Genomic DNA, 119,812 nt, shown 5'->3' with positions numbered 1-119,812 from the left:
TTTTTTGTACTTTATGAATTGTAGTGTACAGTGTTTATTATAAGGGGTAGAATCCGCAGCTCAATACTCACTACTCATGAGTACTTTTAATTAAGCTCCTTTTTTACTCTTACTCAAGTAGTTTTTTGCACAACTACTTTTTACTCTACTCACACTACATTTTTTGGAATGTAATGGTACTTTTACTTGAGTATGTTTTTTCAGTACTCTTTCCACCACTGGTTATTAATGATGTTGCCCTGATTCTCTGTAACTTATATTCTTTGAGTGTCTGTCTGAGACTGATATCTAGTGGACGTTTTGTGATCTGTGACTTTAAAGACTTCCAGACATTTCATTTGCACACTTCACTCAAACACAGAACCAGGAAACAGGAATCACATGAGTTCAGGGAAAGAGTACCTGAAGTGTAGTTGAGCTGTTGTGTGTTTGTGTCTCTTTATTCACGCAGTAAAATGGCAGAAGCCAGAATTACTCAGGATGAGTTCATGTGTTCAGTGTGTCTGGATCTCCTGAAGGATCCAGTGGCCATATCTTGTGGACACAGTTACTGTAAGATCTGTATTACAGACTTCTGGGATCAGGAGAATAAGAAGAGAGTCTACAGCTGTCCTCAGTGCAGACAGACCTTCAGGCCAAGACCTGCTTTAGCTAAAAACACCATTCTGGCTGAAATGGTGGAGAAACTGAAGAAGACTAAACTTGCTGCTGACTGTTACGCTGGAGCTGGAGATGTGCAGTGTGACGTCTGTACTGGAAGAAAACACAAAGCCGTCAAGTCCTGCCTGGTGTGTCTGGAGTCTTACTGTCAAACTCATCTCGACCGTCATGAGGAATTTCACTCACATAAGCCACATAAAGTGACTGATGCCAATGGACGACTGCAGGAGATGATCTGCCAGAAACACGACAAGCTCCTTGAGGTTTTCTGCCGCACTGATCAGAAGTGTATATGTGTGCTGTGTATGATGGATGAACATAAAAACCACGACACTGTATCAGCTGCAGCTCAGAGGACAGAGAAACAGGTATGAACATTAAACTACACACTGATGAAATAATGTTTATATTGGCACCTATATAATAAGGTAACATCGTTCACACTGCAGACGTCACAGAAGTGAACAGTAACTGCAAGTGGACTTTCACTGCTGAGCGTATTTTTGCTTTGCATTGAACTTAACAGAAAAGATGGTGAAAATGCACTGTAAACATAGTTATCAGTTTATATGTTTATAGGTTTGACAAAATATGATTTTGTGATTTTTTTTTCAAACTTGATTTGCTGTTGTGGTAGGGCAGTTTCAAATCACATATTTGGCACACTACCTTTGTCTTGCCCTCGCTTGATGTTGCCCTCACTTGATGCTCAATTTAAAGTGCTCCCACACAGCAGAGGTCTTTGGCATTTTTGTCTTCTCTTCCAGATGAACTGAATCATGACGTTCACTCATGGGGGATTTTACTGGGGCATGTGAAATCCCTCAGGCATGTTCAGGAATGCGCTTCTGTCCATACAAGTTCATGCAGATGTGCGCTAGACAGAGAATACTTCAGTTGCAGGGAAGACTTTACTAGGCTAAGAAGGGGCAAATAATTCATTAAGTATAACGAGGTTGGGTTCCTTCAACTTTCCATCCTATTAAAAACGGCTAGGCTATATAAGATAAGTAAGGGATAATGTAGAGCGAGGCGGTTGTTATAGCGAATACAACCCCGACAGGCTGATCAGGACCCCGATGCGAAGCGGAGCCATTTATTTGGCTACCTACCAAATAAATCAATAATTTGACACAAAATATTGATTTAAAAAGGAGTTTATTTATTTAAAAACGATTGTATTGCTTCCGCTGAAGAAAATAGTACGCTCCGTCTCTACGGTTAGAATCGTGGGTCCATAGCAACGCTCTGTTTTTCATGGCAACGGTGTGTTATACTTAGCAGCAGATTTCTTGATAACAGACCGCATTCTGCATTAGAATTCAACCAAGCCATGTAATAAAAAAGAGTATTGTACTGTATATTGCCAGATTTTATAGTATAAACATTTTCAAGTGTAAATGTGAACCATTTTGAGGAGGATGGCAGGTGTGCAAAAAACACACAAAAAACAAAAATTCAAATCCCAAAATTGAAAACTGAATCCCAACCCACAGAACGAATATTTGAATATTCGGGTCCAGCCCTGTTTCACTCCAATGTCAAAATTATTTGAGTGTGCTTTTAAAGGTGCACTGTGTAATTTTAGCGGCATCCAGTGAGGCTGTGAATTGCAACCAACAGAAGTTACTGTGGCCGACAGGAAATGATGTCATCGTCTGAGACAGCAGAGAGTAGCCAGTTAAGCAATAAGGTTTCTTTACAAAGATAAATTAAGAAATTAGTTTTACTTAATTATTCAGTAAAACAATGAATGTTATTGTGAATATTATTGTTACTTGTTCATCATTGTGTCAGTGTCAGTTATTCGCTGACTTTAGCTAGGTTCTTTGCTCGAAAAACAACATTGTGACGAAACACGTTTGTCAGTTTAGGGCTACTGTAAAAACATGTCGGCGCATTTCAATGTTAGGGGACATGCGCTGTATGTAGATAGAAATGGCTCATTCTAAGGTAATAAAAACATAACGCTTCCATAGCACCACTGAAAACATAGTTATGTATATGATATTGCATTTCTGTCAACAGATCCTTCTAAATATTACACATTGCACCTTAAAATAATACCAATCTCTAGACACACACGGTGTATTCAATGAAAAATAAATAAATCGACAGAATACAATGAGAAATGTTATATTATTTATTTTAACAGTATGGTTTCTTCACTTTCAATAATGCAACAGTAGCTTATTATTTTTCACTAAAACTTAAATGAGCCCAAATCCAAGCATATATTAAATTATTGTTTAGTAATACTATTTCACATTCTAAGTAAACTTAATTAATGAAATCAAAAATATCACATATTATTGCCTTTTCATATGAATTTATCAAACTTTGCCCTATTATTATGCGAATAAAACAAAGGCTTTAGTGTTGGTGTATTACTGAACTCTAGATTGTATTTTCACATGTGAATAAATCACTTTCAATGTTTTCACTGTTGCTGTCATTCATTCATTAAACATATAATTTCAAAACACTAAATTTTGAGAATTATGATTGCTTTCCAATACATCTAAAATATAATATCTTTCTTATGCTAATATTGAGCTTAAATGTACTTAGCATGTGGTGAATGTTAGCTTATGCCTAGTTCGCACTACACAACTTTAAACGTCGGCAGATTGCTGTGCTGTTTAGACTACATGACTTGCTCTGGAGTCTTGAAGTCGTTGTGGTGTTCACACTATGTGACACTACGTAAATGATCTGCAACAGGGGGTTACACACTACATGAGCTGACAACAACTCTGTCACCCAATGACTCTATCCGGTCCCAAAACCACATTTTGTCACGAAAACATGCGCAAGAAGTGGAATGGGAAATGGCGCATTCCAGTGGCGCATTGTCTATTTGAAAATGGATGGCGGGACAAAATCGGCGAAAAAAAAAAAATATATATATATATATATATATATATACTGTATATATATATTCTTTGCGCAATGATCTTTTTAGAACCCCGGAAAAAAAAAAAGAATATGGGTGAAAGGATGGATAAGCACACGAGGGATTGTCTGTCAGAGAGAGTTGGAGGTGAGTAAAACAGTATAATGAAAAAGCAGCTGCCTGTTGTGGTTTGGCAACGATAGTTACAAATACAAAAGGCTTTTGTAATGTCATAACAAGCTGATCATTGGCTGTTGCTCGTCGCGACACGTGACACCACAGGCTATTGAGTCGGCCGACAGGTCCAGATATTTGGCATGCTAGATATTTGTCTGGCGTCGGCGATGTGTCAGCAAGCGTTTTTGATGCGTCGTTAAGTATTTCACACTTAAAGATTGGCGAGCGCAGATTAGAGTCCTGCACGGGTTCGGGTACCCGCGGGTCGGACACGGGGGAAACACAAGTCTAAACACGGGTTTAAAACAATCATGCAAACGTAAAAATATATGCATATTTTTAGGAACACATCTACTAAAATATGCCTGTATTTCAAGTTGATAAAATAATTTAAAATCCACATCAGTTTATTTGTGCCCACGAGCCACACCCTCCCAGGAATCTATAACGTTACCTATAATCATTCACGAGTGTACCTTAATTCTCACCGCTGATTCCTGATGGTTTAGAGGACAATTACCCTGTACACACAATTACCCCCTGTCGTTTCAAAGAATAGTACAACGGCGAGTGAGTCAAGTATAAATGCCTCGTCCGCTTGGGGAGGCGCGCACTGCGGAGCCAGGCAAAGGTATAAACAAGGCTTAACTCGCGCGCTGTTTTGAGTTAGAGTAGAGGGCGCTAGGGAGCCACCTCCCATGAGCCAAACCACAGTTTAAAGGTGCCCTAGAATTTGAAATTGAATTTATCTTGGCATAGTTAAATAACAAGAGTTCAGTACATGGACATGACCAGTGGTTAAATTGGGATTTATTATGTGGGGGGGGCTCTCCCCAGGGGGGTCCGGGGGTATGCCCCCCCCGTAAGTTTTTTTTGAAAAATAAACTATTAAATGGCATTTTCTGGAGAGTTTTGTGCAAAGAAATGGAGAAATTGTGTCTTACATGATATGTGAAAAACTGCAAGGTTAAGAGCATATTTGCATTGTTGTAGTATCAACAGGTATTAGGACATTTAGCATTTACATTACTGTTAATCAGCAGTGGTTGAATATAACGAAGTACAAATACTTCGTTTCTTTAGGCCTACTTTACTTAAGTAGAATAAATAGTGCATACTTTTGACTTTTACTTCGTTACATTTTGCAGCAATTATTATACTTTCTACTCCACTACATTTCTACAACGTTTCGTTACATTTTCTGATCAGTTTTCCCCCCTGCCAAAACAGGGATTGAAAAAAAATGTCCTGTTTTCTGTGCTGATGCGGTGGTGACGCGTTCATGTAACATTTAAGGGTGGCGCTGCCAATAAGCTAAAAGCTGTCACAAAAAAACGGCAAAAGTAATGATTATGAATATGTAAAATATAGCAAGGAGACATTTTAATTGTTTATTAATAAACAAGTGTTTTCTGTGTCAGTGCCCTGCATAGATGAAGCTGACGATGCTGTCCTCGCAATCTTCGCAGTAGTGAACGCGCCAGAGAGAAATGCACATTTCATACGGATTAGGCTACACAAGCAGCGGTCTGTTTTCTTTCGTTTTGAATTGTTCTGTTTAAAAGAATACCTTCCAAGCTTTCTATAGATATATTTATCAGGTCTGTCAGGCAAGTAGGCTCCCTTATACGATGAGTTTCGGTTAATTTATGAGACGAGAGTCCAGTTCACTCGCCGGCGCGTCCGTGTGCTGAACTTGACAAAATTGATCTGCTGCAGCAGCTTGTGAGTTTTGTTTTTTGTTTGTTTTTCCAAGGCAGTAGAAGGTTCTGGAACTTTTGCGCGCTTCCACATCCCGCGCAACTACGGATCTCCCAGGAACATTCATTATTGCTGCGTACATTTATCCGTGTCGGAGTTCTGAGTAGTAGCCTATGCGCATGGCATGCGGGAGCGGTGCGCGATCAACTGACAACGAGATTAAGCAGCTGAACACGAATACGGCCGTGTCCCGATTGTTCTCAGCTCCCTCGAGACAAAATAGACATGCCATTTCAAAATCTTTCATTTATAATCAGAAATATGTTTTCAAAAGCATCACTTTCATCAAATTTTATGTGACATAATTTCCAGTAGGCAACTGACTGCAAACGAGCAGGCTTATGTGCCGGGGCTGAGCCCCGGAGAGCCCCGGCCCAATTTAACCACTGGACATGACATACAGTGAGTCTCAAACACCATTGTTTTCTCCTTCTTATTTAAATCTCGTTTTTGAAAAACACCCCTGAAAAATAGGCGAATCTCCACATAACACCGACTGTGACGCAACAGTCGGGATCATTAATATGTACGCCTCCAAAAATTTGCATATGCCAGCGCCCTCCCAGGATCTAACGTTACCTAGGCTACTTTCACTTTTAAAAATTCCTCATAAGCGCACGCTATCTGCTTACAGTCGTCGAGATGGATGCTGAGGAGTTGAAGAAAAGAATAGCTAGTAGTGGAGATTGTAAAGTTGTCGACAATACGTCATAAAGAATCAAGTCCAGTGTGTGGGAGAAATTTGGAGTTATCTGAAGAAAATCTTGTGAAAGGCTTTGCTGCATTTTCGTGTTGGATAGCCGCAAATGTGGAACTTCATCGCTGAGGAAGCACAGATAACTGTGGTAACAAGCAGTTCTATCGAACAGTATTTTTCAGATTTAACACTGTTATGTGTGGCTTGCAGGGCGTGTTTGAACCCAAAATTGTCAGATGTAGGCTAGACGAAATTGCGTGGCATATAGTGTTGTAGCCGTGTCTGTTCGATTGGTAAAATGTGATAAGGCTACTCAGTTTTGTGGTAACGTTTGCCATGTTCTTCATGTACCGGCCTTTTTACAGCTTCGGCTGAAGTTGTCCTTGTGTTAATTGTCGTGTAATATATTCTGTATGACCTGGCAGTAAACATTTTTGTAATTGTGTCTAATGTGATTGGCTAAACTGATTTTATTTTGGGTGCGGGTCGGGTGTCGGTTCTATTTTAAGCGGGTCGGGTGCGGATTTTAATTAGTGCTGCTGTCGGAAAACGGGTTGGATGCGGTTTTAAGCACTGCGCTGCGGGTACGGGCGGGTGCAGATTTACAAAATCGGACCCGTGCAGGACTCTGGCGCGGATCACCCGCAGATTTGCACGCTATTACAGCCCGACCTGTCGGCGAGCTCGTTAACTTGCAAATCGGGCTAAAATCAGGCTTAAAATCCTGTAGTGTGAACTAGCCATAAAGTGTAGTGTAATTATGTTACCGTGGTAATGGGGTCGCTGAGCAGCTCATTAGCGCCTCTCCAGCTGTTGGGACCCTGGACAAGCGCCTAGTTCACCTGTGCCTAGAAACAGTCCTGAATGTCAACTGTGATCTGTTACATTTATGTTATTGCCAGATGTTTGATCATCCAAGTGTTTTTCTAGAAAGTTCACATATAGTTTAAGTGGCAAATGCTACATCTTGTGGCTTCAACATGATAAAATGAATATGAGAAGAATGAAGCTGATGCTGTGAAAGTGCTGGATTGAGGAGAGTTACTAAAGATCAACAAGAGCCGCACAAATCTGACAGTAGTGCAGGTTATTGATGAAGTGTGGAGGTGATGAGCTTTGATTTCTGTTTTCTGTAGAGTTTCCAGTCTCTCTCAGCTCCTCCTGAATCTACAGACGTAAATGACAATCCCTTCAGTTCTCTCTCCTCTTTTGATGGCAAGAGAGAATCTGACCATCAGCTGAGAGACAAACTGGAGGATTTCTGCAAAGAGGAGCTCAAGATCTCTGACAGAGGTAAAGTCCTGGAGATTCATCAGCTCTCAGAAATGATCCTCCATCATCTCATATCATGTAGAAGATCATATTAGAGATGTCTTAGGAACTGATGCAGGAATCATTTTCTCTTGAAATGATAATCACACTCTTCATGTCTGTTGATTTCCACAGTCACTTTTACCAACATTGTTCCCAGAACCAGGAACGAATTCCTTCAATGTAAGTCACTAAGAAAACAAGCAGAGAAACTCACTGAGTATGTTCATGTTCTTCCTGTAGAAGGTGAAAGAAAACATGACAGAAGAGTTTTATAGTTGATCATGTAAATGATGATTTGCACAAGATATATTGAACATGAAGAGTTCAGCTACATTAATAGATCTGACAGACTGATAATTCCTGATTCTGATGTGTTTTATCTTCATCAGATTCCCATCAGCTCACTCTGGATCTGAACACAGTGAATAAACTCCTCCGTCTGTCTAAGAAGAACAGAGTGATTACTGGCACTGACACAGAGCAGCCGTATCCTGATCATCCAGACAGATTTGATGATGTGTATCAGCTGTTGTGTAGAGAGAGTGTGTGTGGACGCTGCTACTGGGAGATTGAGTGGAGTGGGATTGGTGTGTTTATATCAGTGTCATATAAGAGCATCAGCAGGAAGGGATCTGGTAATGAGTGTGTGTTTGGATATAATAATCAGTCCTGGAGTTTGTTCTGCTCTCCCTCCAGATACTTATTCAGACACAATAACATAAAGACTAAACTCCCTGTAAAGCCCATCAGCAGGAGAATAGGAGTGTATGTGGATCACAGTGCAGGAACTCTGTCCTTCTACAGCGTCTCTGACACACTGAGCCTCATCCACACAGTACAGACCACATTCACTCACACACTCTATCCTGGGTTTAGGGTTGATCCTGTGTTTTGGGATGATTTAGAATCATCAGTGAAACTGTGTCGATAGGGTTGCCACCTTCAAGGCAAAATAAGGGAAACCCATCTTTTCTGCAAATTGTGCAGTTTGCCTTAGTTACTTGACATTTACAGACCCATTGATAACTTTTTTTTTCTTATTCAGCCTTATATATCTCGCAGAATATCTTGCGTTTAACATCCAGACGTGAGCTCAACAAGGTTAAAAGGTTTACGGCAGTTTAAAAAGCATTATGGCGACTGATCTTGATACTACGTAGATAGAAGTACAGTTACTTCTATAGAAATAAAAAGCCACTAAAATGCAATCGCGCAAATGAGCTTCTGTACTATTTGTGAAATTGATTTCTTAGTATTCTACATATTGCAAAATCTAAATCAAGTGCATTCTGCTTTAAAAATTACATACAATGTAATACAATATTTACACTGCAAAAAAAAGAATTAAAATTGTTCACAGATATTTTAGTTTTTTTTATAATGTTAAATAATAAGATGTTTTTCTTTTGGATCCAAATTTCAAAAAATAAATTAGATTTGAATTGTAATGATTTATGACTGCTGTGTATGCCTAATGATGATGATGATTTAATGCTCTTCTCTGAATAAAGGTAAATATAAATATATTTAATGAACAGGTTAAATCTCATCTAACAATGTTTATATGACAACAATGTTGTCACTGTTGTGTTGTGTTCATTGGACTTGTCTACCATGTTGTCTTCATACTATGGAGCTCATAATATGACAAAACGATTTGAATTTGAATTGTGTAAATTTGAATTATTTGCAAGTGTAATCTAACAAAATTGAATTTTAGGTGGTAGTTTAAATAGTTCTGAATTAGATTGTTTTTAAACGAATATTGAACATTTGAAATTTAACAAATTGAAATGTTTTTATGGCTGAATTTTATAGACATGTATTTTCAAACAGCTAGTTTTTTTGTTCTGAATTCGTATACTGCAAATATTCAGTTTAAAAAAATACAGATTCAAGTTTTCAAGATGAAGAAATTCAGAAAGAAGAATTTTTTTTCTAAAATTCAAGTTCAAAAATTCAAGTTCAAAAATTCAGATCTTACAGAAAGTAGGTCACAGGTCATCCACAGGGAAGAGTAAAGGATCTCAGATAAGTCGAACAGAGCACTTTGGCTGCACTGCAGTAGTTTTCTGCCGCAAACGCGGTGGTGGTTCAAGAGAATCCGTGTATCTTTTGTTCAGTCGTTTTTTATTTAATATTAAGAGTAGAAAAATGAGAAAACAGCTTGAGTATTAGATTTCTAATATTCTAGTAATAATAGTCCGCTGCAGCAGTTGCACGGAGCTTACAAAACGCGTGTATTGCAACTATAGGCTACATTTAATTTTCTCATCAAACAACTAGACTAACGAATGGCTCGGTACAACAGAAGAGCCTAGAAAGGGCTTTTTCTCTGTGTAGACCAGCAGTTGGTCTGAATTTGCTATAACCTATAACCTATTTTCTGGACTGTATAGGCTAAGTCACGTTTTATCATGAAACACGCTGTGATTTATTCCAAAGTGACTCAGGCATATATAATGCAACGTTATAACGTTAAATAATCTAAATGTTGACTTTCAAAAGTAGGCGCGCCAAGAAGACTATTCTCTGTATTTTGGTTCATTTTTGGTGAGCGCCAGAAAGATCTAAAGAGACCGAGACGCGCTAAAGCAGCTCATCATGTTCTTTTATTTATTTTTCAATGACATGATATTTTGTAGTCATTTTGAATGTACACAAATAAAAATATACATTTTACTGTTTCGAATGATGTCATATTATCTGTATGACTATAAATAACAGAGTATTAAGTTATTTCCCAGCAGTGGAACAAATCCAAGAGATGGCGCTCACGCATCGCGCTCTCACACAACATAGTATCAGTTCTGGCGTTGCTTCATATTGCAGACTGTTCATTATAAAAATGAAACACAATCAACCAAACATATAAAAAGTTATTCTGCCTAATTTAATTGGTCTGTTGTACAATATAAAGGGCAAGCTGTGCCGCACACAGTCCTACTTGTTATTCCAAACATTTCCCTTGCTGTGAAGATGCTGATTTAGCCTATACGTGTATTTTGGGACTCGACCGAAGTATGACGCCTTTTTATTTGTATTATAATATAATATATTAAAATACAAAATCTTCTGAGTTTTATGATGTAGGCCTTGTGTGTTAAAATGTATTATAATTTACATCTCAAAAGGATGCGCTTTGTGCATTCTCTGACATTATATTTATTTATTTTAATTAATATTGAGTATCAATTGATGTTAAACAAAACGGTGTGTTATTTTCTCTGGCAACTAAACTTCCAAAAAAAAAAAAAAACTTCCAAAGCAAAGCCATTGTGCGTTCTCCGCGCTCCGCAGCTTTTCCACACAGATTTTGAGAACTGGCCAGCTAAAAAAAATAGGCCAAAGAAGTAGACTAACGGCTAGTGTCCGGGAGATGCGAGGTACGTTCATATTTATAAATAAACATAACTGATTTTGTCTACACCTAAATACATTTCCTAATAATAACAGTGATTAAGCCCAAATGTGGGTGGGGGTAATGAACACAATATGTTTTTTTGTTTTTTTTTTGCCCAAATGGTCTCCACTCTATGCATTTTGTAATAATACAGCAACATTTTTTAACTGACCGTATTTTCCAGAAAATAAGTCGCATGCACATGAGTGCAAGTCACACCGGATCATGTTGAGAGAGAAACGCGTCATAAAAAAAAAAAAACATTTTAATATTAGCCTATTCAGCAATAGTGTAAAAGACCTGTAAAACACTGTTAACATGTAGGCTATGTGTTGCCTATTTTACTTTCCCTTACTGTATGACAAATGAATGCAGAAAACAACAAGAATGAAAAATAAGTAGCCATGTATAATAAAATAATATAGGCTACATAGACTATAAAAATAGCCTATACTGTGCCCTTTATTACAAACAACATTTAGCCTATTTTAAACGCCAAGCCTAAACAAATTTATTTAAATCGAAACGGTCGCGCATCTCTCATTCAGTCAAAAGTTTTCATATTTTCAATGTAACATGTGGATGCTAACTATTAATATAAAGAAGGCGTCATACTTCAGTCGAGTCCAGGCTAAATCAGCGTCTTCACAGCAAGGTAAATGTTTGGAATAACAAGTAGGACTGTGTGCGGCACAGCTTGCCCTTTATATTGTACAACAGACCAATTAAATTAGGCAGAATAACTTTTTATATGTTTGGTTGATTGTGTTTCATTTTTATAATGAACAGTCTGCGATATGAAGCAATGGCAGAACTGATAGCCTACTATGTTGTGTGAGAGCGCGATGCGCGAGCGCCATCTCTTGGATTTGTTCCACTGCTGGGAAATAACTTAATAGCTTGTTTGCATATGACATCACGTCACTGCGTTGCCATGGCGCGAAATGCAGATGGAGGGCAGGAAGTGTTGTGCTATATTTAGGAAGCACTATAACAAACTAAAAATGCCTATGTTTTGCGTCGTTTATGGTTGCTCAAATCGATCAAACTTTTCAATTTTGCTTATAGTTTCTATAATTAGCAAAGAGCATTTGTGTTAAATAGGAATACATTGTAATAATGTTAATCAAGCTGACTAAATCACACGACTGTGCAGCAGTTCACATGCACTCACAATAAAAATACAATATAATTTAAAACAAAGACAAGCTCATTATACAAAGGAAATAATATTACATATCTAGACAAATTGGGTTGCTTATAGTTAAAAGAATGTCATGAACGATTTAGGCTAGATGTATTGATTGCATTAGTGCGTGATATTGAAGAGTGTGCGCCTCGAGCGCACGGCTGACATGACAGGAAAGTTCGTGTTTCTGAGTTTTATATTCGGACATATACCGTGACAACATCTCATCTGACAGAGGACTGTGCGGCGCTGCTGACTGCGTTATTTATAAAACAAATTTAATTGCTGTGAGATTGTTTGCTGTTGCGCGCAAATCCTGGAGAAATCTAGGATAGGCTGAAATCGCTCACGTGGTGCGTCTCTGTGTGAGACAGATTTCATCACCAGTCAAAGACAGCAGCAAAGCCATAGCACAATGAAATAAGGCAACTTATGATTTCGGAGGTTTACAATAGGCTATTGTCCGGTTTCATATTTGTCGTCAAAATTTCAAAATACATTCGGGACTGAAGCCCCGGCAAAATCGGCTGGCCGCCTACTCTGCTTGCAAACCTACGTCTGCGGTCGGGAGGAGCCGAATCGGAAAATGCCCGTGTGTGCAGTGATCACCTCGTCAAAGGTGAATTAATACAACTTATGTGGCTAGTATGTTTGTATAACGTACCAGTTTCCGAACTTTGTAAAGTCAGAGTAATTGTTTCTTCTTTTCTTTGGGTTTGTAAGTTACCCCTGTAACTGAAGACAAACGTAACGTTAAAGGCAAATCTTTCAATTCAGTTAGAAAATCGCTCCTCTTCATAACGTAAAGATCACGTCCAACATATGTTTCGATTTTTTTGTTATATCTTTCTTTTGTAATAGCGTCTAAAGTAGTACAGTACGGACTTTCCTCCATCTCGTCCATTCCGCTCTTCACTTCCTGCCCTTCATTTGAATTTCGCGCGTCATCACAATCACGTGACTGCAAACCACCTATACTCTGTTATTTATAGTCATACAGATAATATGACATCATTCGAAACAGTAAAATGTATATTTTTATTTGTGTACATTCAAAATGACTACAAAATATCATGCCATTGAAAAATAAATAAAACAACATGATGCGCTGCTTTAGCGCGTCTCTGTCTCTTTAGATCTTTCTGGCGCTCACCAAAAATGAACCAAAATACAGAGAATAGCCTTCTTGGCGCGCCTACTTTTGAAAGTCAACATTTAGATTATTTAACGTTAAATGCATTATATATGCCTGAGTCACTTTGGAATAAATCACAGCGTGTTTCATGATAAAACGTGACTTAGCCTATACAGTCCAGAAAATAGGCTATAGGCTATAGCAAATTCAGACCAACTGCTGGTCTACACAGAGAAAAAGCCCTTTCTAGGCTCTTCTGTTGTACCGAGCCATTCGTTAGTCTAGTTGTTTGATGAGAAAATTAAATGTAGCCTATAGTTGCAATACACGCGTTTTGTAAGCTCCGTGGAACTGCTGCAGCGGACTATTATTACTAGAATATTAGAAATCTAATACTCAAGCTGTTTTCTCATTTTTCTACTCTTAATATTAAATAAAAAACGACTGAACGAAAGATACACGGATTCTCTTGAACCACCACCGCGTTTGCGGCAGAAAACTACTGCAGTGCAGCCAAAATGCTCTGTTCGACTTATCTGAGATCCTTTACTCTTCCCTGTGGATGACCTGTGACCTACTTTCTGTAAGATCTGAATTTTTGAACTTGAATTTTTGAACTTGAATTTTAGAAAACTGAATTTGAAGTTCCGAATTTCTTCATCTTGAAAACTTGAATCTGTATTTTTTTAAACTGAATATTTGCAGTATACGAATTCAGAACAAAAAAACTAGCTGTTTGAAAATACATGTCTATAAAATTCAGTCATAAAATCATTTCAATTTGTTAAATTTCAAATGTTCAATATTCGTTTAAAAAAAATCTAATTCAGAACTATTTAAACTACCACCTAAAATTCAATTTTGTTAGATTACACTTGCAAATAATTCAAATTTACACAATTCAAATTCAAATCGTTTTGTCATATTATGAGCTCCATAGTCTTCAGTCATTATCAGTTCATCCGTATCACCTGTGTCTAGTTAATTATCATCTGTTCCACCTGTGTTTCTGTCATTAGTGTTCATCAGTGTTAGTATTTAAGTTCCTTCAGTTCACTCAGTCTTTGTGCGTGCGTGTGTGCGCGTGTGTGAGTGAGTGAGTGAGTCTGTGTCTGTCTGTCTGTGTCTGTGTGTGTCTGTGTGTGTCTGTGTGTGTCTGTGTCTGTCTGTGTCTGTCTGTGTCTGTCTGTGTGTCTGTGTCTGTCTGTGTGTGTGTCTGTCTGTGTGTGTCTGTCTGTGTGTGTCTGTCTACATATCAAATCAAATCAAATCAAGTATATTTGTATAGCGCTTTTCACAATACAGATTGTATCAAAGCAGCTTCACAGTATTAAATTAAAATAAAATAATACAACAAGGTTTGTTTCTAGTGGAATTTATTGATTGATAAAATAAAATTAAATATCCCCAATAGGTGCATCCCAAAATATCCTCCAATAGGTGCATCCCAGACATCCTGTCTGCATGCACCTATTGGAATTATATTGTAAGTAAAAGTTTGTATTGGAGCCTTTTCGATTGTCAAAATGATTGTCTTGGCCCAGGAGAGCCAGAACTTTTTTCCTTTGCCCTGGGCTTTTGCAGCCTTGCCGTCACCAGCGCCCTCGATGATGAGAGCCTGAGGACCTTGTTCCTGATCGGGGCCACTTTCAACCGTCCCATTGATCTCCCCAACACCACGGGACTGAACTTTCTCCGGTGTCTGGAAAAGTGTCGGGCCTCAATCAGGCCACCTCACTGCTTGAGCCCTCAGCCAAGAAGGCCACTGTCTGAGCCCTCAGCCAGGATGGCTGCGGAGGCCAGTCCTGCCGAGCCTGAGAATCTTCACGTCGTGCCTGCCGAGCCAGAGACTGTACACAGTGTGCCTGCTGAGCCAGAGCCTGCGCTTCCCATCTACCACCTCCTCCCATCTACCACCTCTCAACCACCTCTCAACCTCTTCCACCACTGCCTGTCAGCCCCTCAGCTCCTCCTACTACCTTCAGGGAGGTGAAGTCGCTGTGGGTCTGCCGGCCTACAGCTCCAGCCTGGTCGGTGGATCCCGTTCTCCACCTCAAACCTTCTGCAACCAGGACTCCACCTCAGCCCGACGGTCCATTAACGGCTCCTACCTCCTACCTCCCTTAGCTCCACCGTGGCCCATCTGGTCACCAGTTCTGCCAGGCTCCCTCGTCCCCCCGGTTCCACCTTGGTCGCTTGTCGACCTTCCCTCACCTGTCTTTTCAGTCTTTTCAGATGAGGTTTACAAGACAGCAAACATTTAAAAAAAACGTACACTCGGGTGTGATTTGGGCATGTACCTGTCTGTGTGTTACATAAACTAAAAGAAAGCTTAAATATACATATCACCGAGTGCTCCTGGTGTGAATGCACTCATTGATTAAAAATATGAGCTGCTCACGTTTGCGGTGTGAAACGGCCATTAGCTTCTTGCATGGTAGGTGTAACCTGATGTTCATGGTTGAAAACCATATTGTCGAGTTTGATAGCTGGGAGCTTTGGATCTATGGACTTCATGGTGATTATGCCTCCGGACGGCTCCCTGCAGAGGACGGTGAGCCGAGTCCCAGACCCTCTCACTCTCTCTCACAGGTTGAAGTCTCTGGAGGACCTTGGCAATGTGTTTGCGATGTTCGGCAAGACTCTGGGATTAAATCACAATCTATGTACACCAGAACGAAACAGTGAAGGAACTCCCGAAGCAACTCATGCATAAAATCCTGAAATACGGAGGGGGTTTATTTCCTCTGTTGAGCACCCAACTTGTGCATTTTATTGTGTTTGCGACTTTATAAATCAATCTTCAAAATACTTGCAGAAAAACTCATTAAAACTATCTGAAGAAATAACACTTTATTTATTATACTTATAAACAGGACATTTATTGAACTGGCAGGTTTGTGTGTTCACTCACTGGTGAGCGATTTCAATCACTACACAGGCGGCAAATGTACACCCTTGTCATACTTTTGTTTTCATAAAAAATCTGTGAAATATTAAATTTTTAATTTGACTGAGCCATAACAATAATTTTTGGTATTGAATTAATTAAATTTATAGATTTGATTTTTTTATTACTTTTTTTGCTTATACTGATTCTTGAAATATATTTTCTTGTACACATTATACAACTATTTTTAGACTCAAATGAACATCATATGTCCACATTTTTAATATTGGTAAAAACTCTTATATATTCAATTCGGACAGATGACTGAACTCTGCTTTATGAACTCGCACTCTTTCAGTTTTTTTTAAAACACATTTTTCACTATTTACATTTTTAATACAGGGATTATCTGGTAAAAAAAATAGTTAGATAGTACATTTCTATGCACTTCTGAGATTGTAGACAGCAGCGTGTGAACAAGACTTTTATTTTGGTATGGATATATGACGTCATAAGGCTGCACCGCGCTCCAACATCTGTTGTGATTCGTCTGAATAAAGGTTAGTTTTAAGAATTTAAGCTGTATAAAAAGATAGAAACCGTTTAATGCTTTATTCTTTCTTCCCTTTTTAATAATGTGAAATTATTTTATTTGCTATATAGCATTGTAATGTTTTATCTTAATAAATGATATTTTTGTGAGTAAAGCACATCCACACATTAGAAACAGTAAACTTGCGTCTCATTTCGCTCCCCTCTATCGTGAATCAGTTTATCATAAACACGAATTCAGTCACTGGTAAATATTGATGGAGAAACCGAGCTTTTCGACACTCCAAGTCAATTGAATCAAATATTTTGCGAAATGATTCAGTGATTCGAATCGTTTGAGTCACGGGCTGCTCAAACAGAGTAAATGAACGAGAACAATAAACACTACCATGTGTTATAGCTATCTTTACAAACCAAACGGCCAATATTTTTATGAAAGTGTAATCATTTCAATATAATCAATGATTCATTAAATACCAAATGTAGATCATAAATTCCTAAATATTGAGTGTTTATTAATTTGCAGCGTTGGTTTTGAGTGTTTTTTGTTTGTTTGTTTTTTGTCTAACCAGTTCATTGAAGACCTTTAACTCTTAATTATTCTCATCTTAAGATGGCGTTTATTAAAGAGGAGAGTGAAGCCTTAAAGATGGAGTTTATTAAAGAGGAGATTGAAGACGTGAAGATTGAAGAAACATTCAGGGTGAAACAAGAAGAAACTGAGGAACAAACAGGTTGGTTTCATTCTCAAAGCTGAATTCAGTCATTTGATCCTTATTAAAATGTCCAGCTCTACAGAAATAGTGAATGTACAAAAGTATAACCATACAGAGATAAAAACAGAAGTAGCCTAAAAAAATAATTAATATGTGCAATAAACCCAATATCTACTTCTGAATAGGGAACATTGGGAAAATGTTTTTTTTTTTTTATATTTGTCCTCAAAAGTCCTCTATTAACATTTTAATATACTTAAACATAAATAATAGTAGTAAATGAAGCAATAAACAGGTTGGGAATCAAATAAGCACGAGGGGATTGGGAGTAGAGATTAAACATTATGAAAATTTCATATCACTTTTTTAGTGACAATGTATCATGGTTATCGTTTTTGTTAATATGCTGTAAATGTTCAAAAAGTACTGATACACACCAAAATAATTTCACCAAGTTATATATTAATCCAACAAATAGAATTAGCACCACTTTGCATTTTTGTGTGAATAAACATTAGAATTATAACATTAACATTACAGATGGTACCAAGTGGCCATGAGAGGTAAGAGTTTAAGCAGGGTTTAAAGCGCCCCTATTATGTTTTTTTAAAGGTTACCCTTTCGGTAACACTTTATAATAACGTTCAGTTGTAAGTCATTTATAAGTGGTTAGTTAATGATGAACTAATTATTTATGAAATATGACTATGCGTTCATAAATTATTAAGTGATATGTTAATTATTGTATGTTTTGTATGTTCAGTTATAAGTCATTTACAATTGATTAGTTAATGATAAACTAATCATTTACAAAACATGAATATGCGTTTCATAAATGTTTATTTATTTATTTTTTTTGTATATATGTAGCAATTAGAGGGTGCAGAAAGTGTTGTAAATGCCTTGTATACACGTACAGATAATTTGTAACAGGTAAGTAACAGTGTTCAACACAATGATGTGTAAACGCATGAATAAATCATTTACAACACTTTCTGCACTCCCTAATCTAAAGTGTAAACTATTCATCACTTGTAAATGTGTTACACATCATTCGTAGATAAGATTCGTTGATCTTATGCCTTATTGATTCTTGAAGTGGTAATCTTCTAGTAATCTAGTAATAGTCCGTCAGCGGTCGTGGGCGGGGCTTAAGCAGTATAATGTCCTACTGCTCAGAATGTCAAAAGTTTAAAATCATTGGTTACCCGTAAGCCAATCACATAACGTTTGGTTATGACATGTGTTATGCGCTGGCTCAGCTGCATCTAACTTCCACTGTAAACGTATGATGCGAAAACAAAACCATCGAGCGAAATACCGGAGTGAACATGGCTGTGAACGACTTTTGCAGATTATGTGAAGTAAATCTACGCATCCACGGTACAATCAGCGTCTACGTCACGGCTCTCGTCTTAATGATTCATGATTTGTTTCTGAAATCGTTCGATGTTCAGATGTTTTATTTCAGGGGTGTCAAACTCAGGGTACGTTTACACAACAACGATATGCTTAAATCGAAGAAGTTTTCCTGAGTTTTCCACGTAAGGACGACACCATTGTTAAAACGATCCCCATTCTCACGGATCTGCGCCGAAGACTAAAAACGCTGTATTCTGCTGCTCGGCCGTACGGCAGAACACGTAATACGCATGTGCAGGTCGCATCGTCTTCAGAGATTCACGTTTTTGTTGTTTACACGGAGAGCGTTTTCAAAAACTTGCACTTTGAAACCTGTTTTCAAAAGTTTGCGTTTTCATGCACCCAAAATGCTGTTGTCGTGTAAACCAACAATTAAACGCATAAAAAGTTTTATGTTTTTAGTTAAAAACGGTGTCGTGTAAACAGCCCCTGAGTTATTGGAGAGTCACAGCCCTGCAGAGTTTAGCTTCAACCCTAATAAACCCTAATTCAACCCAATAAAGCCCTGTTTTATTGCTGCCTTCGCGTGCTAACGGAATTATCATAAATACTAGTTTCCTAGTTAAAAAATTGGAAATGCCCTCTCATGTCAAAATTTGAATGTGATGAGCTCGTAATCACGACTTTAGAAGTGGGAAGTAGGAAATTTCTGATAGCACATGAAGGCAGCATAATTCAAGACATTTGTCAGGTTTTTTTCATCAATGTTTCAGCAACGATTAGCAGTGCGGTCTCTGTGGAGTGTCTGCTATTGAAGCCAGTCTAGTTGTCAAGTAGGCTATTCTGTCAGAGAAAAACAGCGCTGATTGAACACAAATCTTTTTGACATAAAATGAAGAAGAAAGACTGGTCTGTAGTAATCAACTGCTATAGGATTGAGTGTTGTTTTTTTGAGCAATGGGTTTACCCAAACCTGCTTTAATGCAGGATGTGTTGATGATGTGAGTCAGAGCAGGTAGAAATGTTGGTGAGATCTCCTGTGGAAGGTGGGAGGGGATTGGGTGTAAGGGACAGGTTGTTATATAGCCGGTACTGAAAACTTTGGAGACCTTGGCTGTTTCTCAATATGTGTTCCAAGCAATCTTGTGTCCTTATGTTCTCGAACTACGTCATCACCAACCATCGAAGTTCAAATCCAATACTCAAGGACGCAAATACAGAGGACACGTGAAAGTACCCGCAGAGAATCGAACCGTTAGAAATCCCAGAAGACACTGCGGGATGTACGGAAGCCTAAGCTTTAAACTTCCCGTTCTCACTTAAGAAATTCCCCCATTGCAAGCCCTCAAATACGTGACTGCCCGTGAAAGTAAACATTTGTCCATTTGTTTTGCTTAATTTTAAATAAAGTGAAAACTTGAAAAAAAAGCCTGCAGTATTTTTATTAGCATATTAAAAAGAATCTTAACATTGACATAACTTGGGTAACATATAGGCTACTCATTTTCATGAATACACACAGTAAAATAAAAATTAAGAATTATGTGAAAACAGTGTCTATAATAATATGAAAGAAACGTTTTAATACGTTGTGTAGGACATTTGTTTCTGATGTTATGTATTAATTTAGCATTAGATGCTACTTATAGTATGCTATAATGGGACAGTCAGTTGAGCGACAAGATCACAGCACATCTCAATTTTCACAAAAACGCGCTGTGTTCTTGTGTCCTTCCCAGTTCGTTCTTTCAAGGTCGCCTGGCAAGACCGGTCACCACGAGAACACAAGTCCGTTCTTGGAATTGAGAAACAGCCCTTGTTCTCTTTGAGGGAAGAGAAGGAAACAGCTAACAAAGTCATGAGCAGACAGAGAAGAGGTGGAGGAGGACAGAGTGAAGAGAACATTGTGCATATTCACAGGTGTCTGAGGTGTTGCTGATTTTGTTTTAGTAATAAGAGACCTTGGGAACAAAAAAGAGTACAGGAGAGAACGATACTTGCTCAGTTCAACTGGGTCTTTTGACTTCTGCCATTTCCTCTCAGCAGCTCTGAGCTTGGTTTATGTGGTCACCAAGAACATCTGTGAGCCCGTTTAATAATGCTTTGGCATGCAAAGGTAGTTTTACACACGAGCGTTTGCGTTGTGGTCGCATATCCATGTGTGCTTTTTTTAGTTATTCCACTTTTCCTTACATTTTTACTAATATTTTGTTCATATTTCCTGATGTTTCTTGAGCACAAGTGTCTTCAGTCACTGTCATGTCTTCCCTCAGTTGAAGACTGTCGTAGGTTGTGTAAGAATCTAAGAAGTGAAGACCAGGGCCCAGTTGTTCAAAAGTAATCTGGTCAGATTTTGTCAGATTGGGTCAAATTTTGAAAACATTTTTTTTGAAATTGGATTAGAGAGCACTTAATCCAATCTTGGTTTTGATCTGGATCAAACCTTCAGTTTGTGTTGTTCAAAACTTTTTAGTAGGATTGGGATAAAGTTGATCCAAAAAACAAACAAACAAAAAAAACAGGATTATCCTGAACCCAGCTGAAGGGTGGATTTTGTGAACTATGTAGTACTGAATTGTGGACCATTTTTGTGTTAAGGATTTTTTGGGCAGGCCTGAAATCGTGGCTTGATGGCCCCTCCCCTAACTCACTATAATAACTAGATTGCATTAGCATCAATGGTTTGCCCGCTCAATCGCAAGTTACTGTCATTACAGTTAGTTACTGCAGCCTTCAGTTTGCTAGCTAGCTATGCCTTCGTCACGTACATGCATATTACCTGGTTGTGAAAATATATAAAACAGCTTTTAAATTTCTTAAAAACGATGATATCAAGAATTGGTGGATTCATTTTCTGAAGAGCCACCTTGATAGAGAACTGAGGATATCCACTAACACTCGCCTCTACAGTGAACATTTTAGACCGGATAGTTTTACAAACTTTCATCGGAAACAACTGGGATTCACTGATAATCTGCTGTTACTGGTGAAAGGGGCCGAACTGACCATGTCCTGTCTCTGCCTTCATCCACCAGTCTCTCCGACATCTGGTGCCATCGTCGGCATTATGTGTCCACCAATGAGTGTAAGTTTTCCAGCGAGTGGGAGTGGTTTCAGCACCGAAAGCGGACAAGCCCCCAGTGTTTGCTAATTCTTTCAAGGTTTTGATAACTTATTTTATTTATTAATTTGACGGTTATTTTATCATTAAGATTTGAGCTCGATGGTGTTTTAAGCCCCCAATGGCTCCTTAGAGGCAGCTAACCCTACCCTCAACCTTAAACCTACCCATCCCCTCGCTGCCTGGAAGGCGCCGTTGGGGGCTTAAAACACCAAACACCAAGATGCGGCCGGGTGGTAAATAACACATTTATTTGGTGTGACAAACTCAGAACACATATTTAATATTGCTTTACACTGACTTTAAAGTGACCCCACATTGACTCTTCTACCTGTTGTTTTTCACATGGCTAATCTACACTGTGAAATGTGATTCCATTTAGAGCACTAGTAATCCGGGTTTGGTAATATGAAAAAGTGTGTATCTCGATCAGGGTGATCCAGTCCAATTTTGCTTTGAAGTTTTCGAACAACTGGCCCCAGAAGAATCTGGTGTATCTTCAGCAGGATTCTTCATTGAGAAGATGCTGTGTGGCGCTGTAGTCATCAAAGTCTGATGTACTTTGATCAGAGCAAAGTTGTTTTTCAGTTTAGGGGTAAAAAGAAGGGGCTCCTCAGGTATTTTAAAGGACATTGTTATGGACATGATATCAATGTGCCCCCTATAAGTCTCTAGGTCCTATGCACTCTTTCCCATTTTTCCGCAGGTGTGATGGCCCTGGGTATAGGATCTAGTTGTATGTTAGTTTTGATGCTTTACATGTTTAACTGTTTTGTTGTCTGTTGCTTTGTGCCATTAAACTGGTGTTAATTTGCATTGTCTCTTTTTGCCTTAGACCTGATGGTGCTGAAAGAGGAGACTGAAGTACTGAATGAAATGGATAAGAAAGATCAATATGAGAATCATCATGATTTCATAACTGAAGAAAAACCTTTCAGTTGCTCACAAGCTGAAAAGACTTCCTCACGAAATATGACTCAAAAGGCAGGAAGTAGAAGTAATTACACCTGCCAACAGTGTGGAAACAGATTCACTCTAAAAGGAAGCCTTAACAGGCACATGAGGATTCACACTGGAGAGAAGCCTTACCAATGTCCTAAATGTGGAAGGAGTTTCAATCAACATGGAAACCTAAATGTCCACATGATCATACACACTAGAGGGAAGCCTTACACCTGCCAACAGTGTGGAAAGAGTTTCGATCAACATGAAAAATTTAAAGTTCACATGAAAATTCACACAGGAGAGAAGCGTCGTACCTGCCAACAGTGTGGAAAGACTTTTGCTGAAAAAGTAAGCCTTAACAGACACATGAGAATTCACACTGGAGAGAAGCCTTTCTCCTGTCAACAGTGTGGAAAAAGTTTCACTCAAATTGGAAATCTTAAAGTCCATCTTAAAGTTCACACTGGAGAGCAACCTTACACCTGCCATCAGTGTGGTAGAAGTTTCAACCGAAAAGCAAACCTTAATGACCACATTAGAATTCACACTCAAGAAAGACTTTTCACCTGCCAACAGTGTGGAAAAAATTTCAGCCGAAAAGGAATCCTTAACCGGCACATGAGAACTCACACTGGAGAGAAGCTGTGTACATGTGGTCACTGTGGAAGAATTTTTGGGTGTAAAATAGCTCTTGAGTACCATATGAGTACTCACTTATGAGTGAACTGTTTGAGAACCACTTCTCATTTACAAACATGACCTGGCAACGTTGATCAAACGCTCACACTGATCACACTGATGACATACAAAAACAGTTTACCTGGATAAATAAAGGTTAAAAAAAAAAAAAAAGGTGTGGAATGAGTTTTAGAGAATGTTTGAGAGACTGTATAATGTGCTGATTATTGTTTTGGTACTATAACACCTTAGAGGGCCGAATTCCCAATTAATGTCCAGTCACTACGAGAGAAGTAAATAACCAAAATTTTGTGAGCAGTTGCACTGGCGTGACCACCACAACGTTGCCCAACATCAAATGGCAAACATAATTAAAGCGCTAATCATTGTGCTTAACGGACCATTTGCATTTATGAATTTGGACCAGTGTCAGTGGCAGCCATCTTGATCAAGCGACACTGTTACTACACAGCGCTAAGAGATCCAGTAAAGAAAGCATTTGAATTTGCCACAGATGCAATAACAAAGCTGCGAGATTTAGAAGCATTACAATTTCTCTGTTATTAACCGTAGATCTTTATTAGATCAAACAGCGCTGACTAGAAACCAGGAGAAACATTGTGCCGTGAATTAATTAGTTATAGGCTTTAAGTCAACAAATCAGAAACATTCATCATGGATTTAATGTAGTAACTTTAACTGTAACCATGGAAGTTTGGCAGGAATAGTAAAATGCTTTTAAGTATGTCAAACATCTTTTTCCAGCACTTCAAAACTCAAATATTATCATTATTAAATGTTATTTTTAATGTGATGACAAAAACATTATTTGTTCATCCTTTAATTACCCCAATTTATAAAACTAAAAGTTTCAAGATGTAGTAAAACTCACACTCATTTAAAAATACAAAAGACATTAAATTACCTGTAACCAGTAGGTGGCTGCCATTTCCACTCCCAAATATTTATTTCTTAATCTTTTTGCTTTTGAATTATTATTTTAACGTTATGAATAAAATTGCTGCCCTCAAATGTTAATCTGGAGCCTTGCAAATTTAAAATAAAACTGAAATAAAATAAAAATTTGTTTATAACTACTACAATATTATTATATATATACACAAAAACAAGCCATGTAAATCACCATTAAACAAAAGAAAAGTAAAAGAACAAAAAAGAAGAAAGCATTTCAATGTGTTTTGTTTGACAACAAAACACATTGAAATGCTTTCTTCTTTTTTGTTCTTTTACTTTTCTTTTGTTTATATAATTAATTATTTATAATTTTGTTTATATAATTAATAATTATTGTCTGCAATAATTATGTTGTAACTGCTATAATAATAATTATATTATTATATTATATTATTATATTATATCGACTAAGTGTTTTCTTCAACAGAGACCAAATTTAGACCTTAATACTAAATTATTCAGGAATAGCAACCATTCAGTTCGGATTTTACATTTTCATGTCAGTTTTCAAACACTATTTCACAATCATATAGTGTTTGCCACTTTATAAATTAATCTTAAATACTTTCAGGAAAATACATTGATGCAAAACAACACAATATGAAGAAATAACTCGCTATTTGTGTATCACTTATAAACGGCATTTATTGAACTGGCAGATTTTAATAGTGCAGTTTTCTGTGGAGCAGGGAGTGTGAATTGTGTCTGTTCACTCATTAGTGAGCGATTTCAATCACTACATAGGCAGAAACTCACACAAATGACCCTTGACATTGAAGACTCAACTTACTTTTGATTTCATTAAAAACCTGTGAAATATAACATTTTTAATTGGACTGAACCACTAAGTGATAATACCACAAGAATTGTTGGTATTGAATGAATTAGTTATACTTAAAATTTGTATTGCTTCTTTTACTTCTTTTTATTGCTTCTTTTACTTTACTGATTCGTTAAAGATAACTTTTACAACTTCTATACCAATTTTTAGACTCAAATGAACTTTATATGTCCACATTTTTAATATTGGTAAAAACAGAGAGACTATGTATTTCAATTCGGACACATGTATGAACTCTGCTATATGAACTCATACACCCCTTTTAACAAGTTTGTTTGTATCACCTTTGTCACTATTTACATTTTTAATATAGGGTTTATCTGGTAAAAATAGTTAGATAGTACATTTCTATGCACTTCTGAGATTGTAGACAGCAGCGTGTGAACGTGACTTTTATTTTGGTCTGATATATGACGTCATAAGGCTGCGGCGCGCTCCTGCATCTGTTGTGATTCGGCTGAATAAAGGTTAGTTTTAAGAATTTAAACTGTTTAAAAAGATAGAAACAGATCAATGTTTTGTTGTTTTACAAGCGATGTGTAATTATATGTGCTATTGTATACCATTGTAGTGCATTATCTAACTTTAATGAAGAATTTTTGTGAGTAAAGCGCATCCACACATTAGAAACAGTAAACTTGCGTCTCATTTCGCTCCCTCTATCGTGAATCAGTTTATCATGAACACGAATTCAGTCAGTGGTAAATATTGATGGAAAACCGAGCTTTTCGACACTCCGAGTCATTTGAATCAAATACTTTACAAAATGATTCAGTGATTCGAATCGTTTGAGTCACGACACGGGCTGCTCAAACAGAGTAAATGAACGAGAACAACAGGCACTAACATGTGTAAGGACAGCTTTTACAAACCAAAAACCTGTTAATGTTTTCATGAGTAATCATTTGAATATAATCTATAATTCATTATACCAAATGTAGATCATAAAGCCTAAATATGAAGTTTCTGTATAGTTTTTTTTAAATTAATTTGCAGCTAGTTTTGAGTGTTAATCAGATGATTTAAGTCTATTAACTCTCTCTGACTGACTCTCTTACCAGTGAACTGAAGTACTGAACTAGAGCTGATTGAGACACACTCAGAGATTTAGTGAGGATTTATTTTTCTTTCTGTTAATTATTCTCGTCTTAAACAGGACAAACCACACAGGAAGAAGCGACTGAGATCCACATATTCTATTATAAAGATGGCGTTTATTAAAGAGGAGATTGAAAACATAAAGATGGAGTTTATTAAAGAGGAGAGTGAAGACGTGAAGATTGAAACAACATTCAGAGTCAAACATGAAGAAACTGAGGAACAAACAGGTTAGTTTCATTCTCAAAACTGAATTCAGTCATTTGATCATTGTTAAAATTTCCAGCTCTACAGAAATGGAGAATATACAAAAGCAGGGGCGTAGAATTTAGTAGGGGCGTGTCCCTACCAATATCCAGTGACACTGATATATCCTTAGCAATAATTTAGATCAAAACTTAAAATATATTTATATTGATGTCCCCGTCCCCACCAATTTCAAAATCAAACCTACGCCACTGTACAAAAGTATAAAAAACAGATGTAGCCTAATCAAAATAATTATTCTGTGTAATAAACCCAATGTCTACTTCTGAATAGAGAACAATGAAAAAGTAATTTTTATATTCATCCTCAAATGTGCTCTACTAACATTTTAACTAACAAAAGCAATGTAACTTGCTTTTACAGCAGAAACAATGCAACCTCGCCGTCCGTATTCAGACCATCCTGCCTAGGTCTCTCCAGCGCTGGAAAGCTTTTCTAATATTAACATGGGTCCTAATTCTCTTGCCTGATCGTAAGCAATCACAATCTTTTGCATTGTCTGCCATCTCTCTTTCAACAGTCTTTCGATTGGCTACATGTTTTTTGTGGTGCTCGGTCCGTCAACTTTTCTTGAGAAAGCCTGAACCTTGAAACGGGACTCAAACTCGGATCACCTTGTCCAGAGCAACGGCAAATGTCATTGCGCTGCGAACAGTGATATTGCTCCGACATAACAGCTCACTTTCAGCAGTTATCTATGGGTCGTAACATTTCTTACAGATGTTTGCTCGTTCTAAATCAGAAACAGATAAATTAGCAGAGTGAGAGTACATTTATTTGAATGCATTAATGAGAGAGCGATTGTGTGTGTGAATTAGTCATACTGTCTCGTATCTCTATTAATTATGTAGCTGTGGGTTGTTACTTTAGTAGAAAATTCTATGCTATAACTGTTGAGTTGAGATAAATCACAGGTCAGCATTGACAATGAGTTTCTGCGCTCTTGAATTTTTCTCTGTACATGATCTTCACGTGTGAGTTACCGTCTATATGAGTGTTCGTCCGCCACAATGTACAGTGGGGAGAACAAGTATTTGATACACTGCCGATTTTGCAGGTTTTCCCACTTACAAAGCATGTAGAAGTCTGTAATTTTTATCATAGGTGCTCTTCAACTTTGAGTGACGGAATCTAAAACAAAAATCCAGAAAATCACATTGTATGATTTTTAAGTAATTCATTTGCATTTTATTGCATGACATAAGTATTTGATACATCAGAAAAGCAGAACTTAATATCTGGTACAGAAACCTTTGTTTGCAATTACAGAGATCATACGTTCCCTGTAGTTCTTGACCAGGTTTGCACACACTGCAGCAGGGATTTTGGCCCACTCCTCCACACAGATCTTCTCCAGATCCCTCAGGTTTCGGACTGTCGCTGGGCAATACGGACTTTCAGCTCCCTCCAAAGATTTTCTATTGGGTTCAGGTCTGGAGATTGGCTAGGCCACTCCAGGACCTTGAGATGCTTCTTACGGAGCCTTTCCTTAGTTGCCCTGGCTCTGTGTTTTGGGTCGTTGTCATGCTGGAAGACCCAGCCACGACCCATCTTCAATGCTCTTACTGAGGGAAGGAGGTTGTTGGCCAAGATCTCGCGATACATGGTCCCATCCATCCTCCCCTCAATACGGTGCAGTCGTCCTGTCCCCTTTGCAGAAAAGCATCCCCAAAGAATGATGTTTTCACCTCCATGCTTCACGGTTGGGATGGTGTTCTTGGGGTTATACTCATCCTTCTTCTTGGTTGAAAACAACTCGTTGAAAACAACTTGTTCAAGTGTTTTAGCAATGGATGGAAGAAGGGATAAGGGTCTGTAATTTTCCAGATGTGCTGGATGTAGAGTGGGTTTCTTAGTAAGTTCTTACAAGTTTCCAAACTCATCCTTTCCAATCACCCTACTACCTGTCTGCTTGATCCTATTCCCACTCAGAATTTCTGGGGTACAAATGAGGAAGAAATGACTTGAAGTAGATGAGTGAGAATAGGATCAAACAGACAGGTAGGAGGGTGATTGGAAAGGGTGACTTCTAGAATGTGTGTGTTAGCTGTTAAGATGTGCGTGTCAGTTTGTGGTGTAGAAAATTGGCCATTAATGGTGGTTGTATTATTTATGAAGAATGTTGCAAAATCGTCAGCTTTAGGGTTAAGGAAGGAGCAGAAGGAGGAGGGTTAAGAAGAGAGAAGGTTTTGAAAAGCATGTGAGAGTCAGAAGAATTGATTTTGTTGTTATAGTTAGTAATTTTAGCAGTAAAGACATTAGCAGAGAATGGGGAGAGGAGGGATTGATATAGACTAAGGTCAGTAGGATACTTCGATTTGCGCCACTTCTTCTCTGCAACCCTGAGTTTAGAACAATGTTCGTGGAGAACATCAGATAACCAGGGATGCAGGTTGTTAAGATTGCACTGCCTCCTATGTGTGATATTTGATTTATGTGTGTTAGTAATAGTAAGGATTTGGAAGCACATAATGAAAACAGGTAACGGACAGATAAATGAGAACAAGTTGTGTAGAAGAGGAAGGAATGAAAGAACAGCTTTTCTTACATTTTGACAAATATTTTATTCATATTTCCTGATGTTCCTTGAGCACTGAAGTGTCTTCAGTCACTGTCATGTCTTCCATTAGTTGAAGACTATCATAGGTTGTGTAGGAAACTAAGGCCGGCGACACACTGGCTGTGTGTCAGCTGCGTGGCGGCTGCATGGCGTTTTCCTTGTCTTTGCACACCAGAACGGCGCTGCTGCTGCTAGGTGACATATGATAAGCCTCATTGGTGATAAATTTGATATATGGGGAGAGAGTTGTGGAAGGCCTATACTTCATGTTAAACATAACTATATAGCAGCAAAGACAACGTCGGCAGTATTGACGCAAAATAGGCTACAGAATATTTCGTTCTGTATTGACAGGTGCAATATTTGAAAATCGATAATATTTTTTTTAATTACATTTATATCTGCATATAAGTCAAAACCTAGAGACTTTCAAACATCAAAATGTCATTTATTAAGGCGAGACACGGCAGGCAAAAACATTGTTTTTTTTTTACTGGTCAATTTTGAGATTTTTGGATATTTGTCTTCAATAACATGTCTTCTTTCAGACTGTGGTGAAAAAAAGTCAGAAATACACATTTAGGTCTTTATTTTATTACACTTTGTCTGTTTGCGTCTGTAGATTTCGCGTAAATTCAACAAAAGTTGTCGTTGTAAATCATCCCGCCGATCCGCGATCTCTGTCTGCTCTCTGTCATCACAGGCACGGCTGGAAAGCTCTCTCTTCACTGTACAATGCTGTCGGATCCAAATATGGTCATTTCCTTTTTATCAGCAACCAATCATGAAAGTAAAAGGGCTGAATGCGCAATCTCATTGGCTGATGATAAATCTTTAAAGCCCGTTTTCTCAAAATGACTTCTCCGAAAGTCCGAAATCTCAACTTCAGTAGCACCGATATACACCAAACGTTTCAGTCTTGTACCTAGTTATATTATGAAGACATTTACAGAGGGATTTGTAAATATTATTCCTAGCCTGATTTATATAACATTTTATTACAAAAAACATGGCGAAAATCATTTTTTTAAGGCTATTGACAGTATATTCTGATTTACAGGATAACAAAAGTAGATATCCATAAATCCCTCTGTAATTTTTCCCCCATCTAATATGTGAACACAATAAAAAAATAATTTTTAATCTGGCTTTATCCAATACTCAGATTTCGTTTTTTAAAATATATACAAATTAGCGCATATTTAATTAGATATTGCCTAATTTGCATATTTAAACATTAAATTACAGAAAACTTGTAATACATTTTTTTCTCAACTTAATGTAGGTAATCAACTGGGAAAGTTTCATGGTGATATCTGCTAGTTAAATTTTTTACCCTATTCACCTGTAGTGTCTCGCCTTAATATGTATTCATGTCAAAATGACATATAAACATTTTCCTGTTCTATTTTGCCTGGAAACGCTTCCAACACGCTTGCGTGTCGCGTGAAAAATAGGCGTTGGTTCTATTTCAAGCATGTACGCAGGCAGTGTGCAAGCTCTAACGTGTTAACATGGGAGCCGAAATAAAAACAGACACGCCACGCAGCCAGTGTGTCGCCGGCCTAAGAAGCGAAGACCAGGGCCCAGTTGTTCAAAAGTAATTGGTCACATTTCGGCTTCAGATTGGATCAACTCATGAAAATGATCTGTTCAAAAGAAGAAGAAAAAATTATTATGAAGTTGGATTAGAATACTAACTTTTTAGCAGGATTGAGAAAAGAACAGTATTATCTTGATCCCATCAGAAGGGTGGATTCAGGGTGGATTTCAGGACTACAATGAAATATATATTTAAAATTGCTTAAATAATGCAACACTTACAAGTATTATGCATATTTATTTATATTTTGCAATTGATTTGTTTACAGTGATATAGTAGATAAAGTACACAAACATTAGGCTATGGGATTTAGAATGTGCAGTGACGTCCCATAACGGCCAAATTCAAGCTGGGCTTTTTGCGCGTTGGCTTGCATTTAGCCAGAGACGGACGCACTCAGCACTATGCAGTGTTTTCATCCACATACTGTTTATTTTAGGTTTCAGACATTTAAATACACAAGCACTAGTAAAGCAATACATTTGGAGTTTTTAGGTGGTGCACTTGCTTTGGGGGTGCACTCTTCGCTTTTAAGCCCTTAACCCTGACCCTAACCCTAACGACCTTCTAATTAGGAGATTATGGCCACTTCCGGTTAAAAATTGGAGAGTCAATATCTCATGAACTTTACATACGACAGACATGGGAGTAGAGTGTTATTGGAAAGCACTCACAGAGACCTATCCAGTGACACCAATTACAAGCAGTTTCGATTTTCCTAGACTGAGATTTTTTGATACACAAATATATTAGGTCCCATAGCTCCGCCCCCAAAGCTCAGAAAGACATGCATCTGGTGTCATCTTAAAGGCCTCATCCGGACCTTACATGCTTCAATACGACCTTGTAATTAGGAGATACAGCCACTTCCTGTGGTGTAAAATTGTAAGTATCTCATGAACCCAAAATAACAGAGGCATCAAAGTAGACTCTTTGGAAAGCTGAGAACTTACCCTTTCAAATGGTCGCTGAGAGCTTCCTGGGCAGAGCTATGGGACACAATAAAGGGATCAAGAGGTCATACTCATAAGAGATTTAAAAATGAGATTGAGTGCATGCTTGTGAACTTGGCCTGGCTCGGGTTAGTCTGAAGTGGTCAGTGGACGGATGAACCATGCACAACCAGGTTCAGACCTTAGGTTTGAGCCTTGGATGTTTCATTCCCCTAAACCTATTCCCCAAACCCCACCCTAAGTGTTTAACAGCCCTCCCCATATATCCGGGCTTGGGACCGGCACTGACATTACACTGCTTTGTGTAATGTCAGAGGCTGGGTTACTGTTGTTTTTTTGTTTTTTTTTTTGTTTTTACAAAAATACAACAGAACACACCTAACACTGACATATATATATATACATATATATATAGGGGTGGGTTATTTCTATAGGTTTAGTGTTAGTTAGCATTAGTAATTATAATAGGATTAGTATATATTATTTGTTAGTAATTTGTATTTGTAGTTGTTATGCTTAGAGGTTGGTGTTGGTTAGGCTAATGTATTTATATATATATATATATATATATTATATCCAATGACACCAATTACAAGTATATATATATATATATATTTGTATATATATATATATATATATAAATACATTAGCCTAACCAACACCAACCTCTAAGCATAACAACTACAAATACAAATTACTAACAAATAATATATACTAATCCTATTATAATTACTAATGCTAACTAACACTAAACCTATAGAAATAACCCACCCCTAAACCATTTCTTTCATCATTGCATTGCGTTTCCTGCAGAACGCGTTAAAGCTGCGCACAGGAACACTCATTGACTGGCACTCAGCCATGTATTTTGCGTATGCCTCTTTATGAGGCACTTCTGCGTTGACATTAACTAATGCCAGTTCCATGCTAGTCCAACGGAGGGAGCAGCTAGAAGGCAGAAAGCGTGGAACTAGCTTTCTCACATTCTGCACCTCAAAGCTTTTGTGGGTCAGAAGCAGCTGTGATCCTTAGCTTGTATGGGATACTTTCATGTAAGGCCCACAGCTTCATACCATAGACCCTTGGCAGCAAAAAACAGGACAGGACCTGTAACGTCCTCAACCGTGCCTGGGTCACAGGAAGCTCCTCGATGAGAATTCTCAGTTTCTCAAAGCTGATGAAGTCCCCGTTCTGAATTAGGACAATAGAGCTGATGAAAGTCATCACTCTAACAAGCTCCTGGTCCTTCAGAGATTTCTTCACCCTAAGTAGCACTTCCTTGACCCACGGTATGCCATGCTCCATGTACTTTTGGGTGTTTCTGATGATGCTAAGCCCCCTCTGCTCCATCTCTAAACACACATCTCCGACCAGGCTTACTGCTCGCACTTCCACCAAAGGTTTTTCACAAAAGTCGTGGATCTCCCAGAAATCCTTGAAGTTCCAGTTGACTTTCTTGTTGTTATTTAAACTGTAGAACTTCAAGGCTGTGAAGAAACGCAGCTTGTGTCCGCGTATTCCACACATTAAGCAGGACTTCACATCATGGCCTGCTTGGGCCACCATCTCTTTTACCCTGCAGAACGTATGTGGATACACAAAAGAAGCTTCGCCTTTTTAGGGTCTCACAAAGACCCTGGATGGACATGAAGCCCTTCAGTGTGCCCGGGCAGCTGCTTTTCTGCAGGGACGAGATGGGGATTCGATCATTGCGGTCGAATAAATCACACAGCAGAAGCATCAGCAGCTCTGCCCCAACCACACTCATGCCAGCACTGACAGCTTCAGAAAATCTAAACAGACGTTGGATTCTGCTCTGCTGCATCTCATTAGACGTCCAGTGACGTAGTGGAGGTGGAGCAAGTCCAGCACTTGCACTTCTGGTAGGGGCAAAACCAGCAAATCCACGGACATATGTGAGGCTTTTGCTTTGGTTGGAGCTGGTGCCCAGACTAACACTATACTGGAAATCCCATGTGGAGAATGGGTGGCCGAAGGACAGCTCTTCAGAATTCACGTGTTGTAAATCCGATTGACAGGACTCTCTGAACTGCGGCGCAAACAAACATGGTGGCGCCCATCTTACGTTATAGATTAATATAAAACTTTTCAGAGAGAACGCAAAAAAAAATTTTCTCTTATCTCATACTTTTTTCCATAACCATGTCCCTTGGGCAGGGGTGCCAAACTCAGTTTTCCTGGAGGGCCCTAGTCCTGCAGAGTTTAGTTCCAACCCTGTTCCAACACACACCTGTAGCTTTCAAATGAGCCTGAAGGACTTGATTAGCTGGATCAGGTGTGTTTCACCTGAATTTCTGGCATTTCAGAAATTTTGGTCTCTCCTCGTGACTATATCGCAATGCTGCAGTAGAGCTACGAACTAGACATGTGCCGGTATTCGGTAATGCGATAAATCGCGGTAATGAATATGCACGGTATTGTTATCGCGGGCACTTCAAAATACCGTGAAAAATAATAGATCAGAATTTCGATTTTTAGAACGCGCATTAGCTTATTTTCCATCAACCGCTTAAAAAAACACTGCGTATATGCTGCGCGAAACACGTGCGCACTCTGATGTAAACAATCCCCACATGAAGCACTGCGCCCACATGATCAACAATCCCCACATGAAGCAGTGCGCACTCTAGTCTAATGTAAACAATCCTCACATGGAGAAGAAGCATGGCAGAAGGAGGAACGCTGCCGTCGATTTATCCCCCTTCTAAAAGCAGGCCTGTCAACTCTACGCATTCAGCGTGAGACTGACACGCAATTGACACTTTTCACACGCTCTCACGCCACACATCCATTTTCTCACGCAGAGAAAAATCGCGAGGCAAAGAGGACACTGACACCGACAGACTAGACAGAGCAGGTTACTTTTGATATGAAAATGTAGACATGTAGTCTATCTACTGTAGCCTACCTAATATTTATCCAAATCAGTCAATATTGAATCAACATTGAAATCAAATCCAAGAATTGAATTGAAATCGTGTAAATTGTTATATAATACAAACAGTAGCCTACCAGTCATTGTACCATGTAAACATTGTAACATGTTGTCACTAAACTTAAGACAATTCTGTTTAGTTACCAAATGTTTTGACAATCACAATTACACCTATTGTGATGCAAGTTTTTTTTTTTTTTTACATCCCCCCCAATCCATCCATTTCTCTTGTGCAATTAAAATATTGTGATAATACCGTATACCGTGATAAAAGCTCAATCAATTAATCGCAGCATGAAAATGTGATACCGGCACATGCCTACTACAAACCGATTGCCCTAAACTCAGTGCTTTTTCCCTCACTGCGCCTGCGCGAAACTCTCTCTGTAGGCAAGGGTGTGGTTAACTGGTACCCTCTGACGTCAGAGGGTACCACAACTTCCAATAGGAAAATTCAACTGCAGTAGCCACTGTTCAACCTGAAGAGGGCAGCACTCAGACGTTTTTACACCATATTTTGTAAAATTAAAACACTTGTAAAACACAAACACAAATGTAAAAAAAATTACTTGAATCTATGAACAGCACTAATAAAGCCCCATTCTTACAGATCATTAACTAAAAAAAGTTGCTTTAGGGTTTAGTTAACCTTTAACACCAGTTCGTGTTACAAAATGGATAAACCATATATTACCCACGTTTTCACCTGAAATGTAGCTACCGTGCCTCTTTTATTAATTTGTTAAACAATGTCCATGTTAAACAAACTTTTTTTGAAATAAAACTGTTTTAATTATTGCACTAACATGTGTAAGGACAGCTTTTACAAACCAACTGTTAATGTTTTCATGAACGTGTAATCATTTAAATATAATCTATAATTAATTATATCAAATGTAGATCATAAAGCCGAAGTGTCTGTATAGTTTTTATTAATTTGCAGCTAGTTTTGAGTGTTAATCAGATGATTTAAGTCTATTAACTCTCTCTGACTGACTCTCTTACCAGTGAACTGAAGTACTGAACTAGAGTATGGAATTCCAAAGCTGCCAATATTAAAAATAAATAAATACATAAATAAATATATAAATAAATAAATGTAAAAAAAGAAAAAATAAATAAATAAATATATAAATAAATATACATAGAAAAGCAAAAAAACGAAAATAAATAATTATTAATACATTTATTTCCTTATTTATGTATATATTTATTTTTTTCCATATTTATTTATTCTTGTATTTATTTATACATTTATTCATTTATACATTTATTTATTTCTACATTTATGTATTTCTACATTTATTTATTTCTTCATTTATTTCTTCCTGCGTAGGGTAATGAGGAGGGCGTGGTTTACCTCAGACATAGCAATCGAGCTCAGAGTAAGCGAAGGCGAAGGGTTGAGGCCACAGTGACACCCTGTGGCGAAATACAATAAGTATAGCTGACTGACGTTAATACAGTCTGTGACTGCGAGGTATATAGTCAAAATCCTAAATCTTACTGTGTGACATGGATAGGCTATAGGCTAGGCTACTCTTTATTCCGGACATGGCCGTAGAACATCGTTTGGTCTGGATTTGTAAAATGTCCTGGGCTAACAAACATGAAACAGGGACTCTGAAACGGAAGCGCTTGATATTTTCCAATTTTCGGTCAGAACTCACGGAAAGGAAGCTGGGCACATATAGGCAACAGTGAAGTCGACGCAAGCATATTGACCAATGCTTTTGAAACGAGACCATTGCATTTTAATGTAGCCTAATTTCCAAAAACAATACTGACAGCAACAGAAACATTTTTTTTATTCTATTAAGCGGTGGTAGTCTTTAGCCTACCTCCATAAACTCATATCCAGGCCAGGGGCAACCTTATTAAATGTATGAACGTCACGTTAATCCACATCGATAAATTCAGTTAGAGGATAAGACTGTAGGGCAGTTAGCCTACCACTAAAATCCAACCAGAGCTTCATCAGAGCCATCAATACAGAAGAGATCTTAATGCATTTACACAGCAATTACCCTACAAGTGCATACAAATATTATGAAGTGTTTTACATTTTGAAGACATAAATATGTATGATGGAATCAATGAAGTGATAGGCCTACGTTTAATATGAAACTAAAACAGACACCAGGTGGCAGAAAGTCACTGTCTTAATGAGTGAGTTCAATTGAGAGTTGTGAAATACACAGAATCAAAAACAACTTGACGTTGAAGCGGTTCAGCTGTGGATTTGTTTCTGATCATTTCTATTTAGGCCTATGCGTTATTTAAATAATAATAATAATAATACTAATAATAATAATAATGATAAATAAATAAATTACCAAATGTTCAAAAAGTCGGCAGAGAGGGGTCATGTTCGGGGAAACAACATAATTGTTGATAGGCTATTTTTCGGGGCCATGAGTTTAATGCGCAAACCTGCGTGACCATATATAGCAACTATTCAGAAATGGAAATTACGAATGCATTAATATTTTGTTTTGAATTTAAGAAAAGTCGATTGAATATTTACAGGTTTGTATCTCGTTATTATTTTCAGAATAGTAAAGTCTTTGTAACCAACCATAGTGATCAAATATCGAAGCTATCTCTATCTAATAGGCTACTTCAAAGATCAAATCAAATTATTTATTGTTAAATTTTGTAAAAATTTCTGTAGCCCAAAAACATAACAAAAAATAGCTAGTAGCCTACATAACTTTTTAATTTGTATTATTATTATCATTCTTTCTTTCTTTCTTTCTTTCTTTCTTTTTATTATTATTATTATTATTATTATAGGCTATTGTTATCATCATCATCAGCTGGCAAACCATTATGGAGTCTATTTAAAGGGAATGATTGTGGCGGGGAGTTTGGTCAAACTATGGCAGTGATAGCCTACAGCGAATATAACGGGCTGAAATAAAAGACGGCGCCGTCCACAGTGACATTTCTATGTGCACTATTTCATCCGTGAAAACCTTAGTCCCCTGGCTATCATGTCAGAATCTGCAATTCAAAATAAATTTTGCCTGCCACGGCAGAAAATTCAGCAGCTTGTGGATTAACGTGACGTTCATACATTTAATAAGGTTGCCCCTGGCCTGGATATGAGTTTATGGAGGTAGGCTAAAGACTACCACCGCTTAATAGAATAAAAAAAAATGTTTCTGTTGCTGTCAGTATTGTTTTTGGAAATTAGGCTACATTAAAATGCAATGGTCTCGTTTCAAAAGCATTGGTCAATATGCTTGCGTCGACTTCACTGTAGCCTATATGTGCCCAGCTTCCTTTCCGTGAGTTCTGACCGAAAATTGGAAAATATCAAGCGCTTCCGTTTCAGAGTCCCTGTTTCATGTTTGTTAGCCCAGGACATTTTACAAATCCAGACCAAACGATGTTCTACGGCCATGTCCGGAATAAAGAGTAGCCTATATAGCCTATCCATGTCACACAGTAAGATTTAGGATTTTGACTATATACCTCGCAGTCACAGACTGTATTAACGTCAGTCAGCTATACTTATTGTATTTTGCCACAGGGTGTCACTGTGGCCTCAACCCTTCGCCTTCGCCTTCGCTTACTCTGAGCTCGATTGCTATGTCTGAGGTAAACCACGCCCTCCTCATTACCCTACGCAGGAAGAAATGTAGGAAGAAATAAATTAAGAAATAAATAAATGTAGAAATACATAAATGTAGAAATAAATAAATGTAAAAATAAATAAATAAATGTAGAAATGAATAAATGTATAAATAAATAAAAGAATAAATAAATAAATATGGAAAAAATAAATATATACATAAATAAGGAAATAAATGTATAAATAATTATTTATTTTCGTTTTTTTGCTTTTCTATGTATATTTATTTATTTTTTCTTTTTTACATTTATTTGTATATTTATTTATGTATTTATTTATTTTTAATATTGGCAGCTTTGGAATTCCATACTAGAGCTGATTGAGACACACTCAGAGATTTAGTGAGGATTTATTTTTCTTTCTGTTAATTATTCTCGTCTTAAACAGGACAAACCACACAGGAAGAAGCGACTGAGAACCACGTATTATATTATAAAGATGGCATTTATTAAAGAGGAGATTGAAAACATAAAGATGGAGTTTATTAAAGAGGAGAGTGAAGACGTGAAGATTGAAACAACAAGAGTCAAACATGAAGAAACTGAGGAACAAACAGGTTAGTTTTATTCTCAAAACTGAATTCAGTCATTTGATCATTGTTAAAATTTCCGGCTCTACAGAAATAGAGAATATACAAAAGTATAAAAAACAGAAGTAGCCTAATCAAAATAATTATTCTGTGTAATAAACCCAATGTCTACTTCTGAATAGAGAACAATGAAAACGTAATTTTTATATACGGGCCAGTGACAAATAAGGTTTTCAACTGATAAAAAATTCAAATATGTTAAAACTGCACATCAAAGTAGTTATCATCTTTATGGGGATGTTTTTTACGTATTACTAAAATCTCAACTTTAAACAATATATTTTAAGCGGTTTAACTGAGAATCATGTGACGACACCAGTCAAAATGTCATACAGGATAACGTTAATGCATTTTCTAAATATTATGATATTAAAACTTTTCAAATCAATAATACTTAATGAATATATGTGATGCAGTAAACAATATTTAGAGCTCAGAAAAAAAATTTGCACAACTATTTTTTCTCATTATATTATGATTTCTTTAAACGTGACCCTGCTTGTTCAAGTTCTTTACCCACATTTTAACACTGCAATGTGATTTAAAATGCAAAATGTCTGAAAATATTTTACAGGACTTGGTATCATGTTATTATTGTTTCCTCAACTCCATGAAGTGAAATTATGCATTTCAATGGAAAAAAACAGCGTTATCCCGCCTGACTTAAATTGTTACTCGGTATGACACCATTTGAGTTAACACACGAATTGTCATTTTTACAACACTTACACATAATAATGTTCATAAATAATTAATGTTTATGTTATGCAATGTTTTTCCAAGGAAATTAATTAGGCTCCACTGTAAAGAAATACAGATGTGGTTTTCAGTGTGTAAACTGTTACACACAAACTCAGTGTGGTTTCTTCACAGATTTGGCAAGCATACAAATACATTTAAACAATTTTTTCATGTTTATGAATATCAAAACAGCACACCTTGAACCATTTTATTGATGATCATAGTCACTCTACATCAATATTCATAAATAATGTAAAGGATTAAAGTAGGCGACCTTCACTCATTTCACTGAACATCATTTATTTGAACAATTTTGAACAATTTACAAAAGCATGTAATTGAACAACATATTTATAAAGAAAAATCTTATTAATGGGTTGAAGTACCTTGAATCACTAAATTTCATGTGATTCATGGCACTTGGCAGATCTCTCCTCGCCTGCAAAAGCAGGACAGCTCTCTGTGGGTGATCTTTCTAGGGGTTTGTGCAGCAACTTGGTGTATCTTCATTGTACCCCTTACAACTGGGAGCTTACTTGGTACAGATTCATCATATCTGGTCACATCCTCCTCTGGAATCCAGAAGTGATCTATTGCTGAGCTGTTCTCCTTGAGAGCCCTGTAAAGTTCCTCTGGGGTCTGGATGTCTCTACCAATATTCACCAAGGCATCAGCAGTACGTTTCATGGCTCCTCCAACTCCATCAGGGGCCCCTTTCCCATGGGATTTTTCAGAGAAATTCCATGTGACTTCATCAAATCCCCAAAGGAAAGGAACTGTGCTCAGAAGATAAAAGCTATTATTATTTCGGTACTGTGTCACTGGGCCATCACTTAAGAAGTGAACTTTTTTATGATTGGGTTCTCCTTCTTCAAAGATTGGTTCAAGGTGTGCCCAGACAGCTCTTTCATCGTGACGGAGGCTGTTTGAGATGGTGGCATACGACTTGCACCCCTGCTTTGTGTATACCACACAGGTATGTATGGTTGCCTGTTTTCGACTTCCACCAAAATGGAAGGCCTGGATCTCTGTGCTTAGCTTGCATCCATAATTTTCAGAGAAGTCGATATGGACAACTACCTCTGTGTCACTGAGGTTTTCTTTGAGCTTTCTGCATTCTTCCAGCTGATGAAGCCAATTGAAGTGGTGTTTTGCAAGCAAATCTAGTGCTTGATTGAAGGATTTAACAAGCTCTTCCCATGACCCCGTTTCCACCTTCTTAACAAAGTTGGTGTAAACCTTGTCATCTTTGTTTACATTTTCTCTTCTCCATTGCTGCCATGTAGTTTCCCTTGAGATTTTGTCTTCGGGTAACGTCACCTCTATCTCAGAGTAGCAGCAATGTGGACATATGCGATACATACAATCCTTTTTCTTCTGATCACATGCTATATGTGAGAGAAGTGAAGATGTGCTTGATGTTCCCAGAACTCCACTATGGAACAGCTTTTCTGCAAGCAGTCTAACATTTTCATGATCAAGACAAGCGTAGATGTTGCGATCTCTTGTTTATGGCTCTGTCAAAAAAAAGAAGGGTCGCAGGTGCACAAACTGTCTGTATGACATTTTTAACTCCTTCCCCACCTCTTCATTGTACATACTGTGGAGTTCCTTCAGATTCCTTAAGAGCACTCTGCGCTGCTGCTTATTTTTTCTTTGGTCATGGTGTCTTTCTTTCCAGGAAAAATTTGGCTGTTGTTATCTCCACAAAGAAATTTACTGACTTCTATTTTCTTTGATGCTGCCAGTTTGGTCCCGCTGGTTTTGCCTCCACTGTTTCCTCTTTTTTTTTTGCAGCAAGCGTATCAAGGCATCTCATTGGCTGCTGAACCATCCCTGCCTTTTTACGTCTGTGGTAGCTAGATGAAAGATAACAAAGAAAAAAAGATGATATAATTGAGATTAGTGAAAGTGTACTTATTTAACTTTTGACTTATTTCAGTTTTTCTTTTATTGAACTACATTTGTTACTTCGTTTCTCAATTACAAAGCAAAACCTCTCTCTCTTCTTTGCCAAAAACTCCTCCCTAGCCAATGGGTCAGCATTCTTCAGAGCCCTGAACCTTGCTGCTCTCTCTTTTTTTGACAATGGCATCTAGAAATCAAAATCTTCAACATGTTAAAACTGTACGTACACACATTAACTGTTAATGATGAATATTTATATAAATATTAAACATTGAGGCAAATGAAAAACTAATATTACCAAAATTGCACGTCACGTCATTGGGCCATATTCGTCCTCAAATGTGCTCTTCTAACATTTTAACATACTTAAACATAAATAGTAGTAAATGAAGCAATAAGTCATTTCTTCCTCATTTGTACCCGCACTTACTCGCATCTTAAATGCTGTGGGAAAGGTACCAGTGTGAAGAGAGGTGTTGATGATGTAAGTGCGGGTACAAATTACTTGAAGTAGATGAGTGGGAATAGGATCAAGCAGACAGGTAGAGTAGGGTGATTGGAAAGGATGAGTTTGGAGACTTGTAAGAACTTACTAAGAAACCCACTCTACATCCAGCACATCTGGAAAATTACAGACCCTTATTCCTTCTTTCATCCATTGCTAAAACACTTGAATGAGTTGTTTTCAACCAATTCTTTGCCTTTCTTACACAGGACAACCTCCTGGACAACAACCAGGTTTCAGAAGCAGACAGTCAACTGATACTGGCCTGCTCTTGATTATTAAAGCTCTGAGGCTGGCAAGAGCAGCCTCCAAATCCTCAGAAAATGTATACAAATATGTGACGATTCAAAACGGTTGAGATGTTAAACTTATCGCGATACACGTCTTAAACCGCAGGGGTGCTGAAGCTGTATACTGTGACCTCACTTTACACAGGCATAATAGCAGCGAGCAAGTTGTAGCTATCGTTATGGACGGTGCGTGAACACTGGCACGAAGCAGAGGGAGCATTTTCAGTTCATTCCTGGTGGAAGCTCAACTTCCATAGCTCAATCCTACAGCAGTTAATTACTACAGAGCAGTCTTTTCTTCTTCCTTTTATGTCAAAAAGATTTGTGTTCAATCAGCGCTTTGCTCTCACAAAATGGACTAGACTGGCTTCAGAAGCAGACACTCCACAGAGACCGCACTGCTAATCGTTGCCGAAACAATAAGTGTCAAACTCATTTCCTGGAGGGCAACAGCTCTGCAGAGTTTAGTTCCAGCCTTGCTCCAACACACATACATGTAGTTTTCAAATAAGCCTAAAGGACTAGATTAGCTGGATCAGGTGTATTAAATTAGGGTTGAAGCTAAACTCTGCAGGGCTGTGGCCCTCCAGGAACTGAGTTTGACACCCCTAATATAAAACATCTGAACAGTGTCTTGACAGGGTTCCAGATTGCGACCAAATGGTTGCATTTTCCAACCTTTTTTCCTGCCAGTGCAACTAAATTTTGTTAGATGTTGGACTGGTGCGACTAACCCATTTCCCAACTGATTAACAGCGGCGTGTGTAGTCATGTGACTCCACCCCGTCTGGTCAGTGGTATGAAAGCAACACAGAGGTGAACTCAAACACCGGGTCAACACACAGACAGACAGTGTGCAAGCCCCAAAGCGAGATCACTTTCGCTTGCGTCTTCATTAAAGTTTGTCAATTGTATGTTTAAAGGCTTGCCAGATTCAACGTTCAAGCGATTTTAGACCAGCATATGTGTATCATTATATTGAACTAATGCGCTGATACATTGTGGCGGACGAACACTCATATAGACGGTAACTCGCACGTGAAGATCATGTACAGAGAAAAATTCAAGAGCGCAGAAACTCATCGTCAACGCTGACCTGTGATTTATCTCTAAAGTAGCTCAGAAACTCAACAGTTATAGAATAGATTTTTCTACTAAAGTAACAACCCACAGCTACATAATTAATAGAGATACGAGACAGTATGACTAATTCACACACACAATCGCTCTCTCATTAATGCATTCAAATAAATGTACTCTCACTCTGCTAATTTATCTGTTTCTGATTTAGAACGAGCAAACATCTGTAAGAAATGTTACGACCCATAGATAACTGCTGAAAGTGAGCTGTTATGTCGGAGCAATATCACTGTTCGCAGCGCAATGACATTTGCCGTTGCTCTGGACAAGGTGATCCGAGTTTGAGTCCCGTTTCAAGGTTCAGGCTTTCTCAAGAAAAGTTGACGGACCGAGCACCACAAAAAACATGTAGCCAATTGAAAGATGTTGAAAGAGAGATGGCAGACAATGCAAAAGAAAAAAGCTCAGAGGAATATCACTGGAAAAGAAGGCTTATGATCAGGCGAGAATTAGGACCCGTGTTAATATTATAAAAGCTTTCCAGCGCTGGAGAGACCTAGGCGGGATGGTCTGAATACGGACGGCGAGGTTGCGTTGTTTCTGCTGTAAAAGCAAGTTACATTGCTTTTGTTAGTTACAGGACAGTTTTGAGTGTCAATAGCCACGTTTCCACTGTCGGGCCAAAAGCGGATGTGCTAGTGCGTTTTGTAGCGTCTGGACAAAATCACAATGACTTATTCATTCTAAGCTTCAGAAAGCTTTTAACCTATTGGACTCATTCATGTTAATCACAGGCCTAGCGCCAATGAGTCTGGATCAAATTGCCCTATTGTCACTTTAGTGTCATGCTAGAGGCTAAACAGAAACACCTCCAAACTCTTTCTAAATTCTTAATCAACTCAACTCCCCTCCCACGGCAGGCAAGAAGGCCAGGTGGCATGGATGGACATCAGAGAGATGCCCCAATATACATACCCTTTCCATTTAACTCATAATATACGCTTGATTGTCTCTGTCTGCGGCTCACCTAACAAAGTCTCTTAAATGTGTGATCTTAAGCTGCAAGCTTTTATATTGTTGAGTACTTTATAGTAATCTAATAGAACAGACAATTTATTCTTTATGACCAGAAGATTACACAAATGTTTTCTGTAAACTGTAGATTTATTTAATAGTTAGGTGAAGTTTGATATCTGGCATTAATTGTGACCCGTGTCATGCTACAGACTTAGCAGATACCAGTATCATCTGAACAGATGTCATCTATATATATATTTTTACGCATTAGATCCTGCAGGAATCCTGAAAAACTTCACTCCACAACTGGTGCGATTTTCAGTCCATGACGCAACAAGTAGGCATTTTTTTCTTGACGAGAAATTCTCTGGTTAACACACAATTCAATGGGATGGAATGAACTTTCTGACCCCGACCTGTGCACTGCGAATTTTCCTGTGATGTCAACCGTGAAGGGGTCTATACCTTGGTCTAAAGCGGGCCAACTTGGGCTTGAGGAGTGGTCATGAATAGAGGCAGAGTCGACTTGCATTGCAATATAGCTGGTCAACTAGTCTAAAATTAAGAAACCCCTAGAAAACAGTAAAATAAAAAAATAAAAACATAGTAACATTGTGTACAATTAAGATAGGCTACTTAATATATTATTCCAATATCCAAATATGCTACTAAATCCCACAGGGAAAAGGGCTTCTATTTGTGACGTGCTGTCTTTGCATTTGAACACTGCACATTTTAAACAGGACACGCATTAGCTGCATAAATGTTAGCCAATACAAACATATTTATAGAAAACAGTTGAAAATGAATAGACAGGACTCCAATAATAGTAAAACGAATCACTTATTTTAAAATGAATATCAAGTATAAGTTAGACGAAACCGACATATGAGGGCTGTGTTACCAGTAAAACGTCCGTCATTTAACGAATTTTAAAAACACGGATGGATAATACAAAATGCTTTCTGACATTTTGACAGAAAAAAAACAAGCAAGAACAAATTTAAACTTAGCCCATCAATTTTCATTTTACAATTATCTTCTCTCTCTGTGTGCGGCGTCCCTGGTGTGTGAGAGAGCTCGCGCAGCACTGAGACAACAGTACTTTTTAATCCATAAGTAACTAACGCGCTAGTTTTCATACAAAATAAATATGTAACATAATTAAGTACTTTAGTTATTATTAACACAATAACGTAACACACGAAGGCTACGTTTCTCAACACTGAGAATGAATAAATAAACGCCTGTTTCTCCAGACTTATCAGTAATCCACAAATCACATCACTTTCATAATCACTAAACCATAGCAATTTTAAATCTATTAAGATTTATTGTTCAGCATTACTTGATTTTTATTTATTTTTACTTCAAATTTGATTATTTGCATGGCTGAATGTCCTCCTCTTTTCTGAGTGACCATAAATAATGGAGTAATTTAAGATAATCCATGCGATCCGTGTGATCATCGAATCCATAGGATTAAGTTAAGTCAATACAATATTTCAACTTTCCACATCGAGCCCAGGCCGTTTACCTTCAGGAGTCTGACTGACAAAATATCAGTGAAGTCACCGACTGGTTTCAGTGCTTCGTGGACAGCTTTCAAGACGTCCATGTCATGCCAGGTCAGGGACAGGCTGCTCCTTCTGTCATCAGACAGGACGTGTCTGAACGCTTGGGCCTGCTCGAGGATGCGCTCCACCATTGCCAGTTTGAAGCCTCAGCGAGTTGCGCAGTCCTGACGGGTGAATAAATTAATGAATGATGAATAAACGATTGAATAAATGAACAGGCTTAAATAAACGAATGAATGTATAAATAGGCCTAAATAAACGAATGAATGAATAAATAGGCCTAAAAAAAATGAATGAATGCACAAATAAAAAAGTTCATTAATGTATATTATTCCTTTCTCTTGATAAATGAAAATGCACTAGTGTAAACGTAGGTAAATCACACAGTCTGCTCGGGAACCGGTGTTCTCGAGCCATATATGGTCCTTTTCAGTGAGTATATTACTCGACGGCAGGAGAAAAATAAAACAAACCATTTTTAAACTTTTTTTTTTTTCAATAATAAAAGAACATACTCTTGTTATTTCCAATGAGCAATATAATCCTTCAGACAAAAAACATTTTGCTGTAGCAAAATCACAAACAGTTTTCGTTCAAAAATATAGAATTATGTGCCAGTAGCTCTCATATAATGCTTGTGGACTTATGCATATTCTAAATAATTAGTAACATACAAAGCCACTCTTATACACAACTAAATAATAAAGAGTTATGACTTGAAATGTTTGCTGTATACCACAATCAAAAACAGCTTATACAAAAAAAGTGAATGAACATCTGCAGAGAGCACAGTCAAAATGTAACTTTTTGTGACTGGCATTGCACATATTGCAGGGCAGTATAACGTACGTATAACAGATCGGTTTACAGCATTATGATGTGAAAACTAAACAATACAGGAAGCAGCTCTCATACAAAAATACTAAATAGTTAACAATGAAATTGCCCATTTTCCATACGTTAGCTTTTAACGAAGAGGGTGCCGTTCGAATTTGGCGCTCAGCCATCATGCGTCTGGTTATGTGCGCGACTCTGTTGTGCACGCCACAGACTGTCCGCGCACTGCATGTCCGCTTTAAGGGGGTCGCACACCGGACGCGTAGCTCAGCGCCGCGCAGTGCCACGTCTTTTAAATTCGAACACATTATTAAGTTGGCTTGAGAAAGCCAACTTACTGAAATCCTATTTAAACTTCTTATTCTTATTTTTCTGACCGCAAATTTTTAGACACTAACTCCTCCTAGACCGTTCAAGCTACATACTCCAAACTCGGGTCAGACCTTCATACTGTTCTGACTTGAGTTGCTATATCTTTTCAGACTGATTTGACTTTCAGTTTTCTTTAAAATTAATATTAAAAATCATAAAAATCTATCTATCTATCTATCTATCTATCTATCTATCTGTCTGTCTGTCTGTCTGTCTGTCTTTCTAACTAATCTATCTTTTTTCTGTCTAACTAATCTATCTTTCTAACTAATCTATCTACTTATCCTTCAATCTAATTTATCTTTCTTTCTAACTAATCTCTTTCTTTTTAACTAACTAATCCATCTTTCTTACTAACTAATCCATCTTTCATTCTTTCTAATCAATCTTTCTTTCTTTCTAACTAATATATCTTTCTTTCTTTCATTCTATCTAATCTAGCTCTCTTTCTTTCTAATTCATCTTTCTTTCATTCTAACTAATCTATCTTTCTTTCTAACTAATCTATCTTTCTTTCCTTTCTTTTTAACTAATCTATCTTTCTTTCTTTCTAACTAATCCATCTTTCTTTTTCTAACTAACCAATCATCTTTCTTTCTAATATATCTTTCTTTCATTCTAACTAATCTATCTTTCTTTCTAACTATTCTATCTTTCTATCTAATCTATCTTTCTTTCTAACTAATCCATCTTTCTTTCTTTCTAACTAATCCATCTTTCTTTCTAACTAATCCATCTTTCATTCTTTCTAACTAACCAATCCATCGTTCTTTCTTTCTAACTAATCCATCTTTCTATCCTTCTATCTAATCTATCTTTCTTTCTAACTAATCCATCTTTCTTTCTTTCTCTCTTACTAATCTATCGTTCTTTCTAACTAATCAGTCTTTCTTTTTCTTTCTTTTTAACTAATCCATCTATCTTTCTTTTTAACATCCATTTTTCTTTCTTTCTAACTAATATATCTTTCTTTTTTAACTAATCCATCTTTCTATCTAATACATCTTTCTAACTAATCTATCTTTCTTTCTTTTTAACTAATCCATCTTTATTTTTAACTAACTAATCAGTCTTTCTTTCTAACTAATCAATCTTTCTTTCTTACTAACTAACTAACCCATCTTTCTTTCTAACTAATCCTTCTTTCTTTCTAACTAATCCTTCTTTCTTTCTTTCTAACTAATCCATCTTTCTTTCTTTCTTTCTTCTAACTAATCTTTATTTCTCTTTATTTCTTTCTTTCTAACCAACTAATCCACCGTTCATTCTTTTTCATTCTAGCTAATCTATCTTTTTCTAACTAATCCATCTTTCTTTCTTTCTTTCTAACTAATAAGTTTTTCTTTCTTTCTAACTAATCAATTTTTCTTTCTTTCTTTCTAACTAATCTATTTTTTTTCTTTCTAACTAATCCATCTTTCTTTCTAAAATAGATTAGTTAGATGGATTAGTTAATCCATCTATCTTTCTTGCTAACTAATCCATCTTTCTTTCTTTTTAACTAATCCATCTTTCTTTCTAACTAATATATCTTTCTTTTTAACTAATCCACCTTTCTTTCTTTCTTTCTTTCTTTCTTTCTTACTAATCCATCTTTCTTTCTTACAAATCCATCTTTCTTTCTTTCAAACCAACTAATCCACCGTTCATTCTTTCTTTTATTCTAGCTAATCTATCTTTCTTTCTAACTAATCCATCTTTCTTTCTTTATTTTTCTATCTTTTTTCTAATCTTTCTTTTCTTTCTTTCTAACTAATCTTTCTTTTTTCTTTCTTTCTAACTAATCTTTCTTTCTTGCTTTATTTCTAACTAATCTGTCTCTTTCTTTCATTCTTTCTTTCTAACTAATCTTTCTTTCTAATCTATCTTTCTAACTAATCTTTCTTTTTAACTTATCTTTCTTTCTAACTAATCTATCTTTCTTTCTTTCTTTCTTTCTAACTAATCTTTCTTTCTTTTTCTTTCTAACTAATCTTTTTTCTTTCTTTCTAACTAATCTTTCTTTCTTTCTAATATTTCTTTCTTTCTACCTAATCTTTCTTTCTTTTTATTTCTAACTAATCTTTTTCCTTTCTTTCTAACTATTCTTTCTTTCGAACTTATTTATCAATCAAAATTTAAACTACTTTAAACTTCAAACTACTGTACTTTAAACTTCTAACTACTTTTAACTTCTTCAAACTCTCTGGTCCGGCTTTCTCAAGCCAACTTAAAGTTTGTCTCAACAAACTTTTTTTTCTAGTTCTCTATGAGAGTACACACACCGGCGGCGCCTTTCGGCGTCTGTCCACGGCGCCCAGCAACGGCTCAGGACCGTGTTCAAACTCCTGCCACGCCACAGAGTGCCATTTACATAGTTTTATATTAAATTTACATTTATGTGTCTCAAATTGTAGTTAATGTATATACGGACTTCACCCTGTGCTGCAATATACATTTAGTTTTATATTTATTTACAGAAATCAGAAAATTGCTGATGTTATCGGATTTTCAGGTGAGAGTTGTCCTAGACGTGGCGCGGCGCTGAGCTGCGCGTCCGGTGTGTGACCCCCTTTAGAGTTCCGCCTTTTGCTTTCCGTCAATATTACGTTATTAGAAAATCAATTTTTGACATTTTGTGAATCGATTCAGAATCGTCCACGTCCGCATCGCGATGCATCTAAGAATCGATTTTTCCCCCCACCCCTAATAAAAGGTAGCGAGCGATACATCGTTTACCATTTAATGAAACTATCGTTTGTTAAATGAAGCTCAGGCTTATGGGCTTATGAAGTGTAGGCTGACATCAACACGCGAAATGGTGACTTTATTATTTTAACATTTTTAATCATTTTGCTGCAATAGTATAATAGTGGCCCACTAAAATTTGCATGCAATTTTTTTTAAATAAGTCACTTATGCGCATCAAGCCTGCATTTATTTGATAAAAAATACAGAAAAAAAAATATTACAATTTAAAAAATATATATATTTTAATAAAGCCTACTTTTATATATAATTTATTTCTGGGATGCTATATGCATATATATATATATATGCATATATATATATATATATATATTTTTTTTTTTTTTTTTTTACATTTGAGCCCCTGCCCCCGAGGAACTCTCTGCATGCACGTTTTATGCTTACTGTTATGAGACTATGTTCTGGGAGTCCCAAGTCCACTTGCTTCTTGTGGAGTTCATGCTTACGTTGCCAGCTGTGTGAAAATGCCCCGACAATATTACGGCATAGTCCGAGGGCGCGCTCGGTTTTTTGTCTCTGGTCATGCAATGCATTTGTGACAGCCAAGTTTAGATTGTGGCCGAAGCAGTTAAGCCACGGCCAATGCAGGGACCTGATTGCGGCAGAAATGTTGGCAGCGTTGTCAGTGGTTATGGCTGAAAGTTTTTTTTTGTCAAGTTGCCATTCCTGAAGTGCAGCTTTGAGCGCAGCAGCAAGATTGTCCGCCGTATGACTCTCAGGAAAATATGTAGTTTGGAGGCATTTTGATTCAAGTTTCCAGTCAGGTGTAATGGTGTGGACAGTCAGGGACATATATGGTGTCATGTTAACTGACGACCACATGTCAGTTGTTAAGGAATAACTGTCTGCCGCTGACAGCAGCACTTGAACATTGTCTCTAACTTTACAATATATATGTGGGACGGCTGTTTGTGAGAAATGTTTCCGTCCAGGCAGCTCGTACTGGGCATCTAGGACCTTTACCATGTCCTTAAAGTGTAACTTGCAGGTTAACCACCACAACCAATTAATGTGTAAATTAAGTGCTCAATATGTATATATGTAAACATTTCTGTCTTAAAATGCGTTAAAATAACATTTATTGGGGTTTCTTCAAAGGTAGCGCGTTTTTACAGCAACTGGGTGATGACGTCATAAAAGGAAGTTGCAACCATACTCTGCTAGACTCCTACTGTTTGTGGCTTGATTATGGAGAACGACTGGGAGACTGAGGAGGTGGGAAACTAGTGTTGTCAAAATGTGACGGTACCAGCATTTCTGTAGTACCGGGTATATTCGGTAGGCTACCCAGTAATAGGCAGCTGCGTTAAGTCGCATCCATGTTTATCTAAGCACGGGGCTCCAGACTAACTTTTATTACTATGAGCACTGTAACGTTAGCCGATATATACCACGATATAGTGTCTGTGTATATTAAACTGCAGAAATACTATTTAAATATTAACCTTGCATGTTCTGTTTGTCTCTGTGTGAATGAATGACGCAGACGCGCGGTGTCATTTACCTCACACACACACACACACATTGGCAACCTGTCAAAATAAAAGTTCGGTTTAACTTTGCGTGCATGCTGCCTGCACCCGTTTGTTTTGCGAATAGCTTACTCTCATTTCAGGCAGGATCACGGTCCTCTTGAAGCCAGCACACACGATTATGTTTACAATTGAGTTATTTCAATATAACTGCTAGCCTACTTGCCATTAGACTACAGTAACTCTAGGCTTGGAGTTCCTTTTATGACGTCACGCCCAGCCTAGTGGAAGGGAGAAGGGAGTACTTAAAACCACTAAAAAGTACCAACTTTTCATATTATATTCAACATTTTGGTATGAAAAACATACAAAACAGTGGTGGGTGGTTCTTCTCTTTATGTTTATTGCATTTTCTTCGTGAAAAATTTAACCTGCAAGTTACACTTTAAAGGACTTTTTTTCCACTGTGTGGAAAGAGACCATTTCCTTCGCCAAGTATTTTGTCACTGCATCAGTACAGGTTTTCCAACGGACACTGTCCCTTTTGTACTTTGTTGTTTTCCCGAAGGCCGCCATTATCGTCGGCTGCGTACTGGCGGTGGACCTAGATGTGGTTGGTCCTGCATCGGGTTCGGGAGGCGTTGAAACTGTTGCACTGAGTGAACTCGGGCCCATCCTCGCAGCAGTGAGTGGATGGTGGTTTCATATATGCGACCTTAGGTTCGAAGTATTTCCATTTCTCGCAGTCACCTTTTTGTTGCAATCTGCAAATTGCCTCGTCCGTATTTATCGCCTCTCCCTTCTCGTTCGGTCGAAACCCAAAATACTGCCAAACTTCAGAAGTTGTGTTTTTTTCTAGAACAGGTCACTTGGTGCGCTACTCGCCATCTTTCCGCCTCTCTCGTTCTCTTTCTCCTCAACGCTGTCACGTGATGACAACCGCGCATACACATTTTTATGCATATGCAGGACTCTCTTGCTAAAACACAAGCTCCAAGAGCCATTAAGAGTTTTCAGGAGAAAACAGGAATTGCAACTTTGCTGAGCCGAATCATTTGTGTGATATCATCATCTTAACATTAAAAGCTAAATACAATATTATTTACCGTGATGTTATGTACGGAAGCATATTTGAAATAGATTCTTAAATTTGTTATTCCACAGTCGGGGGAGTCCTGCATATGCATAAAAATGCGTATGCGCGGTTGTCATCACGTGACAGCGTTGAGGAGAAAGAGAACGAGAGAGGCGGAAAGATGGCGAGTAGCGCACCAAGTGACCTGTTCTCGAAAAAAAACACAACATAGTTTGAGAGTTCTTAAAAACTCTCACAAAATACAAATTTAGACACTTAAAAGTTCATTCTTGTAACTTGTGATCATTACAGGCACATAGCAAGTTCATTCTTGTAACGTGTGATAGTTACAGGCACATAGCATGATCTGTGTTGTTCTGTAATTCTGTAATTGCATACTGACACAGAAACAAATGTGCAATTAGGGTCCGTGAAGTTCTTAGGGGTAATATTCTTTTATGGTTGGACCAGTCATTTTCTCGTGCGAGGCGTGAGTCATTTGTTGAATGAAACACTTGATACTGTGGACGCATACGTAGAACACCAGTAGGAGAAACAACAGCAGAATTGCTATTTCTTTAATCCACAGCCAGGGTTTACCAATCAAGTTTCCGAACCATGAAGAATTGTCTTCAGTCATCTGGTGTAGTTTTGTTGAAAGATCAAGAATGTCTTGTTGTATTTTGTTCAACTTCTCTGATGGATGACAAGCTCTGCGTTGTGTATTTTTTCTTTTTCTTTTGGGATAGTTCGTTCAGCAGTGGGTCTAGTTGTCTTCTTGAGGTTGTGGCTTCATATGCAGGTGAGACGGTCATTGCATATGGATCTTGGGACAGCCATCAAGTGTTTATCTGCACAAAGAAAGAAAAACAGAAAATAGAGCAGTATTTCTTCGAACACTAGGGTTGTAGCAGTATTTGTTTAAACACGGGTTGTATGGTTTTCAGAGTCTGCTGTTGTTGTTTCATTCTTTCCCTATTTCTTAATTGATTTGACACCTATGGACCAGTGAGGTGTGGATAAACTACTGAGGGGGAAACCTATGAGGAAATCTTCACCACATGGCTGACCCCCGAGGCCTGTTGCACTTCGGTTCTTCCATGGGCTCCGAACTGGTCTGTGTGTCCTATTCTGTCCCTGTGTTGTGTGCACATTGTACAGTGTGAGAAAATTGGCACATTTCCATTCTCCAGTGAAACATCAGTCATAATAGACATCATAATAAAGGATGGGTGAGTCTACTTAACCAGGGTCCCCCAAAGTAAGGCTGAGACAGTCACTTTCCTTTTGTTCTATTAAACAAAAATCAGTCTTTCATCTTTGTTGTTGTTTCTGGGGAAATTAAGCACTCACAGCCTAAATGGTAAACACCTTATCAAGTTGCCCCACGAGTTTAACGAGGAGGGGAGAGGCTGCTTCAGAGTATCAAGCAGGCTGAGTAGAAGCTGAGTAACCTTGTTAACTTATTTAAAGTTCTTTTTGTTTTTCCTACACTCTTTCATCCAATGCCCAGGTTTACCACAGTAATTACTGCTGCCCTCTCTCTTAGGACATTTGCGTTTCTGTTGATTCTCTGTGTTGACCTTAAAGGATGCTGCTGCAATTGTTACTCTTGCCTTGACATCAGAGTCTCTTTCCCAAATAGCTACAGTGAGGAAAATAAGTATTTGAAGACCCTGCTATTTTGCAAGTTCTCCCACTTGGAAATCATGGAGGGGTCTGAAATTGTCATCGTAGGTGCATGTCCACTGTGAGAGACATAATCTAAAAAAAAAAATCCAGAAATCACAATATATGATTTTTTAACAATTTATTTGTATGATACAGCTGCAAATAAGTATTTGAACACCTGTCTATCAGCTAGAATTCTGACCCTCAAAGACCTGTTAGTCTGCCTTTAAAATGTCCACCTCCACTCCATTTATTATCCTAAATTAGATGCACCTGTTTGAGGTCGTTGGCTGCATAAAGACACCTGTCCACCCCATACAATCAGTAAGAATCCAACTACTAACATGGCCAAGACCAAAGAGCTGTCCAAAGACACTAGAGACAAAATTGTACACCTCCACAAGGCTGGAAAGGGCTACGGGGAAATTGCCAAGCAGCTTGGTGAAAAAAGGTCCACTGTTGGAGCAATCATTAGAAAATGGAAGAAGCTAAACATGACTGTCAATCTCCCTCGGACTGGGGCTCCATGCAAGATCTCACCTCGTGGGGTCTCAATGATCCTAAGAAAGGTGAGAAATCAGCCCAGAACTACACGGGAGGAGCTGGTCAATGACCTGAAAAGAGCTGGGACCACCGTTTCCAAGGTTACTGTTGGTAATACACTAAGACGTCATGGTTTGAAATCATGCATGGCATGGAAGGTTCTCCTGCTTAAACCAGCACATGTCAAGGCCCGTCTTAAGTTTGCCAATGACCATTTGGATGATCCAGAGGAGTCATGGGAGAAAGTCATGTGGTCAGATGAGACCAAAACAGAACTTTTTGGTCATAATTCCACTAAACGTGTTTGGAGGAAGAAGAATGAGTACCATCCCAAGAACACCATCCCTACTGTGAAGCATGGGGGTGGTAGCATCATGCTTTGGGGGTGTTTTTCTGCACATGGGACAGGGCGACTGCACTGTATATAGGAGAGGATGACCGGGGCCATGTATTGCGAGATTTTGGGGAACAACCTCCTTCCCTCAGTTAGAGCATTGAAGATGGGTCGAGGCTGGGTCTTCCAACATGACAATGACCCGAAGCACACAGCCAGGATAACCAAGGAGTGGCTCTGTAAGAAGCATATCAAGGTTCTGGCATGGCCTAGCCAGTCTCCAGACCTAAACCCAATAGAGAATCTTTGGAGGGAGCTCAAACTCCGTGTTTCTCAGCGACAGCCCAGAAACCTGACTGATCTAGAGAAGATCTGTGTGGAGGAGTGGGCCAAAATCCCTCCTGCAGTGTGTGCAAACCTGGTGAAAAACTACAGGAAACGTTTGACCTCTGTAATTGCAAACAAAGGCTACTGTACCAAATATTAACATTGATTTTCTCAGGTGTTCAAATACTTATTTGCAGCTGTATCATACAAATAAATAGTTAAAAAATCATACATTGTGATTTCTGGATTTTTTTTTTTTAGATTATGTCTCTCACAGTGGACATGCACCTACGATGACAATTTCAGACCCCTCCATGATTTCTAAGTGGGAGAACTTGCAAAATAGCAGGGTGTTCAAATACTTATTTTCCTCACTGTAAACTGTCCAAGTTGTTTTGCAGGGTTCTACTGGACCATGTTAATTTCAAGTAAGGCAATGCATTTTTATGTTCTGACAAAAGACCATCAAACCATGCCCTAACTAGGCAACCAATATCATCTAACACCTTCTCTGAAGTGTCAGCAATCCTGCTGTAAGCGGCAGCGGTCTGGCAAAATCTTTCCGTGTACTCGCATACAGTTTCACCCTTCTTCTGTACACAACTGGTGATATTGGCCCAGTCCACTTTCAGTCCAACAATGTTCTTTAACACTCTCAGAACTCCCTCTCTCAATTCATCTTTTCTGGCATTTTGAAACTCTGAATTGTTTACAGCATTTTCAAAATCATTGAATTCTGACTCAGTCAAGATCTGTGATACCAGCAGGGTGACTTACGCTAGAGACATATTGTAGAGCCGCATCTTTTTGGACAATTTTCTCCGAAACTCAGAAAAATTTCTTTGCACTGATGACAAACTTTCAACAAGGCTCTCTATATCTTTAGGACCTAAAGCTGTGTTGACTGCTTGTATGGGGGTTGCAGATGGAACTGGATCAACCCTTTTTCCCCTACTCTGAGCCTTTTGTCTTGCTCCACACACTCAAACTGCATTTACATCTTTCATCAATCCAGCATTGACATTGTTCTCTATTCTATCAAAAGACTGTAAATCAGAATAGCTTTCATCTGACTGTTGGTCTTCTGAGTCACATTTGGTTGAGGCCTTATGGCCCACCTTTTTCTTGAGACGGGACACTTGAGTGTGCAATTGTTTGTTCTGTTCTTTTAACTTAGCAATACACTGAGCTTGTTCTTGTGCAATGGATAAGCTAAATTCTCTGTGACAACAGATAATGACTTTCACATTGTTCTTGTGAATACTTTCTCCTAGTATCTTTTTACAATCTTCAATTGACCATACTTTTTCTGCATCAATACCAATTTTCTTGGTCAAATCCAATTTGACCGACTCGGTCACTATGGAGTCCATGTGCTGTGCTAACAATGAGTTGAACTCACTGTCTGTCCATAAAGGAGTAGCAAGACGACCTTTTTCAGTTGTGGGGATTAGTCTAGCATTCCTTCTAACCATTTTATGAATTTCTTTGTTACCACACAAACAAACACCAGATCAACTATTGTTAACCTTCCTTGCCCAGAGCAAAGGATAACACAAATTACTAGCACTTTACGCTATTCTTCCCTGCCTGAAAACAGAGGATAAATTTAATCTCTAAAAGAAAACTTTTAGAGTATAACTTGGTTAACAAAACCCTGCAGCTGTCTGTTAACTCTTCTCTGACGGCGCAGAGGATGACAACATTTTACTGGTCTTTAAAGGTTCTTTTGAATAGAGTAAAACTCACTGAATCGTTTTGAATCGAAAAATTTAAAAATTTCGTCTGGAAATTTCTGAGCTTGAAGTTTACAGATTCAGTCTGGAACTCAGTCAGAAAAGTTCATTCTTTGAGATCTTTTTGGAGCTTGAAGTTTTCAATCTGGATTCAGGTGATTCAGTATGGAACTTAGAACTTAGATCTTTGTTGATTCAGATCTTTGAGCTTGAAGTTCTTTGTTGAGTTTCCTTTTTCTCCATCCGTGTCACGGCACCAAAACTGTAGGAAACTCAGAATCGAACAGGACTGGCAGGACTCTCTTGCTAAAACACAAGCTCCAAGAGCCATTAAGAGTTTTCAGGAGAAAACAGGAATTGCAACTTTGCTGAGCCGAATCATTTGTGTGATATCAACATCTTAACCTTAAAAGCTAAATACAATATTATTTACCATGATGTTATGTATGGAAGCATATTTGAAATAGATTCTTAAATTTGTTATTCCACACAGCAATAACAATATATTCAAATATATGCACTCTTCGCTTTTAAGCCCTTAACCTAACCCCTAACCTAACCCTAACGACCTTCTAATTAGGAGATATGGCCACTTCCGGTTAAAAATTGGAGAGTCAATATCTCATGAACTTTACATAAGACAGACATAGGAGTAGACTCTTTGGAAAAGTGAGAACAAACCCTTTCGAAATGTACCCAGTTTATGTTGCTGACAGCTTCCTTGGCGGAGCTATAAGTACACTTCCAGTTAAAATTTGGAGTGCCAATATCTCATGAACCTTACATTACCAAATACATCAGAGTAGACCCATTGGAAAGGTGAGAACAAACCATTTCGGTCTGGCTCGGGTTAGTCTGAAGTGGTCAGTGGACGGATGAACCATGCACAACCAGGTTCAGACCTTAGGTTTGAGCCTTGGATGTTTCATTCCCCTAACCCTATTCCCCAAACTCCACCCTAAGTGTATAACAGCCCTCCCCATTTATCCGGGCTTGGGACCGACACTGACATTACACTGCTTTGTGTAATGTCAGAGGCTGGGTTACTGTTATTTTTTTGTTTTGTTTTTTTACAACAAATACAACACAGAACACACCTAACACTAACTTGTATATATAACTATTATATATAAATGACTATATATATATATATATATATATATATAAAAATAGCCTAACCAACACCAACCTCTAAGCATAACAACTACAAATTAATACTAATTACTAACAAATAATATACACCAATCCTATTATAATTACTAATACTAACTAACACTAAACCTAAAGAAATAACCCACCCCTAAACCATTTCTTTCATCATTGCATTGCGTTTCCTGCAGAACGTGTTAAAGCTGCGCAGTGGCCCCCCAGGACCAAGGTTCCCCATTCCTGGTATAGGATCTAGTTGTACGTCTCCATTCCATTTTCTCCATTCTGTCACCTGATGGAGTTTTGGTTCCTTACCACTGTTGCCTTGGCTTTTGGCCAAGTTAGTTGGTGACATTTAATATTCAACAGTATTATTGATCTGCCTTACTTAAGGTGGACGATGACGCAATTTGCTTCTAGAAACATCATTTGTTGTATTATTTTCATGTTATCATTGTGAAGCTGCTTTGATGCAATCAAGCATTGTAAAAAGCGCTATATAAATAAAGGTGACTTGACTTGACTATGTCGGTTTTGACTCTTTACATGTCTAAATGTTTTGTTGTCTGTTGCTTTGTACCCTTAAACTGGTGTTAATTTGCATTTGTCTTTTTTCCCCTTAGACCTGATGGTGCTGAAAAAGGAGAGTGAAGTACTGAATGAAATGGAAGATAAAGATCAATATAAGAATCATGAATTCATGACAAAAGAAAAAACTTTTAGTTGTTCACAGACTGAAAAGACTTCCACACAAAAAAAAGATAAAAGGACAGGAACTAGAAGTAATTTCACCTGCCAACAGTGTGGAAAATGTTTCAACCAACATGAAAATCTTCAAGTCCACATGAGAATTCACACCGGAGAGAAGCCTTACACCTGCCAACAGTGTGGAAACGGATTCACTCAAAAAGGAAGTCTTAAAAAGCACATGAGAATTCACACTGGAGAGAAGCCTTACACCTGCCAACAGTGTGGAAACAAATTCACTCAAAAAGGATGCCTTAACAGGCACATGAAAATTCACAATGGAGAGAAGCCTTACGAATGTCCTGAATGTGAATGGAGTTTCAATCAACATGGAAACCTTAAAGCCCACATGAGAATGCACACTGGAGAGAAGCCTTATACCTGCCAACAGTGTGGAAAGAGTTTCAATCAACTCAGAAAGCTTAAAGTCCACATGAGAATTCACACTGGAGAGAAGCACTGTGCCTGCCAACAGTGTGGAAAGACTTTTGCTGAAAAAGTCTGCCTTAAAAGACACGTCAGAATTCACACTGGAGAGAAGCCTTACACCTGCCAACAGTGTGGAAGGAGTTTCACTCAAATTGGAAACCTTAATGTCCACATGAGTGCTCACGCTGGAGAGACACCTTTCACCTGCCATCAGTGTGGCAGATGTTTCACCCGAAAAGGAAGCCTTAAATGCCACATGAGAATTCACACTGAAGAGAGCCTTTTCATCTGCCAACAGTGTGGAAACAGATTCACTCTTAAAAGAAGCCTAAACAGGCACATGAAAATCCACTCTGGGGAGCAACCCTACACATGCCCTCAGTGTGGAAAGTGTTTCACTAGAAATTGTCACTTTGTAGACCACATTAGAATTCACACTGGAGAGAAGCCATTCACCTGCCAACATTGTGGAAAAAGTTTCAACCGAAAAGGAATCCTTAACCGGCACATGAAAACTCACACTAGAGAGAAGCTGTTTACATGTGGTCAGTGTGGAAGAAGTTTTGGCTATAAAATAGCTCTTGAGTACCATATGAGTTCTCACTTATGAGTGAACTGTTTTGTCATCAGTGTGGAATGATAATAAACATTCAAATATACAGAGACGTGGAGATCTGGTAATAGCTGCTTTTCCACTGTCACGCCAGGGCGAGCCTGGGCTTTCAACGGACCAGTCGGGGCTTGAAAACTCTGGGGCTTTAGTTCTAAAGCATGCACATTAAAATAAATTTATCATGTTTATATCACATTTCCTTAGAATGATTATTTCTTCTTCTTTGAGCGCTCTCACCAATCCTTATACAGTGTTATCATTTCAGTCAGAGAAACAGGAGTTATGATAGAGGAGGCTATATTTTGACACATGCACAGCTAGATATATGCATATCAAGCAGTCTGGTATAAAGAGACGAGGCGTTTTGACAGATAAAATATATAACCAAATAAATACACAATTGTGATGATTTGTCTAGTTTCTACAAGCAGTATCTTTACTGTTTGCATGTTACTAAGTAACACATTACTGTAATTAAAATACTTAGTTCAACAGTTCTGCATAAATCAATATTGAATTTAAAATCTAAATTTATCGCCTAAAGGTAAAAGTGAACGCTGCCTCTTTAAAATCGTAAAAAAATAGTGCAGTTGCGCGTAACGAGTTCGCGAGCCAGTTGGTTACGTTGTCTGAAGTGGAAGATGTCGGCAGAAGCCAGTGGCTGTTTTACCAAATGGAAATATTCCAATTACTTCACTTTTTTGACATAGGTAGACAATAACATTACGGTAAAAAACTATTGGCCGCTGTCAATAGCACAAGTAATCTACTGAAGCACCTGACAAAGCAGCATCGACGAACACTTTTGAGTGATCCATGTTCGTCGACAGATAACGCTACAGCAACCCCTGTTAAGCAGCCAAAACTTGATTTTACACCGGCGGTGCAGAAAGTGTCTAAAGGTGGGCTAAAAAAAATATTGCAGGCTAAATGTTACAGTGAATTAGAAATTAGTTAATTTTGTTGAAACACATGGACATAGTTTCATGTTTACAGCTTGATGCATGTCATTTAACTTCTCTTAAAGCTACACTGTGTAGGATTTTCTCCCATCTAGCGCTGAAATTGTATATAACTACCCAGTGAATATTAGTTTCTGTTCTTTTCAACTCCGAGGGCGTTTTAACTCCTACGGCGGCCGTATTATTCCAAGATTAAAGGGTTAGTTCACCCAAAAATGAAAATTCTGTCAGTAATTACTCACCCTCATGTTGTTCCAACCGCGTAAGACCTTCGTTCATCTTCGGAACACAAATTAAGATATTTTTGATGAAATCTGAGTGCTGGATCACTTCTCCATAGGCTGCTAGGTGGCCGAAACTTGCTGGCCCAGAAAAGTTATTAAAGAGATTGTTAATATAGTCCAAGTGACTACAGTGGCTCAATCTTAAGTATATCAAGCGACGAGAATACTTTTTGTGCGCAAAAACAAACAAAAATAACGACTTTATTCCACTATTCATTACCTTCTCTCTGGGCCTCTAGTTGGTTCATGTAGTGTTTTTGCGCTGCGCGTCTGTGTTATACGTATGTGTTATATATTTCATGTATATATTTCCATATAATTTTACATATATTTAAAATATATTCTACCATATATTAAACATACATGTTACACTATATCTTTACATATATTACCAAAACATTTTCCCATATAAATCTAAATACATTATGGTGGATATTTATAAATATAATATTGCATATATTTTGGGATATATAAACACATATTATATATTCATGTTCAATATATTGAAATATATTGAAAGCGGCAATCATTTGTATATTTTGCAATATATTGCAATATATTACATGAATATATAATATATTGTATAATGTATGTATCATAAATATATTATTCCATGTATTCTAATATATAATATATTGGAAAATAGAAAGGAAAAATAATATATTACAATATATTTCATGTAATATATTGGTAAATATATTTTTCTTTCGTAAGGGTTCCAGTTCGACTTCGTCCATGAGTGTTCCTTCAAGTGATGAGGTTACTTTAGAAAACTATTACAAAGTGCATTTAGTTATTTAGTCAGTTAACATGTAGGTTATGACCTCTATGTAAAATGAATAATAGTTTTATGTTTTCGTTATTTTGGTACCATTTCATTGCTAATATCAGCTATCCCAAACAAATGCAAGCTAATGTTAGCAAAGTATCAGTACTATTGTTATTCTGTATATTGAACGAGATTAATAGTGTAAAGGGCCGTACACACCGGGACGAATATCGGTGCGCGTTATTCGCCAGCGTTTTTCAATGTGTTTTTTGTGTTCACACCCAAGCGATTTTTGCTGACGATGAGCCAAGTGAACATGCAAATTCATTCCTTGACATTAGATGGCGCTTAATGTAAAACGTTTGTGGGAAAAAGTTACAAGCCTGTGTACATGAAAGACAATTAAGTGAAATTAAACTCACCATCAAGGCCCATTTTCTCTGCAATACCACTCCATAACAGTTCTCTTTTATCAAGATTTTTGTAGTCGCTGTCGCGTTTGTCATATAGTTCTTTATGTTCCGACACCAACGAGACCAGCATACATTCATCTTGCCTTGCATTTTCCTCGTCTTATTTCTTCCCGGCAGTGTAGACGCTACTTGGCGTATATCTTCTTCGCCGTTACGTATGTGTGCTCGGCAAGACCGTTTTGTGTTTGAGCGCCCCCAAGTTGTGTTTCACTGTAACTTCAGAAGCTCCAGACACGTGAGCAAAAGCGGCAATCTCATTGGTCGGATAGTTTTTGACGCGGCGCGTCAAACCAAAAAAATGAACCGAGGCGTTTTTTAAAAAATGACGCTTTTACGCGTGGCGTTTTTCACGTCGGTGTGCACACTTACATTGGCACCCTTTGTTTAGTCACGAGGCGTTAAATGTCGGCAGGCCTTAAGGCAATGTTTACAGCGTAGGCTAGATCAGTTGATGTGACGGATGTAGAGGGAAAGGCAAAGGAAAACTAAAAAACAAAGCCGGTGCAAGTGGATTGGTGAGACCTCCTCCTAGAAAAACACTCTCCAAAAATTATGAGGAGAGAGAGTGGAAGCCCTTCAAACACAAAGGAGAGAAGAAATGGAGGTTTGTGTTTTTAATATTTTTCTCTGAGCAGGATGAACAATGTCATTTAAATCGAAATTATCTCCATCATTTACATGTAGCTGTTCTTCTAGCTGTAGCCTATTCTGTATTACAACTGCATGACGTGAGTTCACGATACATATGATTATGTTATGGACTATAGAAAAGTAGAGAAGTATTACGCAACAACAGTTTCACCTTTTCATTGTCTATACACATACACTTCATCATTTTGTGTACACACTTGACAACTTATTGAAGCAGTATTACTACTTTGCTAACAAGAAAACATTGCAACCTAAACAAGCATATCTGATCATATTTCTTGTGTTTTATTTCTTTAGAGACTTGTTGCTGGAATGAGCTTGCAAGAGCACATGGACCTCACCACAAAGTTGCTAGAAAGGCAGCCAGGTCTGGTGTTTGATGCATTGATGATGCATCAGCGCAGACAAGGGGTCCCCCCACCTGTGCCAGGGATACCTTGGTGTACCTGTAAACATTGCAGGGACATGCCAACCGATCAAGAGAGAAAATGCTGTGGACAAGCCACCTGTGTGAGCCTTCTGTCTCACTTCACACAGTACTGCCTTGATTAAGGTTTTCTCCGGATTCATAGGCAGTACAGGGAGGACATCACACCATTAGGCCATATAAGAGAGCCAGGTGATGACAATAGAGAGTTCAGATATGCGACCTACAGGCATTTCATTTTCTGGCAGCATGGGTCTCTAGGGCAGGGTAATAGAAGAGTTATCCCAAGTTGCTGTGTGTGTGTAGGATACTGTGCCCGGTTGCATAAAGCACCTTAAGTTTTTCCCTTAAGTATGATACTTAAGGGGCGATTTCCCCTTACCTAAGAGAATAACTTAAGGATGTTGCATATAATCTCTTAAACGGTTCTCTTAGGTAAGGGAAACATTTAAGTGTTTCACGACAGCGATCCTGGATTCATGTTATAAAAGTCTGTAGTTGCCATAGATACGCAAAACACTAACACTTTCGCAGTTTCATCAAATAAAGTAGGCTAGGATATCGGAATGGATAAAGAAAACAAAAAAAGAAAGCCTAATTGTACAGAGGAGGAGAAATGCATTCTTCTTGACGAATATGGTAAAAGAAAAACTATTTTTGACCGTTGCGTTTAAATGACGGGAAAGCCCCCGCAACCTGGTGAACCTCTCTGCTGACAGACGATTTATGCACGTGGAAAACATCTCCCGCTAATATTGCGCGTCGATCAAATCTGTATTCCTGCAACAATTTTTTATCGCTAAGATGGTCCAAAGGGCTCTCCCTATCCCTAAAAATTATTCTTGGCACATAATGATCTTCAGCTGGTTCCATAAATTCAGCCATATCGTCTTATTTTTGTCCGCGTTACTCTTAAGGTTACGATTTCCAAACCTTAAGTTATACTTAGGGAAATGACCGTTAAGGGGTTTTATGCAACACTTGACGCTATTTAAGGGATTACTTAAGTGAAAAAAACAGCGTTTAAGGGAAATTTTAAGTGTTTATGACGTTTCACTTAAAGACACCCTTAAGTAACACTTAAGGGTTTTTTTCTGCATCACCCTTAGGTTTAAGGGAAACATAAGGGAGAACTTAAGGGAAAATTACACTTAAGGTGCTTTATGCAATATACCCTCAAGGACAGTATATTGGTTTCATCCCTAGAATTTAAATCACCTTCCTATAATGTTGTGTTATTATAAATAGTGTTTTATTGATGTTCTTATATATACAGTCCATTCCTTTAAAATTGTATTTACTTTCTTTTCCACCGTTCATATTTTGATTTATTTATAATTGATAAGACACTGTTCAAGCTGTATTATACATTACATACCTCCACAAACTTACAATACAAAACGGTGCAGTAGTAATTTTCTATTTTGAAAAAAATACAAGGTCAATAATGTTATTTGCAATATATATTTATTATGTTGATTTTGAAGCAACATGGATCAGAAATAGGGATCATTCTAAATTTGCAGCCTCCTGCAAAGCAGATCCTGTGTAAGACATACATTGTAATTACAAATACACACCATTTTGTAGTTCAACACATTGTTATTAATTGGTATAGTGCTATTCCGCCTCGACTGAGTTACAGGCAAAGGTAATAAGGTACAATGAAGGCATGCGCATGTGCATCACATACCAAGACCTCTGCTGATGTGACAAGTGTTCCTAACTCATTTAATTTACAATAGGTTTACTATAGTCTGTTATATTAATGGTTATATTAGAATACGTATTAAGGTTGTCACTGTTAAAAACTAGACGAGTAATATTGAGAAGTGGAATGCAGATAATGCTGATCCTTCTATGGGTTGATTATTCGTCGATGTATTGGTAATGCCTCGGGGCTTCTGTAGGGGGATCGCCTCATTCAATACATAGTTCCCACAGGCCAATTAATGTCACGTGACCTCCCTGGAGACACCATCTTTGAGGGCATAAGCTGCTGTGTTTACAAAGTTTTACAAGCAAATTTCGAAGATTTCTTCCTATTTATAATGTTACGAAAATCATGAAGAGACAAAGTGACAGAGATTATAAAGACACTCTATTAACACAAGACAGAGAGAGGTACAATGCGAAAATTTCAGTCAGAAATGGTGTGGATTCGTATGCGCTAAAACTGAGCACTGATTTTGCAGCTTTGGCTCAGATACAGTATTATCCATGTGTGTACCATTATCTGGTATTGGCTAGGAGTTTTAACACATGTAAGCAATTCCGAGCCTGGAAATATGTGCATGAATATGAATATACACGGTATGAAAATAAATAAAACTCGTGTGCAAATTAATGTAACAGTTAATGCGGAACTACTTTATACGCGGGTTCTTTAGGGACATAATCTGAGATTGCAAGGCTGGAATGTGTGTGTGTGCGTCAGTCTGTGTCTGTGTGTGTGAGTGAGAGAGAGAGTTGCGGGCGCGATCGAACAGTGGAAACAATGTTGTTTTTGTATGTTTTTAATACCTCGTCATTTTGTACATACAGGACATCATTCAAACTGCAAAGTGTTAACTTATATTTGTGTACACTCGCAATAAAACACAACAAATTCTTGCGTGTTTTGAGGGAGTTTCTTTCCTGTTTATCCTCGCCAGCCATAACCTCCATCGTTGTTCTGACAAAAGCTTCGTCTTGTCACATTCATGAAGTCTAATGACGGGTATACTGTAAAATCCAAATTTAACTGAACCTCCGGCACGATTTGAACATCCATTGACCCAGCAGGAGATGACCATTTTCACTTTTTATCACGAAATTAACTCGTTTCAGCTTCTTCGTCTAATGTTCTGCCCACAGCATGCTCACAGAAATGGCGCCGGGTCGGCAAATGCCCGTATGTTGTGACGTCATGTGGGAACTATGTATACAGATGAGTGAAGGCGAGAGCTGCGTCATGTGTGTTTCTTAAACCTTCTCCCGTTACGTTTTCCCTTTTTAAGGTAGTTACCACTCACAAAGCAATGTAGATATTAACACGTTTATAATACATTTCGTTATGGTATTATGGTTTTATATGAGTAAAATAGACGTTTTTGCAGTGTTTAAAGAGTTTCGTGCTAACTGCGAAGATGTGTAACTTTATGCTAGCAGCTGGAGACCTCGTGGCTCCGTCGTGACCGAGTCTCGACATATACGAGTGTTTACTGTGTCATTTGTGTTTAAGCTAGTTACTACTACGTACACATATTTCTGCTGTAAAGTTTATTGTGTATTTATCACTATAAGGGTGATTTCATGTGATGCTGAGATACTGAATACTGCTGAATACTGTTAAAAGTACAATTAATTTTAGTGTTACTTGAGAACTCATTTAAAAAGGAGTATTAAAATGTATTTTGATAACTTTGTTTAAAACAATTAACATTTCATATGGTAATTTAGTTAAAAAGATCATTTAGAAAGCATTAAAAAGGTTGTGACTGTGGTCCTGAATCTGATGAGTGCACAAATGTTGAAATGTATGTTTTCGTGTATACATTGTTCAAAAGCTCATTCAATACAGACGAGTGAAGGCGAGAGCTGCGTCATGTGTGTTTCTTAAACCTTCTCCCGTTACTTTTTCCCTTTTTAAGGGTACAACACTGACTTGTGTCCGCATCAGCTCTGATATGGTTGGTGGAGGTATAGGGGGAATGACACCGAGTGTTCTTGGGTCATTGGGCCGAAGGCTGCAATTCTGAGATGTATTTGTATGTTTTCTCAGATTGCAGGGCGTACAAGCTGTATCGTCTTGCATGTTTGTTGTACAGTCTTCGGAAACTGTAATGGCACAAAGATCAACTATTACAGCTCAATTACTCATTACAACAACTGGCAAACTTGAGAGCACATATCAATCCCAAACCTCTGTGTGTTTACTGTACAAGACAATACTGCATGTATTAAACTTACATTTGTTTGCCCACGTAGTACTTGTTGGTCTGTTGCGGTGGAAATTGTAGTCAAGAGCTGCCAGCAGAACTTTTGCCTCATAAACCGGGGGAGTGAAAGCAAAGCAAAGGTTCTGGAATGACTTCAGGTCTGCTGTTGATCTGGTAGAATAGAGATAAAGTCACAAACACCCATTTTTTTTATATGTACAATATATATATATATATATATATATAGGCAGGTATTGAAAACGATGTCCACTAATGCTTTGTGAGACTTGGAATCTCTCTGGATCCACTGCTTCCCAAGCCCTTCTCCCGGATCCCCGTGTTGGCAGCTTCCCATTTGCCATGTGTGGATGTTGCAGACATGGTGACAAATGCCTATCCAAAGTGCCTGTGAAAAAAATAAAATACAAATATATATATATATATATATATATATATATATATATATATATATATATATATACACACAGTATATATATCCCTTTTTCTGTATTTGTATATATATATATATATATATATATATATATATATATATATATATATATATTACAAATACAGAAAAAGGGATCAACATAGTACATTTTTTATATATATATATATGAGAAAGAGAGAAAGATAGTATGAGCTAGCAGCTACAATCTGTACAATAACAATCCAGCTTACAAGAAACTGCTGTTTGGTGTCAGCAGTCTTGCAACACCACCAAAAATGTTTTACGATGTCCTTCAACCAGTTGAGGAGAATGGACTGTCCTTTCACTTTCACCGCCTTTTGGAAATAAAAACAAAATACTGAGGTATTCCTTTTCAAACATTGTCCATGTGTAGTAGAGCTATAAAACTGCATATTTCATCCCAATAGTAGACTACAGGCAATGATTCCCATGAGTCTCTGAAACTGAAGTTTGACATTTTTGATTGTAACGAAAATATTTACTTACCAACTAATAAAATGTGTCAGTACACATATAATGTATAGTCTATTTACAGAACATATATACACAGTAACATGAACCATCCATTAAACTTACAGCAGCAATTTTTTTGGCCAGATTCTTGGCACCGTGCCACATGTCCAGAGTGTGATGAATCCCAAGTGTGAAGTGTGAAATCATTGCATCTCAAAACATCTCTTTTTGCAATATTTGTATTCATATACATTTTATCAGAGGAGCACTTACTCATAAGGGCTCCAATCTGGATATGAGCATCTGTGCAGATCTCCACCAGCTTTATCTCTCTGGAAAGCTTGTCCACAGTACGGATAAATCCCTCCTTCTCCATGATATTGGAGTTCCACGATGTCTGCCGCTTGTCTATTATGGCTACATGAATGATCTCCTTGGTGTCAAGCTCCATCGTGGTGTAGCTGCAGTACTGGGCACAATGCCCTGGTGAATCATTCCCTGAGGCCATCCCCTGTAAAAACCCAGGCTTATTTCTTACTAATTTTATATATAAGAATCGGTCATAACATATACATATACAATTTTAAAATATACACCTAGCACCACAACGTCTTTCCCTTAAAGGCGACAGATGGACTCGGAATTCCTTTCTTCCCAGTATTCCTTTACTGTGTCAACACAGTATATGTCCTGGATTGTGAAAAATGTGTTTTGGTTCACCATGCCCATGTTCATGAATTTAAACAATAGGTAAACCTTCCCATAGTTATTCCCAAACAACAAAATGTTTTATGAAAGAAGGAAATCCCCAGCTTGCATCCCAAACTTCAACACGGGCTGGGAATTCCATCTCTACAGGCTATGTCCATTAGAACAAATCTAAAAGTCAGAAAAGATGAATAGATTTGAAACATGCATCACTGGCTGCCACAAGAAATTTGCATGGTATTACTAACAGTTGTATTACTTTGTTACTGCCAAGACTTACCCATTCCACACTCATTGCTGTGCCTTTAGAAGTGATGTTTATGTAAAAGGGGGCAACACTGTCACACACCAGACCAGTCCTGAGAACACCTGTACATCTGTCCACCGGCAGCTTCATTATTGTGAGAAGCTGCCTCAAGCAGGTCTCGTACAACACTGCCACTCGGACACTGATGATGTCATCTACACAACTCAAAACTGGGTAAGGGCTCATCAGTAGGGTCTTTCATCAAGTTTCATCAAGCCCAATGACAGGAAGATGGTCAACAGACTAGTGATGGGGACGAGACCGCCTATGCCGAGTCCGAGTCAAGACCGAGTCTTTGAAGGGTCGAGACCGAGTCCATTGGTTTTCAAATACAGTCGAGTCCGAGTCGAGACCGAATCTTTAGGAGTCGAGACCAAGACCATAAAAACATGTCAGTTTTCATATTCATGATTTAATATCACCCCAGTTAATAATCAACAGTTAGGCCTACAGACTAAGCCAGATCGGGAATTGTTTAGAGGAGCAGTCTTAACGTCTTAATATGGACTAATTTTCTAGTGGTATGTATTCTAGTGGACTAGTGATGGGGACGAGACCGCCTATGCCGAGTCCGAGTCAAGACCGAGTCTTTGAAGGAACAAATCCGAGACGAGTCCGAGAAAGCAGAAATCGGTCTCGAGACCGGATTTGAGTACTACATCACTACAACAGACTGCACTGTCTTTAATGCTCCACCCATTCTGTGGAGGCAGAACACACAGGGACCATGTAAAAATGTATGACAAAACAACACAAAACATGACAAAGTAACAACAGATGAGCACACACCGTATAGAAATTGGTGGAAGATACATGTAGGCTTTGTACAAAATTATATAAATATTTATATCATGAAAACATACAATAGATAACACATGTAAGGTTAGGGTTTAGACATTATGAGCATTGATGGGTTACCTCTGTTCAAGGCTCACAATTTCAGGTTCTTCTGCAATTGCGGCAAGATGCTCATCTCTGAAATGAACAGCCAGAGCGTTCCACAACACATGACAGATATTTACATAAACCGGTTAACACCAAATTATAAAAGAAAATATACTTTAAGTTGTTATCAAACAATAATATCACAGAATCAACATAATTGTTTTTTGCAGTGACTTACCTATCTGTCCCACTAGAAATGCTGGACACTGCTGGAGCAATTATTACTTGAGAGTGTTTTCCCTTCATTGGAGCTGATGTGACTGCTCTCAGTTCTCTCTCATAGCTGGACAAACAAGATCAGTACATGTTAGAATGCCTGACAAAACCACAAACAATAGAGTGCATTCCTTTTATGACAGTGAAAAATGTGAAATGAAAAAATTTGTATTTTTGGTAGATGCATACCCTGATAGCAATAGACTCCGGGGCGGATCCGCCCTCAAGCCGCCAGGTCCGCTGTTCTTTCAGACTCAATTCGGCCATGCACACAGAACATGCCCTGCCTCCTGACAGTTCACTGTCAACTCGCGGACTCGCTACAGACGCTGGGCGGACCCGCTGACCAAACGCGCCTATTTCAACTGTCGCCATCATCACTGAATCATTCTCCTCACTGTGGAAAAGCTACAACCGGCAGGTCGACAAGCATGGAACACGGTGTAACAATCTTAGCTCAAAGGGGAAATATTAATAATAATTCATAATTACCAATTATGATTAATTATTAATATTTGGGTCAGTTAATTAGATTAACTTTGAGGTAAGCTAACTTAATATTACAATCAATTAATCAGTTCTAACGAACTCCTTGATTATTAATTTATTCTAAGAACAATGTATCTTTCATGGTCACTGAAAAATAATTATTCCTTAGCTTGTACAGCACTTAGAGCATGTAACAAGATTAAGATCGTAAAAGGGACTTTGAAATGCAAACAGAGAATCAGAAACCAAATGCATAATTGTGCACAAGTTTATTAACTAAATCACAAACATGACTAAACTAAACAAACAAACATACATATATTCATCCATACATACATGCATAGGTAAGGTGGTGAGTGATGTGGAACCGGAAGCAGGAAATAGAACTATGGAAAATATCTATTTCAGTATGAAAAGAACCATCAGCTTATTTCAGAGCACCTCATTAAATTGATACTTGCATGGTCAGTTGCAGTGGATACAATTCTTGAAGTGGTTGAAATTGGAGTTCTTTGATGGGTCCATGAGTGTCAAATGTCACTGTATGAGTTGCAATCGTTTCTTCTCTGCTGGATGGAGAAGATTTGCTGGACTTTCGTGGTTAGTTCGACACTGTTCTCATAGCTGAAGTGCAGTTTTTCTTGATTGAAGAAGAGTCTGACTCCCTTTTAGGAGTATGAGAGCAGGGCAGGCGTTGCTCAGGCCTATGGGCCCTGGGAGCTGGACAGCATTTCCAACTGGGCCATACACTTTGGCATTTCTTTGGTTGCTTTGACAGCACTATTGTGCATTCTTTGCATTTGCCATCCTGATCTTCCGAAGGATGCTAGAACCCTCCTTAGGACTAAAACAAAGTACACTATCATAGAAAGAACTGGGGGACAGTACCATTTTGGTATTCTGTCATCACTTAGGAGTACGCTGTCTAAATACATACACACACTGGCAGACAGTTTCAGTTTGAAGTTGCAAATTAATGTCACGTGTGACTAGTCGCGGAGAAGACGGAACGAATATTCGGAGTTAAGGTTCCTATGGGGAGCGTTTTCAGCGTGGGACCCACTGAATTTCCGGTTTCGGGTAAACCCGCAAACGCCGGCTATTCTAATGTTTTAATCAGAAACAGGTGCGTAAGGATGGTCCGCGAGGTCCCGACTGGAGAGCGTTTGGATTGAGTGGAGTTTAAAAGGACATCACATCGAGTCAGAAGGATGTTGTGATTGCTCGGGGGGGTTGTTGCTCGGTGAGGTCGTTGGTCAGCGAGGGGGGTTGGTTCCGGGTTGCAGACGCGGCAGATGAATGGAAGCCATGAGCGGGGTCTATCAAGGAGAGAGAGATAAGTGATATTCTGAGTTGGATTATGACATTATTGACGATTCTTGTAACTGTTACAAAAAACCTATGACGTGAAGCTGACTGTTTAAAGGAAGTTGTCCTTGCAGTGAGTGACCTACACTTCCCCATTGTCGCGATCAGGATTATCTCGATGAGTGATGGATGAGACGCCGCGCTGAAGCCTTACCTTTGTGAGTGGAGTGATTCACAGTATCTTATAGTATTTATTCACGTATGTTTACCTGTGTGGATTGTAGTGAATACGAGTGTGGTGAATGCATTGCTGAAGCAACGGTGGTTTCAACCTACTTTCATTCTCTCTGCCTGAGCCCCGAAGAGAACAGTTATGCTGGTGAGCAACCTACCTCCATTTGTCTCTGCCTGAGCTCCGAAGAGAACAGTTACGCTGGTGAGCAACCTACTTTCATTCTCTCTGCCTGAGCCCCGAAGAGAACAGTTACGCTGGTGAGCAATCTGCCTCCATTCTCTCTGCCTGAGCCCCGAAGAGAACAGTTACGCTGGTGAGCAACCTACCTCCATTCTCTCTGCCTGAGCCACGAAGAGAACAGTTACGCTGGTGAGCAACCTACCTCCATTCTCTCTGCCTGAGCCACGAAGAGAACAGTTACGCTGGTGAGCAACCTACCTCCATTCTCTCTGCCTGAGCCCCGAAGAGAACAGTTACGCTGGTGAGCAACCTACCTCCATTTGTCTCTGCCTGAGCCCCGAAGAGAACAGTTACGCTGGTGAGCAACCTACTTTCATTCTCTCTGCCTGAGCCCCGAAGAGAACAGTTACGCTGGTGAGCAATCTGCCTCCATTCTCTCTGCCTGAGCCCCGAAGAGAACAGTTACGCTGGTGAGCAACCTACCTCCATTCTCTGCCTGAGCCACGAAGAGAACAGTTACGCTGGTGAGCAACCTACCTCCATTCTCTCTGCCGGAGCCACGAAGAGAACAGTTACGCTGGTGAGCAACCTACCTCCATTCTCTCTGCCTGAGCCACGAAGAGAACAGTTACGCTGGTGAGCAATCTGCCTCCATTCTCTCTGCCTGAGCCACGAAGAGAACAGTTACGCTGGTGAGCAACCTACCTCCATTCTCTCTGCCTGAGCCCCGAAGAGAACAGTTACGCTGGTGAGCAACCTACCTCCATTCTCTCTGCTTGAGCCCCGAAGAGAACAGTTTCGCTGGTGAGCAACCTACTTTCATTCTCTCTGCTTGAGCCCCGAAGAGAACAGTTTCGCTGGTGAGCAACCTACCTCCATTCTCTCTGCTTGAGCCCCGAAGAGAACAGTTTCGCTGGTGAGCAAACTACCTCCATTCTCTCTGTCTGAGCCCGAAGAATACGGCTATTCTGGCCGTCCTGCTGGTTGACACGAAGAAACTTGCCCATGGAGAGTCGTTCTAAAAACAGTTTTAAATCAATAAAGAACTTTTTACTGTACTCCACTGTTTTCTGTCTGTCTGTTGTGTACCTGCGGTGTCGGCTCCTCACGGTGGGGTGTAAGTTAGGGGTGCGGCCGGCCATCTGGTGCCCGCCCCGGCCTGCACCGGTGACATTAACATAGATGGACTTCCTTTGTTCATTTTGCAAATGTCTTCCTAAATGTTTCAGAAATTGAGTAAGCGAGCAAATATCTGAGAATTCACACCGAAAACTGGCATGGACAGTGCCTGTCTGAGTGGGCCTGTCTATTTTAGGATGTGCTCTCCATAAATGGGTTTTTAAGGCCCCTGTTGTTGTAAAAATACAAACACAGTCTGGATGAATGCAGGGAAAATAACCTTTACCTGCTTGCCAATGATGAAGCCTGTAGTGCTTAAGCAGGATGTCTTGCTGCAGATGTGAAAAATTACAATAGCGGCACTGCATTTAGCTTTAAGCCTGAAAAAAATACCTGAAATACAAACAATGACAAATGCATAAATAACTCATAGTTCTATACACAGAACAACCATACTTCAGTATTTTTTAGGGTTTTCTTAAACCTAACGATGGCGCATTAGCCATCATGCCTCTTCTAGGCTAAGTATAGCTGGGTACCAGGCTAACAGGGGGTTTGGTGAGGCAAACTGATAACGTTAAACAGCTTACAACTCTGGTAATGTTAGCAGCTATTCGTTTTCGTGTTAGCACAACTGTTTTTTTTTATTTTTATCAGACTGAAATGTTATTTCACTCTTGCAAAAGGAGGCTTTGTGCAAAGTACTAGCTGCTAACACGAAGGCACACGTGCTTTGAATGCTAACTAACTGTTAGAACTAGCCTAAATGATCAGTCACTCTGTGATAGCAAAAGCACTAGGTTGTCAAGACTCGCTGTATGTTGCAGTCAATTATCATACATATCATAAGCCAGAATGCAAATGGAATTTGAAAATATTGACCATTAAAAATATTAAACGGGAACATGCCATGCTTAACCGTTAGGGTCAACGTTAAAACTACATGCCAGTTGGAAAGGAATGCTAAGCTTTATGAGTTAAAAATGTGATTTTCCAGCACTGCTAATCACTGTAGGCAAGGCAAGGCAAGGCAAGTTTATTTATATAGCACTTTTCATACACAGTGGCAATTCAAAGTGCTTTACATAGAAGAAATTAAAATAATAAAAAGAAATAAGAATAATTAAAACAGTTTAGAAAAATAAAAAATAAAATACAGTACAGTACAAACAGTCGGACGAACATTGGCACAGTGCTCATTCATTAAATGCATAGCTAAACAGATGTGTTTTGAGTCTGGATTTGAAAGTCACTACTGTAGGAGCACATCTGATCTCTTCTGGAAGCTGGTTCCAGCTGCGGCTGGCATAATAGCTAAAAGCGGACTCGCCATGCTTAGAGTGAACCCTTGGTATTTCTAGCTGATATGATCCTAGTGATCTGAGTGATCTGTTGGGTTTATATTCAGTGAGCATATCTGCAATGTATTGAGGTCCTAGGCCATTAAATGATTTATATACCAGTAATAATACTTTAAAATCAATCCTAAATTTAACTGGGAGCCAGTGTAAAGACCTGAGGACTGGTGTGATATGTTCATATTTTCTGGTTCTGCTCAGAATCCTGGCGGCAGCGTTCTGTATGAGCTGCAACTGTCTTATGGTCTTTTTGGGAAGGCCAGTGAGGAGTCCATTACAATAATCCACCCTGCTGGTGATGAAAGCATGAACAAGTTTCTCTAAGTCTTGTCTGGAAACAAAGCATCTAATTCTTGCAATATTTTTTAGATGATAGTATGCTGATTTAGTTATTGCTTTGACATGACTACTGAAACTAAGGTCTGACTCTAGTGTCACACCAAGATTCCTGACTTGATGTTTAGTTGTTTGACCCCTAGAGTGAAGGTATGCGTTCACCTTGAGAACTTCATCTTTGTTTCCAAATGCAATGACTTCAGTTTTGTCTTTGTTTAACTGAAGAAAGTTTTGACACATCCAACTGTTGACTTCATCGATGCATTGGCACAGGGAGTCAATGGGGCTGTAATCGTTAGGCGATAGGGCTAAGTAGAGCTGTGTGTCGTCTGCATAGCTGTGGTAAGCAATTTGGTTCTTTCTCATTATTTGGCTCATTGGGAGCATATACAGGTTGAACAGGAGTGGCGCAAGAATTGAGCCTTGAGGGACTCCGCATGTCATGGATGTCCACTCAGACTTATGATCTCCTATACTCACATAATAACCTCTCCCATCTAAGTATGACCTGAACCATTTTAGGACTTTCCCAGAAAGCCCCACCCAGTTTTCCAGCCTGTCAAGAAGTATGTTATGATCGACAGTGTCAAATGCAGCACTGAGGTCGAGTAGTACCAGCACTGATAATTTGCCTGAATCAGTATTTAAGCGAATATCGTTTATTATCTTTATGAGCGCTGTCTCTGTGCTGTGGTGCGGTCGGAAACCAGATTGAAAATTGTCAAAGTATCCATTCGAGCATAAGAATTTGTTCAGCTGATTGAAGACAACTTTTTCAATGATCTTGCCTATGAAAGGAAGATTTGAGATCGGCCTATAGTTGCTTAATATGGTCTTATCCATATTGTTCTTTTTCAGGAGGGGCTTGACAACTGCAGTTTTCAGGGAGTTTGGAAAACTCCCAGAGAGAAGTGAGGCATTTACCACTTCTAGAAGATCTGCTTCTAAACTATTTAACACACTTTTGAAAAATGATGTGGGAAGTGTGTCAAGAGCACAGGTTGATGTTTTAAGGTGCTGTACGGTTTCTTCCAAAATTTTGCCATCAATTTCTTTGAAGTCAGACATAGTAACTACTTTCTCAGGTGGTTTGATGGTCTGTCTAACCCCAGGGTAACTCAAAGATGTGCTGATCGCCTTTCTGATATTATTGATTTTCTCAGAGAAGAAAGAGGCAAACTCACTGCACTTGTTGTCTGAGAGCATTTCACTGGGAATCTGGCTTGGGGGGTTTGTCAGTCTCTCTACAGTAGCAAAAAGAGTGCGTGTGTTGTTTAAATTACTGTTTATAATATTTGAGAAGAAAGTCTGTCTAGCTTTGCCTAGTTCCATATTAAAAGCATGGATGCAGTCTTTGTAGATGTTATAATGGACTACAAGTTTTGTCTTCCGCCATATGCGCTCTACTTTTCTGCATTGTCTTTTCATATTTTGCACTGCTGTTGAGTTTCTCCAAGGTGCTTTTTGTCTGCCACTCTTCTTCCTGACTTTAACAGGAGCAATATCATCAATTACACTTTTAACTTTTGAGTTAAAGGAATCAAGGAGAAAATCAACAGAGTCTGCAGATATGCTTGGTGTTAAGGATATAGCCTTCATAAATAGTACACTAGTGTTCTCATTTAAGCATCTCTTCTTGACAGACACAGATCTACCTTCAGTGGCAGGAGAGATCAATATATCAAAGAAAATACAGAAATGATCAGACAGTGCTACATCCTTAATAACAATCGATGAAATGTTTAGACCCTTACTGATAAGTAAATCTAGAGTGTGTCCACGATTGTGTGTGGGTCCATGAACATGCTGAGTCAGATCAAAAGTTTTTAAAACAGTATTGATTTCTTTTGCCATATTGGTTTCTGCATTATCTATGTGGATGTTTAAATCTCCAGCAATGGCAAAACAGTCAAACTCTGATGTAATTGTTGATAACAGTTCTGTAAAGTCCTCAGCAAAGGCTGGAGAGTATTTTGGAGGCCTGTAAATAATGATAAGTAAAATGCGTGGAGCACCTTTTAACACAATGCCCAGATATTCGAAAGACAAGTAATTCCCAAATGATTTTTGCTTACATTGATAGATATCTTTAAAAAGAGCAGCTAGACCCCCACCTCTCTTAACAGCTCTGCAGACACTCATAAAAGTAAAGTTCGGGGGGGCTGCTTCATTGAGGATTGTTGCACTGCAGCTGTCTTCTAGCCAGGTTTCATTTAGAAGCATAAAATCCAGATTGTTTGTGGTTATTAAGTCGTTGACTAGAAGTGATTTATTTTTAAGTGAGCGAATGTTAAGGAGTGCTAACTTAACAGACTTACTTTTCCCCACAGCAATATTAGTTTGACGTGTAAGAGGCACCAGATTAGTTAGGTTTGCTGTACGGCTATTGAAGGCCTTAGACTTTCTATCTTGTAATAGAACAGCAATAGAGGAAGATACAGGCACACTGGGTTCCCGTTTGTTCTGTAAACATTTGAGAAAGTTACTGTTATCAAAACGGGGACCCAACACATATCACTGAGAGCTGGTATCAGTTGTTTTTGGTTCACCTCGAGCAGATGGAGGAGGGTGTGGGCCCTGGCGTTGTGGCAGAGGCCGAAGAGCTCTCACAGGAGGGGGAGGGCGAGCTGGGCCCGCAGGCTTTGGTGGTAATGGTGCCTGTCTTTTTTTGGTTGGTATTTGGGGGCTTGCAGCAAAAGAGTGGGATAGTCTGGTTCCAGCATACACCAGTTCTTCCATTTTCTGTGAGAAGCACAGGAGTGGAGTTGCTGGGGAGAGGGAGAAAGTGTCTGGTGAAAGGGGCTGTTGCTCTGGTGTTATCGGAGGTTGTGATATGCTGTCCTGGATTCTCTGGCTGTTTTCCAGGAAGTCGTCCTTGGGTGGTGAATCTTGGAGCAGTTCTGATATGTCTGTCTGTGGTGAGCTGTGTGGACAGGGCTCAGCTGATATTGTGTCCGTGAGCAGAGGTTGTTGTGGCGGAGTGGTGTTATCATGTCCATTTTGCTGTTGAAGTGAAGTCCCGTGGTCATTCATACTGTGTCCAGATGTGTGTGTGCCGTTCAGATTGAGTGGATTGGCACACACTGCAGAAGGATGATTGAGGGAGAAGTAGATATTGTCCTTTAACACTCTTGAACCAAGTTTGTTTGGGTGATGGCCATCCCGATGAAAAAGTTGTCTCTGACTCCAGAAAAGATTGAAATTGTCAATAAAGTTCACTCCTTTTATATTGCAGGTTTTTTGCAGCCACGTATTAAGCCCAAGCAACCGTGAAAACCGGTTTGTTCCTCTTGCTGGGAGTGGTCCACTGATGAATGTTTGCACTTTCAGTCTTTTAAGTGTTTCAAAAAGTTCATTGAAATCCTTTTTAAGGAGTTCTGACTGCTCTTTATGAATATCATTCTTCCCCACATGAATGATGAGTCGATTTGCAGTCTTATGTTTCATCAGAATGTTATGAAGTTCCCTGTTTACATCAGAAGTTGTTGCTTGTGGAAGGCAGCACGTAGTTGTATCCCTGCCGCTAATGTTTCTGATTATGGAGTCCCCCACTATCAGAGTCCTGGGCTCGGCTGCGCTCTGAGCTGAGTGCCGCTGTCTGCTCGACCTTGAGCGCCAGTTAGCATCAGTGTTAGCCACTGGCCCATTCAGTCTGTGTTCGATCACATTCATCACATTTGGGGATTCCTCATTTACATTCATTAGCACTTCAAATCTGTTCTCAAGATGTATAGGCGGTGGTAGTAGACCAGTGTTTGCAATCCTTGTCAGAGCTGTATCTGGGGTAGAGGATGCTACTGCGGCAATATGTGATGCTCGTGACACTCTGATGTCTCGAGTGCCTTTGGGTCTCCCTCCCTGTTTGTGCCATCGATTAGTAAGTCGATCGGCTTGTTTCTCTACCTGTCGAGGAGCACTAGTTTCATGGGACTCACCGGTATGCTGAGGGTGTCCATGATGAAGCTCTGTTGTGTGCTCCGTCTGGTTTGGTGGTCCCGTAAGTAACTTTGTTTCAAGAACTGCAATCCTTTGTAAAAGTCTGTGGCAGTTGGTGCAGCAAGTAGATTTCAGAAGAGGCATTTTCTCTTATCCTTGTAGGCAGTTGTGTTTTCCTTTCCCGGAATGTAAGCTGGTCGGGTAAAAGAATTCTCAGTTTTTGTAGTAATCCAAACTTTGTCGTCTGAGCACTGTGCTGATTTGCTGAAGTTAAAATTAGGTGATAAAAGGAAATAAAATAAAGGAAATAAAATATTAGAAAATAGGAGATAAAATGTAAAAGCGATAGAGCAAAGCGCGGAGCAGTAAGCGAGAGCGTCCGAACAGTAGCTGAGCAGGAAGTGATTTTGTAGGTACTCACAATAAAGCTATTTCAAACTTTGTTAATAGACAATAGATATATTCTTAACCTAAATTTGCTCATTACCTCGCAGCACAAATACAAGGAACTAATGGCGCTTTTCCACTGCATGGTACGGTACGGCACGCTTTGGCGCTTTTCCACTGCATGGTACGGTACGGTACGGCTCGCTTCGGTACGGCTCACTTATGGCGCATTTCCACTGCATGGTACGGTACGGCACGCTTTGGCGCTTTTCCACTGCATGGTACGGTACGGTACGGCTCGCTTCGGTACGGCTCACTTATGGCGCATTTCCACTGCATGGTACGGTACGGCACGCTTTGGCGCTTTTCCACTGCATGGTACGGTACGGTACGGCTCGCTTCGGTACGGCTCACTTATGGCGCATTTCCACTGCATGGTACGGTACGGTTCGCTTCGGCTCGCTTTAAATGGTACCACCTCTGTTGAGGTTCCAAGCGTACCGTACCGATACTAAAATGTGACGTGAAAACACTGCAGATCACTGATTGGTCAGACAGAATCATCACTACCAGCGTCCGCTAGATTTAAATAGCCAGTAGACAACAGCCAACGCTGTAGCGCCTGTTTTAAAAGTATTTGCTTTAAAAATAAAAAATAAAAAGAGTATAAACTTCAAAAAAAGAAATGGCTGAATCGTGGTCAGTGGACGAGGTGCAGACGTTCCTCTCGTTGATTGCCAAGGAGTGGATGGAGAAACATGGAATGAAAAATTCGCATTTAATATGATGATATCATGGCAGTAGAGACGGCAACTATAACGATCAGTCCCACCCACTTTGAAGCGGTACTAACTGCAGTGCAAAAAGCAACCGAGCTAAAGCGAACCGAACCGTGCTGTACCGAGTCGAGTCGTACCACGCAGTGGAAAAGCGAAGCGAGTCGAACCGTACCATGCAGTGGAAAAGTGCCATAACTTTGAAGCACTCACCACTTCAATGTCGTGACTCGTGTTGGGGGAAATTCCAGTAGCCTGGTAGAACTCCTTTGCGCATGCTCAGACGATTGACGCTGTTCCCTCTTGCTCGGCCAACATAATATTTTTTGTGCAACGTTAAAAGTTCTGTGAACACAATTATTTATTTTCTCTTGATGAACATTTTGTAGTACAGTCATGGAAATCATGCAATCATTGACCAAACATATTTTTCTTTTTTGACACAACCATTATGTTGAGCCAACATGTATTTCCTCATTTGTACAACTTTTTGCATCAGTCATTTTTTACAGTGCACATGAGTAAATGAAAACATCAGCCTTGACAAATTTTGTTGTAAGTTGGTAAATAAAGTAATAAAGCCCCAGTTAAATGGTTATACTGTTGTGTGCCGGAGAAAGCAGGCGGAAGCGAGGATCTATTAGCAGGGTTTTAATGCAGAAACACGTAGTAAAAATAATAAAGAACACGAAGGACAAAGAAACAAAACCACGAGAAGGACCGAACTAGAAGCACCCATACATGTACAACAACTGACAAGGTAACCAATGAAACACAAGGGCTATAAATACACAGAGACAAACAAGCTTAACTAAGTAACAAGGGGGCGTGGTTAATAAGAAACACCTGGGGAGACTAATAAACAAGAAAGACTACAAAGGACTACAAAACATGGCACAGAACAGGAAATAACAAAAGTGCACACAAGACAAGGGAAACACAGGACAGGAATCATGACATATACATTTTCTCATGTCCACTATGCTACGTATAAGGCTTGCTATGTCAGGGTTCTGTCACCTCGGTCTAGTGTGTTTCTTGGTTTTGTGACAGAGCCCTGACACTCCTGTATTCTCCTGTCTTTGTCTGTCTTGTGTTCTGTTCTGCATGCTGTGCGTGTTTCCACGGCCACAAGCTTTTCTGTTGTGTTTCTGTCTTGTGAAGCGTCGCACACAGCTAGTGTTTCTTGTTATCTTGTTCTGTGTGAACACTTGGCTTATGAGTATCCCTCAGGAGCTGCGTGTTCGTGGCTCGTTCTAGAAAGCTCATTCTCATTTAATATTTCCACACAAAGACGTGTGATACAGCCTACCGCTCTGCGCTTTGAGAGGGATGTGGGACACGAGCAGGAACGAGACCATCGATCTCTTTTCTGATATCTTCATGTTTTCTACTTCTTGTAAAAGGTATGAAAAGCGAATTTTATCTTCCACAAGGGCAAGGCATTTAGGCTATATTTGATATTGCGCTGCCAAAGAAAGCGAAACAAAAATCACCCGCGCGTGAAATGCGCTTTACAAATAAACTTGACCCGCCTTAGGCTACCAATTAGCCTAGGCAAGGCAAGGCAAGTTTATTTATATAGCACATTTCATACACAATGGCAATTCAAAGTGCTTTACATAAAAGAAATTAAAATAATAAAAAGAAATAAGAATAATTAAAACAGTTAAGAAAAAAAAAAAAAAAAAATACAGTACAGTACAGTACAAACAGTCGGACGAACATTGGCACAGTGCTCATTCAGTAAATGCATAGCTAAAAAGATGTGTTTTGAGTCTAGATTTGAATGTGACTACAGTAGGAGCACATCTGATCTCCTCTGGAAGCTGGTTCCAGCTGCGGCTGGCATAATAGCTAAAAGCAAACTCGCCATGCTTTGAGTGAACCCTTGGTATTTCTAGCTGATATGATCCTAGTGATCTGAGTGATCTGTTGGGTTTATATTCAGTGAGCATATCTGCAATGTATTGAGGTCCTAGGCCATTGAATGATTTATATACCAGTAATAATACTTTAAAATCAATCCTAAATTTAACTGGGAGCCAGTGTAAAGACCTGAGGACTGGTGTGATATGTTCATATTTTCTGGCTCTGCTCAGAATCCTGGCGGCAGCGTTCTGTATGAGCTGCAACTGTCTTATGGTCTTTTTGGGAAGGCCAGTGAGGAGTCCATTACAATAATCCACCCTGCTGGTGATGAAAGCATGCACAAGTTTCTCTAAGTCTTGTCTGGAAACAAAGCATCTAATTCTTGCAATATTTTTCAGATGATAGTATGCTGATTTAGTTATTGCTTTGACATGACTACTGAAACTAAGGTCTGACTCTAGTGTCACACCAAGATTCCTGACTTGATTTTTAGTTGTTTGACCCCTAGAGTGAAGGTATGCATTCACCTTGAGAACTTCATCTTTGTTTCCAAATGCAATGACTTCAGTTTTGTCTATGTTTAACTGAAGAAAGTTTTGACACATCCAACTTTTGACTTCATCAATGCATTGGCACAGGGAGTCAATGGGGCTGTAATCGTTAGGCGATAGGGCTAAGTAGAGCTGTGTGTCGTCTGCATAGCTGTGGTAAGCAATTTGGTTCTTTCTCATTATTTGGCTCATTGGGAGCATATACAGGTTGAACAGGAGTGGCGCAAGAATTGAGCCTTGAGGGACTCCGCATGTCATGGATGTCCACTCAGACTTATGGTCTCCTATACTCACATAATAACCTCTCCCATCTAAGTATGACCTGAACCATTTTAGGACTATCCCAGAAAGCCCCACCCAGTTTTCCAGCCTGTCAAGAAGTATGTTATGATCGACAGTGTCAAATGCAGCACTGAGGTCGAGTAGCACCAGCACTGATAGTTTGCCTGAATCAGTATTTAAGCGAATATCGTTTATTATCTTTATGAGCGCTGTCTCTGTGCTGTGGTGCGGTCGGAAACCAGATTGAAAATTGTCAAAGGATCCATTCGAGCTTAAGAATTTGTTCAGCTGATTGAAGACAACTTTTTCAATGATCTTGCCTATGAAAGGAAGATTTGAGATCGGCCTATAGTTGCTTAATATGGTCTTATCCAGATTGCTCTTTTTCAGGAGGGGCTTGACAACTGCAGTTTTCAGGGAGTTTGGAAAACTCCCAGAGAGAACTGAGACATTTACCACTTCTAGAAGATCTGCTTCTAAACTGTTTAACACACTTTTGAAAAATGATGTGGGAAGTGTGTCAAGAGCACAGGTTGATGTTTTAAGGTGCTGTACGGTTTCTTCCAAAATTTTGCCATCAATTTCTTTGAAGTCAGACATAGTAACTACTTTCTCAGGTGGTTTGATCTGTCTGACCTCAGTGCAACTCAAGGATGTGCTGATCACCTTTCTGATATTACTGATTTTCTCAGAGAAGAAAGAAGCAAACTCACTGCACTTGTTCTCTGACAGCATTTCACTGGGAATCTGGCTTGGGGGGTTTGTCAGTCTCTCTACAGTAGCAAAAAGAGTGTGTGTGTTGTTTAAATTACTGTTTATAATATTTGAGAAGAAAGTCTGTCTAGCTTTGCCTAGTTCCATATTGAAAGCATGAAGGCTGTCTTTGTAGATGTTATAATGGACTACAAGTTTTGTCTTCCGCCACATGCGCTCTGCTTTTCTGCATTGTCTAATAACAAGCACAAACTGTGTTAAAAGGAATATGACGTACAAGTAAAAATTTACTTTGTTTCTACTTTACCACAGTAAAGAATACGAATACAATAAGCCTAATTAAAAGCGAACCGAAGAAACGTTTATGATCTCTTCGGAAATGGGTGAGACGCGAGTGACGATATGGGAAAAGAAACAAGAGATTCCATTGAGGGATGAGTCACGATTTTTCAATATTCGATTCGTTTATTTAATTATAGAATATCTAAAAGGATTGTGCGATTATTCTCTAAAATAAAATCTCCATGTTCTGGTGCAGATGCGGTGACGTGTTCATGTAACCAGAGGGTGACGCTGCCCAGTTGGCCTAATGCACATAACAACAAAGAACAGGCAAAAGTAATGATTATGAATGTGTCAAATATAGCAAGGAGACATTTGAATTGTTTATTAATAAACTAGTGCTTTTTGTGTCAGTGTCGGGCTGCAAAGATAAAGTTTATGATGCCGACTCGTCATCTTCGCAGTGAACGAGCCTATATAGAGAGAAATGCACACTTAGGTCATCTAGCCTACACAGCCACACTTTTGATAGCGAAGATCTTGCGACTGGATGATTTCCAAAACCCCAAATCTAAAATAAAAAATAAAAGGATTTTACTATCAAACTATCAAAAGTAGATGCAGTCACTAAACCTTAAATCACACCAGGAGCTCAGTTATACCACAGTTATGTAGTACTAACACCATTTTATTTTATTTTTTTACTGTTGTAATCAGTATCGGCCATGTTACTATTACAGCAATAACAATTATAATGTTGTATTACCTTTTGTCTCAGAGGTATCTGCTATTGCAAGACCCTTGACGTCACAGATGGTGTAACAGTCAGCAGAATTCAAGTATACCTGTCCAGTTTGCCCCACGAGTTGCACACCCTGAACCTCTGAGATTGTAACGTGCACAGTGGCTGTGAGAAACAACAACAACAACAACAACAAAACACTATCAATCATTGCAACTGCTTAAAGGACATTGAAATTCAAACATTACAAGATTTTTTTCCCAGAAAATAATACACTTACTGTATGGTGAAATCTTCCCACTGTCTTCAATGTCAGCAACATAAATCTGTTTCATAATTCCTTGCTGATCTTGTACGCTTCAGCAGGTTCTGGAAAGTGTTACCTGGATTGCTAACGTTCCCTCTTGGCCTAAAAGCTGCAATGTGGCATTGAGGAGAAATCCCAGGACCTGGGCCAGCGCTTGGTGTCATGGTGGCCTCGGTGGTGTGTTCTTTAGTAGTGCCACATACAGCAAATGATCCTCGGTGGCGCATTATATCGGTCTGAAACACACCGTTTGGGTTTGGGAAATAGGTTTCCCTTGTTATGTCATCCTCCAGATACATGCTCTCCCGCTCCATCTAAAAATAATGGTACAATCTTAGCGACTGACTATTGGCCTGATAGCTATTCTAGCTGGCAAGGTTTACTAAAAATGTGTAGTAATAACGTTACCTTAAAAATAGATTCCAGCCGATCCCGAGAAATATCTCTGGCCATCATAGTCAGCCGTTTAGCACCATGATGCAAGCTGACCCAGATAGCAAGCACATTTGGGCCGATTCCGGCTGAAATGCACTACCATCGGCTCAGTGTCGGCATCGGTGAAAAGATAATGGGCCAGAGTCGTGCTGACTGTGTACACAACACTTCTGGCTCATATACCGCGTTTTATGAATGGGCCAGTGTCGGCTAAAAGCACTTGTCAGGTACGTACTCGGTGTAGCTGTGTGTATTTACCGTCGGCCCGAGTTTGTTTTGTCACAGTCGGGCCACAACAAGAATTATGTAACTCAGCCGCCTGAAAAAAAAAGTTTTGCCGGTTAAATCCTAGGACTCGGCCGGAGATCTAGGCTACAGTCTGCAGAAGATTTCATTTTCGGGAGGAACATTTTCAGCTGCAAAAAAGGCAAGTAATTTAATTAATTTAATGTTCATTAGTGTTGTATTATGTTTTAAATGTTAAGAAGAATTTTTAATATCTTTATAACAGTTATCGTTTGTGCTGATAACATCGGAAAACCCACTGAGATAGACTAGATGAGTGCGATCTCATAGCCTATAATATTGTGTAAATTGAATTAACATTATCTTGTTTTATTATTATAACTGCTGATCTGTATCCAGTGCACTATAGCTAATCCAATGATCTGGAGTTATTTTGAGTGTTTGCTCATTCAGCGCCAGCGTCGATTCATCTGTTGAATGAACGGGCTAGGCTACTGTCGGACTGCCATAGGCCTATAGTAGCCTAGGCTACGCGTAGCGCTGTCTGAATTGATTCACTTAACCATTCAAAGTATTTCAAAATAGGAATATGTGCTAAAATAAAATATTTATTTTAAAATTTGTTGTAACACGTCCTTGTGGAGCTCCGAAACGGAAAAACATTAAGCCGTAGGCCTAAATTACAGCTTCTTGTGTAACTATGACTACGAATTATGTGACGGCATTTAACTTATCAGTAAAAAATATATTTTAAATTGACCTATGTGATAGCATTCTGTGACCCATTGAATTACATATCCTATTATGTCGTCCACGAGACTAGTTTACAGTCATGTGACTACCACGGAGGCCCGGAGGCCACACTGCATTACGGAACTGTCAATTTTCCATTTCAAAAGAAGAAACTCAAACATATTTGAATGCCAGTATTACATATACAGCACCTGCTGCAGTATTTCAACCAGGCTTGTGCACAATTCAGAATTGAATTGAGAATGACTCCTTAATTCCAATTCAATTCTTGAATTTGAATTGATGTCAAAAACAGGATCTAGAATTACAATTCGAATTTGAATTAAAGGAAGCAGAAGTGCAATTCAATAAAAATTCAAAGAAATTCATATACATATTTTAAGTGAAGTGTTTAACAATGAAGCTTTACAGTATGTCAGATATGATTGCATTATAAATGATATTAGTTTGAACTACTTGTACAGATTACATTAAAATGATATGTTTTCCCGAAGCAATGAATGTTAAAAGAAAAACTAATTAAACAACATTGAGGGGGTAATTTATTTCAAGAATTTGATCAATATCTATTTTAGAACAAAATGTATGCAGGGTTGAGGAGTAAATAGTTACGTGAAATGAAGTTTCTGTTATTAAATTACAAAATTAATGTAATTGTATTTAGTTGTATTACTGAGGTAAAATGTTAAATTCAATTAGTTACTAATCAACTTAAAACGAAATTGCTTTGCATTGATAAAGTTATCCAAATAAAGTAATCCAAACCACATTTATAATAGGTAACTAATAACAGTAAGCAATAACATTTCCAAAGTAACCTTCCTAACACTGAATGCATGCGAGACTCAACACATTCTTTCTGTTGTGACTGTGTGGAATTTCTTTAAATTGCCATGAATTTAATTCCACTTCCTGTCATTCCAATTCAAATTCAATTCAACGCCCTGTGGGGCGGAGTAAATTCAATTCAAATTCCAATTCATGAATTGAATGGAGGCCAATTCTGAAATTCTGAATTTTGCACAAGCCTGATTTCAACTAATAAAAACAGCATGACGTTCTAAAACACCCAGTGTGAACATACATAATATCGACCAATCAGTGTTTTTTTATCAGCGTGAAGAGGTCAATAACATAACTGGAGAACAGTTATGGCACATTTACCTCAGGAAAGCCATTTAAAGGGATAGTTCACCCAAAAATGAAAATTCTGTCATCATTTACTCACTCTCAAGTTGTTCCAAACCTGTATGAGTTTCTTTGTTCTGCTGAACACAAAGGAAGATATTTGGAAGAATGTTTGTAATCAAACAGATCTCGGTCCCCATTGACTTCCATAGTAGGAAAAAATATATACTATCCCTTTAATGACCATAATATGGGCTATAGCACGTTAGTTGGCTAGAAAAAAAGAGCTATAGAGAGTGTTTAGCTAAATATGTGTACTATATTACATATTTATTATATTTTTATTTATATCATTAAATAAAGTTATTATAATATTATAAACACATTATATTTAATTTGAGTTATTTTTAACCTTAAATAATACTACCAGCTGATAGGGCTCTGTATGTTTACAGCATTAGGTGAGTTTTTTTTTTTTTTTTTTCTTGAGAAAAATGAATGCCTATCTTGTGTACCTAATATTTATCCAAATTAGTCAATATTAAATCAAATCACAAGAATTGAACTGAATTGAAATCCTGAAATTTGTTTCAAGCAATAATAACAAAACGTAGCTTACCAGAAAGTGTACCATATAAACATTGTAACATGTTGTCACTAATCCTAATAAAATTCAGTTTAGTTACTAAAATGTTTTGACAATCACAATACACTTATGACAAAAGTGTCTTACAAGCTTCCCCGTACTTTTTGACAAGAGTCCTTGACAGGGCGGCCAGAGCTTCTTTGCAGCTCAAGTCGGCGGCGGAGTGAACGTACAGTTAGCTTTTGGTGCTACTGCTGCTTCTCCATCTGCAGGCACAGTGGGGACACGTAGGTAAGGCGGTTGACAGCTCTGATCAGCCAGTAGCGTCTCCACCTCCAAGACAGCTCTGTGCTTCAATGCATCGACTTTTTCACTTGGGATGTAGGCAGCCCTGAACCGTGGATCCACAAATGAATCCCTCTCCAAAAGGTCAGTAGTGGCTGGGTCAGAATACTTGCTGTTGAGGTACTCAACAATGCTGGTCTTGATCGATTTACAAAGCTCGCTATCACCCTCTTCACATGCCAGGAGACTTTCATTAAAACGGTGCAGCACAGGTTTCACATATGATAGAGTGACGTACTCCTCACCTGATAAAGCATCAGTAAAGTCCTGGAGAGGTTTCAGGACCTTTTGAAAGTATCAAGTATCAAACTGAATTAGCCGCACCATCAGGAAAAGAGGAGGAGGGAGGTTGGTGCCGACGGGCCACATGGAGATGATTGGCGGGCCGCATTTGGCCTGCGGGCAGCCAATTGAATAGCCCTGATCTAGTCAGTGAATTGCAAGAGTTAAGCAATGGATTTGTCATGAATGGAAAGCAATTTTTCCTAAAAATCACAGCTATCATCTGTGATGCTCCAGCTAGAGCTTTCATAAAGGGAATTAAATCACATACTGGTTATTCAGGTTGTGATAAGTGCATCCGATCTGGCATGTATATTAGCCACAGAATGACCTTTCCTGAGGTCAACAGCCCGTGTAGGACTGATGAGTCTTTCCTCAACATGTTGGATGAAGAACATCATCTTGAAGCTTCACCTTTTAAAGATGCAGGAGTTGGCATGGTATCATGCTTTCCACATGATTACATGCACCTTGTATGTCTTGGTGTCATGCGAAAACTGCTGGATTTATGGCTTGCTTCCGGGCCTTTATGCTGTTGTTTGTCAGCGCAAAAGTGTTTTGATCTCAGAAGCTCTCATTAGCTTGAGACGTTATATTTCTGTGGACTTTGCCAGGAAACCTAGGCAAATCTCAGAGAGACTTAGATGGAAAGCAACAGAATTGCGACAGTTTCTGTTATACACAGGTCCAGTGGTTCTTCACAATGTGCTGTCAGAACCAGTGTACAACAATTTTATGTTGTTATCTGTGGCTATTTTCATTCTCTCCAGTCCAACTCTGCGTATAAGTCTTAATGACTTTGCTCACAGCTTGCTAGTGTCATTCGTAAAGCATTTTAGTGAGTTGTATGGTCCTGAATATGTTAGCTATAATGTACATGGGCTAACCCATCTTTCTGAGGATGTCAAAAAACATGGAAGACTTAACTTAATATCTGGGTTTCCATTCGAAAATTTCTTTGAGTCTCTCTGTGTTTTATGATATGATGATAGTTTTTCTCAAATGAAGCTAAAATTCTGCTGAAATGACTCTCAGAGCGGCTGTGTTGATGAAGTGCATTAATGTTAATAAGTTAGGCTGAAAACATTGCGAGCGTCATGTGTGCCTCAGTGTGTGTGTGGTAAATGAAACGGCCTAAAGGCCTAACTCACACAAATGACCCTTGACATACTTTTGATTTCATTAAAAATGTGTGAATTATTTCATGTTTAATTGGACGGAAACCTTAAACAATAATTGTTGTTACTGAATGAATTACATTTATACTTGAAAAATTGTATTTCTTCTTTTACTCATACTGATTCTTGAAAGATAACTTTTTACACATTGTAAACCTGTTTTTAGATTTAAATGAACTTTATATGTCCACATTTTTAATATTGGTAAAAACACACTGACTCGTGAGTCAGTGTTTTTACCCATATTAGAAATACATGTATTTCGATTCATATGTATGAAAACTGCTTTATAAACTCTTACACTCTTTTTAACATGTTTGTTTTGTATCACATTTGTCATTGTTTACATTTTTAAAAAGGATTATCTAGTAAAAAAACAACAACAGTTATAAACAGATATAAACATTTCAACGCACCTCTGTGATTGTAGACAGCAGCGTGTGAACAGGACTTTTATTTTGGAGTGGCGACATGACGTCATAATACTGCGCCGCACTCGTATCTGGCTGAAGAAAGGTTTGTTTAAAGAATACAAGCTGTTTAAATCGATAGAAACCGTTCAATGTCTTCTATTTTTTTCAAGCGATGTGAAATTAGTTTATTTACTATTAAATGTAACATTGTAATGCTTTATCTAACTTTAATTTATTATATTTTTGTGAGTAAAGGGCACCCACACATTAGAAACAGTAAACTTGCGTCTCATTTCGCTCCACTTTATCGTGAATCAGTTTATCATAAACACGAATTCAGTCACTGGTAAATATTGATGGAGAAACCGAGCTTTTCGACACTCCGAGTCAATTGAATCAAATACTTTAAAATGATTCAGTGATTCGAATCGTTTGAGTCGCGACACGGGCTGCTCAAACAGAGTAAATTAACGAGAACAATAAACAACTTTTACAAACCAACTGCTAATGTTTTCATAAAAGTGAAATCTATTAATCATTAGTAATTTATAAACGTAATATAAATAACAAATTCTTCATTATGAGATGTCTGTATAGTTTGTGTTCTTTTATTAATTTGCAGTGTGGATTTATTTTTCTTTCTGTTATTTTTATTATTTAATAAAAATAATGTTTATTAAATTATTTTAATTTTAATTTTTATTAATTATTCTCATCTTAAACAGGACAAACCACACAGAAAAACTCCTGGTGAAGCGACTGAGATCCACGTGACACATAAAAAATAATAAAGATGGCATTTATTAAAGAGGAGAGTGAAGACGTGAGGATTGAAGAAACATTGACAGTGAAACATGAAGAAACTGAGGAACAAACAGGTTGGTTTCATTCTCAAAGCTGAATTCAGTCATTTGATCCCTATTAAAATGTCCAGCTCTACAGAAATAGAGAATATACACAGGGGTGCACATGACCTTTTTGGTCTGGTTTTCAAGGAAGCACATGCTGCTTCGTACTCACATTTTACGCAGCACATTTATCCTAAAAGCTGCCGTCATCACTTTCACCCTCATTACCTGCTTTTCTCTCAAACATGGTAAATGGATGATGCAGGCCTGCTTCTTTCTCCCTGGTCAAGCCTGTGATTTGCTGTTTGCATCCACAAGTCCACAGCTGGCTTTGGGTTAGGGCTGCACGATTATGACAAATCATAATTGCTGATTATTCCCTTTGAAATTGTAATTTCACAATTTCTAGAGGCATATTATAATACATGTTTACACAAAAATGAACACACACAAAAACAAGTACTGTCCCCCTTTACTTAATATACACATAAATTGTAAGAATATGACTAATAGTAAAGTCTAGCTATTAAATGGCAGTCCCAAACTAGTTTTTGTTACAATGTTGGTAGACAAGTGAATGTGCAGGATCTTTAAGTTTGCTTTTGATTGTATTGAGACATGAACATCCCCTCTCGCATGCAGTGGTCGTGTATATTAGGCTGCTGTCACTTTAAGATCAAATGTACTGACACACATCCGGTTTCTTTCTCGACTGTTCATTTATGATATAACCGAGAGAATACTTGCCAAGACGGGTATTTTGACCAAATTCTGGGGTGTCTATGTACTTTCAGTGGTGTGTGTGTGTTTGCATATGTGTGTGTACAAGAGTTTGTGTGAGTTCACTTGTCATTGTGTGTCTGTGTGTGAGTACATGGGCGGTTCACTTTTGGGTCAACTCTTCCCTCTTTTTGTGGCAGGAATTGAGCTTGTGCATCATTCTTCAACAAGTTGGGACTAATAACTTATAGAAAATAAGTGTTTTCGAATTTCAATATAGTTAGGGCAGGTGGTTAAGAAGTGTTGGTCTGTTTCTACTTCTCCTTGGCTACAGTACTGGCATAATCTGCTCTCTCTATAGCCAGGCTGCTCTTTTTTGTGTCACTCCAGGCAGTTTAATGGATGGGATGATGAGTTCCAACATGATATGATAAATGCTTTGTTGTCCATGGGGTCTTGGTTTTGGTGATACGTTTTGACCTATGACCGTAGGTGTGAGCAGATGAGGTTGAGCATCTGACGGATGTCTCTTAGCTCTGTTGATGTGGCTTGCACTGGTGCCGTTGTGGATGTTCTGCTCACTATCTGAGCGTAGCGGTGTCTGCCTAGGGCCTGCTGTGAATGAGGGGGGTAGGGGTCGGCAGGAGTGGATCCTGATGTGCTGGATGTGAGTAGGCCTGTCACGATTAAAAAATTTGGCTGACGAATAATTGTCTAAAAAAAAAAAAATTGTGGTTCTGCCAATTAATTGCCAATTTTAGGGCTTTGTCAATTATGCCGATTAAAGGATTGGTTCACTTAAAAAAAAAAAAAAAAATTGCTGATAATTTGTGACCCTGCCTGTGAAAACCCAGCTAAAGTCATTTTTTTGTGATTCAATGTTTTCTACATAAAATCATCCTACACAATGTAAAGAACATTCTGTGAAAAAATATAACCTTGATATCTTTAATATTGACTGAGCAAGGCCATGTCAAAGATAAAATTCGGGCTCAGAAAATCATATTTTTGAGAAATTCCAATTTAAAAATAGGTTATTAAAACTGCAACACATTGTATCCATAGTTATCCTGCATATGTGCCATATAACACATTAAAGCTGAGATTCTCCCCTTTTTAGTGATATATGACACATCAGTGGAAAAATTCTTAAAGTTTCGTAAAACAGGTCTATTTATGATGTGCATGTCCAAAAAGCTAAAAGCATAGAAACATTGAAACGAATGGGGGAACCACAAGAGAATGTAATATCAGTGAAATGTCAATAATATATCAATTAAATAACATAACATTTCTTATTCTCTGAAATTATCATTCTCTTACTGGCCCACGGTGTAACATTGAGTAAATCTGGAGTAAAAAATAAATAAAATTTCAAGGGATAGTTCACCCAAAAACTACAATTCTGTCATCATTTACTCACCCTGATGTTGTTCCAAACCTGTATGAGTTTCTTTCTTCTGCTGAACACATAATAAGATATTTTAAAGAATGTTAGTAACCAGACAGTTGACGGCACCCATTGACTTCCATAGGTGCCGCCAACTGTCTGGTTACCAACATTCTTTAAAATATCTTATTTTTTGTTAAACAGAAGCAAGAAACTTATACAGGACTGGAATAACATGAGGGTGAGTATGAGTATGAGTAAATCATTTTTGGGTGAACTATCCCTTTAACAGGTCAGTCTCAAACTTTGTACACATTCTAAAATTGTCTAGATGCAAAATATTTGATAATGTCATGGATTCTATTCACAAAAGTATTACATTTTGTTATTAAAAAGTCAAAAATTAATATTAAGTACATAAGCAGCTCCACAGAGACTACAGTCAATTAAGCTAAGCCAGTTTAACTTTTTTGGCAAGACCATGTGGGCTTTTTTTTGGTCTTCCAACACCACGGGTGTGGGGTGGAGCAGGAGTCAGCACCTCTGCATGGACAACGTTGTCTTCATCACTCTGAACCTTGTTCTGCATTGTTGGATTAGGGCATACCAGATCTCTACATCTTTCTGCCACAAATTCCCGAATCTCGTTGAAGAGGTACATTTTCCTCTCGTTGCTCAGTCCTTCTGGTACCAGAGTGGCAGTTTTTTCACAAGGCACGTCATCTGGGTCACACTTCAGCAGCTTGTATGTGACTGGCTCTGACTGTGGAAGGATCTTGCACATTACACTTCCATCCAGTCTGCATTCAGTGTGATGTAGTGGCTTGATTGACGGCAGCTTTCTGAAAAACTGTAACAGGTAAGAATTCCAGCCATATTTGGGGACAATAACATTGCCCATCTCATCACCACAAAGTTGGGGAATCAGCACACCACTTGGAGAAGCCTGGTGCACAACATTCTCAATATCAGCCAAGCAGTCCACCTTTGAATTCCTGTACTTGCGCTTGAACAGGCCAAACATGGAGTCAGGAGCTAACTTTGTATGACCAGCCACCATGAATGAAAGAGTGATCCTCTGATGCTTACCAGTCATAACACGCCAAAGAAGGTATTGAACCAGTGCATTGTTTTTATTTTGTCCTGAGCAATTGTCTGCATGTAAGTGCAAGCGGGTCTCCTTCACACCATAGTTCTCAAAAAAGTAGTCCAGGAGGCTGATCACACAGTTGGCCCCTTTGCCCCAGTGATGCTTGCCTCATCTAGAAGGAAGATCACCATCAGGGGAAGCCCTTCTGTTACAACGCCGAACACGGCACACTTGCGAGGAGTCTTGAAGAAGATGGGTCCTGGCTGCATGGAGTTGTGGGGATAATGCAGCTGTTGAGCAAAGTCAGAGCTGTAATGAACCTGAAAAAGAATGTGCAAATGTTTACTCAATTTGTCAATGCATCATGTTTCCTGTAAAAATTAAAATCAATTAAAAAACAGATGAGTGCCTCATGTTAGTGCTTAATGGCAGAGATGGAAGACATAACAAGATTGCAGGTAATTTTTTAAATAGCTGACTGATAACTTTACTATTTTAGTATAGAATTACTATTACTTTACAACTGTAGTGTAGTATACAGTAGTGTAAATAATGTTACTGTATAGTGCTTTCAATAGCTTTCAGTAATGTACTAACTTTTATAATATTCAACCACAGTTGGGTCTTCAAGAATGTCCATGCATTTAATATGTGAATTACTAATTGACTACTAATAGACTGATAGAAAGAAAATTACGGAAAAAAAAATACCTCAAAATCATTTGATGAATTTGGTTCACTGTTCCCAGGCTCCAGCAGCTTGGAGACACCATTCTCAGCTAAACCTCTGCGGCACTCGTGGACCTTGCTTTTGTAGAATGATTGTTCTGTTGTGGCCTGCCACAGATGCTCCTCTGCTTTCACTAGCGCTTCTGTTTTCTCCCCCAAGTCTTTGTTTGAGGCCTTTACCAATAAAGCACCGTTCTTTTGGCAGGTCCAGCATAGATCTGACATTGGTTTCATTGGCAACACGTTTGGCACATACTGCTGCCAGAGACGGTAAAATGTGCGTTCGCTCACGGCTCGATGACCACTGACCTCACAAGAATCACTATATAGTTTGTGGATGGCAACTTTGCTGACAGAAGAGGGCAGTAGCTTTAGGTCATACCTTTTGTATCCTGGAATTCTGCCAGGAAGCGGCACTGCATTTTCTTCTGCATAATTGTGGATAAATGTCACAACTCTCTCAATGTCATTTACATCCAAGGCATGCTTGGGCAACCTGCCCTTATTTCCATGCATCCTAGGGGTCACACCAGTCTGCAAATAATGCTGGACCAATGCAGCTAGGTGATCCTTGAACACAGCATGCATATACATAAAAGTGTCATGACAAATTTTCTGGCTCTCATAGTAGTAATCTAGGCGATGATGTTTACGCACAGTCTGTGATCCTTTTTTTGATTTAACGGTTTCTTCCCCAGAGTGCAAGTGACTTCGTATTTGAGCTAAAACTACCATGTTGAGTACAGCATTGTCCATTTCCAAATGACTCGTCCTGAGTGACAGCAACTCTCCCTCCTTGAAAAATAAAGAACACTTTTCCCCATTGAAATACTTGCAGTTGCAAGAGAAACTGATTTTCAGTTTCACATCTGGACTTCCAGCATTCGAAGCAAATTCTTCTGGCTGGTGTTCCCTCTTCATGTTCGCCAGACAAATAGCTTGGGGTTCAATCACCAAAACTGGCTTGTCCTCCTCATCATGTTGGTCACTGCCTGAAAAAGCAAAGATAATTTTTTTTCAATTCAAAGCAAGATACCTAAAAACATGATTGCGTAACATGCAAGAGTGGGAAGTGGGTTTAATTCCACATTTAAAATGGATAATGAAGCATTTTATATGAAAATATCAGAAAATATTTTTTCCGTTTAGTCAGACTGGATCTGATTAATTGAGGGGAGGGCATAGGAACAAGAAACAGCCTATAGGTGGTAAGCAGACTTCAATTCAGAGTGTAATGAAACTGAAACTGAAACTAACATCATGCCATAAACGTAATTAACTGACTCAATCCCAATCAACAAATGTAATAAACATTTAAATCCACTATTTTTGCATCACAGATATGTGTTAGCATTACATTGGCTGGACACTGACAGTATACATTTACATATTTAGCATAAAAAATAATAACAAAAACTTACCGTCAAATTCCTCGTCAGTTTCGTCAAAGAATGTGTCCTGTTCATCATCACAATCATCCTCCAGAAAATAATCCGCAATAAAACCGGTTAAATCATAATTTGGGCCAATTCCACCGAGATTAATATCAAGCAAGCTGTTTAAGCAAGCAGCTATTTTCCGTTCCTGCTCATACTCCGGTGTCGCCGGCGAAGCCATGGCCATGTCAGATGTCAAAACAACGCATTAACGTTACCATCCAGCAAATAACACGTAGCAGGCCAAAAATGTCCTTAAAATAAATTTGATATTATTGGCAGAATACAGAGCTACAAAACAAATAAGCAGTTCTAAAAATATTGGCTATGACAAGAAAAGATCACCACAGACATCTAAACCCGGCTTAAATCTCTCTCTCTTTTTATTTTCATTGTGTTGACCTGATTACCGCTCGCGGATTGATATTAAAGTCTGTTTTTACTCTTTCTAATAGAAAAGACACAGAAAAGAAGTTCCTGAACCGATTGATATACGAATCAGCAGTGTTGTTGTGCGAAATAAACCCAGAGACGATTGAAATCAATGTTTAGGAAGCCCCCATTTTTTTTTTCTTTTTTTTTGCGCAAAAGTATAACGTAGTGTCAATAAAATCATTCATTTCAGTATTTATCATGTTATAAATGAAAATGTAAGTATTGCATCTCAAAACCACTGGTATAATCTATCATTTACAGCAATAAACACACATGGCCTATTTTTGTCATTTTTATGGCTATGACTACCTTTGACGCACGTTAACTCATAATTCGATTCTGCGACTTTAGCCGGGGTTTCACATGCGGGGTCACATTTACTCACCCCGATGTCATCCAAGATATCCATGATGTCTTTCTTTCTTCAGTCGAAAAGAAATTAAGGTTTTTGAGGAAAACATTCTAGGATTTTTCTACACCGAATACTTTTTTTTTTTTTTGTGAACTTCATTAATTAATTAATTGTGATGAGTTTAATCCTTTGCAAGTTATAATTTTGCAGTGTAAGATTACAGTTAACACCTTTAAATATTAAATAAATGTATTCAAAAGCTATGACAAGTTTTTTAATGAGTGTAAAGAGTGTATAAATCAACAGCAAAAAGTAATTTTTGAAAAAATTGCACAGTAATCTTTTAAAATCTAAACATGTTAATACAAACAAATTACTATTAGTGCTCTTATACAAAATAATTCAGGTATTCATACATTAACAATTTTATATTTATATATGAATCTAAAGAATTCAGAAGTGTATTTATTTATACATTACACACAAATAATATACAATTAAATTATGCTTATTTTAAATATATTTTGTAGCTTTTTAATGGGGCAACAAAATATGATAGATACAACAAAAAATATAGGCTTTTAATAATCTTTCAGTGCGCAAAACCATGATAATATGAAATGCTTCAAAACAGAGCGGCACAAAGTGTGTATGCAGAATGATGTCAAGTGAAGCGAAGAAATGTCAAGCGCACAAATCCTAGTGTCTCTGTCCAACAGTTTATTGATCATTTGTTTCTTCACAGTTTTAAATTCCATTTATTGTGCGTTTGATGCTGATTCATAGTCCTTGTGATGTGTGTGATCCAACAGGCACACGGTAGCGAGTCGTTTAGAAACAGCAATAACCTCAAGCAAAATAAAGTAATTTTACGCAATCTTCAGCCCTTTATCTACAGATCAAGCATTATAATGCCAATATATCATATTGGAGAGTTTTACCGTGCATACTGCCGTAACCGGACGAGTGTTTGAACACTGAATGGAGAATGACTGACAGCCGCAGAGGAGGGAAGACGAGTTTCCGTCAACTTTAACTTTGTCTGAATCAATCGCGGTTAGATCAAATAATCGCGATCAGACGGTTATTTAATTATCAAGACAGGCCTAGATGTGAGGGCTAGGAGAAGATGGTCAGGTGCTGGCTGGGATGGTCTCAGCATGTGAAAGTGCTGTTGTCTTCTGGATGTTCTCTCTGGGGGTATACTGTGCTTTCTTACAGGTCTGGGTGGAGGTTTGTTGGACTCTGTTGCTCCTATGGGGTGCTGTTGTGGATCCGAATCAGGGCCACATCTTTTAGGGTCCTGGCGAAGACAGGAACAGCTGTCTTGTACAGATGGACATGGTCGTAGAGGTATGTGGAGTCCAAGGTGGTGTGCTGTGCTGTGCTGTGCCAGGTGCTGATTGGGTTTAAGTGCACAGGAGCGTGTCGGGGTGGAAGTCTTTTCGGGGCAGCAGTGTGAAGATGGTAATTTTAGCATTTGGGAAGGTGGTTGAGGCCTTTTCAATCACTGTTTGTAGTGATGTAGCCACTCTCTCCTGTTGGGCTCTCAGATCGTTTGTGACGGTGTGGATTATTACATGGCTTGGGGATCCCAGTTTGTCAATACTAATGCCATTTGAGTGCGCTCTTGAGTGTTTGGACACCAGTTTGGCTACTCTGTGTGTAGGAAAAAGCTTATTTTCATCAATAAATTCCCCGTCTGAATCTATTAAAAGAGCGACTTCCGGTCATAGTGTTCCTTCTGTTGGTGTGGAGGGGTCGTCTGAGTGTGAGGCTGGTTGTGAGGTGAGGGAAGGGTCTGATGGGAGAATAGGATTCTGGATGTGCTGAAACTCTGCTGTTTGAGATATGTGATCAGGTTGAAGAGTGTCCTGCTTCACCGGTTTCTCTGATGAACTGAACTCACTGGTTGAACTGTTGCTGGTCTGGTCTGTTGTCTGAACTGTTTGCAGGGAGAAGATCATCTCCTTGAGCTGGACCATTTCTCCCTCTAGCATGTCAGTGCAACAGCAGTGTGGATGGGGGTCTTCGGTCTGTTCTGTGCTGGTGTGGGAGACTCCTCAGAAGTGATTAGTTGGTCTCTGGTAGTGGTCTCTTTCTCTGCTTTGGCTTTGATGCAGAGGAAGTCTTGTTCGAAGAGCCCATTGATGCTTTTTACCACCACTATACCCGATGTTTTGTAGATATTTACGTTGGTGGTTGTTGTGTCTTCCTCGTTTCTTATTTTTAGCTGGAAACCACTGCAGATGCCTTTTCTTTAGGGGTAGTGTGCAATAATTGCCTTGTGCCATGCATATGGCTTGTTGGTGTAGAATATCAGGTTACTTATGCTGCCATCTTTATGTAGGTCTGCAAAAAGTGTTTCTGGGTTGTCTGTCATTCTTTTGTTTTTGTAGACTTCCCGTGCTGATTCATTTGTGACATCTTTAGGATAGTGCAGTGGGATGGCCTCCACATATGGGGGTTGTTTAGGCCTGGAGCTGTGGCTGGAGTGTTCAGAACTCTTCTGGGGGCGGGGCCAGGATGATGCACTGGCCATAGTTGATTTAGAATGTAAATCAATGAAAATGTTTTCGATTTGAATCCCATTTCCTGCATTTACGTACATTTAGGGACTATGGTTATAAAAAATCCAGGAAATAATTTGATTATAATGATAAATTCTGCCAAAAAATAATAGTAGGCTACGAAACTATGCAGAAAAATATTTCTTTCTTTATTGTTTAATAGGGGCTGATCGCCAAGACTTGAGAGAGTCATTTTATAAAGTCAAAAATGTAAAATTTAAATGTTTTGTGTGTAAATGAAATTTAAATAAAGTGAGACTCAATTTCCACTGTAATGTAGAAACAATATACAGACAGTATATTTTAAACTAGATAAAACAAGTTTGTTGGCAAACTTTAAGTTGGCTTGAAAAAGCCTATCCAGAAAGTTTTAAGGCAATACAGTCCATCATAAAGAAAGATAGATAGATAGATACACGTGTTGCAATGATACAAAGAATAATCATACATTACATTTGCATAGCACTTTACCTCTGATTTCGATCTCAAAGTGCAAAAATATTTTTCCTGACTGGGTGGTGACAGTGAGCTGAATGTGGCATTGGGTGGCAAGGCGCCCGACGCCCTATAATGCCAGCGTCCATTGCACCATTAGACCAGGGAATGTTGTGGGGCAACTGATGCTGACATTGATGCAGCTTTAAAAACTAACAGGACGAGAGCATGAGGTACTTCAAGATTTTTTTACAACACTTAGACTAGGCATGGATAATTACTTTTTTTTTTCTCTTAAGTCCTCAAATGGAGATTTGACTTTAGCTATCTGCTCTGTTCCCTCAGACTGACTGCCTACCTTTTCAAATATAAGTAACTTTAAGTAAATATGTTATGGACAATGTATCTAATTAAAATCATGCATGTAATAAAAAGTTAACAAACGGAAAACGCTGGGCTATATAAAACTTGCCTGTAGGCGACTGTTGGTCAGTTGAAAGACTGACATAAATGTGAGCTTACAAACAGCAAGTCTTTGGCCTCCTTGTTGCACATGATACTTGAAGGTGTACTTCCTCTTAGGAACCTCAGTGTCAGGCCCACGTGGTCGTCTGCGACTCACCTTGTGCTAGAAGTAAAAAGACATCTACCATAGTGTAGCAGGCTAGCCGTCGTGTAGAGCTGTCAAGTTAAGGTCATTAAGTACGTGAGTAGGCTTTGGTTAGAAGAATGAATAAGCCATGTGTGTGCCTTTTAGGGCACCAAAGCGCTGTGGTCTGTAATGCACTTGGTGGCCTACTTGATGCCCATCATGCTTCATTCATCCTCACAAAATGTAACATTTACAGTGATCAGGCACATGTGCAGTCTTAGTGAATTGAAGGCACACAGTATAGCCTAGGCCTATGTGGTGAATATATGCTAATGATACTAATCTAACATGTAGTGACAAATTGCAAGGGTTGATAAATTGCCTACATCATGGTCATGAATTGCGGTCATGAATTGCTTAAAGGAACACGCCGACTTTTTGGGACTTTAGGCCATCTTTAAAAATATTCTTGTTTGCCGTAACCTGACCGACCCTGTCAATTTAGGACCGACCCAATTCATTTTTTTTTTCCTTTTAGTCCGACCGACTTGCCGATTGTAAACTTGCGTTAAGACCGACCGATTTTTTATTTTTTTTTCAAACAACTAATACAAATGCAATATTAATTATATTTTAGTAAGTATTGTGAATATAAATTTCAAATTGATTTCAATATATGAGACATATTCATTTTGTATTGAATGCTATTTATTCCATATCTAAATCTAGATTCATATGAAACATTATTATTCTAATGTAAAGACAACCAACATACTTTAGTGTATGTATGTATCATCGTATGTAATTTATAAAATAATTGACATATATTGTCACACGAGTCTTATGGAAATATTCTATCAATTATGCAATTAAGTAAGAACATATAAAAGCATACGCAAATTGATACAACTCTTAGTCTATGGCAATGGCAGCTTTGATTTCCGTTTAACGTCCACCTTTATATCAGACCATTTCTTTTTAAGGTCATTTACAGTGCGACTTTCAGATCCCACCGCATTGACGCCATCAGCCAAACTCTCCCACTCATATTTTTTCCTTTTGTTATTAATTCCGGAAGACAAAGTTCCAAATAAAATATTTTTTCTCATTTCTACCTCCAATACTAGCACCTCCAATTCACTTTCTGTAAAGTTTCGTTTCTTGCCGCTTGCTTTAGCCATTTTCTTACTGCTTTCGTTTGCCAAAGTGGACTCATTACCATATTTAAATGGATTTAATTAAGGGAGGAGACTGGGTGGGGCGTTGTGCTCGTGCATGTGCGCTCAATTTTACGTTAATTGGGATGTACAAAGAGAATATGTGTGGGATCCTTCGTACGCAGAGATTCATACATCTGTTTTTTTTTGTGCGTACGCACATTTACAGCTTTGTCCATACACAATGTTTTAGTATGAATTCAACGCAAGTCTTTGTACATGAGGCCCCAGGTCCTCAAACTGGGCGCGGGACAGGCGGAAGTACCACTGAAAGCGGCCGTCATCCAGGTGCAGCTCCTGGAGCAAGTGGTGAAATTCGCCAAACTGGGTACACCTCCGGAGGGTCTGGTGGACACAAGTACGGTGACAATGACCCCTACGCTGCTGTTCTGCTCTCCAGAGCAAATACGAGTGGTGACTCTCGATGAATGCTCGATCAACATCAGCCATCTTGCAAACAGACAACCGGCGCCTAGCACTTGCCCCTCTCACAAGAAGCGGATTTCGCCTCGGACGCACATCAATTTCGCTTCAAGCACTTGCTTTATACGTGCGTCCTATTCGTTTTGGACGTGCAAATGGAAAATGTTCAAGCGCCCAACTAGACGCAAATTTGATGCGCTATTCGTGTTTGGTGTGAATGCAGCATTAGGCTTGAACACTGCCTGGGACACGTCTCCTTGCACACCTTGCCCTTAACAGAAACAAAGTCACATTAGCGTTTTTAGCTATACAAAACTTTAGAGCTATTAGCAGGCTTATTAAGGTTACTAGCTAGAATATATAACAGCTTACACAATCAATGAATAGTAATTATAACGTTAGCCTACGTGACGCAGCTGGGCTGGCATTAGGGACACACCTAAAACGTTTAGATTTATAAGGAGTTGGGACATGCTTAAAACGTCCCCTGAATCCTCATTTTCTCAGCTTTCATTTCAACTCATTCATGACGTGATCCGTTAAACAGTCTGAGCTGTATGAACTGTAGTAACGTTAGACGCCCAGTAATATGCCCCCTGACTGTATCCAGCTACATAACTTAAAGATAAAAAGTAACTGGCTAGCCAGCTAACATTATCCCGCTAGCTAACGTTAGGGACATCAAATGCAGCTAAAACGTTTCGATTCATTTCTCCTTGGTTATAAGGAGTACAGCTTTCATTTTGACCCATTCATGACTTGATCCATTAAACAGAGTGAGCTATATGCACTCTAGTAGACGACGGCCAGTACTACATGCCCCTCTGACTGTAACTGCTAACGTTAGGTAGATACTTTGTACATATACGGTTCTTACACTCACCTTTTTCGGTGGACTTTTTCCTCGTTTTAGCTCTCCTCTCCGGTTCACATATGGTTTCCCAGCATCCCTCAAAGACTTCCTTGCTCTGTCCTTCCATTCGTTCATGTTTGCTCTCCTTTTTTTGCTGAGGTTTTGCCTATTAATGTCCGCAGCGGACATGAAAGCAACCGGCGTCTCCATTTTTCGTTAGTGGACATAAACATTTTTCCGCGTGCGATTATTGGTCTCAGTGAGAGTATTGGTGAGTATTGGTGAGAGTATTGGTCGCGCAAAAAATTGAACGTCCACAGATTTGAACACGTTATAGCTGGACAAAAATTAATCGCATGCGTTAACGCTGACAGCACTACTTGTCATACATTGCTGACAGAAAATGCTGCAGTTTAAAGAGGACTTGTTTTCATGATAGGCATACACAATGTTTTTTTAGTAGGCTACACAGAATGTACATTAAATATTTAGCTAACAGTCTGAAGTTACCTTGCAGCAGTGTATGTCAACGTAAGGCTAACATCAACAGGTGTAGACAGAAAATAAGATTATCCTGGCCTGAACTAATTTACTGAATCAACCAACTCACATCTCCCTTCTTTCTTTTCATCCATGATGACATTAACCCCTGAAGTGTCACCGGCCCACCGGTGGGCCCAAAGCCATTACGTATTTAAAACAATAATATTCTATCCTAAACCTAAACTAATCTTGAAAAACTATATATCATTGGAAACCTCAGATGTTGTATTTTTCATATTTTTATATTTAAAATTATGAAGTGACAGTAATTAATTAATTTGTGACAAGAAAATTTTGCAAAAAAAAAAAAAAAATCACCAAGAAGTTGGCTTTTGTTACAAAAAGCTGATACACACACAATCAAGAAAGTCGTGTTTTTTTTTTTTGTTGCCAATAATTTAAACAAAACATCTATTCTAGTTTTTGTCTAAAACTTTGAGAATAAATTGAATATGTATATATTTTTTTGTATATATGATCATACATGAAATAAACTTTTTTTGTGAAGTTTCTGTAACAACACTCTAGTAGCTATGTTTGATTAAGATTTCTGAATAGAAAGAGCCTATCCTCATAACTTTATGCAGTAATGAACAGGGGCGATTCAGATAAGTCTCAGTAACCAACCAGAGCAGCCAGAGCTGTTTCTAAGGCCAATGTGTTCTCTGCCATTCTGTCCGCCAATGAAACCTGATATTGACAAACTCCTCATCCAATTAAAGGCAAATTACCACCTTTTGCTACCACATGTCCAGGTGACGTTTGAAAAATGCTGCTAGAAGTTTATAAACATGCATAAAGGGAAACCTGCAAGCACTAGGAGCATCCATTTCATTTTCACTCTGACTCTGCACACTTCACAATGGATAACAGAGGTTGAAACAAAGGTTTTACAGCATTTTGGAAGTTGTAGAAGAACTTTGCAAGTCGAGTGAAGAAGAGTTGGAAGAAGAAGAGAATGAAACCAGCAACGATGAGCCAGACATTTTGGAAGAGGTTTTTTCAGACACCACAGAGGGGTAAGTTTCTACATTTCTATATAAATCTCTCTCTCTCTCTCTACATACATATATATATATATATATACATACAACAAATGCTTGGGAGCAGCATGCAAATGTAACATGATACTACTTACATGTACTTATTTTACTTTTATATACTTACATTTGACTTATATTTGTAATAGGTGTCTAGATAATACTGATGATGAGGACTGGACTGCTGAACCAACATCATCATTTGCATCATCATCAGGTGCTAGCAATTTTGAAGACCAACTGAGAGCTACAACCAGAAGACAAGGGAGAAGCAGTGAAAGAGGAAGATGAAGAAGCAGTAGCAGTGTGAGGGAAAGAGGAAGAAGCAGTGTGAGAGGAAGAGGAAGAAGCAGTGTGAGGGGAAGAGGAAGACGCAGTGTGAGGGGAAGAGGAAGACAGACTGACTCGGTTTCAGTTACTCTTTCTGATACTGAAGAGAGAGAGCATGATTTAGACGAGCCTGACGTATCGCCTGAGCCCATCTTCAAGCCAGAACGTACGCCTGGGCCTCAAGTTATCACTTCTAAAGATTACAGCCCTCTAGAGTTATTTCAACTATTTTTTTTCATCTGATGTCTGCCAGACCATTATAAAAAAACACACAAATGCCTACTCTGCTGAGCACCAGAACAGCACAAGGAGACTAAAGCAGGAGATGTGCCAAAAGGACTTGTTAAGTTTCCTTTCAGTTGTTCTGTACATGGGTCTGATAAAGCTACCAGCAGTGCCAGACTACTGGAATGGATCCCAGCTTTTCAATTTTAGCTTCCCAGCATCAGTAGATCAAGACATCAAGATTCAAGGCAATCTCCAATGCACTTCACATCAGCAATCTAAAGGTGGATGCGGAAAATATCAAGAAAAGAAGTACCCCTGAATATGACCGCCGGTGCAAAGTGAAGCCCATATATGTGTAGCTTCGTGACCGGTGCAAGAGCTTCTTTCATCCTGACCAAAACATCTCAGTGGATGAAAGAATGGTAGCTTCCAAAGCACGGATCAGTCTGAAGCAGTACCACAGGGACAAGCCAACCAAATGGGGGTATAAGCTCGTTGTACTCGCAGATTCACGGCTTGGCTATACGTGGGATTTTTTTATTTATGAGGGAAAATCCCTCACAACTCAAAACCCTAAGAACAAGGAGCTGAGCTATGAATCTCTAGTAGCTTTAGTTTAATGTCTTGGGTACCGGCTACAAGCTCTATGTAGATAACATCTACACAAGCCCAATGCTCCTATGCTCACAATGTAGTGTTTAATCTCCTTGAAAAACTGATCTTCACCTGTGGGACCATCAGAAGCAACAGGATAGGCATCCCCCAAACCATTGAAAATAAACTGCCCAAAAAAGCCCCTTGTGGGTCCATTAGGTGGATCAGGGATGACAAACTTCTGTTTGTTGAATGGAAGGACACAAGAGAAGATGTGCTCCTCCTTCCATTCAGCTAATGGAAACCAGACGGTGCTGAGGAGGGTCAAGACACCTGATGGGCAATGGGTAGAAAAGACGGTCCCCATTCCTGCTGCAGTGCCCTACTACAACAAGTGAGTAGAATTTATTATCTGGTGTGTTGCAAAAAAAAAAGGTGCAATAGTGTTTAGGTTTTATATATTGACTTGTGTTTATGTTTGCTTTTCACACAGGAACATGGGAGGTGTTGACATGTCTGATGCCCTCATTGGATATTATACCGTCCTTAGAAAAACCAGAAAGTGGTACCGGTCTCTCTTTTACCATTTTGTGGGCATCGCTGTCATTTAACTGCTGCATTCGACACAGTGGACCACGAGATTCTAATTTCTCGCCTGGACCAGTGGGTGGGCATTAGAGGCGTGGCATTGGATTGGTTCAGGTCGTACTTGGCTGATAGAACGTTTTGTGTTAGCCTCTGCGACTCTGTGTCATCCTCTGCTCCCCTCTCATGTGGGGTCCTACAGGGCTCAGTGCTTGGCCCTCTCCTCTTCTCTCTTTACCTACTCCCGCTTGGCTCCATAATTAGGAAGCATGGGATTCTATTCCACTGTTATGCGGACGACAGCCAAATTTATGTACCTCTTAAGAAAAATGACACCAGCTCTGTTATTGCATTACTGAAATGTCTGGATGACATCAAGGCCTGGATGTCTTGTAACTTTTTAAATTTTAATCATGACAAAACAGAGGTGATGGTTTTTAGTGGAACCACTGGAACCCCCCTGCCAGATCTTGGTCCCCTAACCCAGTACATGAAACCCACCATTACAAACCTGGGGGTGAAGATGGACCCCGATTTTAAACTTGAGAGCCAGATCAGGTCTGTCGTGAAATCAAGTTTCTTTCACCTGAGGCAGCTGGCCAAAATAAAACCGATTCTTTCCAGGCAGCATTTTAAGACAGTAGTCCACGCTTTCATAACCACTCGGCTGGATTACTGCAACGCACTGTATGTGGGGGTCAGTGCGTCGACCATCTCTCGGCTCCAGATGGTACAGAACGCTGCAGCTCGTCTTTTAACTGGCACAAGAAAACATGAGCACATTACCCCCATTTTAGCCTCACTCCACTGGTTGCCCATTCATTTTAGAGTTAATTTTAAAATTCTTTTATTTGTTTTTAAATCCTGCAATGGTCTTGCCCCGCTATACCTCTCTGAGCTTGTACAATTTTATACTCCTTCCCGGTCTCTCAGGTCAGCAGATCAGCTGCTCCTGAGAGAGCCTAAAACAAAGCGGAAGCTCAGAGGGGATCGTGCCTTCGCAGTGGTAGCTCCAAAACTTTGGAACAGTCTGCCTCAGCACATCAGACAAGCTTCCTCTCTGTCTGTTTTTAAATCCCACCTAAAGACCCACCTCTTTTCCTTGGCTTTTAACACCTAGTAGGAAGTTGACTTCATTTATTTTATTTTAAGGATTTTATATTTATTTGTTGTTCAATTTTAAATTTTGTTACTTTATCTCATTGTGTCCATTGTACTATTGTGCTTCTGTTTGTTATTTATTATTATTGTATTTTTATTTTGGTGTGCAGCACTTTGGAAACCTTGTGTTTATTTAAATTGTGCTATATAAATAAAATTGGATTGGATAACATTAAAGAGCGTTTAAAAAATTACAACAGATAAAATACGAGAAGTTACAGTGCAGTATAATAAATTAAACATTAAAGAACAGCTAAAAACAATTACAAATATAAAAGCAGATAAAATACGAGATTTTTTATTATTTAAAAAAAGCGTAAAATTTGACCCGAGGACAACAGGAGGGTTAAAGAAAACCTTGATTTAAAAGAATAGAGTTGCAGCTTTTATAAATGAATTCATTGATATATTACATTCTTTTTTTGTAGTTGTATATATTGTATGTTGTATTGTGTGCATGTGTTTGTAATCATGTAGTCATGTAACAAATACATTTGATCCATACATCCACAAATGGACAATAAACAAATTATTAATAATTGCATGTATAGTAGTTCATTGTAGTTCAGAGTTCTTTTGGTATAGAATAAAATACCAGTTCGGGGTTCCTCTTTTGGCTGTTGTTGCAGCCAACTGCACAACATATTGCAGGCATTACTGAGACCGTCGGTCGTAAAGATGGCGGCGCAAAGCTACAGTGACGTCATGTGACCCGAACGTATATAACGGTGTTAATTTATTTTCTTAATATTTCTCTTGTGGCCCTTAAGGAGTGAAAAATGAGAAGAGAAGTATTTCGTGTTAAAGTTGTTTTTGAAATGAGGAGTAAACTAATATAACTAATGTTTCATTTTCCTCGCTGTCGTCGGTTATGGGGTGATGTGCTATAAAATCAATGCAGGGAAATTGAATTGAATTGAATTGTAGCCTAATAGCCTATTTATTTAATAATAAAAGTAGTAATAATTGAATAGGCCTACATTAATTGGAAATGTCAAATCCACTTGATAAGGCCGATAGCTGATGCTGATAATCTTCTGATCATCGTCTATCAGCTCAGCGTGTCTATCAGCTGATTCGGTTTTCGTGGGCCCCACCCAACAAGCGGTTGAAGCACAGCAAGCAGCCAAGCACACGGCACGCAAACTCTATGTATTACCTATACAGTTTTTCTTAGATACAAACCCGAACCTGAGGCTATTCAATAAAAATTATGCCGAACCCAAACCCGAAACACATGCACACAAAAAAATAAAATAAAAATAAAGTGCGGTGATGGGGGTGATAACCTCAACAGTAGGCTTCTCATTACTGCGGTAATGCGGTTATTGTCACAGCCCTAGTGAATTCTACTAATAAGATCCTTGCTAAAGTCCCAGGTTTGTCGAGATGTTGCAGTATATAATGGAGTTCCATGACTGCATCATCCACAGAGTAGGGCAGTGCAATTAATCGCAAAACAATCACGAATTGAGCACATGCGATATCTAAACCGTGTAAGGCTGTGAGTTTATTAATTAATTAATTAATATTTAAATTCAGAATACTGCAACGTTCTTGTGCGCATGTTTAAGATGTTTACCAATCAGAGCTCACTCAGCACACCGCACAAATTATGATGAAGCGGGACAACAGAATAGGTGTACGGGAGGAAAGAACATAAAATATGCATGTTGGTAAGAATAAAAATGATTTGGTGCTAAAGAGAAATTCAACATCAGTCTTTTGGGAGTATTTTGGATTCAGGAGAGAGGATGTGTCAGAGCAAGGTAATTTGCAAGACCTGTGAAATGATTATTGCAACGAAACTGGACAATACTACAAACCTGTTGTAACACTTAAAACAGCACCATAAAAAAACTCCATGATCAATGCATGTTGACAAAAGCACACTTCAAAGCCAGCCTGAACCGACTGAACAAGTATCCATTGTTTAAGCATTTGCAAGTGTCACACCTTATGAGAAAGGACCAAACCGGCACGTGGAAATCCCTATCTTTTTCCTTATGCTTTAATTGTTGCTACTGTCCTTCCAGGTTGCCCCAGATGTCACATTATAATGCTGGAGTTTTGTTGACCTTAAAGGGAGGGGAGGAGGCGATTAATGTTTCATAGATGGAAGTAGGCAGAATGGGTAATGTTATTGGTTTTACTTCATGAAAGTTGCATAGATACATAATTTTCGGCTTTAATATTTGTATTGTGTGGTAACCATTTTATAAAAGTAATAAGGTACTCGAGGCTAGTGTTGTACAGTATCATGAATGAGTCACGACTGAAGGGGTTGGAGGAACAGTCTCTCATACCTTATTGCTTACTTAACTGTTGTTTTTTTGTTTTGTTTTTATCATTGTATCTTCATTGTTTACACAATCATCAGAGATGAACCAGTGAAGAGTAATTTCTAACAATTGCATCTTAATTGTTGATCTGAATAAGTGTGTATCTCAATCAGGGTGATCAAATTTTGCTTTGAAAAACCAGCACAAAAGTCAAATGGATTACCAGATCCTGGATAGCAAAATGTGGGATTTCCAAATCCAGATAATTCCCCCTCGATGGCCCTGGGAATAGGATCAAGTTGTATTTTGGTTTTGATGATTTACATGTCTAAATGTTTTGTTTTCTGTTGCTTTGTGCCATTTAAACTGGTGTTAATTTGCATTTTTCTCTTTTTGCTTTAGACCTGATGGTGCTGAAAGAGGAGACTGAAGTACTAAATGAAATGGAAGAGAAAGATCAATATGAGAATCATAATTTCATAACAAGAGAAAAAACTTTTAGTTGCTCACAGACTAAAAAGACAGACACTAAAAGTAAATTCTCCTGCCAACAGTGTGGAAAGTGTTTCAACCAACATGCAAATCTTCAAGTCCACTTGAGAATTCACACTGGAGAGAAGCCTTACACCTGCCAACAGTGTGGAATGCATTTCTCTCAAAAAGTACACCTTGACAGACACATGCGAGTTCACACAGGAGAGAAGCGTCGTACCTGCCAACAGTGTGGAAAGACTTTTGCTGAAAAAGTAAGCCTTAACAGACACATGAGAATACACACTGGAGAGAAGCCTTTCTCCTGTCAACAGTGTGAAAGGAGTTTCAGTTGTAAAGGAAACCTTAAAGTCCACATGAGAACTCACACTGGAGAGAGCCCTTTCACCTGCAAACAGTGTGGAAACAGATTCACTCTGAAAGGAAGTCTTAAAAAGCACATGAGAACTCACACTGGAGAGAAGCCTTACACCTGCCAACAGTGTGAAATAAGTTTCACTCTGAAAGAAAGCCTTAACAGACACATGAGAATTCACACAGGAGAGAAGCCTTACACATGCCTTCACTGTGGAAAGCCTTTTACTGAAAAAGGAAGCCTTGACAGGCACATGAGAATTCACACTGGAGAAAAGCCTTACACCTGCCAACAGTGTGGAAAGAGTTTCACTCAAATTGGAAACCTTAAAGTCCATGCGAGCGTTCACGCTGGAGAGACACCTTTCACCTGCCAACTGTGTGGGAGAAATTTCAATCGAAAAGGAAACCTTAAATGCCACATGAGAATTCATACTGAAGAGAGCCTTTTCACCTGCCAACAGTGTGGAATAAGTTTCACTCAAAAAGGAAATTTTAACAAACACATTAGAATTCACACTAGAGAGAAGCCTTACACCTGCCAACAGTGTGGAAAGAGTTTTGATCAACATGAAAAACTTAAAGTCCACATGAGAATTCACTCTGGAGAGAAACCCTACGTGTGCACTCAGTGTGGAAAGAGTTTCACTCAAAAACGACACTTTAAAGTCCACTTTAGACTTCACACTGGAGAGCAACCCTTCACTTGCCCTCAGTGTGGAAAGAATTTCAATTCAAAACAACACTTTAAAGACCACATTAGAATTCACACTGGAGAGACACCTTTCACCTGCCAACGGTGTGGAAAAAGTTTCAACCGAAAAGGAAGCCTTAACCGGCACATGAAAGTTCACACTGGAGAGAAGCCGTTTACATGTGGTCACTGTGGAAAAAGTTTTAGGTATAAAATAGCCCTTAAGTACCACATGAGTATTCATGTATGAGAGGATTGTTTTTGTATGTCATCAGTGTGGAATGAGTTTCACAGACAGGAAACTCCTTATGTTTGAGAGACTGTATAATGTGTTGATTATTGTGTTGGTACTATATCACCTTAGAGGGCCGAATTCCCAATTAATGTCCAGTGACTACGAGAGGAGTAAAGAAGCCAGTGTCAAAAATTAGATTCACTCAATGTTATTGATTAGTCAAATGAAGAATGAACTAGTTACAATTTTACATGTTAACAGAAGTATAAATCTGTATCAAATAAAATACATAAAACGGTATAGGCCTGTGCAAAATAATAAACACACAATATAACAGAAAGAGGCTTTTGATTCAAATATACAGAGACGTGGAGTTCTGGCAATAGCCACTTTTCCACTGTCGCCCCATTGTGAGCCTGGGCTTTCAACGGGCCAGACTCGGGGCTAATAGCCTTTGTTCTGTATCACTGAGCCCAAAATCATACGATTTGGTCAGAAGCTCTGCAGCGTTTTACTAAAACCATTGTTTTAACTAAACATCACACAACCCCATCATTTCACCAACAAAGGGAAGTTTTATCAGACTGGAAACTAGCGAGATCGCAAAATGAACGTGATGAATGTATGTCTTTTTATTTTTTACTTACTTTAGATTTAAAATCCAGGCATCAATGTTTTACCACAGTTTTACAATAAAAAGTGATACATTGATGATTAGTTTGTGTCAGGATTGCACAGAAATAAAGTGTTTTTTACCATTATTTCACAAAAGAGGGAGGACACGTACTTATTCAGTCACATCTATTTCTGTTTATTTGAAGTCACAGGACAGCATAAAACTATGGGGCTTTAGTTCAAAAGCATGCACATTAAAAAATGTAGATAAAGGTCAATTCTATCATTTTTCCACCATCTGAGAAACTTTGAGGGCTGTTTACTTGGTAACAGAGCATGTGAGAAGAGTGGAGCGGGAGCGAGCGGGGAGCGCGAGCGGGCGGATCTTGGACAGAACGCAGAGCGGCAGTTTCAAAAGGACGGAGCGTCGCATTTCCCGCTCCAATTTCGCTCCGCTCACACCACGAGTCTGAAGCATGTTCAGTCAAGCCTGACCCTGAATCCATTTGTCTAGCACAGTAATAAACAGTAGACTATTTTCAGGCAAAACTCGGCTCAATTATGGAGTTCAAAAAGTACTTCAAAAAGGAAAATGAGAAGTCATACAGGTGTAGCCTATCAATATAAGTCGCTCCGGAGTAGGCTATAAGTCGCATCAGTCAAAAAATGCGCCATGAAGAAGAAAAAACATATATAGGCCTAGCCTAAGTCGCACTGAACTATAAGTCGCATTTATTTAGAAATTTATTTCACAAAAAAAAAAAAAAACAATGTTATGGACGGGGCAGTTCTCCGTTACAGACGTGAGCGCTCTGAAATCGACACTAAAAGACTGCTTTAAAACTTTCACTGAGACCTCAAACAGAAAGCACAAAGCCTGTCTTTAAATTTAATTTCGTTTTGTATTAATTGTATCTTAATTTTAATCAATCATCAACCAATTGTCTGGATTTAATAAATAAGAAGTAAATATATTAGAAAATAGATAATCACGACACGAAGGCGCTGGCGCGTGAACCTGGAGTTTGTCTCATAAATTAACTGAAACTCAGCGTAGCGTATAGCCTACTTGCCTCACACACCTGAGACATATATATAAAGCTTGAAATGTCTACTTTTAAACAGAACAATTCAAAACGAAAGAAAACAGACTGCTCTCTTATGTAATCCGTATGAAATGTGCATTTCTCTCTGGCGCGTTCACTACTGCGAAGATCATGAGTCAGCATCTTTCCAGCCGACACAGACATAAAAAAAATTAAAATGTCTCCTGCTATATTTTACATATTAATAATCATTAATTTTGCCGGTTCGTTGTGACAGCTTTTAGGTGCTTTATTGGCAGCGCCACCCTTACATGTTACATGAACGCATCAGCACCGAAAACATAGAGATTTTTTTCTTTTGGGGGCATTTTGTTTGTGTTCAGACTTTCTCAGTTGTCTTTAGGCGCGATGTTAGAGGACGTTGCTAATAAAGTTGCTAGTAGGCCTACACATTGGATTCACGTTTATTATTATAGGCTATTTAAAAAAATACCCCAGTTTTTATGCCGGTCGTATCATTTTATTTTGTTGTATTTATCCGCCACACCTTGGCCGGTCCGTGAAAATATTGTCTGATATTAAACCGGTCCGTGGCGCAAAAAAGGTTGGGGACCGCTACAAGTGATATACATGTCGATTTTTTTCCTTTTTTGGAGCGAGCGGGGGGCGATTTGAGTGGAGCGCGAAGCAAACTGCATTGAGCGCTGAGCGAAAATGAGCAGAGCGGCCTGATGTAGCTTTGAGCGGGGGAGCGGAGGGGTGAACAGTTCCGTGAGCAATGAGCTGAGATTCTCACCGCTCCACTCCGCTCATATGCTCTGCTTGGTAACAGCGTTTTGCATCACATATAAATATATTTTCTGTCTTTTACGGTGATCAGAATCCACATCGGATCACAAATTGAAGTTATTTCAAACACTCGCTGTTGTCTGAAATTTGCCTGGAAATCCAGACCCAAATCTGAAAGATTAAGGGTCTGGCATCGAGTAATGAAAATCGGCCAGCTCGAGGGGCGGCACCAAGCATGCGCTTGAAAATCTCACCGCACACAATTGGATAACACTACGACCAATCACAACAATAAGCCCCATACACTTAACTATCAGCAGAGCTAACTGGTAGATTAGACTCTTGCCATATCCGGTCGGCAAAACAGCAAAAACGCCCTTCTTGCAAAGGAACGATTCAAGTGTTAACCACCCCCTGGAGCAACGTTAGTAGCCTGTTCTACTCACGCAAGTTAAGTACTTACAACCTCACTGTATATGAAATGGACAGTAAAGATGTTGAGTGTTACATGCGGCATGAGGGGGAAGGCGGCCGAGGATCATCAGAGATCAGCACTTGTGTTTACTCGTACCTTTCACAACTTAATCCTGAAGTCAAACATGCAGTTCTTTATTCAGATACATGTGGTGGACAGAATAGAAATGCTGTTTTTAGCACAATGTGCCTGCATGCAGTCAGCACATTGCCCCTCTCCACCATTGACCATAAGTACATGGAGTCTGGTCACAGCCAGATGGAGTGTGATAGCATGCATGCTGCAGTGGAAACTGCGAGGAGAAAGGTTCCAATCTACTCCCCTGATGGCTACTACACCCTTGTGAGAGTGGCAAGAAAGAACAAACCATACACCGTACATGAACTTGGTCACAAGGACTTCCTGGACTTCAAGTCTTTCTCCAATCATGTACTCAAAAACAAAAACAAAGATGAGGAGGGAAAAGCAGTGCATTGGCAGAGGATTAAATGGTTTCGCTACACAAAAGAAGAACCCAGAACAATCTTCTTCAAGTATGATTTCACAGACCCAACATTCCATGAACTGAAGGTGGCAAAGCAGGCAACCAGGGGCACCAGAAGCATCCATTCCGTGTCCAAACCAAGTTCAATGTATGAAAGCCCTCCTGGGATCAATGCATTAAAGAAGAAAGATCTACTCACTCTGTGCAGCAATGGGAGTATTCCTCACACATAAGCAGAGTTCTACAATGCAATGACAGTGGACAGTGAGTAGAACTAAACAAACTAGTGAACAGAAAAGCAAATAAGACACGACATGATTCTTTGGATGTGGTCAATGAATAGACTCACAGAGTAATTGAAATGGTTGAACAAAAAAGAAAAGTGAATGAGTAAAAAGAACAAGAGAGAACTGTCAATTGTATAGAGTATTTGAAAAAAAAATATGAATAAACGTAATGAAATAAATTGAACAACTCATGAATTGCCAATCAGAAGTGTGTTTAGCAAGTTCAGTGACTTGTATCACAGTCTGTACTGTTCAGCAGATGCCCAGAATGGAAAAGTGAAATGAGAAAAAAAAGAAAAAAATTAATGAATGAGTTAAATGAAAATTAATTACTTGTTCAAGTGTTATTCAAGTGTTAATTATTCAGTCAATTCCCCTTTTGACCAATTATTTTCTGCATTGTTCAGCAGATACGCCCAATATGTCCATAGAAGACTTGGAAATGTTTGGTGCCAAAAAAGCGTTTTTGCCATATTTTTTTTATTTTAAAATGTTTTAGAACATGTTCATTGTGTTAATATGCCATGAGTTTATTACTTAAATACTCATTCATGTAAGTATGCCTGTGGTTGCAATGTTTGTGGTTTAAGGTTAATAATAAAGGTGATTGAAGTGTGGTCAAAATTTTGTTTTGTCTCTCCTGTAAAGTTTGTCAAAAGCCACTTACGCCCCTCTGGCTACAAGCCCTCGGTATAACCTTCTCTGTCAGCAGTGAGGGCTACACATGTTATAAATGCAGGGAGATATTCAGGCTGATGGAGAAGATTTCAGAGCTAGAGACACATCCAAACTTTAATCGAGGATAGTAAAAATGCAAGGGCTTTAGATACGAGCAGCTGTACATTGTTCAGTTCCGGCGGTGGAGCCCTTGCAGCAGGGCAACTGGGTGACAGTGAGACGGCATAATCGCGGGACAAAACACAGCTGTTCTGTTCCAATTAGTTAGTACATCAATCAGGTTCTGCCCACTCAGTGACAAACCTACTGAGAATCCTGTTGAAAGTGAAATAGTGATTAGTGATTCTATTACATGGAACATGAAAATAGAGACACCAGCCACCATAGTCACATGTTTGCCGGAGCCAGAGCGCCTGACATCAAAGCAAATTTAAAAGTTCTTGCTAATGCTAACTGTAAATTCTCAAAGATTATTATTCACGTCGACACTAATGATTTTTCAACTTCGCCAGTCGGAGATCACTAAAATTAACATTAACCCTCTGAGGTCGGCAATCACGCCGGCGTGATTTGCTCGTTTTTTTTCCTATTAGTTCAAACGAGAGTCCAAATACTCTGTTGACTTTGATCTTACAAACCAGTTTCATACATCAATCGATCCTGTTAAATGTGTATTATTTTTGTGTATACTCACAATAAAAACAAAGTGTTGTGCTTTTTGCCAAATAAAGAAAAATAAACACGAAGCGAGTTCTGCCTTCTCTCTGTCAGTTAAGTCCATTCTGAAACGCGTCCGAAAATGAACAATAACTCAGCGAATACTCAGTCAAACAGACATACAGACACACAGGCATGAAGCTTGAATTCTCTTCTTTTAAATGAAGTACATATATACGTATATAAAAAACAAATATTCTCAGTTCATGTAATCTGTAAGAAAAGAGCGAGATGTCAGTCATTCTCATCTCATCTAATTATTTTTAATGTGACCCCGCCCACGGAGAGCGCGCGCTATTCAAACGCAAATTACTGAGGCAATCCATGCAAAGGTGTTTGGTGTTTTAAGCCCCCAACGGCGCCTTCCAGGCAGCGAGGGGATGGGTAGGTTTAAGGTTGAGGGTAGGGTTAGCTGCCTCTAAGGAGCCATTGGGGGCTTAAAACACCATCGAGCCCACGCAAACCTGTGAACGCCCCCATATCAGCTCGAGAAAACACAAGTTTAATCAGATCATTGTACTTGTTTACACCGTCTCGCAGCGCTGTGAGGAATAATAATAATGGAAAATGTCCCTCAGAAGTGCGGGTATTTCGAGGAGCAAGGATCCGACTGAGCTGAGGAATACTGAAGTACGTTTTTTTTTCCTTCTCAAGTGAATCGCGTTTCTGTTTGTGAATGAATGAACGGCAGAGATGCGCGCTGTTTACCACAGCTGCAAAAAGACAGTTTAAATTTAAATCGCCTTTCTGTGTGTGAATGAATGATGATGTTTTAGCAAACTGTATTGCTATACTGAGATGAGTAAAAATCGACTGAAATATGTTGAAATAAAATGTAGGCTATTTGTATAAGCAACGTATTAAACTGCAAATTAACATTTATATGCCCTAATATTTCATAAAAACAACGTTACAGTCAGGCGTTTCTGTGTGTGAATGAATGTTTCGCTTTTAGCAAACTGTATTGCTATACTGAGTAAAAATCGACTGAAATATGTTGAAATAAAATGTATTTGTATAAGCAACGTATTAAACTGCAAATTAACATTTATATTTCTTATAATAAAAACGAAAGACCTATGTTACAGACATATGAAAGACAACATTTCGTTGATTAGTTTTGGATAGATTATACATTTTTACTGTAAAATATCTGCCACCTCAAATAAGCTTTTGTTTGCCAATTTTTCCTCATATGTTAAATATAGTATGTTTTGTCAAAAATAAAGTAATCAAACAATCAATCAAATCCTTAACTTTGAAATATGTATGATAAAATGTATACTTTAGTTTTTACAAAGAAAGATTACACTTGAATTGTTGTTGTAATTGTAACCTTTTTATATTTATATATAAATATTTACAAGGTAGATGTAAACAAACTATTAAAAGGTAAATATAAGCCTTTTCTTTAAATAATTTTTATTGTGTTTTATTAGTGACAAATTTGGGGAGAGGATAAATATTCCAAAACTGAAAATACAGTATGACAATTAACTGCACAATTACTAGACATGTTTTCCTTGGATATTATAGGCCAATTTGCAAGCACAATTTGCAAAAAAAAAAAAAAAAATTGAGATGCTTCCAACTGTTGCTCTTGCATTCTTTCTTGTGGCTATAGGTGACACACCTGAATGAATGGCTCATTAAGTATGCGGGCCCCATTGTCTCCTCAGGTGCGAACCACTAAATATGCATGATGGTGTCATTGGATCGTTGACGCCCACTCGAATATTGCCTTTCCAAACAGAAAGTGCTTTGCAAAATTTAAATCAATGTATTGTGTTATGTGAATGATAAGGCAGGGTGATTTTCACATCATTTTGAAGAAAAAACTCAACATCCATTAGTCAAAAGTCTTATTGACACATATTTAGTATGTGTTTTGTGGCCTTATTTCAGAAACTTTAGTTTTTAGTTTTTTCAATAACCATGCATAAACATTATTCTCTCAAAAATGCAAACATGTACATTCTTGTTGCTCACATATTATGGTAGCCCTGTTTGTGCTAAATAGAGTGTCATTTTTTTTTGCCATTAATATGTTTATAAGCAACTGAAAAAAGCACAAATGTCAGGGCATGTCAGAACATCTCAAGGACCCCAAAAACACC

General features: G+C 38.6%; 5 protein-coding genes across 9 annotated transcripts; 4 read left to right on the top strand and 1 right to left on the bottom strand.

Moving 5' to 3' along the window:
• The first annotated feature begins 357 nt into the window (after window positions 1–357).
• Window positions 358–10,187, top strand: LOC311081146 (E3 ubiquitin-protein ligase TRIM11-like). The gene is made up of 4 exons (XM_084111560.1): window positions 358–1,028; window positions 7,328–7,484; window positions 7,638–7,685; window positions 7,895–10,187. Exons 1-4 carry the CDS (start codon window positions 456–458, stop codon window positions 8,434–8,436), a joined length of 1,320 nt encoding a protein of 439 aa, XP_083967686.1. The 5' UTR covers window positions 358–455; the 3' UTR covers window positions 8,437–10,187.
• A 6,427-nt stretch (window positions 10,188–16,614) lies between these two features.
• On the top strand, window positions 16,615–24,445 carry LOC311081761 (uncharacterized protein). 3 transcript variants are annotated; one of them, XM_084112396.1, is made up of 3 exons: window positions 16,615–16,682; window positions 17,288–17,408; window positions 22,709–24,445. In XM_084112396.1, exons 2-3 carry the CDS (start codon window positions 17,288–17,290, stop codon window positions 23,536–23,538), a joined length of 951 nt encoding a protein of 316 aa, XP_083968522.1. In that variant the 5' UTR covers window positions 16,615–16,682; the 3' UTR covers window positions 23,539–24,445. The 3 variants fall into 3 exon arrangements, with proteins under 3 accessions (XP_083968522.1, XP_083968523.1, XP_083968524.1); XM_084112397.1 differs by having other exon boundaries at window positions 16,628–16,682; window positions 17,247–17,408; XM_084112398.1 differs by lacking the exon at window positions 16,615–16,682 and adding an exon at window positions 17,066–17,156.
• Window positions 24,446–25,712: 1,267 nt separating this feature from the next.
• LOC311081353 (uncharacterized protein) lies at window positions 25,713–60,343 on the top strand. 3 transcript variants are annotated; one of them, XM_084111894.1, is made up of 4 exons: window positions 25,713–25,779; window positions 26,469–26,640; window positions 38,777–38,945; window positions 58,984–60,343. In XM_084111894.1, exons 2-4 carry the CDS (start codon window positions 26,617–26,619, stop codon window positions 60,144–60,146), a joined length of 1,356 nt encoding a protein of 451 aa, XP_083968020.1. In that variant the 5' UTR covers window positions 25,713–25,779; window positions 26,469–26,616; the 3' UTR covers window positions 60,147–60,343. The 3 variants fall into 3 exon arrangements, with proteins under 3 accessions (XP_083968020.1, XP_083968022.1, XP_083968021.1); XM_084111895.1 differs by lacking the exon at window positions 25,713–25,779 and adding an exon at window positions 26,108–26,163 and having other exon boundaries at window positions 58,984–60,338; XM_084111896.1 differs by lacking the exon at window positions 38,777–38,945.
• A 30,680-nt stretch (window positions 60,344–91,023) lies between these two features.
• On the top strand, window positions 91,024–113,966 carry LOC311081132 (uncharacterized protein). Its single transcript, XM_084111539.1, has 3 exons — window positions 91,024–91,079; window positions 91,702–91,854; window positions 111,232–113,966. The coding sequence occupies exons 2-3, from the start codon at window positions 91,770–91,772 to the stop codon at window positions 112,617–112,619; spliced, it is 1,473 nt and encodes a 490-aa protein (XP_083967665.1). The 5' UTR covers window positions 91,024–91,079; window positions 91,702–91,769; the 3' UTR covers window positions 112,620–113,966.
• On the bottom strand, window positions 95,146–95,988 carry LOC311081133 (uncharacterized protein). The gene is made up of 2 exons (XM_084111540.1): window positions 95,736–95,988; window positions 95,146–95,344 (listed from the first exon to the last, which is right to left on the bottom strand). The coding sequence occupies exons 1-2, from the start codon at window positions 95,985–95,987 to the stop codon at window positions 95,156–95,158; spliced, it is 441 nt and encodes a 146-aa protein (XP_083967666.1). The 5' UTR covers window position 95,988; the 3' UTR covers window positions 95,146–95,155.
• Window positions 113,967–119,812: the final 5,846 nt, after the last annotated feature.

The sequence above is a fragment of the Abramis brama genome (genome assembly GCF_963993115.1).
Source record: "Abramis brama genome assembly, chromosome: 4".
Lineage (NCBI taxonomy): Eukaryota > Metazoa > Chordata > Actinopteri > Cypriniformes > Leuciscidae > Abramis > Abramis brama.
The sequence above is the reverse complement of the archived record's forward strand: the minus strand, read 5'-3'. Positions and strand labels throughout refer to the sequence as shown.

Bases quoted from the DNA above. Each gene is read 5' to 3' on its own strand.
- LOC311081146 (XM_084111560.1), top strand. From the start codon at position 456: ATGGCAGAAGCCAGAATTACTCAGGATGAGTTCATGTGTTCAGTGTGT. The intron at 1,029-7,327 runs GTATGAACATTA...TGTTTTCTGTAG, and splicing joins CTCAGAGGACAGAGAAACAG to AGTTTCCAGTCTCTCTCAGC. The intron at 7,485-7,637 runs GTAAAGTCCTGG...TGATTTCCACAG, and splicing joins GCTCAAGATCTCTGACAGAG to TCACTTTTACCAACATTGTT.
- LOC311081761 (XM_084112396.1), top strand. From the start codon at position 17,288: ATGGCGTTTATTAAAGAGGAGAGTGAAGCCTTAAAGATGGAGTTTATT. The intron at 17,409-22,708 runs GTTGGTTTCATT...TTTTTGCCTTAG, and splicing joins AGAAACTGAGGAACAAACAG to ACCTGATGGTGCTGAAAGAG.
- LOC311081353 (XM_084111894.1), top strand. From the start codon at position 26,617: ATGAAGAAACTGAGGAACAAACAG. The intron at 26,641-38,776 runs GTTAGTTTCATT...CGTCTTAAACAG, and splicing joins AGAAACTGAGGAACAAACAG to GACAAACCACACAGGAAGAA. The intron at 38,946-58,983 runs GTTAGTTTTATT...TTTTCCCCTTAG, and splicing joins AGAAACTGAGGAACAAACAG to ACCTGATGGTGCTGAAAAAG.
- LOC311081132 (XM_084111539.1), top strand. From the start codon at position 91,770: ATGGCATTTATTAAAGAGGAGAGTGAAGACGTGAGGATTGAAGAAACA. The intron at 91,855-111,231 runs GTTGGTTTCATT...TTTTTGCTTTAG, and splicing joins AGAAACTGAGGAACAAACAG to ACCTGATGGTGCTGAAAGAG.
- LOC311081133 (XM_084111540.1), bottom strand. From the start codon at position 95,987: ATGAAACCAATGTCAGATCTATGCTGGACCTGCCAAAAGAACGGTGCT. The intron at 95,345-95,735 runs GTATTTTTTTTT...ATTCTTTTTCAG, and splicing joins ATTCATCAAATGATTTTGAG to GTTCATTACAGCTCTGACTT.